The 117,542-nt window shown below is 48.1% G+C and overlaps 1 protein-coding gene and 2 non-coding genes across 3 annotated transcripts; 1 reads left to right on the top strand and 2 right to left on the bottom strand.

Annotated features, from left to right (window-relative positions):
• Positions 1 to 22,738: 22,738 nt before the first annotated feature.
• On the bottom strand, positions 22,739 to 22,876 carry LOC114812317. The gene has a single exon (XR_003759973.1). It is a non-coding gene; the product is annotated as a small nucleolar RNA SNORA7 (small nucleolar RNA).
• Positions 22,877 to 44,246: 21,370 nt separating this feature from the next.
• On the top strand, positions 44,247 to 112,261 carry LOC100085150 (protein-arginine deiminase type-1-like). The gene is made up of 17 exons (XM_029065958.2): positions 44,247 to 44,419; positions 46,334 to 46,519; positions 72,699 to 72,879; positions 73,514 to 73,586; positions 74,668 to 74,729; positions 76,032 to 76,149; positions 81,044 to 81,169; positions 82,141 to 82,319; positions 82,911 to 83,014; positions 85,829 to 85,952; positions 86,559 to 86,666; positions 89,799 to 89,950; positions 93,585 to 93,729; positions 96,564 to 96,657; positions 104,407 to 104,486; positions 107,415 to 107,540; positions 110,069 to 112,261. Exons 1-17 carry the CDS (start codon positions 44,247 to 44,249, stop codon positions 110,300 to 110,302), a joined length of 2,265 nt encoding a protein of 754 aa, XP_028921791.2. The 3' UTR covers positions 110,303 to 112,261.
• On the bottom strand, positions 84,902 to 85,039 carry LOC114812525. Its single transcript, XR_003760176.1, has one exon. It is a non-coding gene; the product is annotated as a small nucleolar RNA SNORA7 (small nucleolar RNA).
• Positions 112,262 to 117,542: the final 5,281 nt, after the last annotated feature.

The following is a 117,542-nucleotide window of genomic DNA, read 5'->3' as shown; positions in this document are numbered from 1 at the left end:
TGGATAGGCAACAACTAGAGATTTCTGAGGAGTGGTGTAACATGCCCTGAACATTTCTGTAGAAAGATAATCTGGGCAGCGTAGTGAAGTATGGACTGAAGTGGGGAGATGCAGGAGGTTGGGAGGTCAGAAAGGAGGTTGATGCAGTAATCTAGGCAGGATAGGATAAGTGATTATACTAATGTGGTAGGAGTTTGGATGGAGAAGAAAGGGCAGATCTTGGTGATGTTGTGAAGGTGAGACCTACAGGATTTGGTGACTGATTGGATATGTGGGCTGAATGAGAGATTGGAGTCAAGGATGACACCAAGATTACGGGCTAGTGAGATGTGAAGGATGGTTTGTTCTGACTACAGTGATGGGAAAGGTTGGGAGAGGAGAGGGTTTAGGAGGGTAGATAAGGAACTCTGTTTTGGATATGTGGTGGGCAGTGGTGGGAGAGCAGTGGCGGGAGGACATCCAAGTATAGATGTCCTGAAGGCAGAAGAAGATGCGAGCCTGGAGAGAGGGAGAGAAAACAAGGGAGGAGATGTAGATTTGGATGTCGTCCTCCTAGACATGGTAGTTGAAGCCCTGGGATCGAATGAGTTCCCCAAGGGAGTGAGTGTAGATGGAGAATAGAAGGGAACCAAGACCTGACCCTTGAGGGACCCTACTGTTTTCGGATAGGAGGGGGAGGATGAGCCAGCAAAGGAGACTGATAATGAAAGGGCAGAGAGTAAGAGGAGAACTAGGAGAGGATGGAGTTAGTGAAGCCAAGGTTGGATAATGTATCCAAGAGAAGGATGGTCCACAGTGTCAAAGACAGCCGAGAGGTCGAGGAGAATTACGATGGAGTAGGAGCCACTGGATTTGGCAAAAAGAAGAACAGCATTGGAGGAGAGGAATTTGAGGCAGTTTGTGTAGTTGACTCGCTCAAGGAGTTTGGAGAGGAAAGGTAGGAGAGAGATGGGAGATAATTGGAGGGGGCTGGGGGCCAAGCGAGGGTTTTTTTAGAATGGGGAGATGTTGGCATGTTTGAAGGCAGTGGGGAAGAAACGACTGAAGAGTGAGCGGTTGAAGATGTTAGTTAAGGAGGGAAGGGGCGAGAGTTTTTATAAGGTGCGAAGGAATGGGGTCTGATGTGCATGTGGAGGGGGTGGCATTTGAGAGGAGGCAGGAGATCTCCTCTGGAGATTCTGCTGGGAAGGATGGGAAAGTTGAAGGGGGGGCCGAGAGGAAGGGAGATTGGGGGGGGATTTGGGGGAGCTCACACCTAATGGTGTTAATTTTCTTAATAAAATTGATGGCCAGATCACTGAGAGCGAGGGATTGGTGGTAGTGGTGGGAGGGCGGGAAATGGACAGGGGACCTGAGGAAAGAGTTAAATACCTGGAACAACTGGAGAGGGTGATGGGCATGGGTGTCCATAATTTTGCTGGGCAGATGAGAGGGTAGAATTAAGCCAAGAAAGGACAAACCTGAAGTGGACAAAGTCAGCCTGATGTTTAGATTTCCACCAGCAGCATTCAGCAGCTCGAGCATAAGAACGAAGGAGGTGGACAGTGCAGGTGATCCAGGGCTGTGGGTTGTAGCTACTTATTTGTACCTACCTTGTACCTACTCCAGTACTTAGAACAATGTTTGGCACATAGTGAGTGCTTAACAAATACCATAAAAAGGACAAGGATTGGGAGTCCTAGAACTCAAGAGCCAGAAGGGCCTTGAGAAGTCATATAGTCCAACCACCTGTCTTGATGCCAGCTTACATCTAAAACCATCTATGTAAATCATTGACTTACAAAGACTCTGTCTTTATTTTTCAGATTAGCTCTTTTTTTAAAGGTATTTGATAAGTACTTACTATGTGTGAAGAACTGTACCAACCACTGGGATTAATATATACTATTTGAGGCCAGGGGACATGTGTATAGCTTCTACTGAAATCCTCTGAGTGCTTCATCCTCAGTAAGAGCTCAGGAAATGTTACTGACACCTGACTGACATTTCCAAGTGCCTATAAAAGAGTTCTGAGCACAATGAGTGTCAAGACATCCTGTCCTGAGCACTGTGGATTTAAGGCAGAGAGTGGTGGTCTTCTCAAAAAAGATCTCTGAGGACTAAGATTCCACAACCTGCAAGAGTCCTGAGTAATAATAATTATGGTATTTGTTAAGTGCTTACTATGTGCCAAGCACTGCTAGGGTAAATACAAGCTAATCAGGTCCCACAAGGGGTTCACAGTTTAAGTAGGGAAGCAGCATGGAGTAATGGCTAGAGCACAGACCTGGGAGTCAGAAGGTCATGAGTTCTAATCCTGACTCCACCACTTGTCTGCTGTGTGACCTTGGGCAAGTCACTTCACTTCTCTGGGCCTCAGTTACCTCATCTGTAAAATGGGGATTAAGACTGTGATCCCCATGTGGGACAGGGACTGTGTCCAACAGGATTTGCTTGTATCAACCCCAGTGCTTAGTACAGTGCCTGGCACATAGTAAGGACTTAACGAATGCCATCATTATTAAGTAAGAGGGAGATCGGGTATTGAACCCCCATTTTTACAGATGAGGAAACTGAGGCACAGAGGAGTGAAGTGACTTGTTCACAGCAGGCAAATGGTGGAGCCAGAATTAGAACCCAGGTCATCTGGCTTCCAGGACTGTGGTCTTTCCATTAAGGCCGTGCTGGGTCTCAGGATCCAAGCTGGTTCCCATCACAGCTGTGCTGGTAATCCCACCCATTATTGGACTATTCTCCTTTCGTTCCCCAGAAGGATCTTGAGAAGCCATTTATTGAGCAACCACTGGGTATAATGCACTCCCCTGATTGCTTGGAAAAGTCCAACACCAGGAAGTGGCAGAGGTGGGATGGACAGTAACAGTAGTGTAGTAACTGGGGCAGCAGCAGCAGCAGCAGCAGCATTTATTGAATTCCCACTTAGTGTGGTGTACTGGACTAGAAGTCATATGTTCCCTGCCACGAGGAGCGTAAACTCTAATTCAGTACTATTCATTATGCACTTACTATGTGCAGAGCACTGTCCTAAGCACTTGGAACGGACAATTCGGCAGCAGATAGTGACAATCCCTGCCCAGTGACGGGCTCACAGTCTAAACGAGGGAGATGGATAGCAAAGCAAGACAGAACAAAACAAAATAAGACAACCTCATTGAGATAGACTCAAGGATATATACACCTCATTAACAAAATGAATAGGGTAATAAATAATATATAGAAATGAGCACAATGCTGAGGGGAGGGGAAAGATGAAGAGCAGAGGGTGGAGGGGTGAGGGGAGGAGGAGCAGAGGGAAAGGGGGGCTCAGTCTGGGAAGGCCTCCTGGAGGAGGTGAGCTCCCAGTAGGGTTTTGAAGAGGGGAAGAGAGTTTGGCGGATGTGAGGATGGAGTGCATTGCAGGACAGCAGTAGGACATGGGCCAGGAGTTGACTGTGGAACAGGCACGAAAGGGGGACCTTGAGGAGAGACATATTCTCCTAATGGGAGAGAAATACGTAAAAATACAGCTGGAGTAATTAATAGAATGTATAATTGAATTAATACATATCCACAAATGCTGAGGACGTGTAAAAATGCATTTTTAAGTGCTGTAAATGACTGGTAGGTTTGTACAGATTTAGGGTATTGGGGATTAAATGGGAAAGGCTTGTTGAGGAGATGGGGTTTTAGGAGGATTTTGAACATGGAAAGAGCTGTTTTTTTGGTAGGGTTTTTTTTTTTTTTGGATTTAGGTAGGGAGTTCCAGGCTGGGGAATGGCATGAGTAAAGGGACAGGGGCAGGAAAGTTGGGAGAGAGGTCTAGTTAGAAAGCTGGCTCAGAAGAAAGGACGAGGAGAGCAATCTGGGGAGTAGTGGCTAGCAGGAGTTGCAGTGGTAGATGGGGAGAGTGGATGGAGAGCTTTGAAGCCTGGAAATGCCAAAAGGGTCTTGGTTTGCCCAGGTTTCTGGTAACTCGAGGGAATATGTCTCAGCGGAACCCTAAGTACCTAATCACCATCCATGATGGTATTTCCACCCACCAGCAGCTAGCAGGGGCGATCCCACAGTGAATTTCCCTTGGCCCGTGGCACAGGGAGCATGGCAACTGAGCAGGAGAGTGGGTTCTGGGGCGGGGGCTGAGCAGGATGCCATCTCCTCAGGGACTCAGGAATCTCTGCGGTAGTCGAGAGGTGCCCCAGGCTGGCCCCAGACTCCGAACCCAGCTCTCTCTCATCCTGGGGGGCTTGAAGAGATAAATTACCTGAACTCCTAGCTGAGTTGTGACTTGAGGTATCAAGCGGGGTTTAGCCATGCTTCCCCACTGTCTTCGACCTCAATCAATGAATTAATCAATGGCATTTACTGAGGGCTTACTATGTACAGAACATTCAATAAGTACAACTGACTAACTGGCCCTCCTCAAAAACTCCCAAGGGAATGCACATCTGGGAAGGCATATCTCCTCCAAAAGACCTTCCCAGACTGAGCCCCATCTTTCCTCATCTCCCACTCCCTTCTCTGTTACCCTGACTTACTCCCTTTGCTCTCTCCCTACTGCCCCCAGCCCCACAAAGCTTACGTATATATCTGTAATTTAATTTATTTGTACTGATGTCTGCCTCCCCCCAGTTTAGATTGTGAGCTCACTGTGGGTAGGTAATGTCACTGTTTATTGTTGTATTGTATTCCCCCAGTACTTAGTACAGTGCTCTGCACACAGTAAGTGCTTAATAAATACAATTTAATGAATGAATGAATGCTGAGTTTCTTTAAATTTTCTCTGTCATTCTTCAGAGAGGTTTGGGCTGAGACTGAGTCCTTGGAGAGATTTCAAAATTCTCCAGTTGTCCAACCCTCTCCCAGAAAGAGAAGGAATTGAGGGATTTCAAGAACAAATTGTTCTTTTTAAAGCCAGTGCATCCTCAGCCCCTGTTTCACTGAAGAGAATGAGTAACGATGCTCTGTACTTATTTTTTAACTTCCCTCTGTGGGTCTCCAAGCACGTTGGAAGGGATAATGGCATCTTTCTCCCAACCCTAAATCCATTTGTAATAATGCCAGGCACCCAAGGGCACGTTGGGACAATTTGTTAATAAGGTAAAGTGTGGTCCATTTTTGAAGATGACGCCGAGGGTGGAGGTGAGATCCACGTAAATGGGCGTAGTTGAAAAAGAGGAAACCGTGTCAGGCAGTCCTTTCCATCCACGTGCACGTGAAGATTTCCCAAAGGTCCTGGGGTCATTTGACACAGCCTTTTCCCCTGGCAGAATATCGGATGCATTGCCTTAAAGACAGTACCCCACTCCAGGGAGGGCTCAGCTCAATTTGTTGCTAAAAGCTGTATTTCCTAGCAATCAATCCATTCTCTGTGCCTCAGTTCCCTCATCTGTAAAATGGAGATTAAGACCATGAGCCCAGTGTGGAACAAGGACTGTGTCCAACCCGATTAGCTTGTGTCTACCCCAGTACTTAGAACAGTGCCAGCATATAAAAAGCACTCAACAAATACTACTATTATTGTTATTAGTGATAGTATTGTTTATTGAGTGCCTACTATGTGAAGGCAGGAAACAGCTTGGCCTAGCGGAAGGAGAAAGGATCTGGGAGCCATAGGACTTGGGTTCTAATTTCAGCTCTGCCAACTGCCTGGTGTGTGACTTTAGGCAAGTCATTTAACTTCACTGTACTTCAGTTTCCTCATTTGTAAAATGGGGACTTAATATCTGTTCTTCCGCCTACTTAGATTGTGAGCCCCTTATGAAACAGAGATAACGCCCAAATTGTAACTACCCCAGCACTTAGAACAATGCTTAGTAATCCCTTAAGAAATACAACAACAGTCACTGAATTAAGCACTTGGGAGAGTACAATAGAATCACTAGGCAAGGAGCTTTCAATCTCGGGAGACAGATACTCAAATTACAGAAAGGAGGAAAGAATTGAGTATAAATATGTATATTTTAGTGCTCTGGTGAGTGGTTGCATGAATATCTTAGTGAAGAGTCATTAACAGGGGACATGGGGAGGGAAGATGAGAGATTAATCAGAGAAGTCTTATTGGAGGAGATGTTATTTCAGAAGGGCCTTGTAAAGATTAGTGGTCTGCCAAATGTGAAGATGGAGGGAGTTCCAGGCAGAAGAGAGTGCATGCACAAGAAGTTGATGGCAAAACAGACAAGTATTTGGCACGGTGAGTAGATTGACTTGAGAAGAGGAAAAGGTGCAATCTGGGGTGTAGTGGGATAGGAAGGAGATAAGAAAGAAGAAGAGAGCTGATTGAGTGCCCTGAAGCAATGGTCAGGGGTTTCTCCTTGATTGAAAGAGGGTTGGGCAACCATTGGAGTTTTTGGGGAGAGGGGAAATATAGACTCAGCAATTTTTTTAGAAAAATGATTGGGTCCACAGAGTGAAGTATGGACCAGAGAGAGGAGAGGCCAGGTGTAGGGAGGTCTGTTTGGAGGCTGATGTCCTCATGTCGCTCTTCACTGATGAATTTGGCAAAGCAGGGAATGAGATGAAGTTAGGGCAGCCTGGAAGTCATGTGACCCTCCCTCCCAGTTACCTAGTGGATCACATGGCAAGAGAGCTTAGTGGTAGGGTCCTCCTGTGAGCCAACCTTTGAATTCTCCTTTCCTTTTCTCCCATTCCTTTTTGCCTTGCCCTGACTTGCTCTCTTTGTTGTTTCCCCCATCCCAGTCTCAAAGCACTTATGTATATACCTGTAACATTTATTTGTATTGTTGTCTGCTTCCATCCTCTAGAATATAAACTCAGTATGGGCAGGGAATGTGTCTGGTAATTTTTGTATTGTACTTTCCCAAGCGGTTAATACAGTGCTCCACACACAGTAATCGCTCAATAAATATGATTGAATGAATGAACAAATGAATGCCAATCCTATAGGCACCTGCTACAACAGCTGTCTTCTTCATAATCTGCTTATTCTTTGGACTCATGCTCTAAATTTCAGAAAGTCACTGTTGAGAGGGAAAGAAGAAAGGTATCTGGTGAAGGGAACTGGAAAGCTGGGTCTGTGGCAGCTTCTCTCTAGTTGCTCTGAGAGCTATTTTCAGTGAGTTTTCACCGGCTATGTTCATGACATTACTCAGTTATGGGATCACATATTATTATTATTATTGTATTTGTTAAAGGCTAACTTTGTGTCAGGCACTGTACTAAGTGCTGAGGTGGGTACCATCAAATCGGGTTGGACAGATTCCCATTTTACAGATGAGGTAGCTGAGGCAGAGAGAAGTGAAGTGACTTGCCCAAAGTCACACAGCAGATAAGTGGCAGAGCTGGGATTAGAACCTGTAACTTTCTGACTCCCAGGCCTGTGCTCTATCCACTAGGGTCATGGTGCTTCACATGCATCACAGGTGGATTTTAGGTGAATTTAGCAGGTAGTGGCATCTTCTTGGAATCCGAAAAAGAACTAGACACACAACACTCACCCCCCCCCCCACATACACACCCCCACCCCCACCATGGGATAACACTAAGCCATGAACCCCTTTGAAATTCATCATTCCAAATCCCAAAGTTTGATTTGGAGTGGCAACCTGATCATAGAGTCAGACTCGTCCTAGGTTGCCCATCCCTCCCTCCCAGCATCCTTTTGGTCACTAGGGGTACACCCGAGTTTCCTAGCTAGAAGGTGTCCCATCAACCTGAGGTACCCAACAGAGCCCCCCAGAAAGATTGGCTTCAATCCTTTCCTCTTCTCCCACTCCCTTCTGCGTCACCCTGATGTGTTGCCTTTATTTATTTCCCCTTCCCAGCCCCACAACACTTATGTACATATCTGCCTCCTCCGCTAGACTCTAAGCTTGTCATGGGCAAGGAACTTGTCTATTTATTGTTATATTGTACTCTCCCAAGTACTTAGTACAGTGCTGTGCACACAATAAGTGCCCAATAAATACTTGAATGAATGAATCACATCTTCCATTGATTACACAAACATCGCTATTTCTCTAAACTCTCTCTTCCCAAGAGCTTCAATCTCAAGACCAAGACCTAAACCTTTGCATGAGAAACATTTTTCACTCACTGTAACAGCGAACAATTAAAAGACCAAAGAGAAAGGATGGAGATCACTCAATGGATGGTAGTTATGAGCCCCCACGGTGGGCAGAACTCTGGACTAAGTGCCTGAGAGAACACAATAGAGTTGGTAGACCCAATCCTGCCCTCAAGGAGCTTACGAGCTAGTGGAGAGGGAGAGGGAGAGGGAGGGAAAGAAAGGAAGGGCTGAACAATCCAGTTGTTTGTTAGATTCTAGGGTAGTGTGCTTGTCGGCCCCTCCTTTCAGTCAGTCGCATTTACTGAGGGTTTACTGTTTGCAAAGTACTGTACTAAGCACTTGGGAGAATACAATACAACAATAAACAGTCACATTTCCTGCCCATAATGAGCTTATAGTCTAGAGGTCTTTTGAACCTCTCCTTTGAACCTTTGAACCTCTCCTCTCCTCTCTCCTCCCATTCATGGCACTGCCAAGGGGAGCCGATCCAGAGGAGATGCCAAGATCTGTCCAAGGTGATTCCAATGCCAGCCACCCCTGAGCATTAGGAGGCAGGCGGCTTCTTGCGGAAGGGTCTGAAGTTAATAATAATAATAGTAATGGTAGCTAAGTGCTTACTATGTACCAAGCACTGTTCTAAGGGCTGGGGTGGATATAAGGTAATCAGGTTGTCCCATATGAGGCTCACAGTCTTAATCTCCATTTTACAGATGAGGTAACTGAGACATAGAGACGTTAAGTGACTTGCCCAAAGTCACACAGCAGACAAGCAGCGGAGCTGGGATTAGAACCCATGCACGATCTCTGACTCCCAAGCCCGGGCTCTTTTCACAAAACCTCGCTGCTTCTCTAAAGTTGAAGTTGAAGGCTTTCTCTTGAGTTCCTTGCCCAGTTGGTGACTGAAGTTGGGAGGGGTTGGAAGCGTGGGGGACATGTGATTCAGCATGGGATCCTTGGCTCTAATCAGGAGAAGGCACTTTATGGGGGTAATTAATCCAGTTAACTAATACTAATTTCATGAATTATTCCTTGGCACAGCCCCGCCCTGCCTAATGGCCCACAGATGAATTATTAAAGGTAGGAGTTGGGATGATTCACGCTGGGCCTCACTGCTTCATTTAGAGCTGGGTGCACCAGACCTCAACTCCTGTGTGCTCATCACATTTTTAGACTTCAGATAATTATAGCCATTAAATGATTGGGCAAAAAATGGTCTGTGGGCACACTGGGCAAGACGCAAGATGGGGCTAAACCTCCCTGAAAGCAGTAAGTCTTGCCGGCGAGACGGAGGGATGAAACATAATGGTTTATTGGCCTCCTGTGAGCCATCTGAGCAACACCGATGTTCCTTTCCATTAGTGTCATCCGGAACCATTTCTAAAGCCTTTTGAACTCTAGTAATAATGATAATGATGGTATTTATTAAGTGCTTGCTATGTGCCACGCACTGTTCTAAGCACTGGGGTGGATACAAGGTAATCAGGTTGACCCACGTGGGGCTCAGTCTTAATCTCCATTTTACAGATGAGGTAACTGAGGCACAGAGAAGTTACCTTTGGGCAAGTTACACAGCTGACAAGTGGCGGAGCTGGGATTAGAACCCATGATCTCTGACTCCCAAGCCTGTGCTCTTTCCATGAAGCCACACTGCTCTAGTCCTCTAGACTGTCAGATAGTTGTAGGCAAGGAACCTATCTACCAACTCTGTTGAATTGTATGCTTCCAAGGACTTACTACAGTGCTCTGCACACATTCATTCAATTGTATTTATTGAGCGCTTACTGTGTGCAAAGCAGTGTACTAAGCCCTAGGGAGAGTACAATCAAACAGTTCTCTATGCTTCAGTTCCCTCATCTGTAAAATGGGGATGAAGACTGTGAGCTTCACGTGGGACAACCTGGTTACCCTGTATCTACCCCAGCACTTAGAACAGTGTTCTGCACCTAGTAAGCGCTTAACAAATACCAACATTATTATTATTATTATTAAAAAGACACATTCCCTGCTTACAATGAGCTTACAGTCTAGAGCTGGGGAGACAGACATTAATATAAGTAAATTATTTACTGACATGTACATAAGTGCTGTGGGGCTCGGAGTCGGTATTATTGATGGATGGGTTGCCTGAAGGTTTTTATTTTTCTCTCCCACTGCAGTTTGCCCACCAGAAAGAACTTCAGCCAGGAGCAGATGCTAAAATGGAAAGTTGGGCTAAATCACAGTGCCGGTGCTGTGTTTTTCTGCCCTCAGCTCAAACATCTATGAGTGAGGAAGAAGAGTAAGGTTTGAGTAAATGAGAAGCAACATGGCCTAGTGGAAAGAGCATGGACCTGAGAGTCAGAAGGACCTGGGTTCCAATACTGGCTCCACCACTTGTCTGCAGTGTGACCTTGGGCAAGTCACTTCACTTCTCTGCACCTCAGTTACCTCCTCTGTCAAATGGGTGTTAAGACTGTGAACCCCACTTGGGACATGAACTCTGTTCAATCTGATTGTCTTGTATCTACAGAGCCTGGCACATAGTAAGTGCATAGCAAATACGATAAAAAAAATTTAGAAAAATTTACTGAGCACCACTAAGAGCAATTCCCTGTAATGAGTGCTTGGGAGCTTGGGAGTATTATAGAATGAGTAAACACGATCCCTGTCCTTATTGTACTCTCCCAAGTGTTTAGTACAGGTTCTCTGCACCCAGTAAGTGCTCAGTAAGTACCACTGATTGACTGATTGATAAGAAGACCGACTTTTGGGCTGCCTGGAGAATTCAACTTCCTAAGCTTCCTAAGCTATTCTCTCCAGGCAGGAGTGGTGGGTGGGGAGCTGTGAGGGGGGCAGCTTGAAGTAGCGATTGGAATAAAATCAGCTTCCTCTGCTGGCCCAAATGGCCTATAAGTAACATTTCATGGTGGATTCCAGGGTCTGTGGCTCTTGTGAGTCCTTTTTCCAACTTACTCCCAGGAAGGAGAATGGGTTGTTATGGTGTAACAGACTTATGGGAGGTAGCCTAAGGTGAAAGGCCTGCTCAGAGGTGCTGTCCATGCAGAACTATGACACTCTTTGAGTGGATGTTGTTTAATTGGTTGAGCAGGAAAATAAGCTTGTATGTCACGTAATGGAAGCTTTCATCACAGTCATTAGCCCCGATGCTGGGTGGTTAGAACTATGCTAGTGTTTTTTAATTCATTAAGAAAAATTAAATAACTGAAGCTACCTGAGTTGGGCTGGGCTGGTAGGGTTCCTCAGTTTCCCCTTACTCCACACGTGTTCTTCCTCTTTGTTTCCACAGCTCTTACGCCAGTTGGGCATCGCTCAAGTGCCAGTTGTTACCCTAGCTCACTGAGCCGGGCTCAGCTTCGGGGCCTGTTGACCCTAAAACTATTCTGCAACTCCGGCACCTCTGGGGAGATTCTGGCTTCTGTGCCTTCGTTGGGCCATCCAAGTTGGGCAAGGGGCTAACACAGAACGTTGGAAGGGGTTGGGATATTGGTAGTCCGTTTTATGTCCATTAGCAGTGTGCTTGTTCAATCTAGTTGATTAGACTGTGTCAGAGAGTCAGCTTGGTGTAGGTTTGATTTTTCCTGGCTCTCCTCTTCCCTCCAGGAAGTCTGTCTGTCTGTCAGTCAGGCAGTCAGATTCCAGGTTGTAGGGATGCCTCTATGTGCACCCACCTGGGGAGAGTTACAGAGGAACAAAAACTTGACCCTGTCATCGTGAGGCTGACGTATTTGTAAACATGGAAGTAGAAATCATGTGCAAAAAGACAGAGCAGCATGGAATGTGCAGGGAATTAATTTTATTTATTTCTTTTTATGGTATTTGTTAAGCCTATGGATCAATGCCTTATCATGGCAGGAGAGTTTGCATAAACTGATGCAGATTAGAACTGTGTCATATAAGGTTACCTGTAAAGGAAAGCCAAAGTGTCAGACAAAGTCGATTCACCTGTGCTGGGCAGCAGGGGCATAGGAAAGAGTCAAAGACCGATGATCAAGTGATGATCATCGCAAGGCATTTGATGAAGATTTATTAAGCTCCGATTATGTGTCAAACACTGTTCTGAGCACTGGGTAGGTACAAGTTAATTAGGTTGGTCACAGTTCCTGTCCTGGATGGTGCTCACAGTCTAAGCAATGTATTAAGTATTTTTCACAGAGGCATATATAAGTTCTGGGAGTCAGCTGGAGTGGCTGGAATATGGAGAAGCTAATTTGGAAAAGTTTCATAGCTTTAGCAGTCGTGAAGGAAGAGAGGGATGTGGATTGATGGTGAGGGAAGGCAGCATGGCCTGGTGGAAAAAGCGCAGGACTGGGTGCCTTTTCTGGCTCTGCTGCTTGCTGGGTGCTTTTTCTGGTCTGCCACTTGCCTGCTGAGTGACCTTGGGCAAGTAACTTATCTACTCTGTGTCTTGGGTGTCCTCATCTGTAAAATAGGGGTTCAACACCTATTCTTAGACTTTGAGCCCCATGGAGGACAGAGCCTGAATATCTTGAATCTGCTCTTGAATCTGCTTAATACAGTGCTCAGCACCTCATAAACGTTTAACCAAAACCACTCCCACACAGAAGAATGGCACAGGCAGTGAATAAGGTGGGGGCATGAAGGAATCCCAACAGGTAATATGACTTTCTCGAATGTGATTTTGATGTTTGGCTATTGACCGACTTGTGATAATTTCATAGGCGGCATATCAAAACAATTCTTGATAAGAATTTTTCTAGTTTACTTTGGATCGATTTGGACCTTACAGTGAAGAGGGAGTAGGGCGAAAGCTTCTTATTATCGACAGGGTCATTCTTTGGCAAGCCACAGAGGAATCTTGGCAGTGGTGGTGGAAAGCAACTTTGCTCTGCTGGAGCAGAAGGACGGAGCTGGATCCAGGAGGTATCGTGACTTGTGAGAGAGACTGAGTACACTCCAAGCCCCTAAGGAAGAAGACCATAGAGTTCAAACTGGCTCTCTAGAAGAGAGTTTGCCAAGAGGACAAACATCTCAACACTGATTTCCATTGTCAAGGGGACACTCACTTAGAGGTTGATCTCAAAGGAGCGGAGAATTACTCTCCCGTGCTTCAAAGCCTTATTAAAGGTTCATCTCTCCCAAGAGGCCTTCCCTGACTAAGCCCCCATTCCTCTTCTCCCGCTCCCTTCTGCGTCACCCGGACTTGCTCCCTTTATTTACTCCCCGCCCCCCCAGCCCTACAGCACTTATGTACATATCTGTAATTGATTTGTTTATATTAACATCTGTCTCCCCCTCAAGATTGTAAGGTAGCTGTGGGCAGGGAATGTGTCCCTTTATTGTTGTATTGTACACTCCCAAGAGCTTAGTACAGTGCTCTGCACACAATAAATGATCATTAAAAACGATTGAATGAAAAAACATAAACAGCTTATGCTGATGGGAAATGGAGCCAAACAGAGGCCAAGCCAAGGGAAAGACTGTTTCAAGCAAGTAGTTGATCCCACAGCTGCTGCTTCTAACATTCTTGCAATCAATCAATCAATGGCATGTAGGCAGTGCTTACTGTTCGCAGAGCAATAAATGCTTGGGAGAGAACAATACAATAGAGCTGGAAAAGCAGCATGGCCTAGTGGATAGAGTCCAGTCCTGGGAGTCAGAAGGGCCTGGGTTCTCATCACAGCTCTGCCCCTTGTCTGCTGTGTGACCTGGGCAAGTCACTTAACTTCTCTGGTCCTCAGATACCTCATCATCGATAAAGTGGGGATTAAGACTATGATCCCCCTTGGGACAGGGACTGTGACCACCCCGATTTGCTTCTACCTACCCCATTGCTTAGTACTGTGCCTTAACAAATACCACAATTATTATTATTTTTATTATTAGACAAAATCCCTGCTCACAAGGAACTTACAGCCCAGAGTCAGGACTGAGCCTCATGTGGGACAGGGACTTTGATCTGATTATGTCATATCTACCCCAGCTCTTAGTACAGTGCTTCGCACATAGTAAGTGTGTAACAAATACCACAGTCATTATTAGTATTATTAAGTTGCTCAACAAAAGGAGGACTGAAGCAGGAAACTGAAACATGAGTTTGGCTTTAAAAAATCCTTTCCAAAGTCTTGTTTTAATCCCATTGGATGTTTTTTGAGCATGGCCTAATGGAAAGAGCACAGGCCTGGGAGAGGAAGGATCTGGGCTCTAATCCCAGTGCTGCCACTTCCCTTCCATATGACCTTGGACAAATCACTTAACTTCTCTATGACTCAGTTTCCTCAACTGTAAAATGGGGATTCAAAACCTCTACCTAGACTGTGAAACTCATGTGGGACAGGCACTGGCTCAGACCTGAATAACTTGTATCTAGTGCGTAGATCAGTGCTTGACATATAGCAAGCGCTTAACAAATACCATAATTATGATTATTAGAGGACTATTTAGGTGAGCACACATTTTCCTCAGTAGTTTCTTCCAGGGCAAAATACCTCGAGAAGACTCACCTGCTGCCCTAGGCTCCTCAGCTCCCCTTCCTCCTGTCAAACTTGTCCTGAGTGGTCCCTGTAGGAACCTGAAGCTCCTGCTCATGTTTTCACCATTAAATTGAACCTTTCTTTGCTGGAGGCCTAACATCTTCTTCTTTCCCATTGTATTTGTTCAACATTTACTTGACTACTGTTCTGTTGCCTAACTTCTTTCAGGTGCTAGTCCTATAGCCTGAAGCTCTTTTGCAAGGCTTTGAAAATCTACTTACCAATCTGTACAGGGGCCTGCACACATTGGAGGTTTATAAATTCTGTCAACTGACAGCGTGACAGAAAAATCTCCCAGTTGGGACTTCCATATCCTAGACAATTAAACCAGAGATACTCAGCATGGCGGAGGGAAGCAGCACGGTGTAGTGGATAGAGCACAGGCCTGGGAGGCAGAAGGACATGGGTTCGAATCCCCACTCCCCCAGTTGTCTGCTATGTGATCTTGGCTTCAAGGCTCTCCATCACCTTGCCCCTTCCTACCTCTCCTCCCTTCTCTCTTTCTACCACCCACCCCGCACGCTCCGCTCCTCTGCCGCCCACCTCCTCACCGTCCCTCGGTCTCGCCTATCCCGCCGTCGATCCCTGGGTCACGTCCTCCTGCGGTCCTGGAACGCCCTCCCTCCTCACCTCCGCCAAACTGATTCTCTTTCCCTCTTCAAAACCCTACTTAAAACTCACCTCCTCCAAGAGGCCTTCCCAGACTGAGCTCCTCTTCTCCCTCTACTCCCTCTGCCACCCCCCCTTTACCTCTCCGCAGCTAAAGCCTCATTTTCCCCCTTTCCCTCTGCTCCTCCACCTCTCCCTTCCCATCCCCACAGCACTGTACTCGTCCGCTCAACTGTATATATTTTCATTACCCTATTTATTTTGTTAATGAATTGTACATCGCCTTGATTCTATTTAGATGCCATTGTTTTTACGAGATGTTCTTCCCCTTGACTCTATTTATTGCCATTGTTCTTGTCTGTCCATCTCCCCCGATTAGACTGTAAGCCCGTCAAACGGCAGGGACTGTCTCTATCTGTTGCCGACTTGTTCATCCCAAGCGCTTAGTACAGTGCTCTGCACATAGTAAGCGCTCAATAAATACTAGTGAATGAATGAATGAATGAATCTTGGGCAAGTCGCTTCACTTCTCTGGGCCTCAGTTACCTCATCTATTAAATGGGGATTGAAACTGTGAGCCTCACGTGGGACAGTGTCCAACTCAATTTGCTTCCCCCAGTGCTTAGTACAGTGCCTGTCACATAACAAGCACTTAAATACCAGTATTATTATTATTATTATTATTATTAATAATATTCCCAAGTGGCCCTTGCCTAGAAGTAACTGGGTAAGAAGCCAGAGAGAAGTGATTTAGAGAGAAGTCAGTGAGTGGCTTGGCATCCTCAACTAAACAGGTCTGATTTGAGGACTGCCTCGGTCTAAAGCCCCACTCTGGGCCTTCCCAGTCCAGGGGCTCTGAGGTCTCTTTCCTCCTTGGGAATCATGGAGGGACCTCAGGCTAAGGGTGATTGCACTGGGGCTTCCAATGTTAAATGGGGTGAAGGCTTCCAGCTCTCTTGACTGTGCCCCGCTCCCCTGGGAAATTCTGTGAGATCCCATGCTCAATCTCCTTGGCAGTGCTTGTCTCCCCCACCCTTGGAACAGCTGAGATTCAGCTGGCAGCTACTTCAGCTGAAAACTCTGTCAGGGCAGAGGGTCCACCTGCTCAGCTGCCAAGTCGGTCTCTGCTCTGACTGAGCTGTAGAAACTGGGCTGGGAAAATGTAGGCAACACCCATGAGGATGGTGTATCCTCATTAGAATAACTGTAGTGTTTGCTAAGAGTTTAGGAAGTACCCAGCACCATACTAAGCCCTGGGGTATATTTAAGATAATCAGATTGGACACATCTGACCCACATGAGGTTCACTGTCTTGGGGCAAGGGGAACCGGTATTGAATCACCATCTTACAGGTGAGGAAACTGAGGCACAGAAAAGTGAAGTAACTTGCCCAAGTTGGGATTAGAATCCAGGACCTCCAACTCCCAAATGTCTGATTCTTCCCTTAGGCCAGCTGGCTCTCTCTGACAAGGGTGGGTCTCTCCTATGTCTTTGTGAACAAAAATATAGTTGATTCAATACCACTGAATCATAGAAATTTGGACCAGAAAGAATTTGAGAGGTCTGTTCATCCATCTCCCACCTCCAGACCGCCTCACAGGTGGCTCAATCAGGTACTTTGAAGATTTCAAGAGAAAGCCTTCTTCAACTTCTCTCAGCTTCCTCTTTCTCAGGTCTGAGTTCCTGGATGCTGAGGAGACATTCTGGGGGAAGGTTGCCATGGGCATGCCTTTCCTTCCATTCTAGTTGTTATGCCCAAACTTCCATTTGGGTAGCTTCTTCATTCCTCAGAGATCAAGCTCAGATGCAAGGTCCTTGCGCTGGATGGTTGGAGATGATGCTAGAGGAGGGGGCCAAGTAGCAGAGGTCAGAGCAGTGCTTGGTATCCTACACCTCATCAGTTTAACCCCTCATGGCTCTCCTACCCTTGTCCACATGACCTCTCAATTTTCCACCTTTTCCTGGCATCTCCTGACAGCTCATTCTTGCAAAATTTCTGGCAAGAAGCAAGTGTCTCTCCTTAGCTGGTGCCACGGGCCCAAGGTAATAATAGTAATAATAATTGTGGACTTTATTAAGCACTTACTATGTGCCAAGTACTGTGCTTAGAGCTGGGGTAGATGCAAACTAATAAGATTAGACATAATCCTTATCCCACGTGGAGTTTCCAGTCTGAGGGGAAAGGAAAGCAGGTTTTTAATCCTCTTTATACGTATGAGGAAACGGAAGTACAAAAAGTTAAATGACTTGCCCAGGGTCTCACAGCAGGCAAGTGTTGGTGGTAGGATTAGAACCCAAGTCACCTGGGCCCCGAGCTGTTTTCACGCTTCATCCTAAAATGACATTGTTGGAGAAAGGGGTGGGGAAGGACATTAAGACACTGTTGGATGACTTCTGGAATGAAACTGCCTCAGCCTCATTCTTTGAGGCAAGAACTTCAGTTCCTCATTGAGCTCAAGCCCGCAGACAGATCCAGTGCTTCTAAATAATAATGATGATGGTATTTGTTGAGCACTTTCTATGTGCCAAGCACTGTTCTAAGAGCTGGGGGAGGTTCAAGGTAATCAGGCTCTCCCACTTGGGACTCACAATCTTAATCCCCATTTTACAGATGAGGTAACTGAGGCACAGAGAAGTTAAGTGGCTTGCCCAAGGTCACACAGCTGACAAGTGGCGGAGTCAGGATTAGAACCCACGACCTCCGACTCCCAAGCCTGTGCTCTTTCCACTAAGCCAAGCTGCTTCTCTAAATGGCCTCCCCAGTCATCCATCAGGTAATTTGCCTTCTTGATATTATATATATATATACATATATATATATGTGTGTGTGTGTGTATGTAAACAAATGTACGTATAATATCGAGGAGGCAAAATTACATATATACATATATACATTTATAATATCAAGCAGGCAAATTATATATTAGAGTGTGTGTCCTATGTGGGACAAGGACTGTGCACAATCTGATTATCTTATATCTACCCCAGAGTTTAGAACAGGGCTTGACACATAGTAAGCGCTTAACAAATATGATAGTAGTAATAATAATAATAATAGCAAAGGGACTCAACGGCTAGGGTGGCCACGCGGACCTGTTATGGTGGATATTGAACCCTGAGACACACATGGTGGCACCATATGCAGCAACGCCAGGTTCACAGCATAATGTGATGATGTCACATATGCCGTTTTGTGAAAGTCTATATTAGTCCATCCCAACCTAGGGCGTTTCACGGGGAGGCCTACTACTCCTTCCAGAGCTGTTGTTTTGCTCTTCATGTGAACAGGGATGCCACTTCTGAGGCCTGGAACTCACCAGGGGCTAAAGACTGGGTGCTAAAGATGAAGGAGCAGACAAAAAGATGTCCAGTATCCATTCCATACCAGACAGAGGATGGACCGGCTGCAAGCTTGGCAATCCGGTCTAAAGTGGGGTGACTGTCCGCCCTCCTGATGGCTAGCTCCTGAGGTCAGAGAAAGCAATTGAGAAGAGGCTGGGGGGTTGTTTCATTGGTAGTCATAAGGAATAATGAACACTTCCCCGATTGGCTGCTCCCTCCGGAGCCACCAAGCCAAGCCAAAAACAAATACCGAGGAATCGTACTGGCTTGTCAGAACACAGACTGACACAGTGGCAGATTAGAGGGTGTGAAAAAGTCAGTTGAACATGTTGGGACATAGAAAGGTGGCATCCTGTTCCCTAGAGTGATTGTCAAGACTTAAAGAATCCAGCAGTCACCCCCTGCCAAGGGACTGGTTGTCCTCCTCGGTCTCTGCCTATCCTATGATTATGGGGGAAGCAGCATGGCATGGTGGATAGAGCACAGGCCTGGAAATAAGAGGCCATGGGTTCTAATCCTGGATCTGCTGCCTGTCTGATGTGTGGGCAAGTCACTTCTCTTCTCTGTGCCTCAGTTACCTCATATGTAAAATGGAGATTGAGACTTTAAGCCCCACGTAGGATAGGGACCGTGTCCAACCTGATTTGCTGGTTTCCACCTCAGCACGTAGTGCTGTGCCTGGAAAATAGTAAGTGCTTAACAAATACAATTATTATTATTCTCCTTGAATGTTTCCTTTGACACCATTTGTACTTTCCAGAGATTTAATTTGTTACTTCTTGCAATCACCAGTCTAAAAGAGTTCACCTTCTACCTTTGTAGGTGAGAAAAGTTTGAAGCCCAGAGAGGGAAAGTCCTGGCCCTAGGGTCAGGCAGCACTGGTACTGGCCAGGGAAGGAGATCTAACTTCACTCTATCCTCTGATTCCATGACAAGTCATGGATGGGAACCAATGTAGCCTAATGGGCAGAGCACAGGCCTGTAGGGTCTAGTTCTGACTCTACCTCTTACCTGCTGGATGATCTTGTGCAAGTCACTCCCGCGTCTCCGTTTCCCCATCTGTAAAATAAATAGGACACAGCCATTCTTCCTCTTGGACTGTGAGTCCTGTGTGGGACAGGGACTGTGTCCAATCTGATTGCCTCATACCTGCCCTAGTGCTTGGCACATAGTGAGCACTGAATAATTACCATCATTATTATTATTAGATCTGAGCACGCCCTGGCAAGCTCAACCATTTTGCCAAGGTATTAAGACACATTTTTCCTAATTATTTCAGATTAAAGAAGCAGCGTGTTCTCGTGGAAAAACCATGGGTCTGGGAGTCAGCAGAACTGGATTTTAATCCTGGCTTGGACACTTTCTGCTGTGTGACTTTGAGCAAGACATTTAACTTCATTGTGCCTCAGTTACCTCATCTGCAAAATGGGGGAGTCATTCTCCCTCCTACCCTCCAATTTAAACTATGAGCCCCATGTCCAACCTGATAAACTTTCATCTACCCTAGCCCTTAAGAGCCCACTTGACACATAGTAAGCGCTTAACAAATACTATGAAAAAGCACAACTTGGTGTCTACCCCAGTGCTTAGAATAGTGCTCGACAGATAGTAAATGTTTAATTAATGCCAAAATTATTCTTAGGTATTATTAAAACATGCAATTTCCCAAGGTAGTTCCATGGCAACATCCCTAGAGAGCACTTGAGCTTAATCAAGGATTTGCTGGGCAGCTTTCCCCATGTTACTTAACCTCCCTGGGCCTCAGATGTCCTGGCTGAAGAATGGGGTTAGCTAGGATGCATTTAGATTTTGAAGAGACAGTTGTGTTTTCATGTCCTTGCTTGTCCTCTAGAAAAATATGTGGTTGCTCTAGTTGCATTCCGGACAAAGTTGAGGCTCTCAGCAGTCTATTAATCTTTTCCCACTGCAGTTTGGAGTCTGGGGTTGTGCAAAACGCCCTAAACAAAATGCTTATTAAGTCCAAGATTACCCACTGCTATTTCTGGCAATGGATGGAAGAACAAAATGGGCTTTCCCTATACTTGCCATTTTCTGTCACGTTTTTCTCACCCACCTGCATTGCAGAGCAGGGTGGGCTTGAACTAGGAGGACTGTCGACTGGACTCTGCCCCTTCCCCTTCTTGGTCCCTCCCTGGCCCCTTCCCCCCATATTTACTGGCTCTTTTTTTGGGTGGGGGTTGTGAAGGTGAGAATTGGATTCTGGGTCAACCTCATAATATACAGGAATTTGCTTAGGAGAAAATAGTTGGAACCTAAATCATGAGATCTTGTGTGTATTTGTGGCCTAATGGAAAGAACGTGGACCTGGGAGTCAGAAGTTCTGGGTTTTAATCTGGCTCCGCCACTTGTGTGGTGTGTGACCTCGGGCAAGTTGCTCTGTGTCTCAGGTACCTCATCTATGAAATGGGGATGAAGACTGTGAGCCCCGCATGGGACATGGATTAGGTCCAACCTGATTATCTTGCATCTATACCACTGCTTAGTACATTTCCTGACACTAACAAATTCAATTAAAAAAAAAATTGGAATAAAGATGGAGAATCTAACTGGCCTACTAAGCTAGACTTGTCCTTTTTTTCTACAGGTTACTAAATCTTCTAGATTTCTGACCCATCAATGCCAGGATCTGGGAGCATGTGAGAAGGACTGGGAAAAATCTGGTGTGCTGGTAAAATGGTTTGAATCTATCTGAAAGGCTACAATACAGAATGTTAAGTCTCTTCAGGAAGGTAATGCTTCTTTTTTGGAAAGTATTTGATTATCAATAGTTCTCTTCTGGTATAAGCCATTCACTAGCCATTCCTCTGGTGAGGGGAGGGAGGTAATCTCAGAAGGGCTGGAGCCATCACTCTCAACAAGCAATTATGACAACACAATGATTCTGAGGTTGAGGTAGTCTAAATAGCACGGGTAGCTGTCCAGGCTGCAAATCTACCCTCCAATATATATATAGAATGTATTAATATTTATAGAATGTATTAAGCACTTACTATGTGCCAGGCATTATACTAAGCACTGGAGTAGATACAAGATTAGTAGGTTGGACAGAGTCCCTGTCCACCATGGGGCTCACAGTCTCAATCCCCATTTTACAGATGAGGTAAATGAGGCACAGAGAAGTTAAATGACTTTCTCAAGGTCACACAGCAGACAAGTGGCAGAGCAGGGATTAGAACCAAGATCTTTCTAACTCCTAAATCCATGCTCTACTCACTAGGCACCCTGCTTCTTGGCTATTAAAAGTCTATGTTCCCACTGACTTGGAAGACTTTCCCCAAGGACCTAACTTACTCCTCAGAGTAGGCTCTCTCTCTCTGCCAAGAATCGTCTCAAAACTGATTTTCTTCCATGCAAGAGGACTTCCCTGATTAAGCCATCTTTTCCCTAACTCCCTCTCCCTTCTGAATTATCTGAGCACTTGTATCTGTACCCTTTGGTTTTCTCCTCACCCTGAGCCCCACAGCTCTAATGTTCATAGTTGTAAATTATTCATTTATGTGCATGTCTGTCTCACCCTCTAGACTATAAGCTCATTATGGGTGGGGAGAGTGTTTACCAACTGTTATACCCAAGCACCTAGAACAGTGCTTTGCATTCTGTAAGCACTCAATAAATACTACTGATTGATACCATTAAGGAACCTGTGGTCCCTTTCCCTCTCAGTTCTTTAAACTTGGAAAGACAGGAGAGCACTGCTGCTCGTTCCCCTGAAGCAGAGGATGGTGGTGTCAGCTGGGACCTTCAGGGACCTGAAGTTCAAGTGAATTTCTTATCTTTTTTACTTTTTTTCATGCCTGTGCTAGGCACTGTTCTGAACACTGGGGTAGATACAAGCTAATCAAGTTGGACACAGTCTATTTCCTGCCTGGGGCTCACACTCTTAATCCTCATTTTACAGATGAGGTAACTGAGGCACAGAGAAGTTAAATGACTTGCGCAAGGTCCCTCAGCTGACAATTGGCGGAGTTGGGGTTAGAACCCAGGTCCTTCCAACTCCCAGGCCTGTACTCTATCCTCTAGGCCACGCTGCTTTATTGAGCCCTTGTTGTTGTTATTGTCTTATGCTGTCGAGTCTTGTCCGACCCATAGCGACGCCATGGACACATCTCTCCCATAAGGCCCCATTTCCATCTGCAGTCATTCTGGTAGTGGATCCGTGGAGTTTGGTAAAAATACGGAAGCTGTTTACCATTGCCTTCTTCCACGCAGGAAACTTGAGTCTCCACCCTCGACTCTTTCCTATGCCGCTGCTGCCCAGCTTAGGTGGGTTTTGACTTGTAGCAGATTGCCTTCCACTCACTAGCCACTGTCCAAGCTAGGAATGGAATGGGTGTGCCTCTGCTTGACTCTCCCTCCCGTAGTCGAGACCGGGAGAGTACTGGAAACTCTTCAGCTGCGACCCTAAGAGGGTATTGAGCCCTTACTGGATGCAAATCACTACAGTAAACACTGGAAAATGCAACAAAATTGGTAGACCAATCCCTGCCCCCAAGGAGCTTATAGTCTTCAGGGGAAGTCAGACATTTAAGTCGACCGGGGATAGGTAAAATAGTAGAATATAAGACAATTTACATGACCTTCACACGTGGCTCCTGGACTTTACTGGTGGTGATTTAAGCATCTTTCCATACTTCCATGTGGGGAGGGAGTTAATCTCAAAAGGGTTGGAGCCATCACTCTCAACAAATGGTTATGACAATGCAATGACTCTGAGGTTGGTATTATTTAAATAGCACAGGGTAATAATAATGATGGTATTTGTTAAGCACTTACTTTGTGCTAAGCACTGTTCTATGCACTGTGGAAGATACAAGCTAATCAGGTTGTCCCTTGTGGGGCTCACATTCTTAATCCCCATTTTAAAGATGAGGAACTGAGGCACAGAGAGGTTAAGAATAATGTTGGTATTTGTTAAGCGCTTACTATGTGCAGAGCACTGTTCTAAGTGCTGGGGTAGATACAGGGTCATGACGTTGTCCCACGTGAAGCTCACAGTCTTAATCCCCACTTTACAGATGAGGTAACTGAGGCACAGAGAAGTTTAGTGACTTGCCCATAGTCACATAGCTGACAAGTGTCAGAGCCGGGGTTCGAACCCATGACATCTACTCCCAAGCCCATGCTCTTTCCACTGAGCCACGCTGAGTGACTTGCCCAAAGTCACACAGCTGACTAGTGGCGGAGCCAGGATTAGAACCCATGACCTCTGACTCCCAAGCCTGTGCTCTTTCCATTAAGTCATGCTGCTTCTCAGGGTAGCTGGCCAGGCTGCAAATCTACCTTCACCCCCACAGCAGAAGGCCCAGTGACTCAGGAGTCCGTGAGAGTCTTTCTCTCAGTTTGTATTTACTGAGTGTTTACTGTGTGCAGAGCACTGTACTAAGTGCTTGGGAAAGTCCAATATAACAATAAACAGACACATTCCCTGCCCAAGACAAGTTTGCAATCATGGCAGGGTTCATCCCTTCACCCCCTCAGAAGTCAGAGCTTCATTTTGGAGAGTGTGTTTAGGGGTCACCTCTCTCCCATCCTTCCTGGAAGCCAAGACCGATAATGTCCAGGCGCTGCCTCCGACACGAACCACTCGTCTCCTTGCCCCTGGTTTCAGAATACCTTGTCTGACCCCGAGGGAGCCTTCCAGATTCAGCTTTCTCAATCCCATCATAAACCGTTTTTACTGCAGAAGACACAATGTTCTGCTGGGCTTCTACATGCCCGTTGTCTTAATGGGGCAGAAGCACCCGGCTGTGGATGCTACAGGGACGGGTAATGAAGAAAAATGCTCTGCGCCTGTCACACGGTGCCAGCAAGAGGCGAGACATAGCTGCTTCTGGCATCCCACCCTGACCCTGGAGGCAGATGCCCTGCACAGGCCCCTCGGAGGAATTCTGGCCAGGAAGTCGTGGCGTGGGGAACCTTGGCTGTGTGCCTGCCGCCCCTCCTTCGGTAGGGGTAATTCTTGCTGAGGATGCTGTGGTTGGTCCCTCCCCACCCTCTGGCCCCAGTCAAGTGTTGGACAGCTGTTCAGTTCGTCCTTTCCTCCCTTGGCGGTAGGTGGCTCTGACACATCTCCCTTTTGGCAATTCCAAGCCCAGCAAGGCCCATGATGCTTTGCCCTGGTAAACGTGGAGAAGCTGCTGGTGCTCCCTTCCCTCCTGGGCCTGCAGGGGCAACTCGGGCTGATGGTGGGCATGTGGACCCTCCCCACTCCATGCCAAGTCCAGTGCTGGTCTACACCATGGTGTTGGACAGGGGTGCCTGGCGGTTCAGCACATGCTGGCCGTGCCTGCTTCAAGAGCCTGAAGGGGAACTGCCAGACTGGTGCACTCTGTGGCCGACATAGACCTGATGGACCTCACTTGCCAGGTGCCCGAGGCCATGGGACGGCTGGAGTGGTGAGATCACTGACTCTTCGCAGGACCCTCAGGCAGAGTCAGTCAGTCATTCAGTCATATTTATTGAGTGATTACTATGTGAAGAGCACTGTACTAAGCACTTGGGAGAGTACAATATAACAATGACTACCTCTCCTCCATGCCTGTGTTCACTTACCATCCATAACAATAATAATAATGGTATTTGTCAAGCGCTTACTATGTGACAGGCACTGCACTAAGCATTGGGGTGGATACAAGCAAATCGGATTGGACACAGTCCCTGTCCCACGTGGGGCTCATAGTTTCAATCTCCATTTTACAGATGAGTCACCGAGGCATGGAAAAGTGAAGTGTCTTGCCCAATATCACACAGCAGACAAGTGGCAGAGCTGGGGTTAGAACCCATGACCTTCTGATTTCCAGGCCCAAGCTCTATCCGCTACGCCAAGCTGCTTCCCTAAAATAATAATGATGGCATTTGTTAAGTGCTTACTATGTGCCAAGCACTGTTCTAAGTGCTGGGGTAGATACAAAGTTATCAGGTTGTCCCACTTGGGGCTCACAGTCTTAATCCCCATTTTACAGATGAGGTAACTGAGGCACAGAGAAGTTAAGGGACTTGCCCAAAGTCACACAGTTGACAAGTGGCGGAGCTGGGATTAGAATCCATGACCTCTGACTCCCAAGCCTGTGCTCTTTCTGCTAAACCTGAGAGACAGGAAGCTTCCAGGACAGATGGCCCAGAGGACAAGGCAGAAAGTTAGGTCATCCTAGAGGGACTTTTGATACAGATCTTCCCTACTGAGCCTCTCTGCCTGCTCTTCCAAGTCCTCAGGACCCTGACTCTGCCACAGGGTCCCATTCATAATGTTGGTGTTTGTTGAGCAATTCCTATGTGTCAAGCACTGTATTAAACATTGGAGGAGATATAAGCATTAGAAAAGTGCTTGACACACTTAACGAACACCATAATTATTATTATTACTAGGTTGGACATAGTCCCTGCCCAACATGGGGCTCTCAGTCTCAGAGGGAGGGGGAACAGGTGTTTAATCTCCATTTTACTGATAAGGAAACTGAAGCTCAGAGAACTTAACTTACCTTCTCATTGTCACACAGCAGGCAAGTAGCAGAGCTGGAGTTCGAAGCCATGTCCTCTCACTCCTAAGCCTGTGCTCTTTCTACCAGGTTATGTTGCTTCTCCATAGAATTACTCTTTTCCCTGCTCAAATCCTCCCTGCAACCTAGGAGAAGTGCCAGGTGGTCTGTTAGGAAGATGCACTGTGGGCAGGCTGAGACATTGCTAAGGTGGAGCAAAACACTGCTACCAGGCTTAAATGGGGGCCCAGGGCAAACTGGCCATCAGGTTGACCATTTTTATATCAGACAGTCTGATTTTTAGCTGGATTGTCCCCGGCCCAAGGTTGGTCTGTCACCAGATGCCCTTGTGTCTGGTAATTTTATCTTTGGCAGCCACTTCTCTCTGTCGCCGTGCCCGTAGCCAGGTTCCAAGGCTCGGAGGTGGTGCCTGTGGTTTTGGGGACTTGGAAGGGGAAGGAAATAACACTGGAATCAAGGTGGGGATGCAGGGTCCCTCTGGGGAGATCTGGTGATTTCTACTAAAGGAGAAGCAGCGTGGCTCAGTGGAAAGAGCATGGGCTTTGGAGTCAGGGCTCATGAGTTCGAATCCCAGCTCTGCCACTTGTCGGCTGTGTGACTGTGGGCAAGTCACTTAACTTCTCTGTGCCTCAGTTCCCTCATCTGTAAAATGGGGATTAAGACTGTGAGCCCCACGTGGGACAACCTGATTCCCCTATGTCTACCCCAGCGCTTAGAACAGTGCTCGGCACATAGTAAGCGCTTAACAAATACCAACATTATTATTATTATTATTATTATTACTAAAGGTTATGTTTCACTGCATAACCTGCACATCATTTCACATTCGTTCTGTCAGTCAATTGTATTTACTGAGCGCTTACTTTATCAAGTGCTTGGGAGAGTTAAATATAACAATAACCAGATGCATTCCCTATCCACAGTGAGCATGCATCCATTCCTTCTGGCTCCACCAAAACATATCTGGTCTGAGCTATTGTGGTCAGTGGCCCTCCCACCTCTGGGGGAAGTTGGGGGACACAAATACCGATACAGATAAATCCAGGGCTCAAGTGGCAGAGGCCTCCAAGAGTAGAAAATGCCAAGCAGCGATCAGAATGACCCCGTCTCTGGGTGCTGCTTGGCTGGATCTAGGGAGCCCAGCGTGTACAAGTGCGTGTTAGTTTGCTGTTCTAGGCACTGGGGACTTGGTGTGGGACTGTCAACCCCTGGCCATTCGGAGGAGAAGGTGGGATCACTAGACTGTAAGTATCTTGAAGATGGGCATCGTATCCACCTGCTTCATTCAATGTTATTTATTATTATTATTATTATTGGTATTTATAATGGCATTTACTAAGCGCTCACTACGTGCAAAACACTTCACTAAGCGCTGGGGTTGATAGAAGGAAATTGGGTTGGACCTAGTCCTTGTCCCACATGGAGCTCACAGTCTCAAGAGAAGTGAAATGATTTGCCCAAGATCACAGAGCAGACGAGTGGCGAAGCTGGGGTTAGAACCCATGACCTTCTGACTCCCAGACCCGTGCTCTATTCACTCCACCATGATGCTTCTCAATTATATTATATTGTACTATCCCATACAATAATCGATTGTATTGAATTCTCCAAGTGCTTAGTACAGTGCTCTGCCCACAGTAAGTGCTCAGTCAGTACGTATTATTTGATTGATTTAGGGAGGAGAATTAACACCAGTTCAGCCGTTCTACTTCTCCAGCTGGAGCCTTGGCCCGAGCCCCGGTCATTGGTTCGGGGACCAGCTGCAGAGGGGATTGAGAGTGGTAGTTGGCAAGACCCTCTAGAACAGAGGGTTTAGGGTAATGTCCTGTTTTGGAGTGTCATCACCAGTGAGTACGTGGGGACGCGGGGGTGGTGCAGGGCTGGACCTCTCTGTGCCAGAGGGACCGAGACGAATCGTCATGGGTGGAGTGACAGAACCTTTTAATTATGCCTTTTCTCCGCCTTCTCTTCCTGCCTCTTCTCTGCTCCCAAAGAAGCTTTCCCTGTTGGTTACTGCCTGGCTAGGACAGGGACCACCCTCTGTGCCACAGAGACTCGTGAAAATCTTTCTAGAGAGGGCGGGACAGCAGGACAAAAGGACAGCAGGATGGCTGTTGTTTCTCCCGTTGGCCCCAGGGGCAGCTATAAAATGAGCTCTCAGGTTTAGCTAACTGAATGGGCAGTGAAAAGCTAAAGTGGGTGCTAAAATGTGTATGTGTGTTTGAATGCATGGACGTATGGAGTGACAGGCTGTGTGCAGGTGTAAGCATGTGTGAGGTGTGTATTTGTGTGTGAGCATTGGTTGTTGAGCTTGGTGGGTGGAACACAACTCCAATTAAGCCCAGGGGAGGGAGCCCAGAGGGCAAGAAGGAGGAAGGCCGAGATTCGGCAAAGCCCACACACATGCCCAGTATCAAAGGGATGCTTAGGTGGTCTCTTTCCAAGGGCTCCAGGGCTCACAGACTCCCCAGCCCCTTAGCAGAGAAGCAGCGTGGCTCAGTGGAAAGAGCGTAGGCTTGGGAGTCAGAGGTCGTGGGTTCTAATCCCGGCTCTGCCGCTGCCAGCTGTATGACTTTGGGGAAGTCACTTAACTTCTCTGTGCCTCAGTTACCTCTTCTGTAAAACGGGGATTAAAACTGTGAGCCCCACATGGGACAACCTGATCACCTTGTATCCCCCAGCGCTTAGAACAGTGCTTTGCACATAGTAAGCGCTTAACAAATACCACCATTTTTTTTTTCTCCCTGGAGTCCACTTCTCACTTCCCACTTCGGGGGTTAGGCTACATCCGTTCTCCTATCACGTCTGTTTCCACTATACCACTGACATAGGACATGATGACAACATTAGGGAACATTAATAATAATAATAATAATGTTGGTATTTGTTAATGTGCAGAGCACTGTTCTAAGCGCTGGGGTAGATACAGGGGAATGAGGTTGTCCCACGTGAGGCTCACAGTCCTAATCCCCATTTTACAGATGAGGGAACTGAGGCACAGAGAAGTGAAGTGCCTTGCCCACAGTCACACAGCTGATCAGGGGCAGAGTCGGGATTCAAACCCATGACCTCTGACTCCCAAGCCTGGGCTCTTTCCACTGAGCCACGCTGCTTCTCTGACATTCTTCCCATGACCCAAGTGTGTCTGCCATATCACGTGACACACACGTGGGCACAGGAAGATTCTGTGGAGGTAGAAATGGGGGAATGGGCCGAGGTGTTGTAGCATCATGCTGCTGCTCTGCTCTTGTGCTGCCTCAGACTGACTGGACTGGGCTTAGGGAGACCATTGCCTGCACTTTATATACCGGGAAAACACACGTGACATCACAGTTCTTACACGAGGAATACAGTGAAACATATTGACACACCTTTGCCACTCTGCAGGAGGGTTCAAACTCAACCCAAACCTAGAACATCTCTCTCCAGCCACCCGCTTCCTCCAGAATCCCCATGAAATCTGATTAGCTTCTTTTCTACCTCAGCACTTAGTGCAATGCCTGGCACACACTAAGTGCTTAACAAATGCCAAAAAAACCCCAACCAAAACAAACAAAAAAAATGGCCAAAGTGATGACATCTTGGGCTAATCCTGTGCCCTGGAGCCAGAGAGCGGCAGGAGGCTGCCAGGGAGAAGGCCATGAAGGCACTATGGTGTTCACTGCTTGAATTAGCCAGTTGTTTTTCAGGATTCCTGCTGAGCCTACCCACCCTGCCTGGGCAGGAAGTTTTGTGTCCTCTTTCCCCCCACCAATCCTCTCTTCTCTGTAACTCTTCACACAGGGAATCCATCAGTCAACTTATGGTATTTACTGAGAGTTTACCATGTGCAGAGTACTGTCCTAAGCACTTGGGAGAAGACGGATGAGTAGACAAAATCCCTGCGCTCAAGGTGTTTACAATTTAGGGGGCAGAGAAACATTAAAATGAATTTCAGGTAGGGGAAGCCAACGAATATAAGGATAATATGGACATAAATGCTGTGGGGGTGGGGTAAGTACCTAAGTGATTAGCAGGTAGGAACTCAAGTGCATAGCTGACGCAGTAGAGATGGAAAACAGCATTTTGAGATGAGATATTAGCGAGGGAAGGTTTCCTGGAGGAGATGGTGTAGGCTTTGAAGGGCTTTGAAGATGAGGGCTTTGAAGATGAGGGGAGTGCTGGTCTATCGGATATGAAGGGGAAGGGAGTTCTAGGCAGGAAGAGGGCATGAGCAAAGGGTCCATGGTGAGAGATACAAGGTCATAGCACATTGAGTAGGTTGGTGCTAGAGGAGTGATGTATGTGGATTGGATCAAGGTGGGAGAGGAGATAGGTTGGGGTAGGGTAGAAGAGAGATGATTAAGGGTCTTAAGGAGTTTCTGTTTGATGAGGAGATGGATGGACAATGACTGGAGGTTTTTGAGGAGTGGGGAGACTTGGGCTGAACTTCCTCTAGGAAGATGATCTGGGAAGCAGAGTCAAGTATGGACTGGACTGGGGAGAGGCAGGAAGCAGGGAGGTCAGCGAGGAGGCTTTTGCAGTATTCGAGGTCTAATACGATAAGAGCTTGGAACAGCAGCAGTTTGGATGAGAGGAAGGGGCAGATTCCCAAGATGTCGTGAAGAGAGAATAGACAGAATTTGGTGACTGACCAAATGTGGGTTCAAGGAGAGAGAAGGCTAATGCCAAATTTGTTAATCATTCCTGACTGGACAGCCAGGGAAGTGATGGCTAGTCACTCAGGAGAACCCTGATCCTGAGCTGTTGGTCACTGACTCTCAGCCAGGGAGTGAACTGAACCTGAAATGTTTCCCTCAGCTCCTTCCCTTCTGGAACAGACCTAACCCCTGGGGCAGCTCAGATCTGGAATCCCTCGGCATGTGTCCTGGGCCAGTTTGGCATCCCTGGCATGACCAGATTTGACACAAAAGTGAGTAGAAGGCAGAGACCTCATTTGGGTGTAGGGGGGGCCTCACCCTATTCACACCCTGTTCATGTCCTTTGTCTTGGTGGTGGCCTGGAACTTCCTTCCCCTTCATATAGAGAGGCAGCATGGCTTAATAGAAAGAACCCGGGCCTGGGATTCAGGGGACCTGGGTTCTAATTCCTACTCCCTCACTTGTCTGCTGTGTGATCTTGGGCAAATCACTTCACTTCTATTTGCCTCAGTTCCCTCATCTGCAAAATGGGGAAGTAGTTCTCTCTCCTATTTAGACTGTGAGCCCCCCTGTGGGACTTGACTATCTTGTTTCTACCCCAGCGCTTAATACAATGCCTAGTATGTAGTAAGCACTTGACAAATACCACAATTATTATTATTATTATCTGACAGACAATATTCCCACCTTCAAAATCTTATTAAAATCCCATCTCCTCCAAGAGGCCTGCCCCGACTAAGCCCCCTCACTCATTTCCCCACTCCTTCTCCCTTCTGCATCACTTGGATCTGTTCCCTTCAAACACTTGATATTCACCCCAAGTTCAGCACTCAGGTACATATCTGTAATTTATTTTAATGTCTGTCTCCCCCTCTAGACTGAACTTCTTGCGGACAGGGGATTTGTTTACCAACTCTGATGTATTACACTCTCCCAAGCATTTAGTACAGTGCTCTGCCTACAGTAAAGGCTCAATCAATGTGATCTATTGATTGATAATGTTTCACTCTGAAGTCACTGAGTCCCACAACTTTTTGGTTCTGCCGCGGCAGCTGTGGGGCCAGCAGTGAGAGAGCATCCTGGGAAAATCAGCAATCAGAGGCTGATTCAAAGCACTGTTCCCTGAGCCAATCAAGGAGGAGGAGGAATCTGAACGAAGAGCCTACAGGGCATCCTTGTCCACATCTGATAAGATTTCCTGATCTTGGAGGGAAAGTAATTTCCCTGGCCACAGGTCTGAATTTATTTCCATCCGGGTAACCCTTCCCTTCTTCCAAATGAAGAGAGGTCATCGCAGAGAAATCACTCGCAAAGACAGATGGGTTCCTATGCCTCATTTGCTAGTTGTTTTTACTACCTTATGTTTATGTTTTTGAGTTGATCTTGTCTCTTCCATCACGTAACCAACACATGCCTTTTCTGTTTTGAATCAATTCTCAACTCCATTCATTCTCTCCAGCTGGAATACCCTCCCTATTCCTCTCCAACCACCCCATCCCTCCCCTCCAAAATACTCTGGAAAAGCCAATCATTTTTTGGGCTTATACTCTCAAATTTTTTTTATATTCTAGGCTTCTGCCACTTGGGCTTTAGTTTTATGTTGTGAGTTGCTTAAGGTCAAGACAGTGTCAATGTGGCTTAACGGATGGATTACGGTTCTGGGAGTCAGAAGGACCTGGGTTCTAATCCTGGATCTGCCCCTTGTCTGCTGCGTGACCTGGGGCAAGTCACTTTACTTCTCTGGGTCTCAGTTAACTCATATGTAAAATGGGATTAAGAGTGTGAGTCCCATGAGAGTCAGGGACTGTGTCCAACCTGATTAACTTGTCCCTAATCCAGATTTTAGAACAGCACTTGGCACATAGTAAGGGCTTAATAGCTACCAAAATTATAATTGTTCTCTTTTCTCTGATCCCATGGAGTCCACTAGAGCTCTTACCCAGAGGTCTTCCAGTTTATAAACATAAAACACACACACATACACACACACACACATATATATATATATATATATACATGCACATAGGCTTACCCCAAGATACAGTCTCATAAAATGGGGCTATATGGCCAATGTCTGTAATATGGGGTACATTTTCTCCTAGACTTAAATGTTATACATTGGCATAGGTTTCAAAGCCTCTGGGAAAATGATAGGACATTCCTTTGACTGCTCTGCTCTGGTTCATTAACCCATCACTGAACTATTGTTTACTCTTTGTTAAAGGAATTCAAAATAGAGGATGCCAACATTAATTTAATGAGGAGTTGTAGTATGCTTATGAATCTTAGGATGGGGCTGCCAAAGCAGAATCTTGTTCTTCTGATTCTAGTAGTGGTTTATCAAGTGTAGAGAGGAATTTTTTCCAATTTAGGTTGAACAGCAGCCTTTCTCTTGTCTTCATTAAGTATCTGATAGCAGGCCAGAGTTTAAGATACGGCTCTCTCTAGGTTTTTTTATGTTCTGTTCAGGGCCCCTCTTATGGTAGATACTAACTGGTTCCCTAAAACACAAACCCCTCCTGAAATTAACATTTCAGTAACAGAGTACTAGAATGGGAAAAGTAAAAATCCTGAAGTAACTGGATGGAAAATATTAATGGTGTACGAAGGTTTCGTTTGATGATGTTCCTGTCTTGTAACCAAGATTTTCATAGCAAAAATGTATTTTCAGACTCACTGGACCAAACAATACACCTGGTCATTCATTCAGTCATTAAGTCTCTAGGAAGTTAAAAACCATATTGGAGCTTAATTAATTCATCAATCAACCCATCAATAAGTAGTATTTATTGAGCACTTGCTGTTGACAGATTAATGAATTATGAATTTGGGAAAGTTCAGTAGAGAAAGTAGACACAATTCCTGCCCTCAAGGAATTTACAGGCTAGCTTCAATATCTCCCTAATGTTGTGGAAGAAACAGGTAGACAAAAACACATAAATAAAGGAACAGAAAACTTAAGCAACTGGGATAGTAAACCATATAAAAGACTCAGAAAACAGACATCAGAAGCCTTCACAAATAAATTACAGCAATATACTTTAAATTCTTTGGGATTTACTGGAACGGTTGGAATGAAAGGAGGGGTTAATCTGAGAATGCTTCACGGAAGAGATGGACTTTAATAATTTTGAAGGAGGGGTGGAGCTGGTTTTGTGAAGAGGAGTGGGAGTGGCAATTCAGGCAGATGGATTGGCATAACCAACACTTTCAGAAGGGTGAATTGAATTTGACAGGGTGGGGGGAACCATAAATAGTGAACACCCTCTGAACTATAGTAGGAGAGAGTCCCAGGTGTGAGGTCCTGGGTCTGGCCCAAGATCCCAGAACAAAGGAGGGAATGATTATTATGGGCAGGGAATGTGTCTACCAATTCTTCTATATTATACTCTCACAAGTGCTTAGTACAGTGCTCTGCCCACAATCATCACTCAATAAATGCCATTGATTGACTAATTGATGGGGCGCAAGGCCAACCAGTGAGCAAGCAGGAGTCGCAAACAAGAGGACTCAGCAATATAAACAGTTTTAATAGTCTGAAGCCCAGGATTAAAATTCTCCTTAATCCACCTCCCGTCAGTGGAATTCATGAAGGTCCTTCCCAGCCCCCTGGGAATTGCTAATTGCTTAATTGTCAGGATGAGACAGTTACATATTTCTGGGGACTGAGGAATTTGGTGGGGGTGTAAGGAAGTAGGGGGGTCATCCCAGAAAGGGGCGAGGTCTCTCTCCAAAATAAAGGGTTGGGAACCAGAATGCGGAAGGCAGGGGATTAACAGTTATGACAGAGTGGTCCCAGGCTCAAGCAACCATCTCCCGGGGTGGTGAGGTGGTGGTAGTGATTCCTTGTTCCATCGATGCTATTTATTGAGTGCTTACTTTGTACAGAGCACTGTACTGAATGCTTGAGCGAGTCCAATACAATAGAGTTGGTAGACATGGTCACTGCCCTTAAAGAATTTACAATCTAGTCTCATGTTGTCTTGTAGCCTCTATACCCCCTTCCCTCCCAGCCCTGTCTACTTACGCCCAGCCGTCTCTCTGACTGCTCTAATGGGGAAACTGGGAATTCTCACTTAAGCTGTAGCGGGAAGAGATACCTATTGTTACTTACGGTGCAGCAACTCTCTGCCACTGAACTGTATGAATGAGTCCGAAATAGAAAATTGATTGATGGGTGGATGGAAGAGGAGTCAAAAAGCTCTGCTTCTTAGGCAATCATATTTTCTGAGCACTTACTGTGTGCAGAGCACTCTACGAAGTACTTGGGAGAGTACAATATAAGAATAAACAGAGACATTCCCTGCCCACAATGAGTTTACAATCTATTAATATTAATAGATAAATTACAAATATGTACATAAGTGCTACAAGGTTGGGAGGGAGGATGAGTAAAGGGAACAAGTCAGGGTGACGTAGTAGGGAGTGGAAGAAGAGGAAAGGAGAGCTTAATCAGGGAAGGCCTCTTGGAGGAGATGTGCCTTCAGTAATCCTTTTCGGTAAGGAGAGGGCAATTGTCTGTCGGCTATAAGGAGGGTGGGGTTTCAAGGCTACTGGTGAGAGGTTGATGTTCAGATAGATGAGATTGAGGTTTCAGCGAGAAGGTTAGCGTTGGAGGAGCGAAGGCTGGCTTGTAGTAGGAGAGTAGCGAGGTGAGGTAAGAGGGAGGAAGATGATTGAGTGCTTTAAAACCAATGGTAGGGAATTTCTGTTTGATGCCGAATTGGATGGGCAACCACTGGAGGTTCTTGAGGGGAGAGGAAGCGTGGTCTTAACATTTTTTTGTAGAAAAATGATCTGGTCGGCAGAGTGAACCACAGCCTGGAGTGGTGAGACACAGGACGTTGGGAGGTCAGGAAAGAGGCTGTTACAGTAATCAAGGCAGGATAAGATGAGTGATATTAATTATGGCATTTTTTCAGAGCTTATGATGTGCCAAGCAGTGTGGTAGATTCATTCAATTCAGTCATATTTACTGAGAGCTTACTATGTGCAGAGCACTGTACAAGAAACAAGATAATCCGGTTGGACACAGTCCCTGTCCCACACAGGACGCTCAGTTTAAGTAGGGGGGAGGAGGATTTACTCCCCATTTTACAGATGAAGGAACTGAGGCACAGAGAAGTGAAGTGACTTGCCCATGGTCACACAACAGCAAGGGGCGGAGCCGGGATGAGAACTCAGGTCCTTTGACTCTCAGACCTGTGCTCTTTCCACTAGGCCACGCCTATTTTCCATGCTCAAAAGTGTTAATTTTCTGGAGGTAGGTAGGTGTACAGGCTGGTCTCATTATGATGATCCCATTACATTTCTTTTGTGGTGGGATTACAACTGAAATGCTATAAACATTCAATTATCCATGGTTTCAACCACCTCCCTCTCTAGCCAGAGAAGCTCATGAGTCAAATAATCTGATTTGGAGTGCCCTCTTCTTTTCTGTCTCCTGTTCACCTCTGGCAGAGGTGCAGTGTATCATACAGGGGAAGAGCCTGAAAAATCCAGAAATTGGACAATCGTCCTTGGAACTTTTGAAGGTTCACTAGAGGATATTTTGAGAGAAGCAACCCACTTTCCATGTCTGCACAATGACCTGCCCAAAATGTTGACATTTTCCACCTCAGACAGCATCATCCATGAGAGATACCTAGAGGGGGAGTCAGGAAAACTGGGAGCTAACCGTGGATCTACCTCTGCCTTACTGGGTGACCCCAGTCAGTCAGTCAGTCAGTTGTATTTATTGAGCACTTATTGTGTGCAGAGCACTGTACTAAGCGCTTGGGAGAGTGCCCCATAACAATTAGCAGACACATTCCTTGCCCAGGATGAATTACAGTCTAGAGGGAGAGACGGACATTAATATGAATAAATAAATTGCAGTTATGTAAGTGCTTTGGGGCTGGGGGAGGATGAATAAAGGGAGCAAGTCAGGGTGACGCAGAAGGGAGTGGGAGAAGAGGAAAAGAGGGCTTAGGCAGGGAACGTCTCTTGGAGATGGGCCTTCAATAAGGCTTTGAAAGGGGAGAGAGTAATTTTCTGTCTGATATGAGGAGGGAGGGTGTTCCAGTCAGAGGCAGGATGTGGGTGAAGGGTCAGAGGTGAGATAGACAAGACTGAGGTACAGTGAGAAAGTTAGCATTAGAGGAGCCAAATGTGTGCCTGTGTTGTAGTAGGAGAGTAGTGAGGTGAGGTAGGCGGGGGTAAGGTGATTGAGTGCTCTAAAGTCAATGGTGAGGAGTTTCTATTTGTTGCGGATTTGGATGGGCAACCACTGGAGTTTCTTGAGGAGTGGAGAACATGACCTGAAAGATTTTGTAGAAAAATGATCTTGGCAGCACAATGAAGTGTGGACTGGAGTGAGGAGAGACAGCAAGCTGGGAGGTCAGCAAGGAGGCTGACACAGTAATCAAGGTAGGAGAGGATAAGTGATTTAGATTAGTTTGGATGGAGAGGAGAGAGTGGTTTTAGCAATGTTGTAGAACAGTGCCCAGCACTTGGAACGGTGCTTGGCACATAATAAGTGCTTAACAAATACCATCATCATCATCATCATCATCAGTGTCGTGAAGATTGAACTGACAGGATTTAGTGTGGCTCAGGAGAGAAGCAGCGTGGCTCAGGGGAAAGAGCCCGGGCTTGGGAATCAGAGGTCATGGGTTTGAATCCCAGCTCCGCTGCTTGCCAACTGAGTGACTTTGGGCAAGTCACTTAACTTCCCTGTGCCTCAGTTACCTCATCTGTAAAATGGGGATTAAAAACTGTGAGCCCCACGTGGGACAACCTGTTCACCTTATATCCCCCCAGCACTTAGAACAGTACTTTGCACATAGTAGCGCTTAACAAATACCACCATTATTATTACTATTATGTACTGAATAAGTGGGTTGAATGAGAGAGCAGAGTCAAGGGTAATGCCAAGGTTAAGGGCTTGTGAGACAGGAAGGATGGTGGTGCAGTCTACAGTCATGGGAAGGACAGAGTTTGGGTGGAAAGATAAGGAATTCTGTTTTAGACATGTTTAGTTTGAGGTGACGGGAGAACCTTCAAATAGAGATGTCTTGAAGGCAAGAGTAAATGTGAGACTGCAGAGGGATAGAAATCAGGGCTAGAGATGTAGATTTGAGTATCAGCCGCATAGAGTGAAGCCATGTGAGCAAATGAATTCTCCAAGGGAGTGTAGATAGAAAATAGAAGGGAACCCAGCACTGAACCTTAAGGGACCTCCACAGTTAGGAGGTGGGAGGCAGAGAAGGAGCTTGTAAAAGAGACTGAGAATGAGCAACAAGAGAGACAGGAAAAGAACCAGGAGAGGAAAGTGTGGGTGAAGCAGAGGTTGGATGTTTCCAGGAAAAGAAGGTGGTCGGTCGACAGGACCCCGGGAAAGTCACTTAACCTCTCTGAGATGTCAGTATCAGAGATGCTGTGGAATCAAAGAGCTGGAGGATTAAAATGGGTGGAGATTCCCTGGAGGAAAGTTTCTTTGCACAGCTTGATTTTTGATGTGATGTCTTGTTGTGCCTTCTTCCACAAAAGCCAAAGCATCCCGAGGAGACGGGTAGGAGCTGGGATTGTGCCTTTCAGAGAAGACATGGTTTATCTTACATGGCTCGGTGGGTGCTACTTACCTTCCTCCACGGAACTGTGCTGTATCAGCGAGGTGACATCAAGTGGAGGAACTGGAGAAATGCACAGCTTGATCCAGGGAGCAGGAGAAGCTTGAGAGGGAAGAGGAATAGGGAAGGAATAAAAAATCAGTCAATCGGTGGTGTTTATTGAGTGCTTACTGTGTGCAGAGCACTATATTAAGTGCTTAGGAGAGTGCAGTACAACCGAGCTGGCAGATGTGTTCCCTGCCTATAATGAGCTTAACAGTCCTGATCTGTTTTAGACCTGGATGAGCTTGGACCAAGGAGAGCTGGATGGAGGGTTGTGGGGGGGATGCTATGGGCTGGATGGGAAAGGGAGGAAAGAAGAACAGCCACACCAGCCTTGGGTTCGATTCTGGTCAGGAAGATCTCCCTCCGCCCCTCCACGGGACGTCGGAGTGGGTTCAATCTCGGGAGTTCAGGTTCATTCTAGAGAAACCGAAAGGATCCAACCGGAAGCTGACCTTTGGCCTCATAGTAGGCAGCATGGCAGAAAGAGCACAGGCCTGGGAGTCAGAGGACCTGGGTTCTAATTCTGGCACCACCACTTGTCTCCTGCATGACTCAGGGCAAGTCACTCAACCTCTCTGTGCCTCAGTTCCCTCATCTGCAAAAGAGGGATTTGATACCTGCAGTTAATCAGTCGTATTTATGGAGCACTTACTGTGTGCAGAGCACTGTACTAAGCGCTCAAGACTTGGTAATTGAGAAAAGAATGATTGACATTACCTGAGGGCTTACTGTGTGTAGAGTTGATACAAGTGATCCCTGCTTCCAAGGAGCTTATGGAAAGCAAATGGAAGGCTGGCTTCCTCTAGACTGTAGGCTCATTGTGGACAGGAAATATGTCTACCAGCTCTGTTGTATTGTAATAATAATAATACTAACGATGACATTTATTAAGCGCTTACTATGTGCCAAGCACTGTTCTAAGCGCTGGGGGGGGATACAAGGTAATCACGTTGTCCCACATGCGGCTCACAGTCTTAATCCCCATCTCACAGATGAGGTCACTGTGGCACAGAGAAGTGAAGTGACTTGCCCAAAGTCACACAGCTGATAAATGGCAGAGCCGGGACTAGAACTCATGACCTCTGACTCCCAAGCCAGTGCTCTTTCCACTGAGCCACGCTGCAGGCATTAGTACAGTGCTTTACACACAATAAACGTTCAAAAAATACTGATCACTTGATTGACAACTATGGGTACGGTGATAAGGACTCACTTGTGGATCCTGGGCAATCAGAGGGTAAATGTGTTACTCTGGCCATGCAGCATAATGTAGTCATTCTAGAAGGAGCCTTTTGAAGAAGTCCACTTGAACCCAGAACGTTTCCCCAAAGCCACTGTGTTCCCCATCCAGTCAATCAGTCAATCATATTTGATGAGAGCTTAATGTGTGCAAAACACTCTACCAAGTCCTTGGTAAAGTACAGTATAACAATGTAACAGACACATTTCCTGCCTGAGCACGGTCCCTCCTTCCAAGCCGGGGAATTGGCAGCAGGAGCTGTCATGAAGGGGGAGGCTGGGTTTTGGGAAGGGCAATAGCAGGTATAAAGGTGGCTGGTGGAGTATCTGTACTGGTCAATCAATCGATCAATGACTTTTATTAAGTGCTTAATGTGTGCTGAAATCTGTACTAAGCTCTGGGAACAGTATAATACCTGACCACAAGGAGCGTAAAATCTAGAGGGGGAGACAGACATTGAAATAAATTGCAGACAAGGGAATCTGAGGGGACAGGCAAGCCCCAAACTAGATGGTCCAGTATAAAATGGGACAAAAGGTCATCCTACCTGTGAGAATCTGGCTACTTTTGAGAAAGAGCAGGTCATACAGACCATGGAAGGCCAGAGCTACCGGGGTGATGGAGAGACACGGATTGCAACTCCATGGTGGCTCAAGGCTAGATACCCTCTGCTCACCCTTCAGAGCCAAAGACGACCAATTTGGACCTTTTGGTTCTTGCACAGCTTTCTGCCTTCTTTTCCTCCCTTCCACTTCTTTTCATCTCTCCTTCCCCTCCCCTGCATTCAATTTAGCAGGAGCAATGGTGTGGAGTGGGTGAGTGCTAAGATAAGGGGTGGGGGGAACATGGGGAAGAGGGATAGAGGGAAGGAAGGAGGGGATAAGCAGCTTGTCAGGCCTCCCCTCTCCCTCCCCAGGTTAACTGGCTGCTGGATAGGTGACTGGCTAGTGGGGAGAAAGGGGGAAGGTGATAGAATTCCAAACCTGTAATGCTATTTTGAGTTTGGGGGTGAATGGGTAACTTCCTCCCTTCCCCTACTTGCTAATAATAATACTAGTGGTATTTGTTAAGTGCTTACTGTGTGCCAGACACTGTACTAAGCGCTGGGGTGGATACAGCTCATCAGGTTGGACACTGTCCCTGTTCCACTTGGGGCTCACAGTCTCCATCCGCATTTTACAGATGAGGTCACTGAGGCACAGAGAAGTGAAGTGACTTGCCCAAGGTCTCACCACAGACAAGTGGCAGAGCCAGAATTAGAACCAATGACCTTTTGACTCCCAGGCCCGGGCTCTATCCATTACACCAGCTCATTACATTTCCTCAAGCTCAAAATGCAGAGTTGGGTTCTAGGTGCTTTGAGGAGTTTGGGCAAGTAGAGACTGGAGCAGAAGAGAAAACTCCAGGAAGATAGGTTGTTCAAGATGTGTGACTTGTATATCCACCCTCTTCCTTCCTCCGCCTCCCTCACTGTGTTTTAATTGAGCGCAAGGAACGGTACTATTGGGTGCAGCCAGTCCTAAAGCAGTTCAATCGTGGTTCATCATTTTTTAACAGATATCCCTTTCCTCTCCCCTTCACTGTTAAGCTAAAATCCAAGGGAGCACCAGGTAATCAAGATTTCAGACTTTTGCCTGGCATGAAAGAAGGCATTTCAAACAAGGATCTTAGGAGTGGATGAAAAGTGGGTAGAAAAGCAGCAGTCCAGTGGATAGAGCACGGGCCTAAGAGTGAGAAGGGCCTGGGTTTTAATCCCAGCTCCACCACTTGTCTGCTGTGGGACTTTGGGCAAGTCACTTTATTTCTCTATGCCTCAGTTACCTCATCTGTTAAATGGGAATTGAGACTGTAGCCCATGTGGGACAGGGTGAGTGTCCAATCTAATAAGCTTACATCGACCACAGTGCTTAGTACAGTGCCTGGCATGTGGTAAGTGCTTAACAAATACTAATTAAAAAAAGAAAAAAAGAATCTCTATTGTTCTGGTTTCTATGGGGCCATGGGAGGCTCTCCCAGAAATGTCATCATCTGAGGATAAACAGAGTAGGAAAAGGTCTAGAAATGATCCCAGAACTCAGGTGATGTGCTCTGTCCTGTATGTGCCCAGCCCACGGCTCGTGCTCAATGCACGGGGTCAGCCATGCAAAGTGACACTCCATTTGATGCCTTCCCTGTTGAGGAATGTTGAGAGAAAATTTGGAAAACTCATTGCCTCTGAGCCAGTTTGAATTCCAGTTTGACCTGTCTTGATGCTTAAATTGTTGGGGTGATTTGGTTTTTATGCTATTTATTCATTGGGTAGCTTTTCCTTGGAAACATATATTTTTCTGTATGTTGTCCTCCTTTTCCCCTTTCCTCTTTAGACTGTAAACCCCTTTAGGGCAGGGATGAGAAGCTTTACATTCTCACTGCAGCTTCCCTAGTGCCTAATAATACTAATACTAATAACTATGGTATTTAAGTGCTTTACTATAGTTAAAGCACTGAGGTGGATACAAGATAATTAGGTCAGATCTTTGTTCCACACAGGGATCATGGTCTAAAGAGAAGGGAGAACAGGCATTTAATCCCCATTTCACAGACTAGGAAAGTGAAGCCCAGAGATGCGTGACTTGTCCAAGGTCACACAGCTGACAAGTGGCAGAGCCAGAATTAATAATAATAATAATAATAATGTTGGAATTTGTTAAGCACTTACTATGTGCAGAGCACTGTTCTAAGTGCTGGGGTAGATACAGGGTAATCAGGTTGTCCCACGTGACGCTCACAGTCTTAATCTCCATTTTACAGATGAGGTAATTGAGGCACAGATAAGTTAAGTGACTTGCCCACAGTCACACAGCTGACAGGTGGCAGAGCCAGGATTTGAACCCATGACCTCTGACTCCCAAGCCTGTGCTCTTTCCACTGAGCCACGCTGCTTTCCAGGTTCTCAGACTCCCAGCCCTGTGAATCTTTCCAGTAGGCCATGCTGCTTTTCAGTGTTGTACACCCTCTGAAACCTTAATAAATAATAGATTGATAGCAGAGTTGGTAAAAATTGTTGGTTGCAGTGATTTTATTTTCAGAATCTCCCCCGGCAGGAGAATGGACGAGAGAAACGTTATGATGATTTCATGATATTTATTGACTGCTCACTGTTTGTAGAGCACTAGACTAAGAGATTGGGAAACTACAATATAACCTGATGTCCGGAATTTAGAACAGTGCTTGGCACATAGTGCTTAGCAAGATGATTATTATTACTGTTACTATTATCATTCTTACAGAATTGGTACATGTGATACCTGTCCACAAGGGAGAGACAGACATTAAAGTAGATTAGGGATGGGAGAAAAATAGGGAAAAATGGTGAAGGAGAGATACAGAAAATAAAATCACTACAAGCACTGGGTTAGATACAAATTATTCAGGTTGTACTGTGCTTTCCCAAGCCCCTAGTACATTGCTCTGTACAAAGTAAGCACTCAGTGGTAGACATCCAGATCCTGGGGATTCAATCATTCCGAAGGAAACGACTAAGCAGTAGGGGAAACAGCTGGGGAGAGTCTGCATGACAATGATGGTCAGTGAACGTTTATCACAGTGCTCTGTACACAGTAAGTGCTTATTAAATACAGTTGAATGAGTGAACGAATGAATGATGAGTCTTGGAGGCCTGAATGGGTTTCTGGTCCTGCCTGAAGCCAGAAAAAGTTGGAAGAACCCGACTCAAGCTGGGTGGTTGGGCATCCAGCCCGAAACCAGCGGGTCTCACTACATCAGCATTGGCAGAGTGGCTTAGGATGTAGGCTCCCAGAGGGCAGGGATGGTACAGTGCCTAACACAGCTCCACGCAGATAACAGCTGTTAATAAATACTCTTGATGTTTATGATGATGACGATAGAGGTCCCAGGTAGGGAAGCCCAGACGGCTGTCATCCCCGGCTCCAACCCGGACAGAACCAAAGGCCATCATAAGAAAAAAAATGGCTTAGAAAAGGGGGAACTTATTGATAGCCCCTCTCAGAGGGCTGCTGACTTCTGTCAACAACTTTGGCCATGACCAAAATGTGCTACTTGGTGGAAGTCTGCTCAGAAACGCCATCCGAGCGGTGAATCACAGTCAGACATAACTTCCTGTCATTAGCACAGTTGCTCTGGGGCAGGTTTGATAGGAATGGAATGTGTATTTATTTCTCATTTTCTGGTGAGTCATGGGGCCCTCTGCTTGCCCCTTGGTTAGACCCTTTCCCCCCACCCTGGACACTGCAATTTCCCCTCCCAGTCTCCCAAACCTCAGCACGGTGCCCGGACCCGGCAGCGGGGCGCTGGGGCCGGCGGGGTGGGAGTCAATAGGTGCAGGTCCGGGCTGGCAGGTCCTCTTGTGGGCTGGTTTTGGGGGAGCCGGCTAGCTGAATCACGGATAGCGACCTGGCTGGGCAAGACATCCACTTACTCTCCCAAGCTGGAGGTGGCAGCCCGGGGCCGTGGAGCCTCGAGGGTAGGTGGAGAGGGCTGTCACGTGTTCTCGGGAGCTGCCCATTGGTCCGGGTTCCCATTCCCTGCATGGCCAGGGGAGAGTCCAGCCTGCCGATCCCCTCCTTGGCAGAACACGAGGGTTCCCCCAGCGGCTCCAGCGGTGAGTCAGCATCAGCTGGGAAGAGACCTGTGTGGGCAGAGGGTTGGGTCGCAGAGGGGAGGGGAAGCCCGGGCAGTGGTGGTGGAAGACCGGAGAGCTCTTCTGGTCCCCTTCTCTCAGGTCTCAAAGATGACACCCAAGTTTGGATTCCAGGCCTTCCATGACCCTCCAGGAGTCCGGGCCCAAGACCATGGCCGCAGGGAGCAATTCAGCTCTGGCAGTGCCGGGAGCGGGAACCCCTTCTCTTCCCTTGGGAAACAGGGGCTGGAAAATTTTGGATTATCTTCCAAAATATCTGAGCGGTGACAGCCAGTGATAGTTTCTGCTACCCTTCATTGTCACCCCTTGTTTAACCCCCCTCCAATCCTGTACAACCCAGAGGAAACTGCTCGAGGAGTTGGGAGCTGAGAGAGGGTTTGAGAGGTGAACGTGTGTGCGAGTGTGTGTCGGGTGGGTTGGGGGGGTGTCATAGGCCTTACACTCCCAAAATTCCCTGGGCTAGGATAGCCAATAAAGAAAATGGGAAATTGAATTAGAAAGACAAAACGCTAAAACGCAATCTGAAAACTATAAGGATATGTCTGTACTCCTCTTGCATACATAACGTGTGTACAGGTTGTGGGGGCTGTGTCTCTGTGTGTTTATTCCATTAGAATGGAAATTTCAGGAAAGCAGGGGTACTCCAGCATGATCTAGTGGAAAGAGCATTATTCTGCGAGTTAGGAGACCTAATCCCAGCTCTGTCAGTTCCCTATTTTTGACTTTGGGCCAGCCACTGCACTTTTCTGTGCCTCAGTTTTCTTGTTTGTAAAATGGGAGTTAAATACCTGTTCTCCTTCCTATATAGACAGTGGGCAGGGACTGCATCTGATTAGTCTTTGTCCCTCAGAGTCCTTTTCCTCCTCTTCCTTGTCTTCCTCCTCCTCCTCCTCCCCCACCTCTTACTGAGATTCCAACTTCTGATAACGTCTCAGCATTCATTAAAGCAGATCCCCTGACTGTAACAACCTCCTCACTCACTGTAGTGAGAAGAAGGCCTTATGCTGCACACGATAAGCGCTCAATAAATATTGAGTGACTAACTGGCTGACTCTTACCAACAGGGAAACCAAGCCACAGACGAAGCCCCTTCACATCCACCAGAAGGATCCAGGCATAGGGGCCAGTTCAGAGCCCAATCTCTCTTCTCCTGTGATGGGTGGGAGTGAAGGAAGTCAGCGTGCTGGGAGCAAGAGTTGGGAGGGGAGTTCAAGATTTTTTTTTTTATTGGTATTCGTTAAGCAATTACTGTGTTCCAGGCACTGTACTAAGCACTGGGGTAGATACGAGATAATCAGGTTGGGCACAGTCCGTGTCCCTCATGGGGCTCACAGTCTTAATCCCCATTTTACAGATGAGGCAACTGAGGCACAGAGAAGTTAAGTGCCTCGTCCAAGGTCACACAGTAAACACTCTGTTGAGCTGGGATTATAAATAATAATAATTGTGGTATTTGTTAAGGGCTTACTAGGTGCCAGGCACTGTACTAAGCACTGGGGTGGGTACAGGCAAATCATGTTGGACACAGTCCCTGACCCACATGCGGTTCACAGTATTAATTCCCATTTTACAGATGAGGTAACTGAGGCCCAGAGAAGTGAAGTGATTTGCCCAAGGTCACATAGCAGAAAAGTGGCAGAGCTGGAATTAGAACTCAGGTCCTTCTGATTTCCAGACCTGTGCTGTCTCCATTCTAACACGCTGCGGGGTGGTCCCTCAAAGAGGTGGAGGAGCACTAGGGAATAGCTGGCTTGGCCCCTTAAGCTTTCGTGGGTCAGGAATGTGTCTGTTTATTGCTATATTGTACTCTCCCGAGCACTTAGTACAGTGCTGTGAACAAAGTGAGTGCTCAATAAATACAAATGAATGAAGTTTACAGATCTGGGGGTGCGGGAGGACTCATGTTTCACCCACTTCTGGAGAGAGGTGTGTCCATACGGCTGAGGGGTTCCTGATCACCCAGGGCTCCTTCCCCCTCCCCCATCCCCTGGAGTGACAGTATCTTTTGGAGTGACAGCTCCCTCAGTCAAATCAGATCAGGGCAGGGAGCCAGGGGGTGGAGGAAGGATCCATCGGCTAATCAGGTCACACGGGCAAATTAGAAGGGAGGAGGGAAGGGGCGGCCCGGCCAGGCTTCTTAATCTTGACCCGCCGCCTCCTGGGTGCTCTGTGTACAGTGGCCAAGACTTCAGAGGGGAGAGCGGGCTCCCAGCAGCACACTTCTATGGTCGGGGTCTGACCCCCGAGGGGAAGAGGAGGAAAAGGAGTAACATGGCCCAGCAGAGAACCGTCCGGGTGTCCCTGGACTCCCCCTCCTATGCCGTCTGCGTGGTGGGCACGGAAACCTTGGTTGACATCTACGGGTAAGACCCTGGACCACCCCTCTCTGCCAGGTCCCCTCACCCCCGTCTCTCCACCTTCTTCGGATGGGCTATGCTGCCCGGTCAGAAACTTCACAGAACTGGTTCCTGGCCAGGGTATCAGAGGGGAGAGTGGATGTTGTTTGTGCCAGGTGAAGATGGAGTTGGCAGCCGAGCCGGAGAATGAGTAATTCACCTTGATTGACTTGTGCCTGCGCTGGGCAAGTTGCTCCTAAGAAGGCAGCCGGGCTCTTAGGGGAGGATGGAATTCTGTTAGATTTTGGTGGCACCTGGTGTCCTGGTGGTCTGGAGTCTATGGGCATGGTTACCTGGGCTCCCCAACTTTCCTGTGACTCGCTGGGCCACCTTTATAACAATAGTGGTATCTGTTCACTGCCTATTATGTACTAAGTCTTGTACTAAGTGCCGAGGGAGATGCAGGGGGAATCAGGTTGGACACAATCCCTGTCCCACATGGGGCTCCAAGTCTAAATGGGAGGGAGAACAGGTATTTTTTCTCCATTTTACAAATGAGGAAATCGAGGCCCAGAGAAGTGAAGTGATTTATTCGAGGTAACACAGGAGGCGAAATGTGAAGCTGGTATTACAACCAGGTCCTCTGACTTTCGGACTCGTGCTCTTTTTACTAGACCACATTTCTTCAGCCAGCTAGTTCCCCTCCTCACCTGACTCTGACCGGTGAGGACTGTCAGAAAGGACTAGTTCCTCAAGATGTTTGTCCTGCTTTGGGTGGTCTTGAGGAAGAGATGGCAGGGCAGAGACCTGCGGACTCGCACCATCACAGCCAGTAAGTCCAGTGGAGTCTGCCCACTTGTTTGGTGAGGAATTTCTGGGACTGTGTTAAGCTGGGGCACGGGGTGGGTGTTTGGGCCCTGCCTTACCCCCTGTTTTGGCATCGAGGGTCAGGCCCAAGGTAGCAGGATCCCCATTTGGACTGTAAGTTCACTGTGGACAGGGAATGTGTCTGTTATATTGTTGTGTGGTGCTTTTCCAAGCAGTAAGTACAGTGCTCTGCATGCAGTAAGTGCTCAATAAATATGACTAACTGACTGATCTCTGGCTGGAGGAAGGATGTGGAGATGTCCTGTCTGTTCATAGGAGCTGAGCTCTGAGGGCTGGGATGGAGCAAAAAGAAGCCACTTCCCCAGATGTTCAGGGAATGGACTCTCCACCAATGGATTATTTGAGGGCAACAGATAGTTCTCCCTCCGCTGAGGCTTCCCGAACAACCAAAACTTTCAGTTCCCACATATGACAATCCAGGTAAAGCGTGGCGTAGTGGGAAGGGTATGCGATCTGGGAGTCAGGAGACCTGGGTTCTAATCCCATCCTCTTCACTTGTCTGCTGGGTGACATTGGGCAAATTGCTTAACTTTGTTGGGCCTCTGTTTCCTGTTCTGTAAAATGGGGATAAAATGCCTGTTCTCCCTCCTAGTTAGACTGTGAATCCTCCTGTAGGACAGGGTCTGTGTCTGACCTGATTGTATTGTGTCTATCCCAGTGTTTAGTACAGAGCTGAACGCAGAGTAAGTCCTTCATCAATACCACAGTTATTATCATCAATCACTATCATTACTGTTATGAATATTAGTATTATTATTGCACACCAACTCTGCTCTTTCCCGGCCCCTACCTGTTCTGGAAGAGTGAGGTCTTGGCTGCCTCGTGGTGGGGAGGGGACAGGGAGAGGCTGGTGAGAGACCAAGATGCCTTAATAATAATAGTAACAATAATAATATTGTATTTGTTAAGCACTTACTATGTGCCAGACACTGTTCTAAGCAATGGGGTAGACACAAAATATGTGAGTTGGACACAGTCCCTGTCTTACATAGGGCTCTCGGTCTTAATCCCCATTTTACAGATGAGGGAACTGAGGCACAGAGAGGTTAAGTGACTTGCTCAAGGTCACACAACAGACAAGTGGCGGAACCTGGATTAGAACCCGAGACCTTCTGACTCCCAGGCCTGTGCTCTATCCACTAGGCCATGCTGCTCCTCTACGGGATGGGGGTTCTCCTCGTGCTGGGTAGAGGGGAGCCCCTGAAAAAACATAAGACCCCCAGATCTAGCGAGGGGCAGAGATGCAATTTGTCCTGCAGGGGCTATGGGTTTGAGATCCGGTATCTGCAGATTGTAAATGTTGGAGTGGTTTCTCATTTTGCTATTTCCTCCTGTTGAGGGGAGGTGATTCTCATGGGACCTACTTGGACCTACTTCCTTTTGGTGGGTTATGGGTTACCTTTGCCCACCCAAGTCTGGGAGGATCTCCCTTCTTTGGCGGAGACTAGCCGGCTTCACTTTAGTGTACGGTCTTGGCCCCTCCAAAGCCAGGCAGAAGTGGCTCAGGGAAAGAGCAGGAAGCAGGGAGGAGTAACGCAGATTTCCTTTGGGACCTCTCAAGCAGGGAGTTGGAATGATGCCACTCTCAGGCTGGGCTCTTGTGCTGGTTTTCTGGGGGCTGGGAGGGACAGGCATGAGGAGGGGACAAGGCAGAGCCAAGTTGGAAGTAATAACAATAATAATGTTGGTATTTGTTAAGCGCTTACTATGTGCCGAGCACTGTTCTAAGCGCTGGGGTAGACATAGGGGAATCAGGTTGTCCCACGTGGGGCTCACAGTCTTAATCCCCATTTTACAGATGAGGGAACTGAGGCACAGAGAAGTTAAGTGACTTGCCCACAGTCACACAGCCGACAAGTGGCAGAGCTGGGATTCGAACTCATGAGCCCTGACTCCAAAGCCCATGCTCTTTCCACTGAGCCACGCTGCTCCGTGCTTCTCCTACTCTCTCAAGTAGGAAGAAGAGCAGGTTTAGTAGCCCCCCAAACCTCCCAGAGTCCCAGTGGATGACTCCAGTGCTGCCAATACCACTGTCCACATCTTTTGGGGGCCACCTCCCCAGCCCTAAGTTTGAGGTGGAGTCTTCTAAGAAGTTGGAGTGTCCCTCTCGGGACTGTATATTCCTTGTGGGCAGGGAACACATCTACTAACTCTGTCGCATTGTATTCTCCCAAGTGCTTAGTACAGTGTTCTGTACACTCTAAGCGTTCAATAGATACGATTGATTGACTGGTGTGCATCTGGGGCTAGAAGCTCAGCTGTTCTCAGCAGATGTTCTAGGGTGTGCTTTGGAGGAGAGCTTGTTGGATTTCTCAGGAAGGTGTCCCGGCGGCCTGGTTTGGAGAGGGCCGGGCTGGAGCCGAACAATTCAGGGGAGAGGGACAGAGGCCTACAAGGCCCTGAGTTAACATTTTACAGCCGGACTGGGAAGGACTCTGTCTCCATCTTCCCGGGGGACTAGATGGACCTACAGTGCATCAGAAAGGATTTAGGTCAGACTGCATGGGAGATGGAATATTGGACCTGGCTCCCTAGGGTGATTGTGGACTCTGCCTCATGGAAAATTTCCTGGAGTGGATGGGATGCAGAGGAGTCAAGAGGCTGGGGTCTGGGCTAGGTTATATCCCAGGCCCCGGATGGAATGCGTGTGTTTGTCGGGAAGGCCGGGCTCTGGCCGGGCTGAGCCCTGGAAGGTGTTTCTAACCTGCACCACCCCATGAGCTGGGGACCGAAGGGCAAACCTCCTGGCTCCTAGCAGTGGGGGCTGAGGGGAGGCGGGGAGGGGTGGCCTCCAGGGTCGCGGTATGGGGGAGAGGCAGTTTTGCAATCACCTGGGAGCCCCAGGCCCCTTGTCGAGAGCCAATCACAGTTTGCTCTGGTGACATCATGGGAAGTGATTAACCCAAACCGCATTGGGTTTCGCGGCAGTGGCAGTTTGGAGAAATATTTTTGTTTCATCTATTACGGGCTGAGTGCTGACAGAGCAGGCCGGCTCCAGAGTCGGGTGGGACACAGGCCCTCTGCCCTGGAGCTCCCGCAGCCAAGAAGTGGCTCACCTCAGGGGGCCAGAGACAACCGGCCAGTCAGGAGCCCGAATGATCATGGCTGACATAGCCAGTCCCCCAATCAGCCGGGACTTAGTCTTGCCCTGGGGGCTTCTAAGAAAGCCCCAATTTCTGCCCAGTGACAGTACTGGGGTCCTGATGCTGACTTTGAGAAAGTTCCCTCATCCTGCGGTTTATCTCTTCCTCCTTGGGCCCTGGAGAGAAGGAGTGGGGAGTGGGGGCAGGGAGAAGCAGGGTATGCCTGGTAGGGCAGAAGGGGAATTGGGAATCTGACTTGAAAGAAAAACAAAACCGAGGTCCTTACATTTAGTCCTGATGTGGCCTGAGCATGGGCAAACATCCCTCCGCCCTCCTTCCCTATTCTCGCCCAACTTGGTGGCTTTGGAAGGTATTGACTTTGGCAGCGCCTGGAAGCCCTGTCACACCAATAAAGATCTCTAGGTGGAACAAAGCCCAAAACAATCCCACTGATCCAATCTTGGACTTAATTAGCCCAATGTACTGGAGGCAGGAGGCCGAGCCCAGGGTGGCAGAGGGTAATGAGTGTTTATTCACTTCGGATCGGGGAGACGGAGCAGAGGAGACGATGGTGGAGGTGGAGACCTTGATCTCGGTTGGTAACTGCAAGTTTCTGTGGTTGGCAGGAGATGGGGCTTAGTCAGTCGGTCAATCATATTTATTGAGCTCTTACTGTGTGCACTTGAGAGAGTACAATATAGCAATATAAAAGATACATTCCCTGCCCTCAGTGAACTTAGGGTCCAGAGTTTACAGGCGTATCTGCTTGGCCTTTCAGCCTGTTCCACTGTCTCTCTGATTTAGGTCCCCAGCAATTCCTATAATCTCTTCCCCTCCTGAAACCCCAGCCTGCCAGCTTTCCCTCCCCGACCTGGTCTTCATCTTAGAAGCAACGTGGCTTAATGGAAAGAGTATGGGCTTGGGAGTCAAAGGACATGGGTTCTAATTGCGGCTCTGCCTCTTGTCTGCTGTGTGACCTTGGGCAAGCCACTTAACTTCTCTGTGACTGTTACATCATCTGTAAAATGGGGATTAAGATTTTTGAGCCCCATGTGGGACAATCTGATTACTTTGTATCTGTCCCAGTGCTTAGAACAGTGCTTGGCACATAGTAAGCAGTTAACAAATGCCATTATTATTATTATTGGGCCTTAATCAACCAATCAATCACTGGTATTTAATAAGTGCTTACTATGTGCAGAATGCTTGAGAAAGTACAATAGAGTTGATAGATGCTATCCCTGCCCACTGAAAGTTTACTAGGTTACTAGGGGGAGATAGACATTAAAATAAATTACAGATAATCAATCAATCAGTCACATTTATTGAGCTGTTACTGTGTTAAGAACACTGTACAAAGTGCTTGGTAGAGTACAATACAAAAGAGATGGTAGACACAGTCCCTGTCTAGAAAGAAATAGGTGGGGGAAATAGACGAGTATTAGTATATTTACATAAGTGCTCTGGAGCTAGAGTGAAAAGCAAAGCGCTTGAAGAGAACAAAGCCAAGTGCATAACTGACGCAGAGGGAAGGGCACATAAAGGAAATGAGAGCTTAATCAGGGAAAACATCTTGGAGATGTGATTTTAGGAGGGTTTTGAAGGTGAAGAGAGTGATGGACTGGTTGATTTGAAAGAAGAGGGAGTTCCAGGGCCGAGAGCTAGGATCAACTTGGTAGCAGTTTGGAAGGAGAGAAAAGGGTGGGTTCTATAGCTGTTATGAAGGTAGAACTGACAGAATTTTGTGTCACTGAATGTACCAGATGAATGAGAGAGATGAGTCAAGGATAGTGCCAAGATTACAGGATTGTGAAACCAGGAGGGTAGTGGTGTTCCCTACAGTAACTGGAGAGTCTCAGGGAGGACAGAGTTCAGATAGGAAGATAAGAAGTTCTATTTTGTACACGTTAAGTTTGAGGTGTCAGTAGGACATCCAAGTAAAGATGTTCTGAAGAGGAAATGTGAGCCTGCAGAGAAGGAGAGCGGTCAGGGCTAGAGAGGTTAGATTTGGAAATCACCCATGTAGAGATAATTGTTGGAATTGTGGGTGGGGTGTGAAGGAGGGAATGAGTTCTTGAAAAGAGGATGTGTAGATGGAGAATAGAAGGAGACCCAGACCTGAGCCTTGAGGGGCATTTAGAGGATGGGAGATGGAGAAGGTGTTTGTGAAAGAAACGAGAAAGAGCAACCAGAGACATAGGCGAATCAGGAGAGGACAGTGTCAGTGAAGTCAAGGTTAGATAAAAGTTCCAGAAGGAGGTGGTGGTCCACAGTATCGAAGGCAGCAGAAAGATCAAAGGAAATTAGGATGGAGTAGAAATCATTAGATCCCTCCCTGGCCCACATTCTCTCCCCATAGAACACACTCGTTCATGTCCTGACTTTTCCCATCTGTATCTGTACCTTCTGATGTTCTCTCTCCCACTTGTTGCCCCTCTAGCTGTCCAGCTCATTTCCCTTTCCTGTAATTTTGGGCAGGCCTGCTCTCCCCTCTTAGCTCTCTGCCCTTGATTCTTGAAGTCCCACTCCTTACCTCTCAACCCCATTTCTTCTGTGGTCCTTCCCTGAATTTTGTTGTCAGTGCTGCCACCCACCTCTCTGGCCTCGCCATGTCCCTCCTCCCCCCCTCCCCCCTCCCGCCCCTTCCTATCCTCCCCTTCCCCTTCCCCTCTCTCGCTCAGCTCTTTCCCCCTCTCTCCTCTGTCTCCTCCCCCCCCCCCCGCCCTAGAACCCCACTTTACCAGCGCTACCCCTCTTCCCCCTCCCCCTACTCTTCCCCCCACCAAACCCCCTCTTCACCCCCTCCCCCCTTCTCTCTTCCCCACCCACGCCCCATCCCAGTCCTCTTGTCCCACCGCTACCCCTCATCCCCCTCTCCCTGTCCAGGGCCCCGCCACCTCCTTCCCATCCAAACCCTCCCCTCCCCCCGCCCTTCCCCCCCTCCCCCCCTTGCACCCACAGCTACTTTCAAGTGTGGCCTCTGGAACCCCCGCTCTAGTACAGGTAAGCTACCGTTCATCCATGACCTTTTCCTCTCTCGCTCTCTCCTCCTCCTCGCCCTTTCGGAAACGTGGCTCTCTCCCGAAGACACGGTCTCCGCCGCCGCTCTCTCCCGCGGAGGCCTCTCCTTCTCCCACTCCCCCAGACTCACCGGTAAGGGAGGAGGTGTCGGCTTCCTCCTCTCGCCCCGATGCCGCTTCCGCACTATCCCTCCTCCCCCCTCCCTCTCCTTCCCCTCCTTCGAAGCCCATATCATTCGCCTCTACCACCCACTCCAGTTACTTGTCGCCGTCATCTACCGCCCTCCCGGTCCCACCTCCGACTTCTTCAACCACCTTGACCCCTTTCTCACCTTCCTTCTCTCCTTCTCTCTGCCCACTCTGATCCTCGGAGACTTCAACATCCATATGGATGTACCCGACGACTCCTCTGCCGCCCGCCTGCTATCCCTCCTCGACTCTGCCGACCTCCTCCTCCACCATACCCCGCCCACTCACCGACTCGGTCACACCCTCGATCTCGTCATCTCCTACCGCTGCACTATCTCCTCCCTCACCGATTCTGAAATCCCTCTCTCTGACCATAACCTTCTCACCTGCCTCATCTCTCACACTCCCTCCCCCTGCAAACCTTCGCTACTGCCCCACAGAGACCTCCGCTCTCTCGATCCCATCCGTCTTTCCAATAGCATCTCTCCTCACCTTGCCGCCCTGTCCTCTCTTCCCACTCTCGACGATCAGGTCTCCGCTCTCAACTCCACCCTCTCTACTCATCTCGACTCTCTCGCCCCCCTTTCCCTCCGCCGCTCTCGCTCCACTAACCCACAGCCCTGGATCACCTCCTCCGTCCGCCTCCTACGCTCCTATGCTCGAGCTGCTGAGCGCCGCTGGCGAAAGTCCAAGCACCGAGCCGACCTCACACACTTCAAATTTATCCTTTCCTGCCTTAACTCTGCCCTCTCCTCCGCCAGGCAAAGCTTCTTCTCCTCCCTCATCGACACCCATGCCCGTCACCCCCGCCGATTGTTCCGGACCTTTAACTCTCTCCTTAGGCCCCCTGTTCCTTCCCCTCCCCCATCTCTCACCCCCAATGATCTGGCCACCTATTTTCTCACGAAAATCAACACGATCAGGTCTGAGCTCCCCAAAGTCACCCCTCCGCCTCTCCCCTCCCCCCCACCGGCCCCCTCCCCTACTTTCCCATCCTTCCCTGCAGTATCCTCAGAGGAGATCTCCTCCCTCCTCGCAAGTGCCACCCCCTCCACCTGCGCCTCGGACCCCATTCCCTCTCACCTTCTTAAAACCATCGCCCCTGCCCTCCTCCCTTCCTTAACTTCTATTTTTAACCACTCAATCTCCAAGGGCTCCTTCCCCTCTGCCTTCAAACATGCCCACGTCTCCCCCATCCTAAAAAAACCTGCTCTTGACCCCACTTCCCCCTCCAGTTATCGTCCTATCTCCCTACTACCCTTCCTTTCCAAAATCCTAGAACGAGTCGTCTACAATCGATGCTTAGAATTCCTTAACTCCCATTCTCTCCTAGACCCCCTCCAATCTGGCTTCCGTCCCCTCCACTCTACCGAGACTGCTCTCTCTAAGGTCACCCGTGACCTCCTTCTTGCCAAATCCAATGGCTCCTACTCCATTCTAATCCTCCTTGACCTCTCTGCTGCCTTTGACACTGTCGACCATCCCCTCCTCCTCCATACCTTATCTCACCTTGGCTTCACGGACTCTGTCCTCTCCCGGTTCTCCTCTTACCTCTCTGGCCGGTCATTCTCGGTCTCCTTCGCTGGAGCCTCCTCCCCCTCCCATCCTTTAACTGTTGGAGTTCCTCAAGGGTCAGTTCTCGGCCCTCTTCTGTTCTCCATTTACACTCACTCCCTCGGTGAACTCATTCGCTCTCACGGCTTTGACTACCATCTCTACGCAGATGACACGCAGATCTACATCTCCGCCCCTGTCCTCTCCCCCTCCCTTCAGGCTCGCATCTCCTCCCGCCTCCGGGACGTCTCCACCTGGATGTCGGCCCGCCACCTAAAACTCAACATGAGCGAGACTGAGCTCCTCATCTTCCCTCCCAAACCCGGTCCTCTCCCAGACTTCTCTATCACCGTTGATGGCACGACCGTCCTTCCCGTCTCTCGGGCCCGCAATCTCGGTGTCATCCTTGACTCGTCTCTCTCGTTCACCCCACACATCCTATCCGTTACCGAGACCTGCCGGTTTCACCTCTACAATATCGCCAAGATCCGCCCTTTCCTCTCCACCCAAACGGCTACCTTACTGTTATGGGCTCTCGTTATATCCCGGCTAGACTACTGTGTCAGCCTTCTCTCTGACCTCCCTTCCTCCTCTCTCGCCCCGCTCCGGTCTATTCTTCACTCCGCTGCCCGGCTCATCTTCCTGCAGAAACGATCTGGGCATGTCACTCCCCTTCTTAAACAACTCCAGTGGTTGCCTATCAACCTCCGCTCCAAACAAAAACTCCTCACTCTAGGCTTCAAGGCTCTCCATCACCTTGCCCCTTCCTACCTCTCCTCCCTTCTCTCTTTCTACCGCCCACACCGCACGCTCCGCTCCTCCGCCGCCCACCTCCTCACCGTCCCTCGGTCTCGCCTATCCCGCCGTCGACCCCTGGGTCACGTCCTCCCGCGGTCCTGGAACGCCCTCCCTCCTCACCTCCGCCAAACTGATTCTCTTTCCCTCTTCAAAACCCTACTTAAAACTCACCTCCTCCAAGAGGCCTTCCCAGACTGAGCTCCTCTTCTCCCTCTACTCCCTCTGCCATCCCCCCTTTACCTCTCCGCAGCTAAAGCCTCATTTTCCCCTTTTCCCTCTGCTCCTCCACCTCTCCCTTCCCATCCCCACAGCACTGTACTCGTCCGCTCAACTGTATATATTTTCGTTACCCTATTTATTTTGTTAATGAATTGTACATCGCCTCGATTCTATTTAGTTGCCATCGGTTTTTACGAGATGTTCTTCCCCTTGACTCTGTTTATTGCCATTGTTCTTGTCTGTCCGTCTCCCCCGATTAGACCGTAAACCCGTCAAACGGCAGGGACTGTCTCTATCTGTTGCCGACTTGTTCATCCCAAGTGCTTAGTACAGTGCTCTGCACATAGTAAGCGCTCAATAAATACTATTGAATGAATGAATGAATTCCTTCTCTCCGGCCCTTTCTGTCTCCCCTGTTTTGTTTGTCTATGGTATTTGTTAAGTCCTTACTCTGTGCCAGCCACTGCTTTAAGCACTGGGATAAATACAAATTAATCAGGTTGGACACAGTCCCTGTTCTACATGGGGCTCACAGTCTCAATTCTCATTTTATGCATGAGGTAACCGAGGCACAGAGAAGTGAAGTGACTCGACCAAGGTCACAAAGTAGACAAGTGGCTGAGCTTGAATTAGGATCCAGATCCTTCTGACTTCCAAGCTCATGCTCTATCCACTAGGCCATGCTGCTTCTCACTTGTTGCTTCCTCTTCTCCCCAACCCCTGATTGACTGCCATTCTCTCTAGCTTCCAATTTTGGGCTATCTGGGGTCTAACCTTTTGGTCCCTCTGCCTTTCCACCTGGGGACAAAGCAGAAACAGATATGGCCTCTACATGTCACCCACACCTCACGTGGGCCCTGCAGAGGGGCTTTAGGGGATGAGCAGACTATTAAGCACCGTAGGGTAGTGGTAGAAACAATGAGGTCTAGTGGAAAGAGCAGAAGACTGGGAGTCAGAAGACCAGGGTTCTAATCCTAATGCCACCGTTTGCCTACCGTGTGACCTTGGACAAGACACTCACCTTTTCTGGGCCTCAATTTCCTCATCTGTAAATGGTGAAGAAATAGTTGTTCTCCCTCCAGTGAGCCCCTTATGGGACAGGGACTGTGTAATAATAATAATATTAATAATGGTACCTGTTAAGCACTTTTTAAATGCGAAGCTCTGTACTAAGCAATGGGGGAGATACAAGATAATCAAGTTGGATACAGTCCCTGTTGCACTTGAAGCTCTCGTGCTAAGTAGGATGGAGAAAAGTTATTTAATTCCCATTCTACTGTTGAGGAAACTGAGGCACAGTGAAGTGACTTGCCCAAGGTCACACAGCAAGCAAATGGTAGAGCCAGGATTAGAGCCCAGGGCCTGTGGCTCCCAGACCTATGCTCTTTCCATTAATAATAATAATAATAATAATGTTGGTATTTGTTAAGCGCTTACTATGTGCAGAGCACTGTTCTAAGCACTGGGGTAGATACAGGGTAATCAGGTTGTCCCACGTGAGGCTCACAGTTAATCCCCATTTTACAGATGAGGTCACTGAGGCACAGAGAAGTTAAGTGACTTGTCCACAGTCACTCAGCTGACAGGTGGCAGATCCGGGATTCGAACCCATGACCTCTGACTCCCGAGCCCGGGCTCTTTCCACTGAGCCATGCTGCTTCTCTAGGCCACATTGCTTCTCCTCTGACTTGATTATCGTCCATCTACCCCAGAGCTTAATATGGTGCTTGGCACATAGGAAACACTTAACAAATACCACAGTATTAGGGAAGGGTGGCTGTTGGTGGGAGACACGAGGGAGGAGGGGGCTCTGGGTGTAGTCAGGAGGGGGCTTTGTGGTGCAGTCAGGAGGGGGTTTTGGGGTGCAGGCAGGAGAGGGCTCTGGGGTGCAGTAGGGAGTGAGCTGTGGGGTGTAGTAAGAGGGGGAGTATGGAATGTAGTCAGAAGGAGGATCTGGAGTGTAGTCAGGAGGGGGCTGTGGGATACAGTCAGGAAGGGCCTCTGGAGTGCAATCAGGAGGAGGCGCTAGGGTGCAGCCACTGAGGCCCCACTTAAGGTTGTAAGATTTCTTTTCATTCATTCATTCACTGATTCATTGATTGATTGATTGGTTCATTCATTCATTCAATCAAACGTATTTATTGAGCATTTACTGTGTGCAAAGCATTGTATTGAGCAGTTGGGAGAGTACGCTATAACAACAGACACATTACTGCCCACAACAAGCTTCTGCACAGGCAATGCTTCAGCTCCACCCTGGGGCTCCCTGCTTGCAGAGCAGCTTTGGGGAGCAAGAGGGCCGGACCAAGGCCTCTAGAATACAGCAGTGATGCCCATAACTGTAATTTATTTATTTATATTGTGTGTCTCTCCCTCTAGACAGTAAGCTTGTTGTGGGCAGGGAATGTGTTTACTGTTCTGTTGTAGTCTCCCAAGTACTTAGAACAGTGCTCTGCACACAGTAAGTGCTCAATAAATATGACTGAATAGATGAATGAATGAATGAATCCGTGGACCAAGGGCTTCTGGGTGTAGTCCTGTGACAATAGGATTTGAGGAACCTTTTTTTTCCTTTCTCATATCCAGCCCCACCCCTCAGTTCAGGGCTTGTGTGGGAACCAATCAATCACTCAATCAGTGGTATTTATTGAGTGCTTACTATGTGCAGAGCACTGTACTTAGTGTTTGGGAGAGTACAATACAACAGAATTAGCAAACACATTCACTGTCCATCTGAGCTTACAGTCTAGAGGGGGAGAAAAACTTTTATAGGAATAAATAATTTATAATATGTAATTTAAAAATATGTACATAAATGCTGTGGGGTTGGGAGTGGGACATATATCAAATGTCCAAAGCTCACAGATCCAAGTGAATAGACCATGCAGACAGGAGAGCGAACAGAGGAAAAGAGGGCTTAATTGGAGAAGGCCTCTTGGAGGAGAGGTGATGTTACTAGTGCTTTGAAGGTAAGAGAGAGTGGTGGTCTGGCATATGTGAAGAGGGAGGGAGTTCCAGGCTAGGGGTAGGTTGTGGGAAAGGGGTCGGTGGTGAGATAGACAAGATGGGGTACAGTGAGTAAGCTGGGGCTGGAGAAGTAGAGCGTGAGGGCTGGGCTATAGTAGGAGATCAGTGAGGAGAGGCATGATGGAGAGAGATGACTGAGTGCTTTAAAGTCAATGGTAGGGAGTTTCCATTTGTTGCAGAGGTGGATGAGTCTGTTTATTATTATATTGTACTCTCCCAAGAGCTTGGCACAGTGCTCTGCACTCAGTAAGCGCTCAATAAATATGAACGAATGAATGCTGAGCAAGCCATTGTCAGGCAGCCAGGGATTCCCCAGAGGACAAGGTGGGTATTTTGGGCTTAACCTAAATCATGCAAAGCAGCAGTAACTATAGCCCAATCTGGCTTCTAGCCAGCTCTCTGGGAGCAGCGTGGCTCAGTGGAAAGAACCCAGGCTTGGGAGTCAGAGGTCATGGGTTCTAATCCCTGCTCCGCGGCTTTCCAGCTGTGTGACTTTGGGCAAGTCACTTCACTTCTCTGTGCCTCAGTTCCCTCCTCTGTAAAATGGGGATTAAAACTGTGAGCCCCACATGGGACAATCTGATCACCTTGTATTCTCCCAGCGCTTCGAACAGTGCTTTGCACATAGTTAGCGCTTAACAAATAGCACCATTATTATTCAGCCCTGAGGCTACTGGGATACTTCGCTAAGGGACAGAAGAGGCGGTCAACCTGGTCTAGGCCACATGACTCTCCAAGCTCCCAAGTCTGGGTGGGATTGTCCTGGGAGTGCCGCTTGGCAATATTAGAAATAGCTCTTCTAGTCTCCATTTTCATCCTGAGGTCCTTCAACTCAGGGTCTACTTTTGACTTGAAATATGAAATCTTTGCTCCTTTTCTAGACGGTATACTCCTTGTGGTCTGGGGTTGTGCCTTCCAATTCAGTTGTCTTGTACTGTCCTAAGCATTTTGTACAGTGGTCTGCACATTTTTCATTCATTCATTCAATCATATTTATTGGATGCTTACTATATTCAGAACACTGTACTAAATGCTTGGGAAAGTACAATATAATAGTAAACAGCCATATTTCCTGCCCACAATAAGTTTATAGTCTAGAACGGGGGAGACAGACATTAATATAAGTAAATAATTTACAGACGTGTATAAGTGCTGTGGGACTGGGAGGAGGGGGTGAATAAAGGGAGCAAGTCTGGGTGACACAGAAGGGAGCGGAAGAAGAGGAAAGGAATGCTTGGTCAGGGAAGGCCTCTTGGAGCTGTGCCTTAAATAATGCTTTGTAGGGGGTGAGAATAATTGTCCTTCAGATTTGAATAGGGAGAGCATTCCAGGCCGGAGGCAGGACGTGGGCGATGGGTCGGCGGTGAGATAGACGAGCTCAAGGTACAGTGAGAAGGTTAGCTTTAGAGGAGTGAAGTGGGCTGACGGGGTTGTAGTAGGAGAGTAATGAGGTGACATAGGAGGAGGCCAGGTGGTTGAGTGCTTTAAAGCTAATGGTGATGAGTTGACGTTTGTTGTGGAGGTGGATGGGCAACCCCTGGACTATTTTGAGGAGTGGGGAAACACATCCTGAACGTTTTTGTAGAAAAATGATCCGGGCAGCAGAGTGAAGTATGGACTGATGTGGCAAGAGGTAGGAAGGTCAGCAAAGAGACTGATCCAGTAATCAAGGCTCGAAAAGATAAGTGTAAGTGCTCAATAAATATCACTGATTCATTGATTAACTTAGGGATTCCCTGAAATCCTCTCTCAACAGGCAATAGGCATATCTTGGCAATACTGCCAAGTCATGCTCTTGCCCTTTCCTTCTCTTTATAAATAATTTGTATACATTTGCATAAACCAAGTTTCCTTTTCCAGATGACTTTTTTCACTATCTTCTTCTACAACCTCTTTCTCCCACTCAATCTCCCCACTGCCATGTGACTTTGGGCAAGTCGTTTAACTTCTCTGTGCCCGTTTCCCCATCTGTAAAATGACAATTCAATGCCAGTTCTCCTTATCACTTAGACTGTGAACCCTGTGAACCCTGTGTAGGACAGCAACGGTATGCAAACTGATTTTGTATCTGCCCCAGAGCTTAGTACAGTGTTTGGCACATAGTCAGTGCTTAACAAATACCAGTTATTATTATTGTACTCTTGAGTACTGTTAAACCAGAGGAAGAGCAGTCTTGAAAGCCGCTGAGTGTCGGGCGTCCAGAGAAGCAGAATGGGCCTCCCAGCTGATCACTTTGGTGACCTAGGCATCTTTTACCCCTGAAGGAAGAGGATGGGGACAGGAAGAGAGAAACGCTCACTGTGGCAACAGAGACTTGACCCTGGTGCTTTCCACTTTGCCTGCTCAGGAACACTTTGCCTGAGGGAGTAGAGGAACCTGTGACACCACAAATGCTCAGAGGAGCCCTTCGGTGGGAACTCCCACTTCAGGCTCCCCACTTCACCACTTGCCTGCTGCATGACCTTGGGCAAGCCACTTAACCTCTCTGGGCCCGAGTTTCCTCATCTGTGAAATGGGGATTCCATACCTGTTGTCCCTCCGACTTGGACTGTGAGCTCCATGTGGGGCCTGATTATCTTGTACCTACCCCGGTGCTGAATATAGTCCTGGCATAGAGTAAGTGTTTAATAAATACCCCAGTTATTATTATTCAGGCAGTCTGTCGATTCGTCTTCTAGTTCTACTCCTCCCAGGTTCCCAAAGGATTATAGGGCACTTGTTTTACAAGATTGTTATCTAGGGTGTTGGTTGGTGGTGGGGGAGGGGGGAAAGGGGAGAGAACACTTAATTCTAGTCTGGGGAGGAAAAAGACACATTCCATTCCATGACCCACGAGTTCTGCACATGAAATACTTGTGATCATTTATGAAACCTTTTTAGCATATTCGGGAATCGATCGAGCCTTCTGATAAGTCCTGCAGCTTCAAATCCCGCATCTGAGCGGCTCCCCAAAGCCACCGAGCTTGATAAACGGAGACAATTTGGGGTGTTCTGCACTCCCCCAAATCTGCTTCACCTCAGTGTCCTATTTACCTCTAGGAGCCCAGAGTGGGTCTGTCTCTTTCCTTAGGCGTTTCTGTTGACACCACTGCCCCTGCTCCTCCCAATCCAGTACAACCACATCTCTCCTCAACAGGGCTGATCCCTTTCTTTATTGCGGCCTCAGCCAATCAGATTTCATTGTGGGCAGGGAATGTGTTGGTTTATTGTTACGTTGTACTCTCCCCAGCGCTCAATACAGCGCTTTGCACACAGTAAGCGCTCAATAAATATGAATGAATGAATGAATGAATGAATGAATGAATTTCAAGGTCCCTAACACTGTTCCAGGGCTCTTTCTTTCCCCGGTAAGCTACTGTCAAAGATTTGAAGGGCAGCCACAGGCCTCCTGGGAATAAGCCTGACTGTGTGCCACCACCTCAAAAACGGCTCCCAGAAACCAAGGAAAGTAGATATAAGAGGAAGGAATTAACCAGAAAACCACAAGAAAAGCCAGAAATGATGCCAAACTGGAAGTTTGCAGAGGGAAATCTAAACCGCTTTGGTTTGTAATGTATCTCAGGCTTGTCTAAACATCAGAGGCTTTCTAAAGGTACAGCAGGGTCTGGGCCATGGGATGACCATTTATCCGGTATTATCCTGGGCAGTCTAGTTTGCAGCTGATCTGTCCACTGTGGCACTGATACAGCATTGGACACCTTTACAACTGGTATGTTTATCTATTAGTGCCCAATCATCATTTAGGTTTTGTAAGGAGAATCTTCATGTATGTCCTTATGTCCCTACTGATCAACCAATCAGTGCTACTTCGCTTCTCTAATGCTAACCTTTTCACCATAATCGCTCTAGCCTATCTCGCCACCCACCCCTAGCCTACATCCTGCCTCTGGCCTGGAACACCCTCCCTCCTCAAATCCAACAGACAATTACTCTCCCCCACTTCAAAGTCTTATTGAAAGCGCATCTCCTCCGAGAGGTCTTTCCAGACTAAGCCCCCTTTCCTCTTCTCCCACTCCCTTCTGCTTCAGCCTGACTTGCTCCCTTTTTTCTTCCCCCCACTCAGCCTCACAGCACTTATGTACATATCTGTAATTTATTTATTTGTATTGACATCTCTCTCCTCCTTTCTAGACTGAAGCTCATTATGGGCAGGGAATGTGCCTGTTTATTGCATTGTACTCTCCAAAGCTCTTAGTTTCTCTGCACACAGTAAGTGCTCACTAAATATGACTGAATGAATGAATTTATTGAGTGATTACTATTTGCAGAGCCTCTGATGTCTTCCCACCACAGTACTTGTATACAGATATTTGCCTCTCCAAATGAGAAGCAGTAGATAGAACATGGGCCTGAGAGACAGAGAACCTGGGTTCTATTCCTGGCTCTGCCACTTGTGTGACCTGGAGCAAGTCGTTTCACTTCTCTGTGCCTCAGTTACCTCAACTGTAAAATGGGGATTTAGATTGTGAGCCCCACATGGGAGAGGGGCTTTGTCCAACCTGATTAGCTTGTGTCTACCCCAGCACCTAGTACAGTGCTTGGCACAATAGTTAGCACTTAGAAAATACTATTAAAATATTCACCCCACCCTCAGCCCTACAGCACTCACATACAAGTGTGTAATTTGTCTTTCTCTCTAGACTGGAAGATGCTTGTGAACAGGGACCGTGTCTACTAACTCTGTTACATTGTACTCTTCCATAATCAATCACTCCCTCAATCATTCAATCAACCAGTCATGTTTCTTGAGCGCTTACTCCCTAGAACTTAGTAGAATCCTTTGAACACAGTAAGTGCTCAGTAAATACGATTGATTGATTGATCGATTGATTGATTTAGTATCCAGGATTGGCCCCCCAGCTTATGCCTTCCAGGAATGGCCCCCCAGCCTTTGCCTTACAGGTCTGGCCCCAAACCCTTTTTGTTCCAGTTCTGGCCCCCCAGCCTTTGTCTTCCAGGTCTGGCCCAAGACACTTCTCTTAGTGTCTAGCAAGGAGCTTGCTAGATTGTAAGCTCCTTGAGGGCAGGTATCATGTCTATATTAATTCTACTGAACTCTCCCAGTGTGCTCAGTATAGTGCTCTGCACAGAGTAAGTGCTCATTAAATGTGATTGATTGATGTCCCAATGGCTCTGTAGTCCCCCATCATTAGCGAAAGGGAAGAATGCTGAGAACTTGAAGTCTGAGAATCTGCAATCATAATAATAGTGATGATTATGATATATAATAATCATAATAAATACTTACTCTGTGCCCTGCACTGTACTAAGTGGTCGGGTAGTTACAAATAATCAGGTTGGACCCTGACCCTTTCCCCCATGGGCTCACAGCCCAAGTGGGAGGGAGAACAGCTACTGAATCTCGATTTTTCAAGTGAGGAAACAGAGCCATAGAGAAGTTAGATGACTTACCCAAGGAACCTCAGCAGGTACATGGTGCAACTGAGATTAGAACTCAGGTCCTCCGACTCCCAGGCCCAGACTCTCCACTAAGCCACACTGCTTCTAATTGATTAGAGTGACAGTTGTTTTTACAGCATCCCTGCCGGTAGTGTTCCCACTGGGGCACAGAGTTTGGCAAGTGAGTAGCTGGGCAGGGGTGCAGCATGTTGTTAAGTTTATGAGAAGGTTTTTTGGGATGGAACAGAATGATCAAAATGGCCTCAGCACATTGCCAATACTGTGCCTTGATCGTGATCAATTTCCTCATACCAATGTATACATTCATACATGTACCTCATACATAGGTACCTTATGTCTACTGCTTGTGCCATGATTAATGTGAGAACAGCTATCTCTCTACCCCCTTTTTAGAACTCATGTATCATCATTACTGGAATTTATGGGGCATATACTTTGTGCAAAGCACTATAGTAAGTGCTTGGGAGTGTACAAGGCAACAGAGTTGGTAGGCACATTACCTTCCCACAGTGAGCTACAGCCTAGCGATATATACATATTTTGATCACTCTAGCTCTATCAATCAATCAGTCAGTCATATTTATTGAGCACTTACAATGTACAGAGCACTGTATTGAGTGCTCGGGAGAGCACAATACAACAGAATTAGCAGATACATTCCCTGCCTACAACAAGCTTATAGTCTAGAGGGAGAGACAGACATGAATATGAATAACTAATTTACTAGGTGTAAACATTTTTATATTGGTCTCCCCAGTTAAGTGTAATCTCCTTGTGGGCAGGGGTTGTTTCATTTTTTTATTCTGTACTTCCCAACCATCTAGCATAGTGCTAATGCACCATACTAAGTGAGAGCTCGATAAATACTAATGCTACTTAGCATTGAAGTTATCCTCATCTTAGAGCAGCTACGCTAGGTGGGGCAAGTGAGGAGAACAAATGCCAGTGGGAGACCCAAGCAGCTGCTTTATGCCGAGCTGAAATTGGGAAACCAAAAGCAAGGAGGCCAAAGGAAATGTTTTAAGAGCACGGTAAAAACAAAGCCTTAGAAAATAATTGCAATCCAGCTGAAAACTGGGAGTCAGTTGCTGGGAACAGACCGGCCAAGGCTCACTGCCCTCAAGAAGGGAGTGGCTTTCTTTGAGCAATAACTTTGCACAGAAAGAGAGACAATGAGGCAAAAGAGAAAACAGCGCCAGGCACTTCACCCATTAAGTACAAAAACACAACAAGGGACACCCTTTTTTTGTGCCCAACGCATGCCAGACTGTGAATCCTGCACTGGTCTTTTCAACCTCCCACGCACCCATGGGTGAACTTCCCTGTCAGTGGTGTCTTCTCCTAATCTAAAGGATAACTACTTGGGTTGCTGCTACTTCCACTTGCAGCAGCGTAGGCTAGTGGATAGAGCACTTGCTTGGGAGCCAGAATGACTTGGACCCAGGCTTACTGGATGCAAAACACTGCACTAAGCACTTGGGGGAATAGACTACAACAACAGACAAATTCCCTACCCACAAAGAGCTCAGAGTCTAGAGGGGGAGATGGACATTAATATACATAAGTAATAAATAAATACATATGTAAATAAATGAATTACAGATATGTACATATGTGTGTGGGGATCGGAGGGAGGATGAATGAAGGGGGCAGAAGGGAGTGGGAGAAGAGGAGAGGAGGGCTTAGTCAGGGAAAGCTTCTTGTAGATATGCCTTCAAATAAGGCTTTGAAATGGGGGAGAGCAATTATCTGTCTGACATGAGGAGGGAGGGCGTTCCAGGACAGAGGTAGGATGTGGGCGAGAGGTCCGTGGCAAGAGAGACGAGATCGAGGTACAGTGAGAAGGTTAGCTTTAGAGGAACGAAGTGTGTGGGCTGGGTTGTAGTAGGAGTGTAGTGAGGTGAGGTAGGGGGCAAGGTGATTGAGTACTTTAAAGCCTCCGCCACTTTTCAGCTATGTGACCTTGGGCAAGTCAGTTCGTTTCTCTGGGCCTCAGTTCCCTCAACTGTAAAATGGTGATTTAATACTTCTTACCCCTCCTACTTAGACTGTGAGCCCCATGTGGGACAAGCGCTGTGTCTGCCCTGATTAGCTTGTATCTTTCCTAGTGCTTAAAACAGTGCTTGACACTTAGTAGGTGTTTAGTAAATAACACAATTACTGGTACATTCCAAGCGCTTAGTACAGTGCTCTGCATATAGTAAGCACTCAATAAATACTATTGAATGAATGAATGAATATTATTGTTATTGCTACTTGTCTTATTTTCAAAATAAAAAATTTATAGTCCCATTGTCTTTTTCCCTCCCTTACATGAAATTAAGTTCTTAATATGAGCTAAGTATTATAAGGTCTGCATTGGGGGTGCAATTTGCCTAAAAGGCATTTGGTTGGATTATGACTATGTCTTGGTGTCCTAACAAATCTACCAATCCTTAGTAGAAGGGGTTGAACTTTGACCCGACAGGCCCCGCCTACCCCTACCAATCATATGATGCCATTCGACGCTGGCCAGAACCTGCCTCCACCCTGGCACTTCGGAGCAGCCGTGATGGAGGCAGGGTGTGGGCCGGGTGTGGGGGTGGAGGTGGGTGCTGCTGCTGCTGGGCCCTTAGGTGTGGCCACCGGCCATTGCTCTGGAGCCCAGAATGACAAGTGGGGAGATTTGGGAGACTGACCTCGGGTGACACAAACCCTCAGGGTTCGGGCAATGGTGAGGGTCCACAGGAGCTTTCCTGCTTTCCCTGCTCCCGTGGTCGCTCTGGAGCCAAAACTGATGAGAGAGGACAGTGGAGAAAACCCAAACACTCGCATTCCTGGTGGACAGTCCCCACACCCTCAGTTGGCGTGGGTCCCTTCCTCCCTAGCTTCATGAAAAGTCCTGATTCCCTCTTCCCCTGGGCCCCTTCCTCCCAGAGTTCATGGAAAACCCCACCTCCCTCTTCCCCAGCTCCTGGTTGGAAGATCGGGTGACCTCAGAATTTCTTTTACGAGGAGAACTGATCGGTAGCCATTATAAATCACTTCTTTATTGAATCATCTTGAAAAATTTTGCCAGATTAATGGGTAGAGACATAAAATGTGCCAACCTGTCATGAAACAGTTGAGGACAATCACATCCAGGTATTTGTGCACTTTGTGAGCACTTCTCAGGTGGCTTGCCGGAGAACTCTCCAGTGCACTGTAAAATTTGCTTGCCTAAGAATGATCCAGCACATATGGGTCTATTACTTTCTAACTGGCTTTCAAGTTTCCTCTAATAGCAATAATAGTGGAATTCATTAATCAATCATTCGTATTTTTTGAGCGCTTACCCTGTTCAGAGTAATGTACTAAGTGCTTGGGATCGTACAACATAACAGTGTTGAGAGACAAGCTCCTTGTCCACAATGAACTTATACAGTCTAGGAGACGGTCGTTAATATAAATAAATGAATTACAGCTATGTACGTAAGTGTTGTGGGGCTGAGGGAGGGGTGAATAAGGGGTGCAAATCCAAGTGCGAGGTGAGACGGGGAGAAGAAGAAATGAGGGCCTACTTGGGGAAGGCCTCTTGGAGGAGTTGTGCCTTCAGTAAGGCTTTGAAGGTGAGGAGAGTGATAGTCTGTCAGATAAGAAGAGGGAGGGTTTCCAGGCCAGAGGCAGGAAGTGGGTGAGAGGTCAGCAGCAAGATAGACAACATCGAGGTTCAGTGAGGAGGTTGGCATTTGGAGGAGTGAAGTGTGCGGGCTGGGTTATAGGAAATCAGGGAGGTAGGGTGGGCGGTGGCGAGATGATTGATTGCTTTAAAGCTTATGGTAAGGAGTTTCTGTTTGATGCAGAGGTTAAGCACGTATTATGTGTCAAATACTATACTAAGTGCTAGAGTTCATACAAGATTATCAGGTGGCACATCCTTCCTGTCCCGCACAGGACTCACAGTCTAAGTGGAAGGGAGAAACGGCATAGAATCCTCACTTTACAGGTAAAGAAACCGAGGCACAGGGAAGTTAAAAGATTTGCTCAGGGCCATGGAGCCAGTATTGAAATTCAGGCCCTCTGACTCCCAGGTCCGTGCTCTTTCCACTATGCCTCGTCGCAGGACGGTTGGAACTTTTACAGGTCAACTCATCCATTCCACTGCTGTGAGGGTGATGACATTTGCAGGGAGCTTCCTGGGTGCCAGACATCACCCGCCTGCTGGCACAGGCTCTGGCTGTTGAGTGGAACACCTCTAAGGCAACTTAGCTCACAGGATATAGAGCTGGGCAGCCTGGAGGCTTTGGAAGAGATTCCAGTGGGAAGAAGCAGCGTGGTCTAGTGAACAGATCAAGGGCCTGTTAGGTAGAAGAACCGGGCTTCTAGCCCTGGCTCCACAACTTGTCTGCTGTGTGACCTTGGGCAAGTCACTTTACTTCTCTGGGCCTCAGTTACTTCATCTGAAAAATGGGGATTGAAACTGTGAGCCCTCTGTGGGACAGGGACTGTGTCCAACCTGATTTGCTAGTATCCACCCCAGTGCTTGGAACAGTGCCTGGCACAATATTAAGTGCTAACAAATACCACAGTTATTAGTATTATTATTCTTGTTATTAAGAAGCACAGCCCAGTGGAGAGCAATGGGCCTGGGAGGCAGAGACCCTGGGTATTAATCCTGAATCTGCCACTTGCTTGCTGTGTAATCCTGGGCAAATCATTTGACTTCTCTGGGCTTCAGTTTCTTCCTCTTTAAAATGGGGATTCAATACCCGTCCTTCCTCCTCCTCCCGTGAGCCCCGAGAGGGGTCAGAGATTGGGTCTATCCTGATTATGCTGTATCCACCACAAAAAGTGATACAATGCCAGACACAGTAAGCGCTTAAGAAATGCCCCAATTACTATGATTGCTTAGTAAATACCACAGTTATTATTATAGAGATGGTGCGGTTAGCAGAAAGTGTAGGGAGGTTGGCTTAGGAAGCCCCCTCTTTAGGGAAGCAGACGAGGAGATCGGAATGGCGGGGTGGCCCATGCCGTGTCCTCTTTGGGGAGCAGTGGCGGCCGACCAGACAGGAAGTAGCAATGGCAAGTCGCTTGCTTGGCCTTCAGCCAAGTCTTGTAAGACTCTCTAGAGCCTCTGTTACAATAACAGTGCAAAGCCACTCCAGGTGCTTCGCTTCGCCCTCGGCGGGAAGCACGTTGGATGATGAGCTCCAAGAAAGAGGATTGTGTGTAGATGTTCATGTCTCTGCCATATTTGGATCATGATTCCTACCACACTGTTACTCACTCCACTCCCCAGCTTCACAGCTCTTCCGGACATCTCCTTATCTCTGGCTGACTCCCTTACTTGCATAATAGTTTAGTATCTGTCTCCCAGAAATATTGTACGCTCTTTAAGGGTTGTCAGTCAGTTGCTCTCCCAATTGCTTAGTATGATGCCTAATTAATTAATTAATTAATTAAGGCATTTATTAAGGGCATACTATGTCCCAAGTACGGTACCTACAAGCTGGGTAGATACAAGGAAATCAGCTCTGATAGAGGCGCTGTTCCACCCAGGGACCACTGTCTAAGAAAAAGAACAACAGGTATTTAACTCCCATTTGACTGACGAGGAAATTGAGTCACAGAGGAGTTAAGTGATTTGCCCAAGGTGACGCAGCAGACACGTGGCAGAGCTGGAATTAGAACCTGGGTGCTTTGATTCCCCAAGCCCATGCTCTTTCCAGTGGGCTCACTGGGGGCAGGGAACTTGTCAATCTGTTACATCGTATATCGTACTCTCCCAAGCACTTAATACAGCGCTATGCACACAGTAAGCACTCAATAAATGTAATCGATTGATTGACGGATAGGCCACGCAGCTTCTCAGTGGCCAGCACTCAGGAGGCTCCTTCTAAATGCCAACGACTGATGGTGGTCTGATCCCCTTCTTTAGGGGTTTCTAAATATCAGAGAGCTTCCCATCTGACTAAACTGGCATAGCTGAGGAGCTGCTGAAATGAAGCCTCGGTGAGATGATCACTCGAAGGCCCTCCTACCTTATTCATTCTGCCCCTCCTAGCTTACCTCACCCTTCTCCAACTACAACCTAGCCTGCACACTCCTCTCCTTGAAACCTGTCTATTCACTGTATCTCAATCTCATCTGTTTGGCTGCCGACACCTCGCCCCCATCCTCCCTCCAGCCTGGAACTCTCTCCCCCTTTTTATCCGACAGACCACCACTCTTCCCACCTTCAAAGCCTTAAGACAATCACATCTCCACCAAGAGAACTTCCCCAACTAAGCCCTCATTTCCCCTATTCCCTCTCCCTTCTGCATTGCCTAAGCATTTGGATCTATACCCTTTAAGCACTTGATATTCACCATGCCCCCAGCCCCAAGTACTCTTCCAAGTGCTTAATACAATGTTTTGCACATAGTAAGTACTCAATAAATACAATTAATTATGTACATATCTGTATCTGTAAATTATGTTTAGTACAGTGCTCAGCACACAGCAGATTCTCAATAAGTATGTTTGATTGATTGATTAACTGACTGATGTCTGTGTCCCTCTCTAGGCTGTAAGCTCCTTGTAGGCAGGGAATGTGTCTACACACTCGGTTGTATTATACTTAGAGAAGCAGCGTGGTATAGTGGATAGAGCACGGGCATGGGAGTCAGAAGGTCATGGGTTCTAATCCTGACTCTGCCACTTGTCTGCTGTTTGACCTTGGGCAAGTCACTTAATACAGTACTTCTCACACAGCAAGTGCTCAATAAATTCGATTAATAATAATAACTTCACTTCTCTGTGCTTCAGTTACCTTATCTGCAAAATGGAGGTTGAGACTGTGAATCCCATGTGGGACAGGGACTGTGTTAAACATGATTTGCTTGTCTCCACCCCTGCGCTTAGTACGGTGTCTGCCACAGAATAAGCAATTAACAAATGCCATAATTATTTTTATTATTATCACTCTCCCAAACTCTTAGTAAATACCATTGATTGATTGATTGCTTTTCTTGCTTGTATTAGGGAGGAAGAAATGCAGGTAGGATGCCTCTGTGGCATTCCAGCAACTGTGTCCAGCTGATTACTGGTCTGGGAACCGGTGGTCATCCCCAGCATGACTATTGCACTTCTACAGATCAGATGGTCCCCTGGCCGGGGGTACCCCTAGGCCGGGCCCAATCAGGCTGTATCACCTGAGAGCCGCCCACAAAACGTCAGTGCTCTTGACTTTGGAATTCGGAGCCGTCTGGAGTGTTTTCCTGTAATAAGGAAGGCCTCTCCTCCTATCTCTGTCCAGATTATTGTTGGCATCCAGAGATTCAGAAAGGGAAACTGCGGTCCACTGTGAAAAAAATTCACACATGGCCAAGTAAGGGCCAAACTGGGATCACCCTTGGGATCCCAGCTCCACCGTCTACTTGCAGTGTGACCTTGGACAAGTCACTTCACTTCTCTGTGTCTTAGTACCCTCGTCCGCTAAATGGAGATTAAATACCTCTTCTCCTGCTTTCTCAGACTGTGAGCCCCATATGGACCTTTTTTAGATGGTACTTGTTAAGCATTTACTATCTGTTAAATACTGTTCTAAGCCCTGGGGTAGGTACAAATTAATTAGGTTGGACACAGACCTTGTCCCGCATGACTTGCATACTGGATGCCAGTCATAGTCTGTGTATGAGGGAGAACAGGTATTTAATCCTCATTTTACAGTAAGGAAACTGAGACACAGAGAAATTAAGTGATTTGTTCAAGGTCACACAACAAGCAATTGACAGAGTCAGAATTAGAACCCAAGTCCTCTGAGTCCCAGACTTGTGCTCTTTACACTAGACCATGTGATTCTCTGATTATCTTGCATCTACCCTAACACTTGGCTCAGTTCTTGGCACATAGTAAATGCTTAAAAATACCATTATTATTATGACTATTATTATTATTACAATTCTTCATTCCCCCAGCTCCTTGCCCGCATCTTACCCACGAAGCTCCTGCTCTCCGTGGAGGAGTCCACCAGGCTCAATTGCTCTCCCTGTCGCCCTATGCCAGGTCCGTGCCCAGGGGTGCTACCTCCTTTGCTGTTAGCGGGAGTTCTGCCGTGAAGATCATCATGGTCTACGACCCCAAGGTGATGAGGAAGCCCATGGACACGTCTCGATGGCCCCTGGACTCAGAGGTGGAAGTGGTGGTGGCCATGGATGCACCAAGCTCTCAGATCAATGATGCCAAGGTAAGACACCTCTTCCCCGACTCTCCCCCTGCCTCCTGCACATCCCACCCCTGCCCATCTTCCTGAGAAGGGGAGAACAGGCCAAATGTCTCAGAATCAATTCAAAATCACACACACACACACACACACATATACACATATGTTTGCACATGCTTATATACTCATTCACCTTCACTTTGACATGCATGTACCCGTGCATGAATATAGTAGTCACACCCTCACACCCACCCACACACAAATGTATTTGGACACACAACACACTGTCCCAAGATCCTACCTGACTGTAGGATGGCTCCATTTGATCTCTTAGGTGTGGTTCCTCTGCTTCTCTCCACCCAAACTCCTGACTCCTCTTCCATCTTCCTCTTCTCAATCCCTGACCAGTCCCTCGTGTTTTAGTGGGTTACTCAAGGAATCTTGGAATTCTGGAGCAGGGAGGGAGCAAGAGACGTCATTTTGTCCAGCTCCCTGCCTCTGGGTTAAACTAACATCAAGCTCTTCATTTTCCAATAATTTCCTTCCTCCAAATGCTGGTACCCTTCCACAATTACTCCAGGGACAAACCGCCCGTAACTCTGTCGATCAAACTGAAACCGTGGCTGAGTTCAGCCGTGACCTGGTGATGTTTTCACAGGTTCGAATTTCATATTATGGACCCAGTGGAGACTCTGTCCTAGCCCAGGCTGTACTGATCCTCACTAGTGTTGGTAAGTGTCCTGAACCCCAGTCTCTGCCCTTTCCATTCTTCCATCTCTGCTTTGGTTAGTTCCGCAGCCTGGAGAGTTCTAGTTCCTCCTCTCTCTGAAGAGGGATGAGGATGAATGAAAAGTTGTTGGAAATGTGCTTTGAGCTGCCTGGAGGAAAGGGACAGGAATATGGCTGAATGTGAAATGAAGGTTGAGGAAAGGATGACTAACAGCCACAAAGCTCTGACTCCTTTCGAGATGCCTGTCAGCCAGTCAGTCATTTGCTCTCAGTCAGTCAACAGTTCACTCAGCCAGACAAATCAGTCAGTCATTCACTTTGTCAGTCAGCTAGTCAATTGTTCACTCTGTTATTCAGCCAATCAGTCAGCCAGTCATTCCCTCTGTCAGTCAGCCAGTTAGTTGGACAATCATTCTCTGTCAGTCAGCTACTCAGTTGGACAATCATTCCCTCAGTCAGCCAGTCAGTTGGACAAGAAGACGGTCAATTGCTCAGTCACTCAGCCATTCAGTCAGATGGTCAGTCACTCAGCCAGTTAGCCACTCAGTCAGATGGTCAATCGCTCGGCCAGTCAGCCAATCAGTCACTCAGCCAATCATTTGGACAGTCAGTCAGACAGCCAGTCATTTACTCAGTCAATCAGTTAGTCAAATGATAGGTCAGACAGTCACTCTGTCAGTTGGACAGTCACAAAGTCAGTTAGTTGGACAGGCTGACAGCCAGCCAGTCAGTCATGATATTGCCTGTATTGTGCACTCGTCTGCATTCTTTGTGCCTTAGGGTCAGGCAGAAAGCAGGAGGAGGCATGATTCCTACCCTCAAAGTGCTGATAGTTTAGTGAGGCAGCCAGTCAAGCTCAGACACACAAATTCAATGCTTTGAGGAAGAGGAGGAGGAGGAGGAGAAATACCTGAGAAGGAATGAAATCTGGATTGTGACTATATATGTAAGCCCTGGGCAAGGGGGAGAACCAGGGGCCAGAAAGTTCTCTGTACAGATCCCCAGGCCAGGGCCAGGCTGGTCCAGGGCTAGCTCCTGGCCACCATCCAGAGTGATGTCTTCTGCTGTTTTGTGACATTTCAGACATCTCTCTGGAAGTTGACACAGGCCGTACTGGTGTGGTGCAGAAGAGCAAAGTGGACAAGGTAAGGAAACTGGCTGTCTGCTCTCCCAGGAGATGACCCTGGATTGGGTGTTGGGAAGGCAGAGGGTGAACTTCCTTAGAGCCAAGGCACTGAGGCAGAGACCTGGGGCTCTAGGTGCAGGAAGCAGAGGTGGTGGGGATGCCAGCAATTTCTGTCATGCTCACAATCCAAACCTGCCCTGCAGAGGTGGAGAAACTGAGGCACAGAACTGTTAAGTGACTTGCCCACAGCCAAGTAGCTCCCGAGCTTGGTGTTCTTTGAACTGCCTCTTCATTGGCCTTATTAAACTGGCTGATCGGCTGTTAGACTAAAATCTTTTGGGGCCTCTGGAGAAGAAATTTTTAGGGGTAAGTTGAGTTCTGGCATGGTGAAAAACAGGGTGAAAAGGCCTAGTGGAATGAACACTGAACTGGAAGTCAGGAGACCTGGGTTTTAATCCTGATCAATTGCCTGCTGTTTGACTTTGGAAAAGTCCCTAAGCTTCTCTGTGCCTCAGTTTCATCATCTGCAAAATGGGGATAAATACCTGTTCTCCCTCCCTCTTAGACTGTGAGCCTTGGGTTGTTTTTTTAATGGTACTTGTTAAGCGCTTACTACGTGACAGACACCAAACTGATAGGGTAGATACAAGTTAATCAGATGGGACACAGTCCCTGTCCCACATAGGGTTCCCAGTCTTAATCCCCATTTTACAGATGAGGTAACTGAGGCACAGTGAAGTGATTTGCCCAAGGTCACAGAGTAGATAAGTAATGGAGCCAAAATTAGAACCTAGGTCCTTCTGACTCCCAGGCCTGTGATCTATCCACTAGGCCACACTGCTTCTTCTGCAGCTTCTTGGGTGGGACAAAGACTGTGTCCATCTTGATTCTTTTGTATCTACCCAAGTGTTTGACCCATAGTAAGAGTTTAACAAATCCTATGATTACTATTATTATTGTCTGCTGGTATCCGCAGAACCAAATCCTGGAGAATATCCAGGCAGGAATTAAAATGATCTTATAGCAAAGAAGTAAGGAAAGAGGCAGGAGGGGACACTGGGCAAGCAATGGGGAGCATTAGCTAGATGGCTGATGGGGAGGATCAGTCACTGAGAAGGGATGCCGACGCTGGATGGAATTAGAACAGGGACAGGTCACCAGGGCTGGCTGCCCATAGAGAGCCAATCAGGAGTTTGGCCAGGGGTCACAACTCTTAAGCTTGGGGAAGGAGCTGGGGTGGAGTTTGGGCAGCCAGCAGGAGAGTGTGGTGTGAATGTGGGGTGGTCAGAGGCAGGGCCTCCCCGCTTGATTTCCCCTGCAGAAAACGTGGAGATGGGGCCCCGACGGGCACGGTGCCATCCTGTTGGTGAACTGTGACCGGGATGATCCCAGTTCCCAGGACATTGACTACGACAAGACCAGTATACGCACCTTGGCAGGTAAGCTGGGTGGGGAAGGGGGGAGATCCACTCTGCAGGGAAGCCAGCCCCACTCAGCATTTGCTGTGGTTGGTTGCTCATGCCTGGGCCCTCAGGGGGCAAGAATGATATATCCAGGCCTCGGGTTTCTGGACCATCTCTCAGAAACCACTCGCCCATTTGTGGTCCTGTTGATCCTCACATTATCCCTGTGAAGGTGGAGGCAGGAATGATGATCCCCATTTGATGGGTGGGAAAACTGAAGGACAGAGATGAAATGACTGTCCCAAATCATGAAGCAAGCCAGTGGTGGATCTAGGGCAAGAATTCAGATCTCCACATCCCAAGACTGGTACGCTGCCCATGGGACTGCCCTGCTCCACTGCCTTCCCCCCCGGGGCTTAGAAGGATTACTTCCTAGTCACCTCAGGATGTCCAGTGACTCCTGACTTTCTCACAGATGGCAGGTTAGTGCAGCCCCCACCCTTGGGAGCCTGCCTTTGGCTCTGGGATTGCAACTTCCACCAGCTCTGCCCCTCTGTCCAAAACGGATTGGCCAGGCAAAGTCTCCCTTCCTGTCCCCTCCTGCTCCCCCGTGCTTGGGTCCTGGAATTCCATGTACCTCCACAAGTGGGGACAAGTAGGGCATTCATTTTTATTTAAAATTCCATATTCTGCCAAGGAAATTTTGATGAACAAACCAAAGTTTCCCAGAGCCTATTCTATTCCATGGTGGTTGGTTGAACTAATCTGAAACCTGCACCACTCAATAGTATTAATTGAATGCCCACTCTGAGCAAAGAGCTCTGTGAAATGCTTAGTACGTCCTCAATAAATACCATCGACTAATTGGAGGGTTATAAAGGAGAAATTCACAGCCTAAAGGGGTGAGGGGTGGATCAGCTTTTTTTTATGGTACTAATTGCTTACTATGTGCCAGGCTCTATACTAAGCAGTGGGGTAGATACAAGGTAATCAGGTTGGACATTGTCCACATCTCACACTGTGTTTCCATGTCTCCTCTAGACCTATAGCTCATTAAGGGCAGGGAACATTTCTGCTAATTCTGTTGAGCTGTACTCTCCCAAGTGCTTTGACAATGTTCTGTACATAGCAATGGCTCAGTAAATACCACTGATTGATCGACTGATGGGGCTAACAGTCTTAATCCCTATTTTACAGATGAGATAATTGAGGCACAGAGAAGTCAAGTGACTCGCCCAAGGTCACACAGCAGATAAATGACAGAGCCGGGATAAGAACCCATGTCCTTTTGGCTCCCAGGCCTGGGCTCTATCTGCTAGACCACGCTGCTTCTCTTTGTGGCCTTGGGCAAATCTCTTTCCCTTTGGGTGAGTTTTCCCTTTCAGCTTGGTAACCAGGAGGCTAAGCTCTTTTTTAAACCATAAATTCCAATGGTAGGGAGCAGAGACCTTACCTGTTTACCTTTCCCCTCTTGGGTGACCAGAAGAATTCTTAATAAATACTATATGCTGCTTCTGCTGCTGCTGATTCCTTTCCCCGGTGTCTGTCCTCCCCTGACCATTTTCTACTACTATTAATAGAGAAGCAGCGTGGCTTAGTGGAAAGAGCACAGGCTTGGGAGTCAGAGGTCCCGGCTCTGCCACTTATCAGCTGTGTGACTTTGGGCAAGTAGCTTAACTTCTCTGTGCCTCAGTCACCTCATCTGGAAAATGGGGATTAAGTCTGTGAGCCCCACGTGGGACAACCTGATTACCCGGTAGCTACCCCAGTGCTTAGACCAGTGCGGGGCACACAGTAAGTGCTTAACAAATATTATTATTATGGTATTATAGGATGGTATTATTACTATTAATTCTTCTTCCACTAAAAGGTAACAATAATGACAGTGATAGTATTCACTGAGCACCCACTGGGTGCAGTGCTGTTGAACTCAGGTGCTTACCACAGTGTATTGCATTCAATACACTGCTCAATAAGTAACTTCCGCTACTAATCTCATGACACATGCCCCCCCACCCTTCCCACAAGGAGCACGCATTTAAGCCGGAGACGGGGGAGACTGCAGTAAACGCTGAGGGAGGGTAGAAACAAAAAGCGGTGGCTCTTAGTTCGATAAGACTGTCAGTGATGGGAGTTGATTGGAGAAGCCTTTTGGAAGCGGGAGGATTCTATGAGGGCCCATGGCAGGGGTGGTTGGATTTAGGGAGAGGGGAGGGGGTTCCAGTGTGAGGGGAATAGTGTGAGTGAGGAGACACAGGCAGGAGAGCGCGATATACGGTTAGGAGGTTGGCTTGGGAAGAATGAAGAGAATGCGCTAAGGGCTAGTGGGTCAATCATTCAATCACTGGGAGAAGCAGCGTGGCCTAGTGGGAAGAACATAGAGCTGGGAGTCAGAGGACCTGAGTTCTAAACTTGCCTCTATTATGTATCTACTGTGTGACCTTGGTCAAGTCACTTCTCTAGGCCTCAGTTTCCTCATCTGCAAAATAGAGATTCATTACATGTCCTCCCTCTTAGACAGTGAGCCCGATGTGGGACCTGACTGTCTTGTATCTACCCCAGTGTTCTGTACAGTGCTTGGCACATACTAAGTGCTTAACAAAGATCATAATTATTGTTATTATTGTTAATGGTATTTGTTGAATGCTTACTGTGTGCCGAGAACTGTATTTGGGGCATGGGAGTGATTAATACAGTTGAACTGATATTCACACTGACTGCCCACAAGGAGCTCACAGTCTATGGTGGGAGATAGACATTAAAATAAATTACACATAGGGGAAAGAGAAGAGCAGAGAAGCAGAGAAACAACATGGCCTAGTGGAAAGAGCGTGGGCCTGGGAGTCAGAAGACCTGGGTTCTAATCCCTTCTCTGCCATTTGTCTGCTTTGTGACCTTGGGCAAGTTACTTAACTTCTCTGGGCCTCATTTACCTTATTTTTAAAACGGGGATTATGACCGTGAGACCTGTGTAGAACAGGGACTTCTTCTAACCCGATTATCTTGTACCTACCCTAGTACTTAATGCAGGGCCTGGCATAAAGTATGAGCTTAACAGATACCATTAAAAAAAATAAGGATATGTACCTAAGTGCCCTGGGACTGGAATGAGTATCAAAACGCTTAAGGGCGAAGAGAACATATGTGCAAAATGGGGCACCCCGATGCAGAGCCTTAAAGGGGATTTTGAGGAATTTTAGATTGATTGAGAACCACCCCCCTGAGCCCAGGACCAAGCTTGAATCAATATCTTCAATCGTTACCACAGCACCTAGCGCAGTTCTTAGCACACTAGAGGCACTTAGAAAATGTCAGAAGTAACAACCACGGTGATGACGGAGATGTTGATGAAGCTGTAATTTACTAAATGGCCCATCGAGAGCTGAGCCTCACAAGTCCCAGAGAGCAGTTTATGCCATGGGGAGAATCTGACTCATTTCTTACCGTGAATATAACCTCGAGTCAGGCCAAGCCCAGGGTCTGCGTGAGCACAGAGGCACATGTCCCGTGCGGGCTCGTGGGCTCAGAGCACCCAGGAAATGACCTAATCAGAGGGACTTCCCTGATTGGAAGGCAAGAGCAGGAGGCCCGGCCATCTAATTGTCTTGGGTGGAGAGAGTGACCAGGTGTCTTGTTTATGACAGCTTTGTGTTCACCACAAAGTGCATTAGGGTAGAGGAGTTGGCTTGTAATTATCAGGCTTAATCCCCAAAGCTTTGACAAAGTAAACATGTGAATAAATGAGGACAAGTTAAGCTGCTAAAAAGCTCTACCTATTCACTTCTCTGACGAGGCCTTCAACCTAGCCTCTCAACCTGTTCCCACTCCAGTTCCATTTTATCCCTTCTTTTCTGGTTCTTTCCCAGGAACCCAGTGAGCCTGAAAAATTTAGCCCATTTTTAAGTGATACCCAGCATTCCCTGCCATTCCTCAGACCATATGACTCTGGAAAATGGCAAACTTACTTAGCAAGAGGGACATATTATTTGCTATTCCTGATGAGAAAGGGAGTGGGACTTGGAAGAAGAAAAGCTCAGAGGAAAGTCCCGTCTTGTAAATAGTCTTAGATTGAAATAAGAGTTAGGCTACAGAAGGAGAAACATCTTGACTGCTAGGATTCGGGGGTAAACACCAGGAGAGGTGACTGAGGATGATTATTATGCCATCGCTCCTGCCCTGGAGGTCTTTAAGGAAAGGATTGTCACCAATGGACTCTGACTGGCTTAGGCCAGAGGTGGCCAAGACTCAGGAACTTCAGAGCCACCAACCCGAAGCTTAATATGGCCGATAAAGAAGAATTCCTTTAGCTAGAGTGACGAGTGGATATCCTAGGAGTGGGGATTACGGTGATTAAGAGATGGAGCTGGGTTGGGGGTGGGGCCTGGGGTCAGGTGCCATACCCCTCCCTGACTTGGGCCCTCATGGGCGGGGGGCATCATCGTCAAAGGGGAAGGGGCTGGAGAAGCAGCATATTGCACCCCTGGATAGAGCATTGGCCTAGGAATCAGGAGGGTCTGCATCCTAATCCTGGCTCTGCCACGTGACTCTCTGTGACCTTGAGCAAGTTACTTCACTTCTCTATGTCTCAGTTACCTCATCTGTAAAATGGGGATTAAGACTGTGAGCCTCATCAGGGACATGGACTGTGTCCAACCCTATTAGCTTGCAACTACCCCATTAAATTAATACAATGCTTGGCATATAATAAGCACTTAAAAATACCATTAAAAAATTTAAAAATAATGCTACATACCCTGAGCCAGTGAAATGATCAAGAATAAGCAGTGAGCTGCCCAGCAATCGAAGGAGACTCCCACAGTTTGGCCCCCTATGGTTTAAGCATTCTCCTGCCTGGAGGAAGGAGGCTGGAAGAGATGACCTAGAACCATCCCTTCCGGCTGCGAGATTCTCTGATTCTCCTTGTCTTCAGACTTGCAGGACATGTCTCTAATGGTCCTCAGAACAGAAGGCCCGGAAGCCCTCTTTGCTAACCACCAGCTGGTTCTCCACGTCCCCGTATCAGATGCCGACAAAGTGGGCGTTTTTCACGCCACTGGTGAGTGGATCATCTTCAATAACCAGTCACTCTCTGGAATCTGCATTTCCAGAGCTGCTTGATACTCCACCATCTCTGCCCTTTCTGACGCTCGGTAGAAGTGGCCTCCTTTACCTTCCCACTCCCCGTCTCGAGTCCCTCTTACGTTCTCCACATTTTGGATTTGCCATCCGCTCCCTTTCTTTGTTTTCCTTCTCAGCTGATCTGGGCCTCCTCTGCACTTAGATTCTAAGGCACCGGAGGACCAGAAACTATGTCTAATTCTCACTCAGCTATTCTTTCCTATCACTCAGTACAGTGATTGACAATCAGTCAGCACTCAGTAAATACTACTGCTACTGTGCTGCTACTATTTAGTCAGAGAAGAGGCCTTCCTTTATTATTCCTTTATTCATCCCCACCTCCCAGCCCAACGGCCCTTATGTACATATCACTAATTTATTTATATTAATGGCTGTCTCTCCATCTATATCCTAAGCTCTCTGTGGGCAGGGAATGTGTCTGTTTATTGCTGTACGGTACTCTCCCTAGCATATAGTGCAGTGCTCTGCACACAGTAAGCCCTCAACAAATACGATCAAATGAATGAATGATTACAACCACTTGACTGCTCAGTCCTAGCACATGGCTGCATTCTAAACAACAGGCTGAAAGCCAGGTGCAGTGGGAAAGTAAAGTTCTTCTCCCCCCACTGCTGCTGTGGAGCCTCAGCTGGTGGATGGCTGATGAGGAGAGCTTGGGGTCTCTTCCTAAACCCAGTTCCACCAGGGTTAAGGGGGCTCTGGACAAAGCCTGGGCCTTCCACGGATCACCTCCTCTTCCAGGACCACCTGACAGGGTGATGGCGTTAGCATTCTAGTCTCACTGTCTGAGCCGTGGTGATGAGCTCTCATAAGTGGCAGCCTATTCTGGCATGTGCTGATCTCTGGTCTTCCCTCCAGCCCCTTCACCCTTCCCTTTTGTGTCCCTAGGTGGAAACTCTCTCTTCCAATACAAGCACGTGCTGGGACCTCAAAAGTTGTCTTATATCGTGGAACGGGAGCCGGGGGAGAAGGAGACGACTTTCTACGTGGAGGGGCTGGCCTTTCCCGACTCCAACTTCTCTGGGCTGGTCTCCTTCAGTGTCACCCTGCTGGACATCGCTGATCAGGTAGAGTTGGGGCAGGGAGGGTCTTGGTCCTGAGAAACCTGGGGGTGGGAAGGGAGAAGTGAGCAGCTGGAGGCAGGGTCGTTGGCCTTTCTGAGCGGGCAGGCATATTATTTTAATCGTATTTGTCAAGCACTGTTCTAAACACTGTGGTAGGTACAGTTTCACATAAGGCTCAAAGTCTTAATCTCTATGTTATAGATGAGACAACTGAGGCCCAGAGAAGTGAAGCGATTTGCCCGAGGTCACACAGCAGACAAGCGGCAAAGCCAGGATTAGAACCGAGGTCCTTCTGATTTCCCAGGCCTGTGCTCTGTGCACTAGGATACGATTAAGACTGTGAACCACAAGTGGAACATGGATTGTGTCCTACCCAATTAGCTTGGATCTACTCCAGTTTTTAGGACAGTACCTGGCCCATAGAAAGTGCTTAACAAATACCATTAAAAAAGAGGCCTCGTTTAGTGCAAAGCACACATTAAGCATTCAGTAAATATCATGGATTGAATGTGTATATCAACCCCAACACTTGACACATAGTAAACGTTCAACAAATACCAGAGCCATTATTATCCAGTCACTTGTGTCCTGCAGGATTTCCTCGAGTCTCCGATTTTCACCGACTCAGTAGTGTTCCGGGTGGCTCCTTGGATCATGACCCCAAACACCCTCACCCCCCTGGAGGTATTCGTGTGCAGGTGAGGATCATTTGGGTTCCCTCCTCTGGGCTGCTCTGGTTGCCTTCCCAGCTTCCTCACTTCTGGATTTTCCTCCACTATCTGGGAGTGTAGAAAACCACCACTGGACTCTAACAAGGGCCAAGATTTCTTCCAATCCTGTCCTGGAGGCTTGCCCCATGAACGCAGAGCCACGACCAGTTGACCTACCCTTTCATGATTTTCAGGCCAACGACTAGCCTGAGGAGAGTGGGCAGGGAATGTGTCTGGTATATTGTTATACTCTACTCTCCCAAGTGTTTAGTACAGTGCTCTGCACACAGCAAGCTGTCAGTAAATATAGTTGACTGATTATATTCAATAGTATTTATTGAGCGCTTACTATGTGCAGAGCACTGTACTAAGTGCTTGGAATGTACAAATTGGTAACAGTTAGAGACAGTCCCTTCCCTTTGATGGGCTTACAGTCTAATCGGGGGAGACGGACAGACAAGAACAATAGCAATAAATAGAATCAAGGGGATGAACATCTCATTAAAACAATAGCAAATAAATAGAATCAAGATGATGTACGTTTCATTAACAAATAAATAGGGTAATGAATAAATAGAGTAATTATGCTGCAGGATGACAGACTATAGGCAAGAACTTATAGATGCCGAAGGTTATATTCTGTAATTAGTAGAAAAAGTAATAATGTTTATTAAGCCCCTATTGTGTGCCTAGCATTCATTCATTCATTCAGTTGTATTAATTGAATGCTTCCTGTGTGCAAAGCACTGTACTAAGCACTAGAGAGAGTACAGAACAACAACAGACACATTCCCTGCCCACAGTGAGCTCACAGTCTAGAGGATTTATTCAACAGTATTTATTGAGCACTTAACTATGTGCAAAGCACTGCACTAAGCACTGGGAATGTACAATTTGGCTTGGACTAAGCCTTGGGAAAAAATACACAGGTGAGAATGAGCCACAGTTCTTGGCCCCCAAGAGGCTCAATCTCCAAAGGAGAGGAGAGCAGGGATTTGCGGGCAGACAGAGAAGGAAAGTTGAAGCAATAGAATATAAAAATAACAGACTGGGCTCTCCATGTGGGACAGGACTGTGTCTGACCTGATGATCTTATATTTACCACAGCAGTTAGTAGAGTAATTGGCACATAGTAAGTGTTTAACAAACACCATCAAAGAAAGAATATAAAGACTGAAAGGCCATTATAAGCAGGGAACCTTTCTGCCGGCTCTGCTGTATTCTCCCCGGTGCTTACAATAGTACTCAACACCCAATAAGTGCTCAATAGGTATCATTAATTGATTGGTTGATAAAGTCAAGGACAAAGGTGATACAAAAAATATAAAGAAAGACAACAGTAGGGCATCATGACCTGGGGTGTAGAATTTTGGGTTCTCAGTCATTCATTCATTCATTCATTCATTCGTATTTATTGAGTGCCTAAACTCTGTGCAGAGCACTGTGCTAAGTGCTTGGAATTTACAATTCAGCTACAAAATTATGTCTTATGTCCTTTTCCTCCCAAAGGCCCAAGGTGCCCAGAGGAGATGGGGGCATATCTGTTACCAATTTGTACATTCCAAGTGCTTAGTACAGTGCTCTGCACATAGTAAGCGCTCAATAAATACTATTGAATGAATGAATGGATCTGTTTCCTTGGGTTTTTAATTCATTCATTCATTCATTCATTCAATCATTCAGTCATATTCATTGAGCACTTAGTGTGTGTAGAGCACTATAGTAAGCCCTGGGTAGAGTACGATATAACAATAAACAGACACATTCCCTGAACAGAACAAGCTTACAGTCTAGAGGGGGTTGTTGTCTTATGCTGTAGAGTCTCTGCCCTTGACTCTCTCTCATGCCTCTGCTGACCAGCAGAGGTGAGTTTTGACTTGTAGCAGATTGCCTTCCACTCACTAGCCACTGCCCAAGCTAGGAATGGAATGGATATGCTTCTGCTTGACTCTTCCGCCTGGAGTTGAGACTGGTAGGATACTGGGAACTCTCCAGGTGCGAACCTGAGAGGAGCTATGGGGGACACAGACATTAATATAAATAAATAAATGACACATATGTATCTAAGTGCTGTGGGGCTGGGAATGGGGAGGGGGGGTAAATTGAAGGCGTAAATTAGGGCGATGCAGAAAGGCACGGAAGAGGAGAAGAGGGTTTAATCAGGGAAGGCCTCTTGGAGGAGATGTGCCTTCAATAAGGCTTTAAAGCAGGGGAGAGAGCTTTGTCTGCTGGATGACAATTTTGATTCTCGTACTAGAGGGAGAAACAGCCTCTTCTGAGGCCTGGGGAATGGTTGAGGAGACTCTTCTAGGTCCCAAGGATCACCAGTCAGCTTGAGACAGGAGAATGCAATTGAGCCCATTGTTCCAAAGTCACCACCTCAACCCAGTCCTCATATGGAATCGCCCAAGAAGGTTTCCGTGGTCTGAGAGACATAAACAACAGAGGCAGGACTGTAAAACCTGTCTGACATTCCCTTGGCTTACTATTATTGTGTATTATCACCACAGAACTTGGAAGCGGGCTCCACTGATGTCACCTTTCACCCCGTGAACTGGAGACACCCTCCACTTCTTAGCTCGTTGGCCCCTTGTCCACCCCAGTGAGTAGTCAGGTCCTCGGATATTTTTATCTCCATTTTATGGGTGTAGAAAATGAGTCATAGAGAGAGGAAAGGCCCCAGGGATGAATCACGGAAAGAGAGCGGGGACTAGAATCCAGGAGTCATGGTTCCCAAATGACGCTGCTCAACTCCCATTCTCCCCTCTTCTTCCGCCCGCTCCTCCTGCTCCTGTCGCTCAGCCTCGATGACAATGAGAGCCCCAATGTCGAGTTTTTGGAGGCTGTGACCAAGTTGGCACTGAAGGCCGACTGCCAATTGACCATCTGTCCCCTGGTGGACAATCGGAATGACCGTTGGATCCAGGTAAGGGAACTTAAGGGCCCCAAACCTGGGAGGATCCTGCTAGGGATATACCCGAGTAGGAGACTTTTGAAAAGGGCCAGACCTTTGGGTTCCCAAGTTGGCTTCACCTCCCTGGAGCTGCCAGGCAGGAGGAAAGTTGGGTGCCACGATTCTTGAGGCTATTTTCCAGTTTTCAGCAAAGGATGACTGTGCCATCCCAGCCTCTTTCTGACCTCTCAATCCTACATTTCAGCCTCAGAGAAAAACTACTGGCTGAGGAGCAAGTCTGGGAGATGAGGAGGTGAAGAGTGTCTTGATTATCTTTGACTCCAGCACCTCCAAGCACAGCCCAGCATAAGCCAGAATCAGAGACTCCTCAGGGTGGAGAGAGGTAGTCTGGTCCATCAACCTGTCTTGGAAGCAGGACCACTACAGCTGAGGGGAACCTCTTCCTGAACTCCCTTCAGACAAGGGGATCTCCCTGCCCCCACCACCTCTCTCAGGCACCTACTCCAACAACAAGCACCTCTCCCTATCCAGAAGGTCTTCCTGGGGCCTAACTTCTGCAGTAAGACCTCTCCTGTGGTCCCTGGTGACATCACCCTGTTCTCTTTCTGCCCCTCACAGGATGAGATGGAGTTTGGCTACATTGAAGCACCTCACAAATCCTTCCCTGTCGTCTTTGACTCGCCCAGAAACAGAGGACTGAAAGACTTCCCCTTTAAACGGGTGCTGGTAGGTGGCAGGGTCTGTTCCCCACATTTTTGTGGGACTCGTTAAGAGCTCATAACTTGTGAAGCACTGTTCTAAGCACTGGGGCGGATACAAGTTAATCAGGCTGGATACAGTCCCTGTCCCACATGTGGCACAGAGTCAAGTAGAAGGGAGAACCGGTGACATATCCACATTTTGCAGTTGAGGAAACTGAGGCACAGAGAAGCGAAGTGACTTGCCTAAGGCTACAAAGCAGGCAAATGACGGAGCTGGAATTAGAATCCAGGTCGTCTGGCTTCCAAGGCCTATGGTCTTTCCACTAGGTCATGTTGTTTCCCAGCGTGAGCTCGTTCTCGGGGTGGGTCTCTTCAGAGCACTGGCTCCTTCCTCTCTCCCAAACACTCGTGACAAAGGGTATTTGGATCAGGGAGAATGGGAGTATGAGAATGAAAAGAGGTGACAGAAATCTAGAAAAGGTGTTAATTCCCAGGAAAAGTAGGCAACACGCACATCAATTGATTATTCAGTGGTATTTTACTGAGTGCTTACACTGTGCAGAGCACTGTATGAAGTTCTTCGGAGAATGCAATATAAAGGAGTTGATAGACACTATTCCTGCCTTCAAGGAGCTGGCTGGACCACTGCCTGAAAGTAGATTTCACAGTGCATGGAGGCAGATGTAAATCACATGCAAGCGACCTGGTGGTAATCAATAGCTTTAGGGAGACTCATAGTGGAGACTGCTGATTGAGTAGAATCGTAGAATCCTGGCATTGGATGGGACCTCAAGAGTTCATCTGGTCCAGTCCCCTGCCTCAGATGGCACTCAAACCACCTGGGAGAGAAGACTCCTGGCGAGCCTGAGTTGAGTTTTAGTTTTTCAGCTCAGTTTGGGTCCAGGGCCTGCTCCTTTTATTATCTTTCCTCTGGAGACTTCCAGCAGATTAGTGGGGAGGGGAGGGGCTGAAGACCTGGCTGAGGGACATCAAGTGTGACTCTTCTTTCTTTCTGGTGACACAGAGCTGTGGCCCAACTGTGGTTAGAAAAAAGGTTTAAAAACTCCCTTAGAGGGACCCCTCCCTTAATAGCTCTACCGCTCCAGGCTGATTTTCACCATATTATGCAGGATCTGGGGACTCAATAATAATAATAATAATAATGATCATAATGATGGTATTTGTTAAGTGTTTACTATGTGCCAAGCCCTGCACTAGGCACTGGGGTAGATAAAGATAATCAGGTGCCACATGGGGCTCTTATTCTAAGTATGAGGGAGAACAAGTTTTGACTCCCCATTTTGTAGATGAGGGACTGAGGCCCAGGGAAGTGAAGTGACTTGACAGAGGTCCACACAGCAGATGAGAGGCAGAGCCAGGACTAGGACCCAAGTCCTCTGACTCCCAGACCCAGGCTCTCTTCACTAGGCCACTATGCTTCACTTGGCTCCTTCCGAAGTCAAGCTGAGCTCCCCAAAATGGAACCTGGGGAAATACCTCTCCTCCCCTCCCTGTCCCCCTCCCCCAAGATCCCACACACACCCCAATTGACCAAGCCCAAGTGAGCTAAATCTCCGAGCTGGGCCTGTCCCATAACCTCCATTTCCCAGCAGCAGGGGAATGTGTGAGCACAGCCCCAAAGCCTGTTGGATATAAGGGATATTGGAGAGTCAAAGATGTTGGAAATCCTGTGAATGACTCACTTCCGGGAACCATTCTCGAGCTCTGAATTCAGAGGAATGTGGACTGCATTCTTTCAAGGCTGGACTCATCGAGCTGCCGTATTACAGAAAATCAGGGGTGCCTCAGACAGGAAGGCATCAAATACTAGGTTAAGTTTCCTGCCCTTCCACAGGCTGCTCTTTGAGCCTTTTCAGGACCCAAGGGTTAGTAGCGAGGGTTAATACAGGCTAGGCTGATATAGTCAACCCAGGACATATTGACTTGCAGGCTTTGGTTTAGCCTGGGAAATTTACAGTTGGTATGGAAGGATTGGGCAATCCTTCAATCAATTTGTGGTATTTATTGAGCGCTTACTACTACTACTACTAATTATGGTATTCGTTAAGCACTTACTATGTGCCATGCACTGTTCTAAGCGCTGAGGTAGATAAAGGGCGATCGGGTTATCCCATAATGGGGCTCACACTTTTAATCCCCGTTTTACAGATGAAGTAACTAAGGCACAGAGAAGTTATGTGACTTGTTCAAGGTCACACAGCAGACAAGTGGCGGGGGTGGGAATAGAACCCATGTCCTCTGACTCTCAAGCCCGTGCTCTTTCCTCTAAGCCATGCTCCTTCTCTACTATGTGCGGAACACTCTACTAAGTGCTTGGGAGAGTACAATATTACAAAATTAAGAGACATGTTCCCTGACCATAAGGAGCCTACAGATGTTAGGAGAGGCAGTGTGGTCTAGTGGAAAGAGCTTGGGAGTGGTGGTCAGGAGACCTGGGTTCTAGTTCCGGCTCTGCCACTGGCCTGCTAAGTGGCCTTGGGTAAGTCACTTAACCTCCCTGTTCCTCAATTTCTCCTTCTGTAAAATGGTACAATACCATACAATACAATACCATAACAATACCTGTTCTCTCTTTCAGACTGTGAGCCTTCTGTGGGACAGGGACTGTAACGTCCACACAATCAGATTATCTTGAATTGACCCCAGTGCTTCATGTTTCATAAACCTCTTGATTACCCTTCCAGAGGGATAGACTGGTTGGGCCCCTTCAGAGCAGGACAGAGAAGGAGGGGAGAGGAGAAGTCAGTTGACAATTCCACCAGGCTGCGGGACTCTGGTTTGGAGCCCATTGGCTCCTTGATTCCTGGCAGCGATTGGCTGTTCTTGACCCTCTCTGAGGGTGGGATTGGGTGGGAATGTTTCAGCGTGGCTTAGTGGAAAGAGCATGGGCTTGGGAGTCAGAGTTCATGGGTTCTAATCTCGGCCCCGCCACTTATTAGCTGTGTCACTTTGGGCAAGTCACTTGACTTCTCTATGTCTCAGTTACCTTATCTGTAAAATGGGGATTCTGACTGTGAGCCCCACCTGGGACACCCTGACTACCTTGTATCTACCCCAGCGCTTAGAACAGTGCTTGGCACATAGTAAGTGCTTAACAGATATCAACATTATTATTATTATTATTATAATTCTCCAGGGTCCGGATTTCGGCTACGTGACTCGGGAGCTAGAGAACGGGCAAGCCTCCAGTCTCGATTCCTTCGGCAACCTGGACGTGAGCCCCCCGGTCAGTGTCCGCGGGAAGGAGTACCCCCTGGGACGGATCCTCATCGGCAGCAGCTTCCCCAAGTGAGGAAGGGTGGGGAGAACCCGGGGGCACCTGCACAGCTGGGGATGGGGCATCTCAGCATGGTGCCCCTGGAGGAGCCTGGGGGTGTGTGACTGTGACTGCCTAAACTGCAGGTGTTTAGGCCTTTTTTTTCATAGCATTTGTTAAGCGTTTACTATGAGCCTGGCACTGTACTAAACATTGGGGTAGATACCAGCTAATCAGGTTGGACACAGTTCCTGCCCTACATGGGGCTCACAGTCTTAATCCCCATTTTACAGATGAGGCAACTGAGGCATAGAGACTTTAAGTGACTTGCCCAAGGTCACACAGCAGACGTGGCAGAGCAGGGATTAGAACCCAGGTACTTCTGACTCTTAGGCCTGTGCTTTATCAACTAGGCCACGCTACTTCTCGATTCCTGGCAGTGACTGGCTGTTCTAGACCCTCTCCACGGGGGTGGGGTGAGGGGAGCGTCACCATTTGACTCCCCGGTCGGGAGACACAGGGTGAGAAATGGAAGATGTGAAGAAAGGGGTGCCAGCTGTCTTTCTGGGGTGGGTTGAGTGAGGCCTTTCAAGTGGCAGGACTAGAACAGCCCCATCCCTGCCCTGAGACAAAGGGGCCAAGCTGTCCGTCCGCAGGCCAGAATGCCAGAAAGCAACCGAATGCTCCTCTCCCACCTGGATACTCAGGTTTTTGGCCTTTGACATGGTTCCGGGAAGTGGTGTCCATGAGGACTGAAGCACTTCAACCTGGCCCTGGCTGCGGCACAGAGAGCCAAGGCTCAGCACCAGGAAACGCGCTGGTCCAGAACTAAGCTGTTGCTCAGTGTCAGTGCTCGGCTTCATCCAGACCTGCCTTGGAAGGCCTCGGGAAAGGCGGGAGGCAGGATGCCAGGAACCTGTAGCCCCTCCCAGCTGGGCCTTTCAGGAGCCAGAAACACACTGCAGTCTGTTGGTTAATCATATTTATTGCAAGCTTACTGTGTGTAGGGCACTGTACTAAATCATAATGTTGGTATTTGTTAAGCGCTTACTATGTGCAGAGCACTGTTCTAAGCGCAGGGTCATCAGGTTGTCCCACGTGAGGCTCACAGTCTTTATCCCCATTTTACGGATGAGGGAACAGAGGCACTGTGAAGTGAAGTGACTTGCCCACAGTCACACAGCTGACAAGTGGCAGAGCTGGGAGTCGAACCCATGACCTCTGACTCCGAAGCCCGGGCTCTTTCCACTGAGCCATGCTGCTTCTCTGGGAAGAGTACAATACAACAATATAACAGACACATTCCATGCCCACAACAAGCTCATATATTTATTAAGTTACTACTCTGTGGAGAGCACTTTATTAAGTGCTAAGCACAAGCCCTGCCACCATAGAACTTACAGACTAGTGGGGGAGATGGACACCTAAAAAACTTCCAGGTAGGGGAAGCAACAGAGTGCAAAATATGTACATATGGAGAGGGTGGGGTGAGTACCTAAGGACTGAAAGAGTAAGAACTAAAGTCAGAGGTGACTCAGTAGGGTGGGGACATGAGAGACTAGTCAGGGAGGGCTTCCTGGAGGAGAAGTGATTTTAGTAGGGCTTTGAAGATGGGGACACTGGTAGAAATCTGAACGGGGGTCGGGAACAGGCAGCTTTGAGAAGGAGTCGCAGGCCAGTAGGGTAATGGGAAGAGTCTGTGAGCCCCGTGTAGGACAGGAACTGTGTACCACCTGATTATCTTGTATCTACCCCAGCTCTTAGTACAGTGCTTGGCACACAGTAAGTGCTTAGCAAATACCACCACTACCATTATTATTCCAAGGCGAATCTAGCTGTTTTCTCATTTCCATCCAATTTCAGGTTTGACCTTTCCCTGCCAGGGCACTATTTTTTCTTTTTATGGTATTTCAGCCCCACGTGGGATATGGACCATGTCCAACCTGATTAACTTTTATCTACACCTGCACTTAGCATAGTGCCCGACACATAGTAAATGCTTAACAAATACCATATATATCTATATATTTTCCTCTTTCTTTGGCACCATGCCACAATCCTGCAGGAAGGGTTTTTCCAGACTGACATCGTTCAGCCCACTTCCAGGGAATGGGGGTGGGTCCTGTTGGGGAGGGTCCTGTCCCCTCATTGAGAAAAAGGGGCACTTGGGGTCAGAAACCCTCTAGCTAGCAGCTGGGCAGATTCCCTGGACTCCAGGCCAGAGGATGGAGCTGCCTGCCTTGGAACAAGGGATGGATGGCTTCCATCCACTTCCATCCACCAACAGATCATGTTAGGACAGTGGCTGAGGACTCCCAGATGCCCTCTCTGCAAAAGTGCAAAAAGAATTACTTGGTCCTCAAGATATCTACAGAAGGTTACGTGTCTTCTGGGGTAGTCTGATCCCAGGGATGATTTTCTAATGCCTTAAAATAATTCTTGGAAGCTCCTTGAAGGCAGGGATCATATCTGCTAACTCTATTGTCCCCTCCAAATCAATCATTGATCAATGGTATGCATTTGTTAATGGGTTCAACTACCATCTTTATATGGATGATTTCCAAATTTACATCTCCACCCCTGAACTCTCTCCTTCCCTGCAGCCTTGCACTTCCTGCCTTCAGGACATCCCTACCAGGTGTTCCATCAACACCTCAAACTTTACATGTCCAAAACAAAACTCCTCATCTCCCCACCCAAACCCTGTCCGGCTCATTTTTTCCATCACCGTAGATGCTCTGCATAGAGTCAACTCTCAATAAATACCATTGATTGATGAACTGATTGAGCACTCTGTGCAGAGCACTGTGCTAAAAGCTTGGGAAAGTACAACAGAGTTGGTGGACACGTTCCCCTTCCCTTTCCCCACAGCAGACCAGCCCATCCCATTCCTCTCTATCAGGGGGATCCCCCGTAAGCCTTCCTTTTCGCCTTTAAACAACTCTTGTCCTTGGACACATCTCTAGACTGTAAGCTTGATGTGGGCAGTGAATATGTCTGTTTATCGTTGTATTTTACTTTCCCAAGTGCTTAGTGCCTGGCATATAGTAAGTTCTTAACAAATACCATTACTGTAGTAGTAGTAGTACAGTGCTCTGCACAGAGTAAGTGCTCAGTAAATATGATTGAATGAATTTTCCAACCTAAGAGACTCCTATAGAGATCCCGAGACTCCTTTCCCTGCTAGTGAATCACAGCAGGGTGTTCCCCCGGCCCGCCTTCCACTGGCGGTGGGGGATTAGAGGTGCTCAGGGTCCAGTAGGGAAGGACCTGAGAGGGCAAATGTTCTTTCCCAGGTGCTTAGTACAGTGCCCTGCACCCAGTAAACACTCAATAAATAGCATTGATTGATTGCTATTCAGAACAACAGTTGGATTTGGGAGGGACTCGCTTGCTCTTCCTGCTAGAATAGAGCTTGGGAATTCTTCAGGAGGACCCAGCAAGGAGAAGGGAGAAGATCCCAGTCTGGAATGGCAGCAATCTGGACATTGTCCACTCAGTGCACTAGATGGCACCAGCTGCCTGGCCTGGGTCCGCGGCGCCTCTTTCAAGCAGGCCTAGGTCCAGATTGTGGTTTTGGGGCTGCCCCACTGAGCAAAATCTCCCCCGGCTGCCCTGACCCCCTAACGCTGCTCTCTTCTTTCCCCAACTTCCTCTGGGGACCAGGTCAGGTGGCCGGCGGATGGCCAAAATCATCCGGAACTTCCTCTACGCCCAGAAGGTCCAGGAGCCCGTAGAGCTGTACTCTGATTGGCTTGCTGTAGGTCATGTCGATGAGTTCCTGAGCTTTGTCCCCGCCTCCGGCCAAAAGGTGAGACCACCCAGAGGGATGCCATCCCCTCCCCCTGCTGCACATTCAGTGGGATCTGATGCCAGCAACCCTCCGGACTCGGGGTGGGGAAGGGGAGGGCAGGTTTCCCACGCACAAGGTAGGACAATGCAACATGCAGGGTAGAACACAAGGGAACACATATGATGGAATAAAGGAGGGATACAAGTTCATTCAATCGTATTTATTGAGCTGTGTGCAGAACACTGTAATAATAATGTTGGTATTTGTTAAGCGCTTACTATGTGCAGAGCACTGTTCTAAGTGCTGGGTTGGATACAGGGTAATCGGGTCGTCCCACGTGAGGCTCACAGTTTATCCCCATTTTACAGATGAGGGAACTGAGGCCCAGAGAAGTGAAGGGACTTGCCCACAGTCACACAGCTGACAAGTGGTGGAGCCGGGATTTGAACCCATGACCTCTGACTCTCAAGCCCGGGCTCTTTCCACTGAGCCACGCTGCTTCTCCACGCTGCTGTACTAAGCACTTGGAAGGTGACAGATACATAGACACATTCCCTGCCCATAATGAGCTTACACTCTAGAGTGGGGGAGACATTCATATAAATAAATGAATTATAAATATGTACATAAGTGCTGTGGGGCTCAGAGAGGGGAAGAACAAAGGGAGCAAATCAGGGTGAGACAAAAGGGAGTGGGAAAAGAGGAAAGGAGGAACTTAGCAAGGATCTCCTGGAGGAGATGTGATTTCCAATAGGGCTTTGAAGTGGGGGAGAGCAGTTATCTGTCTGATATGAGGAGGGAGGGCATTCCAGGCCAGAGGCAGGATGTGGGCGAGGGGGCGGCGGAGAGACGGGTGAGATCGAGGCACAGGTTAGTCCTAGAGGAGCAAAGTGTGAGGGTTGGGTTGTAGTAGGAGAATAGCTGGAGGAGGGAGTAGTTGGGGGAAGAAGGGGGTTTTGACCTCCAGGGCCTAATCATCAGCTTCACTACTAGTCACTAGTCAGTTTACTAGTAGTCAGTCAGTCATATTTATTAAGTATTTACTGTGTGCAGGGCACTGTACTAAGTGCTTGGGAAAGTACAATAGAACAATACAAACAGACACATTCCCTCCTCACAAAGAGCTTGCAGTCTATATTTTGGGTTTTGGTGCCATCTTACCCTGAGGCAGATGGATAGACTAGGTGACATCTCCAAACTAAATTCTGTGATTGACTTTGGCCTTGAACCTTAGTCCCATTTTCCTGAGAAGGAAGCATTTAACTCCTGCCCCTATGCCTCATTCACACAAATCCCGCTATTGATCCTCTCATGAGGCACTGAGTGGAAGCCCACTGCTCTCTTATCGGCTCTCATTATACTTGATTCTCTAAGACAGAGGGACAACTGGAATCTGAGTCCAATCCCTCTACTGTATTCCCTATCTGGAAGCTGTCGTCCACTAAGCCATGCCGGGAAACAGTGTGACCTAGTGGAAAGAGCCTGGGCTTGGGAGTCAGAGGACCTGGGTTCTAATCCTGACTCTGCCACTTTTCTGTTGTGTGACCTTAATTTCTCTGTGCTTCAGCTTCTTCATCTGTAAAATGGGGCTTAAATCCTACTTTGATTACTCCCTCTAGACTATAAGCTCGTTGTGGGCAGGGAGCTCGTCCACCAACTCTATTATATTATACTCTCCTAAGAGATAGCATAATACTCTGCAGACAGTAAGCATGCAATAAATATAATTGATTGATTAGACTGTGAGCCTCTGTGGTACAGAGCCTGTGTCCAACCTGATTATCTTGTATCTACTCCAGCACTTAAAATGAGGCTTGGCATAGAGTAAATGCTTAACAAGTAATGTAATTGTTATAAAAATAAGACCATGAGCGCGGCGATGCCAGTGGTCCAGACCAATGGTTCATCCAGTCCATTGTTCTGCCTCCAACAGTGATGACAGGATTCTTGAAAGAACTTTGTACAGCTGTGTGGCCTAGTGGAAATAGCATGGTCCTGGATTCTAATCCTGGCTCTACCACTTGCCTTCTGTGTGACCTTGGGCAAGTCACTCAACGTCTCTATGCCTCAGTGTCCCCATCTATACAATGGGGGTTCAATACCTGTTTGCCCTCCTACTTAGTCTGTGAGCTCCTTGTGGGAGCTGATTGTCTTGAATCTACTCCGGCGTTGAGTACAGTGCTTGGCACATAGTATGTAACAGATACCACGATTATTATTATTATGATGATGACGATGGCAGTCTTCCAGATATCCAATCACACCACTAGGGATGGCCATTTAACTTTTCTGTCTTGCTCATTAATTAATCCAAACATCTCTAGAAATGATTGACCATTTCTGCCTGCCCAGCCTCTAGTAGTATCCAATGCCCTGCGTTTTTCCCTGCTATGTGAAAAAGCAAGTAAGAAGTAGTGCGGTCTAGTGGATAGAGCATTAGTCTGGGAGTCAGAAGGACCTGGGTGCTAATCCTGGCTCCACCACTAGTCTGCTGTGTGATCTTGTGCAAATCGTTTAATATCTCTGTGCCTCAGTTACCTTATCTGTAAAATGGGGATTAAGACTGTGAGCCCCATGTGGGACAACCTGATTATCTTGTATCTACCCCAGTGCTTGGAGCAATGTCTGGCATATAACAAGCACTTAGCAAATGCCATTTTTTTAAAAAAGACATTCCTTTCTTTCGCTGCCAACAAGCTCCAGTCAGCATTTCTCCCTTGTCCTGCAGCTGAGGGACTTGGCAAACAGATCTATGTTTAGACCCATGGTGATTCTGGGGAACCTGGGTAAAAATGTCACTGGGGAAATGAGCAAGGCAACCCTCCTCCCTCAGTCTTTCTCTTCCCTCGCAGGGTTTCCGGTTACTCCTGGCCAGCCCCAATGCCTGCTTCAAACTGTTCCAAGAGAAGAAGGATGAGGGCCATGGAGATGCCGCCCAGTTTGATGGTGAGTTGCTATTAAATATAATAATCTCTGGCACTTCTCTGGAGCCTTTCATCATTGGATCTCCAGGTGCTATATAAACATTATTTAATCATCACACCTGACATTTTCATTCCACCTTCATCTGAGGATCTCTTGGAGCATGTTACAGACCTTAATTAATTCTCTAAACACCCCAGTATGAGGTAGGAATGATAATTCTCATTTTATAGGAGAGAGAACTAAGAAGCAGAGAAGTTAAGTGACTTACCCATGGCCACACAGCAACTCTGACCCAGTTGGGATCAGAGCCCCAAACTGCCGGCTTCTGCCCTGGGGAGGCGACCTAATCCAGTACATTTTTTTAAAAAATTGGTATTTGTCAAGAGCTATGTGCCAGGCACTATACTGGGTGCTGGGGTAGATACAACGTGGGACAACCTGATCACCTTGTATCACCCCCGGCGTTTAGAACAGTGCTTTGCACATAGAAAGCACTTAACAAATGCCATCATTATTATACAAGATAATCGGGTTGGACACAGTCCCTGTCCCCTGTGGGGCTCATAGTCTTAATCCCCATTTTACCGATGAAGTAACTGAGGCACAGAGAATAATAATAATAATAATAATGATGGTGCTTGTTAAGCGCTTACTCTGCCAAGCACTGTTCTAAGTACTGGGGTAGATACAACGTAATCAGGTTGTCCCACAAAGGGCTCTCATTCTTAATCCCTATTTTACAGATGAGGTAACTGAGACACAGAGAAGTTAAGTGACTTGCCCAAAGTCACATAGCTGACTAGTGGCAGAGCCAGGATTAGAACCCACGATATCTGACTCCCAAGCTCGGGCTCTTTCCACTAAGCCACGCTGCTCCTTGCTCAAGGTCACACAGCAGCCAAGTGGCAGAGCCGGGATGAGGATCCAGATCCTTCCGACTCCCAGGCCTGTGGTCTATCCACAGGCCACGCTGTTCCTTTGGCATCCCCAACTCCTCCTGCCATTAGCCCTGGGATGCCCATGGCTGGTGCCCACCAGCTAGCATGTCTGGAGAGGCTCCCACTGAACAGGGGGTGCTGGAGGGGGGATCAGGTGGAGGGGGCCTATCTAAGGACCTCAGATCTATACCAGGCCCGAGGCCTGGACTCCTCTACTGGGAGGGTTTCTGGACAGTTTCCTCCATAGTGGTGGGTACTGTAGGCTCATCACTAAAAACCTTGGCTGCCAACTCCCAAATCAGCCCCAGGCAAAGGATTTTGAGGGTCCCGAAGGGCTTTCCCCAGCCACTAGCCCAGTGCTCTGAAAACAACAAATCCTCAGTACAGGATGAATGAATGAGTGATTGTTTGAATGAATGAATGAATGAATGGATCAATCCTCCCTGGCCTCTTGAGTGATTGGGATTTCTCCTGATGAGAGTTCTGGAGTCTTGAGGTAATGGCCTCGGAGAAAGAACGGGAAAATGTTCTCCTTCTTCATTTCTTCCTCTCCTCCTCATCTTCCTCATCTTCGTTTTCCCCCCTTCCTCCTTTTCCTCCCCCATTGCCTCAGCAGCAATCCAAGAAGCAGTATGGCTCAGTGGAAAGAGCACGGGCTTTGGAGTCAGAGGTCATGGGTTCGAATCCCAGCTCGGCCACTTGTCAGCTGTGTGACTTTGGGCAAATCACTTAACTTCTCGGTGCCTCAGTTCCCTCATCTGTAAAATGGGGATTAAGATTGTGAGCCCCAAGTGGGACAACCTGATTCCCCTATGTCTACCCTAGCGCTTAGAACAGTGCTTGGCACATAGTAAGCGCTTAACAAATACCAACATTATTATTATTATGGGCATATGCTGCTTTATGGGAAGCCGCATGGCCTAGTGGAAAGAGCACAGGCGTAGGAATCATAGGACTAGGGCTCTAATCCTGGCTCCCTCACATAAATAATGTTAGTATTTGTTAAGCGCTTACTATGTGCAGAGCACTGTTCTAAGCGCTGGGGTATACAAGGTAATCAGGTTGTCCCACATGAGGCTCACAGTCTTCATCCCCATTTTACAGATGAGGTAACTGAGGCACAGAGAAGTTAAGTGACTTGCCCACAACCACACAGCTGACAAGTGGCAGAGCTGGGATTCGAATCCATGACCTCTGGCTCCCAAGCCCATGCTCTTTCCACTGAGCCACACTGCTTCTCTATGTCTGCTCACATGTCTCACATGTCTCTATGTCTGCTCACATGTCTCACATGTCTCACATGTCTGCTGTGTGACCTTGGACAAGTCAATGCACTTCTCTGAGTCTCAGTTTCCTCATCTGTAAAATGGGGATTAAATCCTAGTCCTTTCTATTTAGAATATGAGCCCCTGTGGCACTGGGACTGTGTCCATCCAACCTGATCATCTTGTATAAACCCCAACATTTAGTAAAGTGCTCAGCACACAGTAAGCACTTAACGAGTTCCATAATATATGCAATAAATAAAAGATACAGTTCCTGCCTTCACGGAGTTTATAATCTAATGGGGGAGACAAGTGGACACAAATCTCTAAAAATCCAATAGGTAGAAGAGGAAAAGCATAGATACCAATAATTAAAAGAAAGTAGGTAGCTAAATAAATAATAAATTGATAATGCACAGGAGTGGTAAGGATAGCTGTTAGTGTGGCACAATCAGGAAGGAAGGGATTAGTCGGGGAAGGCTTCTTGGAAGAGGTGGCTTTTAAAGAGATTCTTTGAAGGTAGGGGAAAGGATGTGTTTACATGGATTCCATGGGGGAGGGAGATTATCATTATCTTGGTATTTGTTAAGTGGTTACAGTGTGTCAAAAGCTGTTCTCAGCACTGGGGTGATGCAAGTCAGCCAGGTTGGACACAATCCCTGCCCCACAAGGAGCTCACGGTCTAAGTAGGAGGGAGAACAGGAATTTATTCCCAATTTTACAGTTGGGGAAACTGAGGCACGGGGAAGTTAAGTGACTTGCCCAGAATCCCACAACAAGCAATTGGCAGAGCTGGGATTAGAACCCAGGTCCTCTGACTCCCAGTCCCATGCTCTTTCTACTAGACCCCAACCCCTTCAATGGGTAATTGTAATAGCAGCAGGATTAGTAGTAATAGTATTTATTAAGTGCCTTTTGTGTCCAAAGCACACGATGTAAAATCCACAGATGAGAATTAGATACGGCCCCTGACAGTCTAAAGATGAGGTGGGGAGGGCTGGAGTCGGGCACATAAGGGAAGAAGAAATGGTAAAGCCTCAAAAACATCATAAAAGACAAGAGAGAATGATAAGTACTGTAAGAGCAATAGGGTCCCAAGTGGCTAGAGGGGTAGAATTTCAGGTCTCTAATGGCTCCGACTCCAACATTCACAATAGTCTCAGTAACAGCCACAGAGGTGGCCACAGCAGCGGCCAAAATAACAGTCACAGACGTGGCCTCAGCAACGCCCATGACAATGGCCTTCTCGACCTTCTAATAATAATAATAATAATGGTATTTGTTAAGCGCTTATTATGTTCCAGGCACTTTTCTAAGCTCTGGGGTAGGGACAAGGTAATCAGGTTGTCCCACCTGGGGCTCACAGTCTTAATCCCCATTTTAAGGATGAGTGAACTGAGGCACAGAGAAGCCAAGTGGCTTGCCCAAGATCACACAGCTGACAAGTGGCGGAGCCAGGATTAGAACCCAGATCCTTCTGACTGCTAAACCCGTGCTCTTTCCAGTAGGCCAAGCTGCTTCTCCAGAATTTGTGGAAGCCGCGCTTTTATTTTAATGGTATTTGCTAAGCACTTACTATTTGCCAGGCATAGTACACGTACATAAAACATGCCAGATACATTATTTATCCCACGTGGGGCTCACGGTCTTAATCCCCATTTTTGACAGATGAGGTCACTGAGGCCCAGAGAAATAAAGTGACTTGCCCAAGGTCACACAGCAGACAATTGGCAGAGCCGGGATTAGAACTCAGGTCCTTCTGACTCCCGGGCCCGGATCTATTCACTAGGCCACTAAGACCTTGCCTATCCCTGCTGGCTCAGAGAAGCTGGAGAACGAAACCTCAGCATGGTGCAGCCTGTTGTGCGGCTTGGTACTTGGACGTGGTGTAACACTCCCCGTCTTTTAGACCTTCCCAGCCCTGCTAGGAAGGGTGTGGGCAATGGGTTGGGACAGGGGAGTCACGAGCGAAGTGCCATTAGAAGGTTTGCTTTGGAGGAGTGGAGAAAACATGTTGGGGTGTAGCGGGAGAGACCGCTGCCAGATAATGCGGATTGCGCCGGACAGGAGTTTTTGGTTTGTCCCAAGAGAAGCGGGTGGCCACTGGAGGTTTTTGAGGAAGGGCATGATGTAACCCGAATGTTGTTTGTAGGCGATACATGATAATAATGTTGGTATTTGTTAAGCGCTTACTATGTGCCGAGCACTGTTCTAAGCGCTGGGGTAGATACAGGGTAATCAGGCTGTCCCACGTGAGGCTCACAGTTAATCCCCATTTTACAGATGAGGTAACCGAGGCACAGAGAAGTGAAGTGACTTGCCCACAGTCACACAGCTGACAAGTGGAAGAGCCAGGAGTCGAACTCATGACCTCTGACTCCGAAGCCCAGGCTCTTTCCACTGAGCCACGCTGCTTCCCTTTTGCTCTCTGTAGGTTAGGCTGAAGAGGGGAGAGGTCTTGAGGCAGTGGTATTGGTAATAATAATGTTGGTACTTGTTAAGCGTTTACTATGTGCAGAGCACTGTTCTAAGCACTGGGGTAGATGCAGGGTAATCGGGTTGTCCCACGTGAGGCTCACAGTCTTAATCCCCATTTTACAGATGAGGTCACTGAGACCCAGATAAGTGACTTGCCCAGTCACACAGCTGACAAGTGGCAGAGCTGAGATTTGAACCCATGACCTCTGACTCCCAAACCCATGGTTTTTCCACTGAGCCACGCTGCTTCTCAGGGAAGGGAAACAAGTACAGTGCTAAGCTCTTAGTACAGTGCTCTGCACATAGTAAGCGCTCCATAAATACTATTGAATATTACACTAATCCCGACAGGCAGGGGTGAGGGTTTGAAGGAAGGATGGGGAGGAGGGGGCAGATAGATCCTCAGCCTGCAGAGGGCCCGGCTCCCTCCACGTTAGGGGTATAGAGATGGGGGGCAGACCCACTCATCCCCCTCCACAGTTGCCCCAGTTCTCCTGCCCTCAGAGAACGGAAGCAGGACCAGAGTTCACCCAGTGATATCAGTGGCTCGAGAAAATAGAGCCCAAGCTGCTTAGTCAGTCAGTCAATCATTTACTGAGCACTTACTATGTGCAGAGCACTGTACTAAACACTTGGGAGAGTACAATATAGCAATAAACCAATACATTCTCTTCCCACAATGGGTTTACAGTCCAGAAGGGGAGAAAGACATTAATACAAATAAATAAATTACAGATATGTACATAATAGCTGTGGAGCTGGGAGGATCTAGCACTGAGAGTGGCTGGCTCTTCTTTGTGTTGCGCCACTCAATCAATGGTGTTTACTGAACGCTTAGTCTGTGCAGAACACTGTACTGAGTGCTGCAGAGCACTGTACTACGTGCTTGGGAGAATAACACCGGGAGACTTCCCTCTGCCCCAACACATCTTCTTGAGGTTATTTGTTATATGGTCAATGATCTCTCTGCTCTAAATTCAAGACCACCCCAAATAAGAGAGAATTGAGAAGCATCGTGGCCTAATGGAAGGAGTACTGGCCTGGGACTCAGAGGATCTGGGTTCTAATGCCGGATGTGACCATGAGCAAGTCACTTAACTTCCCTGGGCCTCAGTTCCCTCACCTGTGAAATGGGGATGAAATATCTGTTCTCCCTCCTCCTTAGACTGTAGGCCCCAAGCAGGACAAGCAGCGTGGTGTAGTAGATAGAGCAAGGACCTAGGAGTCAGAAGGTCACGGGTTCTAATCCTGACTCTGCCACTTATCTGCCGGGTGACCTTGGACAGGTCACTTTACTTCTCTGTGCCTCAGTTACTGCATCTGTAAAATGGGGAGTGAGACTGTGAGCCCCAAGTGTGACAGGGACTATGTCCAACCCAATTTACTTGTATCTACCCCAGCGCTTAGTTCAGTCCCTTGCACATAGTAAGTGCTTAACAAATACCATAATTATTATTATTACTGTGTCTGACCTGATTAACTTGTATCTACCCCAGTGCTTAGAACAGTGCTTGACACACGCAGTAAGCATTCAGAGCTTAATACAGTACCTGGCACACAGTAAGCACTTAACTAATGCCATAATTATTATTATTATTAATAACACATACCATCATCATCAACTGCCATCCCCCAGAGCACTCTCTTCTATCACTCGCTCCCTCTCCCTCACTCCCTTTGCCTCTGTACTCATTGTAGAGAGGCTTTTTTGAATTTCCCACACCTCAGTTTGATTCAGTCTTTGGCCTTAGATTCAAAAAAACACCAAGTTTAATGAGCACTCAAGGGGTCAGCTGGTCCAGCCCCCTGCCTCTAAATTGAAGTAACCATTGCTGCCCGAGTACAATGATCTGTCAGTGCCCTGTTCAGGGCTGTCCTCCCTGTGGGGAGGGGTTGGATGGGGGGCTGCTCTCTGGCTGTTTGGTTCTCCCCCCGGGGGACGGTTCAGTTGGCCGAGGAGGGGTAAGTGTAGCTGCTTCATCTGGGGCCTGGCTAATCACCCTGGATGCAGACAGACTCTTGTAAAGCATTTACTGCAGGGCAATTTTCTCCTTTTATTCTCCTGCCTTACAAGTTTGCTCCTGGGGGATCCAGGGGCCATTCTTGAATCACCCTCCGAAGCTGGCTGCCTCGCTTGGGGAAAGGGGGTTCCCCAAAGATGTTCCTGAATGGGGTGGGAGAGGACGGTGGTGTTCCAAAGGTGGGAAGAGCTGACGTGAGCTCCTACTCCATAGAGTCGGTCAGTCAATGGTATTTATTGAGCACTTACTATGTGCTTGGGAGAGTACAATATGACAGAGTTGGTAGACAGGTACCCTGCCCAAAATGGACTTACAATCTAGAGAGGGACACAGACATTAATATAAACAATTTATAATAAATAATTTATAATAATGTTGGTATTTGTTAAGCGCTTACTATGTGCCGAGCACTGTTCTAAGCGCTGGGGTAGACATAGGGGAATCAGGTTGTCCCACGTGGGGCTCACAGTCTTAATCCCCATTTTACAGATGAGGGAACTGAGGCACAGAGAAGTTAAGTGACTTGCCCACAGTCACACAGCTGACAAGTGGCAGAGCTGGGATTCGAACTCATGAGCCCTGACTCCAAAGCCCGTGCTCTTTCCACTGAGCCACGCTGCTTCTCCAGCAGCCTGCAGTCTTGGCCAATTCTTGTCTTCTCTTCAACTGGGGCCCACAAATTCACTTTCACTCTTTCCTTGTATGCTGATCATGCTCTCCATGGTGCAATCAATCAGTGATATTTATTGAGTGCTTACTATGTGAAGAGCACTGTTTTAAGTGTTTGGAAGAGTATACTATAACGCAGTTGATAAACAGGTTCCCTGTCCACAGAGAGTTTGCAGTCTAGAGGGTTCAGGCCATCCTCTCAATACTCAGACCCAGAGGGTTTCCCCCTCCCCTGCCCTATAAGCTCTGTCCATCCCCATTGGTTTCTTGGGGATCTGGTAGTTCCCTTATTGCCCTTGTGCTTGCCCAGAAGGTTTTCCCTTCTTGCTACCTTAGGGCCACTGTGGTTTGGAACTAGAGACTCTGGGGAAGCTGCTTCATGGGACTTTTCTCTCCTAGGATTGAAAATAGTAAAGAAAGTCACCATCAATGAGATCCTGGAGGATGAGACCTTAAGAAGCGACAGCAGATACGTACAGGTACAGGTCGGGCCTATGGGGTGCCCCCGGGAGGGAAGGGGGAGCACACAGCTGCCCCCCACAGCCCAGTGTGGGGTTGACTTGGTGTGGGGTTCAACTAGGCAGGGTGGCCTTGGAGCTGCCTGATCTTAGGGGAGCCCTGGGATCTGGGGAGGCAGGCTGTGTGTGCTGGGAGAGAGGGGAGAGAGAGCTGGAAAAGAGACAAGCCAGAATCATCAAAGTCATCATCATCATCATCATCATCATCATCATCATCATCCCTGGATTGAGCACTCACCCTTGTCTATGGTCCCATACTAGGTCAATCAATCAATCAATCATATTTATTGAGGGCTTACTGTATGCCAGAACACTATACTAAGCACTTGGGAAAGTACAGTATAGAGTTGGTATACATGTTCACTTTCCACAAAGCGATTATTGTCAAGGTGCTTTGTGGGCTTCCAGAAAAGCCTCCAGGAACTTCCACACAAAGGGAAGAGTCAGGAAGGAATTAATTCACCTTCAGAAGACCAAACCATGGGTGTGAGGAGGAAGCAGTGTGGCTTAATAGAAAGAGCACAGGCATGGGAGTCAGAGGCCCTGGGTTCTAATCCTAGCTCTGCCACCTGTCTGTTGTGTGACCTCGGACAAGACACTTAACCTCTCTGGCCTCAGTTTCCTTTTCTGTAAATGGGGATTCAGTACCCATTTTCCCTTCTACTTAGATTGTGACTCCAGAGAGGAACAGGGACTGTGTCCCACCTGATTACCTTGTATCTACCTCGGTGCTTAGTACAATGCTTGGCGCACAGTAAATACTTAAACAAATATGATGACATAAAAAGGAGGAAGAAGAGGTGCTGGAGTAAGAGGAGGTGGAGGAGAAGGAAAGAGGAGGAGGAGAAGATGGAGGAGGAGGAGGAGAAGATGGAGGAGGAGGAGGAGGTGGCAGAGTTGGGAATCAGTTCAGACCTAATTATGGATTGTGGCAGTCCCAGGAGAAGGGGCACCTTGAACTAATTCTGTTGCCACCTCAACACTGGGGAAACCTCCTCTCAACCACCGTGACACTTTTGTGTGTATCTTCATTCTCTGCATCTTTCTTGTGCATGCACTCTATTTTAGTGATTGCTGCTCCTCTTTGATTGTAAGCTCCTTGAGGACAGAGATCAGGTCTATTAATTCCAGGACTTTAGTATGGTGGTATGCACTGAGTAAAGGCTCAACAAACACTTTTAATTGCTTAACTGATTGATTGATTGATGGAAAAGAGCTCTCCCTGAGATGGGCTGCAGGCCCACCTGAATTGTGGGTGTGTGGAAGTATGTTTGTGTGTGTGAGAGTTGGGGAGAGGCAGAGTCAGCCCAGGGCTTGTTGGCATTGGGAAGTGTAAGCTGAACCCGGGCTGGAATCCTTGGTTCTTCCCTGTAAAGTAGCATCAGATGCCCTCTCTCCAGGCCAGTGCCCCTGCAGAGACAAAGCAGAGGGAATCAGGTTGCTTAAGGAAGGAGGGGCAGCTTTATGCCCCATTCCTGTGGCTCTCCATATCCCTTCCAGACCTTTGGGAAGGGTTGTGGCATAGCAAACTGCAAGGCCTATGAACCTAAGAGCAAGGAGGGCCCAGCTCTCTGCCTGAACTGTTTGCAGATGAACGTTGGAGATGGGGGTGATGCTGGCAAGCAGACTAATGGCTGGGCAGAGGGTCATTACAGGTCCCTGCGGTAGCCTTGGCACCTCTCGGAGAGCCTCTTGCTGCTGGAATTCGGGGAGAAGCTGGGCCTTTTCCCAGCTTCATTTGTCCAGGGTTCTGGGTACTTGCCCTGGGGCATCCTGCCTGCCTGCCTGCCTCCCTGCCTGCTTGGTCATCAGATCCAGGACTGATTAGTCCTGAAAGAGCCACAGAGCCAGCAGTGGGGTGGGGAGGAGGGGGCTTTGGAAGAGCTGCATGTATCCAGGTTCCTGCCCTGACAGGTTCTCTGGGACAATTAATTCAATAGTATTTATTGAGCACTTACTATGTGCAGAACACTGTACTAAGCTCTTGGAATGTACAATTTGGTAACAGAGACAATCCCTGCCCAATGATGGGTTCACAGTCTAATCGGACAATCAAGCCAGCATCAAAAATGTCAAATTGCAAATCAGTGATCCTATGTCTTCATGGGGTGTTGGCCAATGGACTTCCCCTCTGGAATTTGGGAGCTGATTTGGGGCCTTCTGGAAGTTCTAGAAGTGTCTTTGGTCTCCAGGGAGAAGATGGGGGTGGGGGTGGAGTGCTGATACAGAAAGGATTTAAATGGAGAAATGGTAGCTCATTCTCTGGAAATGAAGAAGATCGTGCCAGTAGGACAGGTCTCCTGGCAGAGAAGGCCTCAATTTTCTCTTGTTGGTGGCAGGCTTTGGGGATAGGCCTTGGGATATGCAAGTGAAGTGGCTTACAGGGGCAGGTGTGCTAACTGAGTTCTGGAGGAGAGGGAAATGGAATCCTGAGGAGGATCATGGAACCCTGAGGAGAATGATGGAATACAGTGGACAGATCATGGAATTTTTGGGGAGAGAATGGAGTCTTATTGGAGGGGGACAATAGAATTCTGCATCGTCTTGACAGGTAAGTCCTGTGGGAAATGATGGCGCATTGGGCCCATCTGGCTGGAAGAATCCCTTCTTCTGAGTTCATTTACTTATGTTAATGTCAATTTCCCCCTCTAGACTGTAAGCTCATTGTGGACAGGGCACATGTCTATGAAATCTGTTGCATTATTGTCTCCCGAGTGCTTAGTACGGTGCTCTGCACATCTTAAGCCCTCAATAAATACTGCAAATCGATCCAGAGTTGGGTGGCCAGAAACCTCCAAGCCACCCCCAAGTCAAGGGCACAAATCTTCCATGGGTTCCCCCTATCCAGTGTCTCTGCCTCCCCACTCTCTGTCATTCTTTCATCCCCAGAGCTGCATCGACTGGAACCGAGAGGTTCTGAAACGGGAACTGAGCCTGACCGAGCGAGACATCATTGACATCCCACAGCTCTTTAAGATCAGCAATTCCAGTGCAGAGGCGTACTTCCCGGACATGGTGAGGAGCGGGCTGGTGGGGAGGGAAGTGAGGGTCGCGGACATCCCCCCTCCCTCCTCTTCAACCTGGGCAAGGAGAGGCGGGCGATGGGGCCGGAGGATGTTAGGGGTTAGGATCTCCGATTTCACCGCCTCCATCCTGGGAGCACCTGCCCTTCTCCTCAGAACCCCGCTGTTCCTCAGCCGTTGCTTGGGTCAGACCTGAAAGTCTGAACTGTGCTCACTGGGACCCTAATTAACCCAGAGGAGCTGACGAGCCAGATGCGATGATGTGATCTAATCTCTTTGGGTGCGTTGGAAAGCAGAAGTCCAGTGTGTCACCCAGGGTGGGGCCAGATCTGATATTATCAGCCAGGCCAGGAGCCTTTGGCTGGGGCCATCAGAGGGCTGGGAGCTCTTTGAAAACCATCCATTATTCTGCTGGGAAATGGTGGTGACGGGCAGGGACTAGGGAGAGGGCTAGCTAGCCCAAAGAGCCCAGAGCCAGCCCCAGGACCAAGATTAGGTCTGAATTTCCCCAGCTCCCAAGTCCTTAGTTCAGTGCAAACAGTAAGCCCTCAGTAAACACCATCAGTTATTTGATTGGTAAGGGCAAGACGGAAAGCACAGGGCCAGTGCCCCAAGTGACCTGCTGGTAGGGCTCAGGGTGAACTCCATACTGGACTCTGGGCTGGCCTGGGGGTGGGAGAAACAGGCGGCCAACCACAGTGCTTAGGAGGAAGCCGCCGCTACCATCGCCCCTGACGTTCCTGCCATTGCCACTGGCCAGCTCGCAGTGAATCAGTGGTATTTATTGAGTGCTTACTGTGTGCAGAGCACTATACTAAGAGCTTGGGAGAGTATGATATAACAGAATTAGCAGGTACACTCCCTACCCATAAGGAACTTACAGTCTAGAGGGATTGGATCTGCTTGACAGTCCAGACCCTGTGCAGCCAGACCGCGAGCGGCTGTCTAAGACCCGGCTTGGCCCGAGTCAGCGTCCACTGTGCATGAGATAGGAGGAGGAGGCTTGGGCAGCAGGATGACTGCTATGGCCGTCGTCAAGAGGAAGGGACCTGTCTGCTCAGGCCATACCCCATCCGTGAGCTGGCTCTGGCTCCGAGCCCCAGTTGTTTCCCCATCCCCCCTTCCCCCTTAACAGACCTGCCAGGTCCTAGAGTTGGGGAGAGATGTATTCTGGCTGGGATGAGTCTGAAGGTGGGGAGGACTCAGGGGACCTGGGTCCTGAACCAAACTGCATGGCCGGGGCCTGGGAGATTGGATCAGTTGCATCCCCAAGGGCCGACGTGTCCTGTGTGCTGTCTCTCCTGCCATTCTCCACTGCCACCAGGCCCGCATCCAGCGGTAGCAGGGCGTAGGGATCGGAACCCAGGTACCTCAAGCAGGCATTCTCATTTGGGTGATGAGAACCCACTGCAAGCAGTCGGACAGAGCGTGGAAACAGTGCCTTCCCTCAGCCTAACCTCCTCCATTTTTCCCAGTTAGAGTCTAGAGCAACCCCCACCCCTCCCAATGTCTTCACCGGCAGTGTGGCCTAGAGAAAAGACCACAGGCCTGGGTGTCAGGAGGCCTCGGTTCCAATCCTGGCCCAGTCACTTGACTGCTTATGTGACCTTGGGCAAATCGCTAACTTCTCTATGACTCAGTTTCCTCAACTGTCAAATGGTGATCCTATACCTGTTCTCCCTCCCACTTAGACAGTTATCTTGCACCTACCTCAGAGCTTAGCATAGTGTTTGGCACTTGGTGCTCAACAGATGCATAACATAAGGAAGCCCATTTTCCCACCATCTCCCTCCCATCTTCACCTCCATCTTTCTCTCTGTTTCCTGTATCTAATCTAAAGTAGCATCATTGATGAGGGAAATAATGGGGGAGCTTTTTGAATACTTGACCAACAGTGCTCTCTATCAGTACTGGGGAAATGGGCATGGAGACCTTCATGACCTGCCTTTTAATCAATTAATCAATCAAGCAGTGGTATTTCTTGAAAGTTTACTGTCTGCAGAGCATAATAATAAGCTCTTGGGTGAGTACAATAGAGTTGGTAGTTTCAACCCCTGCTCTCTAGAAGCTTACAATCTAATGGGACTTACAGTCTAGTAATGTCACTCTAGACTGTAAACTCACTGTGGGCAGGGAACATGCCTACTAACTCTCTTGTGTCATACTCTCCCAAGCTCTACACACAGTAAGTGCTCAGTAAATACCATTGATTGATTGACTACCATCTTCCTTTGGTCAGATAGTCAGGGGTGAGGCTGGGAATCCGATCAGGCAGATTTGATGTCCAATTTCTCCCCTTGGCCACTCTGTTTCCTGTTTAGTTCTTTTCTGCTTCTTCCTGAACATCTCCTCTTCCCTCTCTGGTTTCTCCCCTTTTTCCTGGCCTTTTTCTCACCACCGAGCCTCCCAGCCTCCCAAACTCCCAGCTTCCAATCTGGGCATTTCCTTCTGCTACTCTCAAGTCAGGCCAGATGCCTCCACGGAGATGCCTCCGATCCGCTTCTTCTCCTTCCCTTGCAGGTGAACATGGTCGTCCTGGGAAAGTACCTGGGGATTCCCAAGCCTTTCGGGCCCATCATCAACGGTCGCTGCTGCCTGGAAGAGAAAGTCCTGTCCCTGCTGGAGCCGCTGGGTCTCAACTGCACCTTCATCGATGACTATTTATCCTACCACGTGCTGATGGGCGAGGTCCACTGTGGCACCAACGTCCGCCGGAAACCCTTCTCCTTCAAGTGGTGGAATATGATCCCCTGAGGCAGCTTCCCTCCCAGCATCCTCTCTGTTTGGGAACATCCATATTGGAGGAGCCCCTCACCAGCAGAGAAAATTCAATATTCTACATCTGGGGCCCCGACAGTGCAGCAGGGCTACCCCGTTACTGTAGAATACCATAGTTTTTTTTTCTTTTGAAAGAAAGGACCGACCTGAAAGATCCAACCTCCAGGAAGTCCAGAATGGAATAGATAGTGTTTTATTGAATCTCAATGTGAATGGCCTTAGTCCCTCCCTCGCTCTAGCATGAACATCTCTAGCATGAACATCCCCAATGGACTTCTGCAAGTGATTTTCCAGTTCGTGCAGTCGTACTGGACCTGTTGGATGCATTGAAGCTAGCCAGGTACTGGAGGCAACTGGGTGCTTATCACTGGGCTTACCCCTTTGGGCTCAAGTTGTCCCTCATAGAATTTGGCTTTAAAGGGACCACCCATCTCCTGCCACCGACTTCTCTCTGCATCAGGGTCACAGCCAACTCCTTGGATCCCATCACCTCATTTCACTCCCTGAGGACAGTCATGGTTGATCCCCTTGTCTTCCCCTTGCCTTTCCAAGACAAACAAGGATGGGGAAACACATATGCATTTAAATGTCCAATAAAAAACCTCCTTAATACCTAACTCTGCGGGCAGTAAGGGCAGTGCCTGCAACCCGCTGGAAAGCCTTCATTAAACGTGCATGCTGAATTCGCCAGGGTCATCGTGCCATAGCCCAGGGCAGTCAAGAGAAAATGGAAAATGGGGGTTGAAAGGATTGAAATGTCAGAAAGGAGCCATGTATGAATGCCAGGACCCTGGTTTGGTCCTAACCAGCCTGGTTTCCCTTCATTTCCCCTTTGCACTACTAATTTCCCCTGTAATTTCCCAGCTGCATTTTGGACATGGATGAAGGTGGTCATTTAACCATTTCCAGCCATCCCAAGACACCCTGTGTCTTTGGAAAAAGTTTCTCTGTGTGAGAATCATGTGTTTTGCGTCTGAACTGGGGCTCCTGATTGAAACTGAATTGGATAGTCCAGGTGTACGGGCAAGCCAATCAGGCCTCATAGAAAGAAAAAGGTTATCTCAGAAGGTGGGGTCTAATTCCTCTAATTGCCCTTAATCATCCCCCTTGGTTCTCAGGCAGTGGGAGGGTGAGTGTCCTTTCTTTCTGTTCCACGAGGACCCTGCCTCTAGTTGGAGTTTCGGTCTCAGTCCCTCAATGAGTAAACCTTTGTGTCAGACCCCGTATCCCTTCCCACGGAGAGGAGAGGGAGCCCTGGATTTTAATTGTCTCCGTTCGTGGTGAAATCATCCGTGGGCCCCAGGCTGCTCTTAGGCAGATCAGGTTGGAGCGGGCCCAGCGTGGCTTGCAAAGGGAAGCTCGTCCCTTACTCCCCAAGACCAGCTCTGTTCCCGCTGCCGGAGGTCTGACCTCTTGGATGGTCTGGTAGGGGGTGCCCCGGCCCTGGAACTTCCACACTCTGGGGGATGATGGGTAGCGATGATGATGGTGGACACGATGACGCTGACGACATTCCCTTGACACCCATCGACCTGGCTACTGGTCATGAAACCACCCTGATTAAACCTGGTGAGAGAAATCAACTTCTGGAGCAGAGGGCTCGGTTGTTGGCAGAATCCCACCCAGGATGAGGGAAAGGGGGATTCTTCAGCTGTGGCGTTGGCCGGCCTATCCTACAACTGGCACCTGGAGGAGTGTGGAGTTGTGGGTGCAGTGTGGGTATTCGGGGAAAGCCGCCTTCTCCCGCCTTACCCTCCGGCTCGGTGACTCCCTCTTGTTCTCCAGCGCTGGGAATGGACTGGGGGTCACATGACCAACCTCTCTGTAATTGCTGCTGATTGGGACCATCATGGGTCAGGACAGTCTTCTCTGCTGATGCTGTGATGGTTTGCCACAAGATCACCTCCTGGGTGACAAATAAACAACTGAAACACAGGCCTTGTGCTCCAGGTTGCTTGGCATACTTGCCAGGGTTGGATTGTGATTGGGGTTCAGTTGCTGGGGGGAGGCTGGGGGTTGTGAGGGGTAAGGAGTCTGTAAGGGCTGTGAGCCCTGGGTGAGACAGGGACTGTGTCCAACCCGATTTGCTAATCATCCATCCCAATGATTAGTACAGTGCCTGGCACATAGTAAGCACTCAACAAATACCATAATTATTACTGTTATTTTTAAGTGCCATTTTCCCACAGCTCAGTTGTTTAAGGGTCAGAATCTATTGCATCTCCCAAGGTAGAAACTTCCCTGATCCTTAGTGGAACTGTATCTTCTGCTTGCCACAAGAACAAGTGACCGGCTCTGCCACTCGTCTGCTGTGTAGCCTTGGCCAAGTCACTTAACTTCTCTTTGCCTCAGTTACCTCTTCTGTGAAGTGGGGATTAAGATTGTGAGCCTCATGGGGGACACCTTGGTTCTACCCCAGCACTTAGTACAGTGCCTGGCACATGCCATTTAAAAAAGAATGCTTTGCCAGAGGCCAGAGAGGAGAGGGACACTAAGGATAAAGATGCAGAAAAGATCTGAACGAGAGGACGATGCTAAAGAGATTTATTTAAAGAGGAGGGGACTGGGGTGGGGGACAGGGCCCTGGATTCCATTCTCAGCCTCACCACTGATTGCCTCAGGCCTTAAGAACCCCTGGGTTTTGAAATCTCACACTCCCTGGGTTGTTCAGCCCATTTTACAGATGAGAACCTGGAGGCAGCCTATGGGTATCGGGGGCAAATGATTGGACTGAGCCATCCTCAGACGGAACTGGCATTCCAGATCTCCCAGGCCCAGCGTGGCTTGGTGGAAAGAGCATGGGCTTAGGAGTCAGAGTTCATGGGTTCTAATCCCGGCTTTGCCACTTGTCAGCTGTGTGACTTTGGGCAAGTCACTTCACTTCACTGTGCCTCAGTTACCTCATCTGCAAAATAGGGATTAAGATTGTGAGCCCCAAGAGGGACAACCCGATGTCCTTGTATCCAACGCCCCCCAGCGCTTAGAACAGTACTTGGCACACAATAAGCGCTTAACAAATACCATTATTATTATTATTATTATTGTTACTATTATAGAGACCGTATCCAGCACAGTGGATAGACGTCCCAGTTTTCCAGACCTGACCTCTGGTTTCAGTGTTTCAGCAGCTCTTGGAGTGCAGATGAGGGAAACGTAAGGATATGAGTAGGATGGGTTCCACGGAGCTCAACTCCCATGCCCAACTCTCGACCCCAGAGATGGTGAGGTGCTTAAGGGAAAACGCTTCTCAAGAAGGAGTCCGTGGAGGAGAAAATGAGATGGGGAGGCGGGAGAGGATTTGGGCAACTCGAAGCCGGGGCTACGATCCAGAAACACCATCCCCCTGGCTGGGCTGGGTAGGGCAGGTGTCTGCCTGCTCCTTATGGGCTAATTACCCCGTCCACCCAACCGGTTCAGATGCAATTCACCAGGCCCTGCCCAGTCAACCCAAAACAGAGCTCCTGAGTTGCAGAGGGTGAACTGTCCGGGAGAGGGTGAGCAGTCAACACAAGACAAGGAAGAGGCGGGGTCTAGGAGCCCTGGCCCGCCCCCTCAAATCAAATCATGCCGATCCGGGACTAGGATAAGCATCGTGGCCGGGATCTCGGCAGGAGACAGGAGCCATGCCCCTGCAGAGGATCGTCCGGGTGTCCCTGGAGCACCCCACTAGCGCCGTGTGTGTGGCCGGGGTGGAAACCATTGTGGATATCTACGGGTAAGGAACAGTAACTGGGGTTGGGGCTGGGACTGGGGGCTGGAGATCACAAGGCTGACTTGGAGCCCTCTGGCTTTGCCCTTTGAGGGTGATAGATCCTACCACCATGGGACCCCACTTAGAATGGCTTTGGCTTCTGACGGGGAACCTGCCAGAGCAAAGACATCAAGCCTGGGTCATCCACTGGGGCTTCGGCCTGCCCGTGGCTGATTGAGCTGTGGGAAAGCTTCTCTTAGCTGTCCACAGTCAGGATGTAGGAGCTGACTCTGTGCTTGATGGGTTTGTATGGCCAAAATGGAAACCTAGTTTTGGTGTGGGAAGACGATGGTGACTTTTCTTCATCATCCTGTCAGTGGGAATTTTATCCAAAAGCGGCAAAGGAAGTCGATAGTTGGAAATGCAGTGTTGGCTGGTAGGAGAGGGTGGGACTGCTGCCAGCACTAGAAAGCACAGCACAGAATCTCAGGCAGTGAGTGATGTCCTGACCTCTGGCCCCCACGGGCACTAGGGTGGGGCCCTGGAGGCAGCCGGGTAGAGCCGCAGGGTCTCCGGGAAGCTGGACAGAACACGGAGACTCTTAGGAAAAGGAATCTGAGCCTTGGCGAGAGATGTCAAACTCCCAAGGGGAGCTGATTTTTGATCCTGGTGGAGGGATTTTCTTACTGCTCCCATTGAGGATGTAAACGGAGAGGAAATTTTGCCTGCTTAAGGGATGTCCAGGGACAGAGACCCAGGGGAAGGTGGGCGAGAGTGTGGCACCCAAAGCAGCCGCAGCAGCAGCAGCAACGTCTCAGATGGGAGACTGGACGACAGCACCACAGAGAGAGTGGGTAGAGCTGAGACTGCCCCCACGGCCCCACTGAGGAAGCCCTCTGACCACCTGGACTTGTACTCCTGGGCATTCCCTCTTGCCATTTCCTTGGCAAGGAATCTCCTAGGATTGGTAACAGTGCTCTGACAGGTCTGCTTTTCCCAGAGTTTGGGTCCCAGGACATTAGGCAGAAGAGGGTGAAAAACAACTGAGGAAGTGCCAGTCAGAGATGCCCAGAAGGTGCCAAGTTTGCCCAAGACAGCAGGGGTGGAGAGGAAACTCAGCCGGGCGCCACTGCCTCTCCTGGTGCTCGTTATGGATGGGGTTGACTCAGCCCACCCCAGCTGCCCGGGGCAGGGGGGGATTAGACAGATGGGCCTCTCTGATGACCTTGATCCAAGTTCTGTCTCTCCCAGTGGTGCAGCCCTCAGGGGGGCCTGGGGCATGGTCATGGTGCTCACCCTCCCCCTGCCCTTCCCAGGGGCTGGACTGCATCCAGACTGGTAGGAGGTGATCTCTGGGAGGTGGGAGAGCTGGATTGTTCTCCAATAAAGACAGCCTCAATGGCCCTTTCAGCGAAGGTCCTGGACAGGCATTTCCCCTGATCTGCTCCCCCAGGGCAGGAGGCAGGCTCTAGGGGCCAGACCAGCGAGGGCTTGGGAAAGGTGAAGGGAAAGTAATTTAGCCAAACCCCTCAGCTTGGTCATCCAGCTCGTGAAATCACCTGCAGCCTGGTCCCTGGCAAAGAGGGGAAACAGGAAGTGAAGCCAGTGGTCTCCTTTCTAGTCTGTGTCCGGCTCTGGCTGGGTCATTAAGTGGGTGAAGTGTGTGCTGGGCCTAGTCGATAAGAAGACGGGCCTGGGAGTCTGGTTTCTAATCCTGCAGCGCACATGTCTGCTGTGTGACCTTTGGTAAGTCACTTCACTTCTGTTGCCTCAGTTACCTCATCTGTAAAATGGGGATTAAAGATTTTGAACCCCATGTGAGACAGGGATTGTCTCTATCCTGATTTGCCTGTATCTAACCCAGCACTTAGTACAGTGCCTGATATTCAGTAAGTACTTTACAAATACAACTGTTATTATTATCATTATTCTTTCCCCTCTTCTTCCTAGGACAGGGAATCCCAGGGATGAGGGCTGAATCAGGGCTAGGACTCTGAGCTACTCTCCCAGGCCACCTTGGCCAGAACCGGGCTTGTCTCCCAGGGCGGGGAGCAATTGCCCAGTGTCAGGAGTGAAAGAATAAGTAGGCGATAAATTTTTTACCTAGAGCTGCTCCCTGGGGCAGGGGCATGGGGAAAGTGGCTTGGCCAATTTTTTTGTCCTTATTGAAAGGACTCTTTCATTAATCATCATCATCATCATCATCATCAGTAATAATGATGGTATTTGTTAAGCGCTTACTATGTGTAGAGCACTGTTCTAAGCACTGGGGTAGACACAGGGGAATCAGGTTGTCCCACGTGGGGCTCACAGTGTTCATCCCCATTTTACAGATGAGGTAACTGAGGCACAGAGAAGTGAAGCGTCTTGCCCACAGTCACACAGCTGGCAAGTGGCAGAGCCGGGATTTGAACTCATGACCTCTGATTCCAAAGCCCGGGCTCTTTCCACTGAGCCACGCTGCTTCTCTAAAGTGCTACTTATTGAGCTCTTACTATGTGCAGAGTGCTTGGGAGAGTATAGTAGAACTGAGATGTTAGACATGCTTCCTGCCTACAGTGTGCTTCATTCTTTCATTCAGTTGTATTTATTGAGCCCTTACTATGTGCAAAGCACTGTACTAAGTGCTTGGGAGAGTACAGTATAACAACAAACAGACATATTCCCTGCCCAGAATGAGCTTATAGTGTTTCATAGCAATTCCTGGGGGATTGAATTAGATCCTATCCCCTGGGGAAAGAGGAAGCCAGGAATAGAGAAGACAAGCACATTCACATGAAAAATAATTCTGTCACCTCACTGGAATGAGCTCTGCAAGTTTGCTTTTTTTTAGAATCAAATACCATAACATCCCAATGGGGTAAAGGGCAGGTGGAGGCAGGTCTGTGTAAGAAGGAGGGAAACTACAGGGCTAAGGTAGATTAATAACAATAATAATAATGTTGGTGTTTGTTAAGCGCTGAAATTCATCCATGAGTGCTTGTGTGACTGAAACATGTGGAACAGAGGCGGTCAATCTAGTTAGCTTCTCCCCCTTCTTTTCTCCCCTCCTGCCCCCACTACCCCACTCAGAAGGGCATGAATGAATTCAGGAGAACATTCACTTCCTAAGATCCCCTCCTTGAGCAGGTTCTGAACCTTTAAATGGATTTGGAGCCCAACTAATCAAAGGGAAGGTTTGGGAATGTTTAAAGGAGGACAGGTAGTTGGGGAAGGATCTCTTCAGTCATTTAAACACTGAAGGGTTTGAGCCATGATCCTGGGATAGCAGGTCACGTGGAAGGGTTCAGCCATCATCCTGCAAGGGCAGGACACAGGGAAAGTTTGGAGATGTGAGCCTGAAAGAACATGGGGCTCAGAGAGGGATCTGAGATGTGATCCCCAAGGGTTACAATACCCAGAAGATTTAAGGTTCCAGAGGTTAGGTCACTAGAGTGGTGAGGTTTCTGTCCATGGGGCTGAGAAATGATCAGAAAGATCAGTAGCAATGTACAAATGAAGGATACAGAGAGGGTGAGACTGCAG

The sequence above is a fragment of the Ornithorhynchus anatinus genome, chromosome 5 (genome assembly GCF_004115215.2).
Source record: "Ornithorhynchus anatinus isolate Pmale09 chromosome 5, mOrnAna1.pri.v4, whole genome shotgun sequence".
In the NCBI taxonomy this organism is placed as follows: domain Eukaryota; kingdom Metazoa; phylum Chordata; class Mammalia; order Monotremata; family Ornithorhynchidae; genus Ornithorhynchus; species Ornithorhynchus anatinus.
Note: the sequence above shows the minus strand (reverse complement) of the source record. Positions and strands in the feature narration are given on the sequence as shown.

Coding starts and splice junctions, on each gene's coding strand:
- LOC100085150 (XM_029065958.2), top strand. CDS start 44,247: ATGACACCCAAGTTTGGATTCCAGGCCTTCCATGACCCTCCAGGAGTC. Junction 82,320..82,910: donor TGCTGGACATCGCTGATCAG/GTAGAGTTGGGG, acceptor TGTGTCCTGCAG/GATTTCCTCGAGTCTCCGAT. Junction 85,953..86,558: donor GGAATGACCGTTGGATCCAG/GTAAGGGAACTT, acceptor TGCCCCTCACAG/GATGAGATGGAGTTTGGCTA.